At 42.7% G+C, this 144,179-nt stretch overlaps 1 protein-coding gene across 1 annotated transcript; it reads right to left on the bottom strand.

Annotated features, from left to right (window-relative positions):
- Positions 1-78,189: 78,189 nt before the first annotated feature.
- Positions 78,190-139,185, bottom strand: IRS1 (insulin receptor substrate 1). The gene is made up of 2 exons (XM_035006992.1): positions 134,421-139,185; positions 78,190-80,169 (listed from the first exon to the last, which is right to left on the bottom strand). The coding sequence occupies exon 1, from the start codon at positions 138,150-138,152 to the stop codon at positions 134,442-134,444; it is 3,711 nt and encodes a 1,236-aa protein (XP_034862883.1). The 5' UTR covers positions 138,153-139,185; the 3' UTR covers positions 78,190-80,169; positions 134,421-134,441.
- Between the last annotated feature and the right edge of the window lie 4,994 nt (positions 139,186-144,179).

The raw sequence follows: 144,179 nt of genomic DNA, 5'->3' as shown, positions 1-144,179 counted from the left end.
ACGCTAATCTAGGTGCTGCTGTGAAGGAATTTTGCAGATGTGATTAAGGCCCCTAATTAACTGATGTCAAGTTCCTCCGTAGGGAGGCCATCCTGGTGGACCTGACTTAATCGGTTGGAAGCCCTTTAAAAGAAGGCTCACACTTCTGGAGTTCTGGCATCTCATGACGTTCCTTTCTTGATTCCTGCCCCCCAAACTCCAGGCCTGCGTGGCCAGTCCCCTTAAGCGTGTAAGCCAATTCCTTGTGATAAGTCTGATACCAGTTCTGCTTCTCTAGTTTGAACCCTGACAGATAGAGTTATCATCAGAGAACAAGAAGAATCCATTCCAGTTTGCCATTTGGATCTTCCACAAAGGATGGGGTTATAAAGTAAGGGGTCGGAAAACAGAGACTTAGGTGCCAAATGGCCTGGACCCTCTCCTCACATCTTGCTTCACCAGCCAAGTGAGTTTGGGTGGCTAATTCTCAAAACCTCTTGGAACGCTGTTTCTTTATATGTACATGGTGTTCGTATTATGTCCAAGACCACCTCCTTCACAGGGTTGTTTAGAAAAATCAAAGGAGATAACGATGGGAAAGCACTTTGCAGCCTGCCGTATAATGACAGATACTTAGTTTTAAAACTACCTGGTCTAAGATTTTTAGTGAGGGAGGCAGAGAGTAAAAGAACAGAGATTTACTATATGCCTACTGTATACCAGAAATAGGAATCTATTCTGCCATGCTGTCCTCTCAACCGTCTTACAGGGCCACAAATCAGAGATGAGGACACTGAGGCTCAGGGAAGCTTGCCAACTTGCCTAGATCTCGGGATAGGATTTAGAGTCCCGTGTGAACACAGCTCGGTGACACCAAAGGGCAGACTCCGTCTGTAACAGCGTGCCTTCCTCCTGCAAAAAGAAAATGATCATGCAGTAAAAGTGGAGGAAAGCCCTACTACCCCATGGAAGACCTTGGAGAAGTCCTTTCAGCATGTCCACTCTTCTGTGGGACCTCTTGCTTTAACCGAGGAGCAAACACAACCTGCTTTCATTAGTGTTGCTATTTCATCTGAGATGCCCTGACTCACAACATGTGAGACAAAAGAGAAAACCAGGGCGCTCGGGGGGCTCAGTTGGTTGAGCGTCCAACTCTTGATTTCGGCTCAGGGTCATGAGATCAAGCTCCGCGTTGGGCCCTGCGCTCAGCGTGGAGTCCACTTGAAATTCTCTCTCTCCCTCTCCCTCTGCCCCTCCCTAACCCCCTCTGTCTAACACAAATAAATTAATTAAAAAAGAGAGAGAGTAAACTTTTTTCTGTTTCTTGGCCAAGCAGTAAGTTCTCTTTCCATAATTTACAATAAAACCACTCCTACAGAATAATAAAAGTGAAACTTCACTATTTATTTATTTTGATTACTTCAGTCTTCCAATATTCGGAGAGGACACTTTACTCTGTGGCCACAGGAAAAGAAATGACTGTGTTTGGGGGTTAGTTATTCAACAAACAAAAAGACAATTCTTTAAATGTACCTTTTCCTCAAAAAAAGCCAGAAGAATATGAGGATGAGGCATTTCCTGAGAGTAAATGGTAGACTCTCTGAAAAGTCCTTGAGAAGGTTCATTCGTAATATGGCATAGAAGGGCCTTCCTCGGGGCACTTGGGATTTGGAGACATTCATGACGCACAAATGGAACCTGAAATGAGCCAAATATATATTCATAACAGACTGGGCTTTCTTCAGATGACTATATTACATATAAAGTTAATTCCTCTCAAATTAACTTTCAAACTAAAGGAAGGGGGAAAAAAACCCCACATTTATTAAACACCCACCACATATCATCCTTGATATTTTAAATCAGTTTTCTCATAATTGTGACAAGATTTTGCACTTGTATTTATTAACCTCACTTTAGTGATAAGGAATTGCCAGTCTGAGGCGTCACGGCCATAGTTAAGGATTCAAACCCAGTTGGAGCCAAGGTATTTATAATTTCTACTTTCCGCAATTCTGTAGCCTTTAGTTCACATACGTATAGTTTATTTGTGTAATTTGAACGAAAGTTCTGTTTTAATAAAGAAGTGAAGGTGTCAACCCTTACCACCTTGATTCAAAACCAAAACTGAACCCGAAGCATAAAAATTCAATCGATGCTATTTAAATCTTTGTGAAGCTGATTAACCACAGTTTAAATTCTCGTTACTTCTTAGTAATGTTACATTTATGTAATGTTAGAGAATGTCAGTTTCTTCTTAGTTCACGGGCTTCTCCTGGTGCAATCCCTGAGGGCAAGGGACCATGTCTTACCTATTTATACCCTGTAGTGGATCTTTTACTTCGAGCTTAGCGCACAAAGGATGACAGCATGTTAGTAAGTGCTCGATAATTATTCGTGACCGAATGCAGTTTTACATACGCCTGATGCTTTCAAACTAACAACCACTCTCTCTTATCTCACTGCGAGTGATCATTATAACCCCGGGTGTGAGTTAGGGCTGATTATTATTAGCTCCACTTTAGAGATAAGGAAACTGAAATGCAGAATAAGTTGAACCATCTGCTCAGTCACAGAGCTGGTCATGTCACCTCTTGGATTTGACCGTGACCAGATTTCTTATGGACAAGGAACGAAGTTTGTTGCTTTTGGCGGGGGGACGGGAGAATTGTTATTATTATTATTATTTTTTACTACAAACACTTTCTCATTAAGGCATATCCGTTTTTGTTCATGCTTGGCCAAACGAGGCCTCCCGTTTAAATAAAATGCTGAAATGAACAGATCTGGATGATACCATCCTACCAGTTAAGAGTCTGAGATCTCATGCTCCTATCACACTGACCATCTTATAACCTAGACCAGCAGTTGTTGACCATGATGTTGGGTCGCCATGGTGTTGAGGTGTCTGAGATCAATATATGCGAAAGGAGAACTTTAGAGTCTGTGTAGCATCCAGAGGGAGCTGCTGTGACCAGCAGCAAGGTTAGCCAAGGGCAGCATCAGTGAATGGGGGTGGGGAGGGTGGGCATAGTGGATAACCAGTGACCTCGAATGAGTATCAGAAGGCCAAAACAAACAAACAAACAAAGGCTAGAAGAGTAAAGATCGAACTATTTGCTTAGTTATGTGTTGACACAGCCTTCTTTTCAGACTTTAATATTTAGATTATAAATTGGATAATTTTTTTTTTTTATTTGAGAGAGAGAGAATGAGAGACAGAGAGCATGAGAGGGAGGAGGGTCAGAGGGAGAAGCAGACTCCCTGCCGAGCAGGGAGCCCGATGCGGGACTCGATCCAGGGACTCCAGGATCACGACCTGAGCCGAAGGCAGTCGCTTAACCAACTGAGCCACCCAGGCGCCCTAAATTGGATAATTTTTAAGAAAAACTTTTTTGTGCTTATGTAACATTGGGTTTGGAGAACTACATCCATAGCAAAAGCGATGCAAGCCAAAAAAATGTGTGACTCTGTATGTGTGTGTCTTATAATACGAAGTTAATTGAAATTAAAATGTTTAAAGGGATTTATTTTCACTTGAGCTATTCCAATGTGTGAAAAGCAACACATTTTATTCTCAATTACCCATGGTCTTATTTGCTCTCCACGAACGCTTAAAGGGCATGCCTAAGCCAAGTTATACATTCCTCAATTCCTTCTTAGCATTATCTCTTGAACTTCTTTACCTCAATCTAATCCCTGGTCACAGCGTCTGGGAAATTCAACACGATGCAGAAAGGGCCTTCTGCTTTATGGTCTTATATAAAAAAACCTATCACCCAAAAGTCATGGGATATGTTGCTGACTCAACCTAAAGAAGGATTTCAGGTTGGGTCAGCAACATAGCCCGGGAGGGGAGGCCGCCAAAGCTTTCCCTCACAGTCAGGTCACAGCAAGTTTACTGAGCAGACAGGACAGATACCTCCGATGACTGGAACTTACTCCAAAACCAGCATCTATAAAAAGAAGCTTCTCTTCAATCTCCCCTTCGAATCAGCAAACCTGAGAATTTTCCTAGCAGGAGAGAGAGAAGAAACCACTTTTCCTCTTCCCTCCAGCCTCTCTTGGGAAAGAATCCAACTTCCAGATATCCCGTGAGATGATGTGTCTTCTGTTTTTTGTCCGTTAAAAGTCAGGTATGTTCATTTGGCTATGGAAGAGCCTCTCAAAGGGTGCTCCCAGCGGTGGAGAGTGCAGATATATTTATCCCTGGACTTGTGCCCTCCGAATCAGGTTGCAAACGGAGAGTCTATCCATACCTGTGCACTGTTTTGAGACCACCAGGCCATAATGGACAACTACATTGAGGTATTTCTCATATATCTACATCCCTGGTTTTGCGCACCAGCCTGGGAGTTAAAATATCATCACCAAACAGCAGTGGCTGTACTTCCTTGACTGTCACCTCTCCTGACATTTCTCCAGCCCCACCAAAAGTTCTGTCCTCTCATTAGTAGGAAGGTCCTGGCAGGGGCAGGGGGGTGGGTTCTCAGCTGCTCTATGGATGAGCTTCTCTGCCCTACCTTGGTAGGGCCAGCTTCTATAAGCTCTCGGTGAGGCCTCCCTCAACCATGTGGCCCTCTGAGACTGTTAGACAGTTCAAGTGAATGCACTTCTCCCCAGGTTTTGGTTGCAGAGCCCCCACCAACTCAGATGTGCACTTATAAGATCCGTCGCCATGACAACCACTTCCACAGACTGTCCCAAAACAGAGTCGCTTTCTATTGAATCTAGAATGTGAGCCCAGATCTTTTCTCAAGGGCATCCCTCTCCTAGGACACAACTTGGTCCCTCGTGACAAGATGTCGGGGCTCTCCCCATTAGTCTTCCTAACATGCAAAGACATCAACTTGGATTCAAAATAGGACCCCTGCTATAGAAACAGTATCTCATTAGAGTCCTGCAAAAGGACTCCCCACAAAAAGAGAGTAGTATGAGGAAAAGTAACACATCATTCAAACAATTCACTTACTATCGGTGACCACAGATCCTACCTCATAGAAATAGGGTGAAGGTCATCTGGCCAGGACTGACTAGGTCTGCATCTCCGCCTGTCTATCGCGATTCTTTTTTCCCTTTTCCTCTTTTGTTACATTCTGCTCTGTTCTTAAGGTGGCAGCTAAGAAATTATAGTTCCAAAGTGACTCAGCATGTGGTTATTACTGTTTATTTTGGTATTTTGCTATTATCCCCGTAAATCCTTACAAATGTCACTTCTTATAGCCTTGCACCCTTCAGGGTACTGTACACGCTTCTGGAAACATTCTCTTTCCTTCTGCATTTTCTCACTGGATCCCTCTGTTCTCAGTTCTGCCCACATGGCCGCCAGCCGCTGAGCTGACCCTGCCTCTGCCATTTCTAAGTCTATACTCAATCTTTTTCTTCACTAAGCATCTACCAAGTGAGCAGGGCAATGATTTTCCTCATCATACCCAGTGCATGCGAAGAAAGCTCCAGATCTTTAAGACAGGGCCACCAGGGAGAGCATCCACAAGGGAAATAGCTCTAACCCTGGCACTTCCTAGCTTTCTCCTTTCAAACACCCTGACGCAAGCGAGATGCGGGACCCACGGCCACTCTGCCCCTACAGATGTAGAATGAGCCGAAGAGTTGCCTACATTTTCTTCTTTACTGCATGTGGGTGACCCTGACCCTCTGGGTCTACAAATTCCGTGGCCATAGCTTGGATTCACCAGCACAGCGGAAGGCCATGCCAAGGATGGCAGGCAGCAGTCCGTATTTCTTAAAAACGCTTGCAAAACTGAGGGGAGCAGAAGCCACTCGATCAACAAAGGAAAGAGAAATCTGTCCAGTTTAATTTTTTACCATTTTGTTACCAATCTCAAAGTTGAAAAAGACATTAGAAACAATCTAGCCCAGGGGCACCTGAGTGGTTCAATCGGTTAAGTGTCCAACTCTTGGGCGCCTGGGTGGCTCAGTTGTTAAGCGTCTGCCTTCGGCTCAGGTCATGATCCCAGGGTCCTGGGATCGAGCCCCACATCGGGCTCTCTGTTCGGCGGGAAGCCTGCTTCTCCCTCTCCCACTCCCCCTGCTTGTGTTCCCTCTCTCGCTGTGGGTCTCTCTCTGTCAAATAAATAAATAAAATCTTTAAAAAAAAAAGTGTCCAACTCTTGATTTCGGCTCAGGTCATGATCTCAAGGTTGTGGGATCGAGCCCCGCACTGGGCTCTGTGCTCAGTGTGGAGCCTGTCTCCCCCACCACCACCCCTGCCCCTGCCTCCCCTGCCACTCTAAAGAAAAAAAAAGAAGAAGAAAGAAAGTAACTGTCTAGCTCAATTCTCACACCGTACGGAGGGAGCAGAGAAGACCCGGAGTGGTTGTGCATCATGCCCCCAGCCACACATGTAAGTTACGGCAAAGCCAAGTCTGGAATCCAATGCCAATATGATCCTGTAACAACTGCCATAGCATCTTTTTTTTTTCCCTCCCGCCTCTCTTCACTTTATCCTGCTCCCATTCCATGTGTTTCTGATGGGAAGCAAGTGTTTCTACCTCTCCCCAACCCCCTAGAAACCCTGATTTCTCTAGTGTGTGGTCAAATAACCTCAGTTGTGATCACGAGAATTCTGTCCGAGAGCTGATCCAGACATGGGCATCATGAGCGCTGTATTAAGGCAGGCTAGCTGCGGTAACAACACCAAAATTGCAGTGGCTTCGCACTAGACTTTTTTTTTTCTTATTCACCTACTAGTCCCCTATGGGTGTTTGGCAGGTGACCCTCCACACAGAGAATCAGGAAGCCAGGCTCCCTCTATTTGGGGAGTCCTCCCTGCATCCCCTACACCTACAGGCAGCTGGGAAAAGACTGTAAGAAGGAGAGAGAGTGAAGGCCCTTGAGGAAGGGTGCCATGAATCTCTCTGTCCACCTCCCGCTCACCAGAACCCATCATGTGTTCACACCAAATTGCAAAGCGAGACTGGGAAAATCATCTAAATAGGTGTCCCAGAGCAACAGGAAGAATGGGCAAGTGGACGAATGAGTTACTAGGGTCCCTCTTTCCTACCATGTGGAAAAAGAGCCTGCTAGAAAATGAAACCAAAATATAGCAAAACAGGGCAAAAGCTGAAAAAAAAAAAAAGTATCTGAGAAACATTATTTGAGCTCCTGGATAGAGCTATGCCTGAAGTTGGGCCAGCTCTTCTTCCTACGATCAGAGAAAGCATTCCTGGATTTACTAAAATGTATTCAGCAGAATAATCATTCCACAGGATGGCAGATAACAAGAATTAAAGCTCCACTAGGCATCTGGATTGGCCAGCGTTTGCGTACCACTCCAAGCCCTCCTGGGTCCACAACTTCCTCCAGCCACTGGGTGTGGAGCAGATTCTCCCATGGGAACTGCTAAACAATCCTTGATGTGCAACCCAAAGGGGCAGGGAATCAATACACATGGGGGTTGCCCTTGACCAAAGCATTCAAGAGCCAGTGAATAAACAGCCCCCTCTTGTCTCCTAGGCAGACAATTCTGAGACGTATTTGATAGGGCTCTAGTCAGAGGCTGAAAGGATAGTTCCCAAGATTCAGCTCACTCTCTCTCAAATTTTTGCCCTGCTTTTCCATGTTTTGGTTTCATTTTCCAGCAGAAAGCCCCACAAGGTCAGGTACCAGGTGCCCTTGATGTTGGCTGACTCAAGGTCAGTAACATGCTTGTGTTGGCTTCCTCTCCTTCATGCCCTTCCCTTCCCTACTCCCGAGCCCTTGCCCGTGTTGTCTGGGTTCACTGCCCCTAATAAAATCCCTGCACACAGCTTTAGCAGCCTCTGCCCCCGAGGGAACCCGGGCTAAGAAGTTACTTTACTGAAGAGGGAAACTTGACTACACTAATACACACAGAGAGTCTCCTAGAAGAGGCAGGTTGCAGAACTTCCCAAAGGTATTTGACTGGGCCATTTCTTTCCCCTTTTAGAAGCTTGTGGAACTACAGCAAACCGCCTTTCTATCAGTTTTGCTTCCTGATTGTAGAATATCTAATTTTCTAATTGTTTTATATCCCCAACCAAATCACAAGTGCTTAGGGAGCAGAAGCCCAGACTGCCCACCCCCCAGTACCTGGCAAAATTAGACCTACAACAAATACTCAGCAAACACTTGCAATTAGGTTAACAGGATGCTTCCAGATTGAATAAATACTCAAATTTTGAACTTACTGATATTTCAGTAATACTTAAATAATCAGAATGATATTTTCAACTTTTTTTTTAAGATTTTATTTATTTATTTGACAGAGAGAGAGAGTGAGAGAGGGAACACAAGCAGGGGGAGTGGGAGAGGGAGAAGCAGGATTCCCTTGGAGCAGGGAGCCCTATGCGGGGCTCGATCCCAGGACCCTGGGATCATGACCTGAGCCGAAGGCAGACGCTTAATGACTGAGCCACCCAATTGGAACAAAGCGAAATGTTATGTTTTGACTCTAAACCTCTGTGACAGTACACTGTTTTATTTTCTCTCCTTCCCTCTTTGTCTCTCATTTCCTTTTCTTTCTCACTGTTTTTCCTTCTTGCCTTGCATTTCTTCTACTACTCTTTATCTCCATTTTTTTTTTTTTTTTTGGTTTAAAATTCAGAGAAAAACACTCCAGAGACAATGAGTCAGTAAATCAAAACTGTGTTGACTCCCATGGTAGAGAAAGTGGTAGACTACTGAGAATTCCAAAATAGATGTATTTCTTATGGGAAAATCATCGCTGCGCCTTCTGCTCCCATAGATTATGATGCTAATTTGCCTGCATCCTTCTACAGTGGTTATAATTATCTTGGGCTAAGTACTCTTTAAAAGGAGGCTTTCCTGCTTCCCCACCCCCACCTCCCATGAACTGCGCTTTTTATTGATGGTGCTCACAGCTTGAGGACTGAGACCTTAATGAGAAAGTAATAAAGGGTTTAGAAGGAATGGTTGATGGTCGGCACAGCTCAGATTTGGAGATGTAGTTATGGGCAGAGTCCTTGTGGGGTCCTCTAATCTTCACGTTTAATAATGGTTGGCAAATAGTGACCATCAGTCAAAATCGAAATGTGTGCATTCTCTCGAGGAGCTCTGAGTGGTAGTTTTCCCTATTCATTCACTCCTCTTTGATTATTCGCAAGAAGGAACTTTGCTGTGTGTAACATGTGATAAATTTATGATCGTTGCAAATAGCCACCGTCTGGTAAGAGATGACTAGTTGACTCCATACCAAATCTTTTATGTACGTACTTGCGTTTAGCTTTAGTTTCACAAAGATCCCGTGAGATAGGGGATTGCGACCCCCCACCCTACAGAGAGGTTGACTAACTGGCCCAATATCACCCAGCCAGCTAAGTGGCAGAGGAGGTATTCGGACCCACATTTATCTGACTTTAAAACCTGCACGCCCCAAATGAACCTGAATTTTCCTGCTACGAGAAGAATCAGATTTGCAAGCTTAAGTGACATACTATATATGCCAGCCCTGCCCATCGCACACGATAAATCCTCAAAATGATGGCTTCTATGATGATTATGGTGGTTTTCATTATTACTGTCATTTCTACTACCACTACTACTCTTGTAATCACTATTCAAATACTCAGACCCTTCAAGCCTCATTTCCAGGACGTAGAAATACCTATAGTGTTAAAATTGTAAGCAAAGCTTTAAATGCCTTAAACTGATAACAGGAGATAAGATAATAACAAGTCAATAGGCATGTTATCGAAATGCATAAATGAATAAATGAATGAATTTAAATAACAACTATCTCTAAAGGGCTCACAGTTAGTCACATAATTTCATTTTCTTAATCCATTTTTCCACAAGCTGTCGAGATGAGAAGTGAATTTATTCCCATTAGGCAGAAAACTTGAAAATGGATAACTGAGTTACTTAACTATGGTAAAGGCACGCTGGTAACAAGCTTCTGGAACATAAGGGACAAGTGTTTGTTATTGTGCAGACCAAAGACTTTATCCCAGCTTCACAACAGACATCCCAACTTGATGCGTACATCAAAATGACAGGGAGCTTGGTACGGCAGGAAGTCAATCTCAGCAAGTTATTAAATGCTGAGTACTTTACCTAGAAAGACTGTATAATTCTCCTTCTCTAGAAGTATGAACAATTTCCAACTCACAAACGATCTGCATCCCACCAACAAGAGAGCTACTGTGTGTCTACCACCCAAAATGCTATTTCACACATTTGATGGTGTAGTCAGGTCCTGGGGCCACCCCACAGAGGTCTGTTACACTCACCACATGACTCAAGTGCACTGTAGGCCCAGCAACCTCACACCGTGGCCAACAGGGGAAAGTATGCATCTCCCATGCCGTAGCCCTGGCCACCTTTCCCCTCTTACTTGCTAACCAGGAAGTAGGAGCTGAGGTCCACTGGGCCTCTGAGGCCTGGGACAATGGCTCCGGTGGAGAAAAGGCCAGGGGGATGCTGAAGGGCTCAGTCAGGGGTTCCAGATGCCAACAACTAGGCAAGGCTGGAAACTCTTAGAAGTCTCTGGGGATGCTTCCTATCCTGTGTGAGTCCCTTATTCCCAGTGTCCAGGGTTTACCTCTTCCGATGGCTTCACATGGAGATCTCTCTTTCGCTTGCACATAGAAAAGAGATTCAAATTTCCCCGTGTTTCTTTGGAATTCTCAAAGGACTTTTGTAAGATGTTTTACTGCATCTGATGTTTCTCAAAATGTGAGCTGCAGACACTGTGAGATGGAAGCTCTAGAATGGTATGAGGATGGACCTAGTTAACTCGAGCTAGATATTACAGACCACTCTGTTACTTGACTTCCTGCCATCCATTTCCCCTGGTTTGGGTTACAGCATGCCCAGTTCCTTTGTGGGAGCCCTCCCTCCCACCTGGAAGGACTATGAGTAAAGGTATCCTGCTCTGCCCTGACAAAGGCATGGGACTGGGATCCAAGCCAGGCCTAATCCCTCCTGAGACATTAGTGCTTGGGCAGAATGATATAGAATGAGAAAAAAAAAAGTGACTCCCTGTTAAAATTATCAGAACTGAATTGCATTGATTGAATAAATATTACTGAGCTCCATTCCAAGAACTAGGGATTCAGGAGTGAGCAAATCAGACAAAAAACCCTGCCCTTGGGAAGCTTACATTCTGCAGGGGAGGGGGGGAGGTTGTCAATATGTAGTACTGTAATAGGTACTGTAGAGAAAAACAGACCAAGGAAGGGAGACAGGGCAGGGAAATGGCTGGGGTTGAGATTGCAAACAGCTCACTGAGAAGATGGTATTTGAGTGAAAACCTGAAGGCAGTAGAGGAACCAAGAGGTTCTCACAGACAGACGGATTCCAAACAGGAAATAAATACAAAGGACTGTATGAAAGTGCACCCAGCAAGTTCCAAAACAAGCAAAGAGACCAATGCGGCTGGAGTTACAAGTGAGAGGGAGAGCGGTAGGGAGAGATGAGGTCTCTTGTGGGGACGAATGGGCAGAGCCTTCCAGGCCATTGCAAGCACTTTGGTTTCTCTTCTGAGCCTTTCTCAGTCAGCTATTGCTTGGAAAGAACCAGTCACAGACTCTCTGTAGCATACTACATTTATTTTGCTCATGTACCTACAGGTCAGCTTAGAGCCAGCCAAATTGAGGCTGGACTCAACTGGACAGCATTAAGTGTGGCAGGCTGAGTCGTGTCTGCTCCAAGTGTCTCTCATCCTCTTTGAACAACTGGACTAGCCAGGGCATGTTCTCTCAGCAACAGGAGGGTGCAGAGGGCAAGTGAAAACAGGCACTAAAGGTCTAAACTCAAAACTGATATATTGTCATTTCTGCACACCTCTCCCCACTTCTGTCTGCTTACTCAAAGCAAGTACACGGCCAAGCCCAAGTCAAGCAATGGGGCCACATAGTTCACCTCTAGTGAGAGGGACTGCAAAGCCACATGGCAAAGGGAGAGATGAGAATAGGGACTAATAACTCAGGCTACCAGAGAGGCTCTATGCAGATGACTGACCTGATCTTTCGCTTAACGACATCAGCCTGGCTGGTGTGTCGAAAACCAGCTGTAGGAGAGCCAAGGTGAAATCTAAGAAGCCAGTTAGAAGCTATTGAACTATCTCATGTGAAACACACTGGGTGGCATAGATCAGAATGACAGCAGAGCCATTAGTGAGAAGTGGTTAATTCTGGAAATATTGGGAAACGAGAGTCAAAGGTTAAAACTGATGGATTGAAAGTGAAACGTAATTTGAAGTTTTTGACATAAGCAACTATAAACATAGAGTTGTCACTTTTGACATAAAAGAACTGTAGGAAGAGTGAGTTGAGGGGAAGGTACATGGGGAACTCAGTTTGGGACATCTTATGTTTGCATGTCTATCAGACATCCAAGCAGAGATATCAAGGAGGTGGTTGGATATCAGACAGAAGCTAGGAGAGAGGTCTGGATTTCAGAGTCATCACTGTGTAGATGGTAGAGATTCAATCACCTTAAACTGAGCATCTTAAAACAATATCCATTTATGATGTCAGCAGTGGTGTGGGTCAGAAGTCCAGACACAGTGTGGCTGGTTCTCTGCTTGGGCTCTCACAGCTGAAATCAAGGTGTTGGCTGGAGCTGCAGTGAGGCTTCAGTCCTCTCCCAACCCAGCTGCTTCATGGTGGAATTCAGCTCCTGGCAACTGTAGGACTGAGGTCCCACTGTCTGGCTAGCTATTGCTCAGGGTCACTCTGAGCTCCTGGAGGTACCCACAGCTCCCTGCCACATGGCCTTGTCTACAGCAGTTTTCTGCTTCAAGGTCAGTAAGAGAATCTCTTTCTCATACAATCTCTCACCACGGAAAGGGCCCAGCCCTCATTTAAGATCTCATCTGATTAGATCAGGTGAACTAGGATAATCCTTCTTTTGATAAACTCAAAGTCCACTGATTAGTAAGTAACCTGTTGACGTAAGTGATACCCCATCATTCATAATCTCACCCACACTCAAGGGATTACACGGGATGTGTATACCAGGGCATGATGGTTAATTTACGTGTCAACTTGACTGGGCTAAGGGGTGCCCAAGATAGCTGGTAAAACATTATTTCTGGGTCTCTCGGTGAGGGTGTTTCCAAAAGACATTAGCATTTGAATGGCAGACTGAATAAAAAAGGTGGTCCTGGGCGCCTGGGTGGCTCAGTTGGTTGAGCGACTGCCTTCAGCTCAGGTCATGATCCTGGAGTCCCTGGATCGAGTCCCGCATCGGGCTCCCTGCTCGACGAGGAGCCTGCTTCTCCCTCTAACCCTCCCCCCTCTCATGTACTTTCTCGCTCTCTCAAATAAATAAATAAATCTTTAAAAAAAAAAAAAAAAAAGGTGGTCCTCATCAATGCAAGTGGTCATCACCCAATCTGTTGAGGGTCTGAGTAAAACAAAAAGACTGAGGAAGGGTGAATTTGCTCTCTGTTCAGGCAGGATATCCATCTTCTCCTGCCCTTAGACATAGGAGCTCCTGGTTCTCCAGCCTTTTGGTTTGGACTAGGACTATACCACCACTGGCCTTCATTGGTCTCCATCTTGCAAACAGCAGACTCTGGGCCTTAGCCTCCATAATCCTGTGAACCAGGATTCTGAATAAATTCTGAATATATATATGTATGTTATATGTGTATGATATATATTTAAATATTTCAGAATTTATATCTATCATATATTTTTTTATATTTTTATTTTACTTATTTATTTTATAATCTATATAATATAAAATATATTTGCTTTATTTTTATTTTAAATATATCTCTTATATATTTTTATTTTATTTTTTTATCCAGAATATAGAGAGAATACATATAAATATTATTTATAAATATAAATACAGTTTAGATCTTTTATATCCAGAATATATATATATATATTCTACTGGTTCTGTTTCTTTGAAGAACACTAAGACACAGTGGGTGGGAATCTTGAGGCCCATCTCAGAATTCTGACCGCTAGAGATAGTTACTTAAACATCTTGGGATTCAATGACATCACAAAGTTGAATACATATAGAAAACAAAATCAGTTCCCTCCTCCTACCTACACCCTGAGAGCTCCCTGTCTCTCTCCTTTTTCTGGCCCCTGTTCTCCTGGCTTCCCTTTATTTCTGCGAGCTGCCCAAAACCTTGCTGCTTATAGTAACCAGGGAAGATTTCTGTTACTTACAACTGAAGAACACTAACTGACTCACTCCTGGATGAATCTTATTCATACGAAGGTTTGAGAACCACTGGATCAGACCCACAGAGTAAGGCTGAAAAGCAAATAAATGATAATGGGTCTTACATAGACAAAATTCTGAAATAAGATTTATCTACATTTCAGAGGAAATCCCACCTAAATGATTTTCTTGATAATTTGCTCAATGGAAAGAGCTGCGCCTCCAAGTTTAAAATGTGGGAACATGGCCAAATTACGTTCTAAAGTCTACTTTAGAAGACTAGCTTCCTTTCCTTCTAAATCAGTAACAACTAGTATTGTCTCTTTTTTGGTTCTGTCCCATAATTTCCTGCTTGGGTGTGGTGGGTAGAAAAGCAAGGGGGAAATGTAATCGGGAGAGAATAAGGCCATTATAGAAGGACTCCTGTAACCAGTGGCCCCATTTCATCCTCTACCTTCTCAAAACCTTGCTTTAAAAAAGCAGCAGGGCGGGGTGCCTGGGTGGCTCAGTTGGTTAAGCAACTGCCTTCGGCTCAGGTCATGATCCTGGAGTCCCGGGATCGAGTCCCGCATCGGGCTCCCTGCTCGGTGGGGAGTCTGCTTCTCCCTCTGATCCTCCCCCTCTCATGCTCTCTGTCTCCCATTCTCTCTCAGATAAATAAATAAAAAATCTTTAAAAAAAAAAAAAAAAAGCAGCAGGGCAGGGGCGCCTGGGTGGCTCAGTCGGTTAAGCGTCTGCCTTCGGCTCAGGTCATGATCCCAGGGTCCTGGGATCGAGACCCGAGTTGGGCTCCCTGCTCAGCGGGGAGTCTGCTTCTCCCTCTCCCTCTGCCTGCCACTCCCCTTGCTTGTGCTCTTGCTGTCTCTCGGAGAAATAAAATCCGTAAAAAATAAATAAATAAGCAGCAGGGCACAGTAATAAATGCATGGGCTTCGGCAGGCGCCAAGTCTGGGTTTACACTCTCACACTTTCGGTCACCAGCTGTGCAAGGGCGGGCCCATTTACCTAACTTCTCTGCCTCTCCTTTTCCTCATCTGTCAAATGCAATAGCATCACCATCCTCCCCGGGGTAGTGAGAGGACTAAATGAGACAGTGGATATAAAAGCATTTCTACTGTGTACTAAATAATGGTGGTATTTTATTTCTTTTTAAGGCTTTATTTATATATTTGAGAGCGAGAGTGCGAGTACATGAGTGGGGTTAGGGGCAGCAGCAGAGGGAGAAGCAGACTCCCCGCTGAGCCGGGAGCCCGATGCGGGGCTCGATCCCAGGACGCAGAGATCATGACCTGAGCCGAAGGCAGATGCTCCACCGACTGAGCCACCCAGGCGCCCCCAGGATTGGTGGTATTTGCTGCTGTTGTGCTGGTTAGTCTCTCTGAAGTAGGAACTGGAAAGATGACCTCCCCTTATCTCTCAGCATTGCCAGACACACACACTTCAGAACCTTAAGAGAGAAAAGCTTGAACAGCATGGAGGCGGAGCGTGGCTTGCTTATATCCCTTCACCTGTTCGCAACTCACTAGCAGCAGCCAGCCCTCATCCCTCAGGTGAGCTTCACTTCGGATTGGATAGGAAATTAACAAGTAGAAAAACAAAACAAAAAACAAAAAATGAAAAACCCTGCGCAGCTGAGCTCTGCTATGTAAATGCACACTATGGCAATGAGATAGGAATCATGAAGTTCAGAAAAAGTAAAAGCAACTTAGAACATTACAAGTCTTGGGGCACCTGGGTGGCTCAGTCGTTAAGCGTCTGCCTTCAGCTCGGGTCATGATCCCAGGGTTCTGGGATCGAGCCCCGCATCGGGCTCCCTGCTCAGCAGGAAGCCTGCTTCTCCCTCTCCCACTCCCCTGCTTGTGTTCCCTCTCTCGCTGTGTTTCTCTCTGTCAAATAAATAAAATCTTTAAAAAAAAAAAAAAAAAGAACATTACAAGTCTTTCCTTAACGGGCGCCTGGGTGGCTCAACCGCTTAAGCGTCTGTCTTCAGCTCAGGTCATGATCCCAGGGTCCTGGGATCCAGGCCCAGCGTTGGGCTCCAAGCTCAGCAGGGAGTCTGCTTCTCCCTCTCCCTCTCTCTTGGTCCCTCCCCCTGCTTGTGCTCTCTCTGCCTCTCTCTCTTAAATAAATAAAATCCTTTAAAAATTCTTTTTAAAAATTAAAAATTAGGGGCGCCTGGGTGGCTCAATTGGTTAAGCGACTGCCCTCAGCTCAGGTCAAGATCCTGGAGTCCCGGGATCGAGCCCCACGTCGGGCTCCCTGCTCTGCAGGGACTCTGCTTCTCCCTCTGACCCTGCCCCCTCTCGTGTTCTCTCTCTCATTCTCTCTCTCTCTCAAATAAATAAATAAAATCTAAAAAAAAAAAAAATTAAAAATTAAAAATCTTTCCTTAAGTGAATGCAAATTCAGAATGATTGCACTGCTTATGGCTTTGCTCTAGTTACCAAGTTCCCCTGAATCAGTACAGAGAAACAGCACTCAGGACGGGCATCCCATGGTGTCTGTTCCTTGAACACTTTTTACTACACAAATATATTGTATGACAACTTAAGGAATGCTATACGGACAAACTTTGCAAATGTTTTCCCACACTTATCTACATTATAACTCTCTCATCTGGAATATTTAAAATCTTTTCTTCTATTGCCTTCTGTATATTAACAATTAAGATATGTGCCAAATCCAACTTTTAATTATTCTCAATAAATCTCACGGTTCTACTAATGAAGCTAATCAGATGGATCCGGCATTACGTGGTTTATTTGAATGCTCCTTGATTCCAAGGATTATCGTCATCCTCAAAGTCAAGATAAGGATGAGTCAGATGCTCCCTTCCCGAGTTGCTCTAATTCATCAGTGCTTTAAATAAATTGGCTGCCACCTGGTTATAAAAGACAACATTTAAGTCTATCTGAAACTCATCCTATCATTTTCTTGAGTGTGGATACCCCAGCACCCAAACCTCCCATGTCAGGGGATTCAAAGACATCACGAGCCACAAAGAGAGGTTAGAGGCCTAGGACAAATATGATTGAAAGTTCTCTTAACCTAATAGTTCCTGGCTGACATGTTCTGATCCTTATCCAAGTTTCACCTTAGCTAAATCATAATATTTATAAGGCAGAATAAAACAACTGCATGCCTTGTTAAGGCAGGGAGGGAGAGATGTTAGCCTCGGAAAATGCAAATGTGCACTGGGAAAAATGAGCAAAACAAGATTTGACCTATGAATTCCTAACCTCTACTTTGCATTTTAATTTGTAAGGGCTTATGGAGGGAAAGAAAAATAAACAATTCTAGAAAATGATCAACACTGTCTTGTAATTTATATTCTGTACATGAGATTCACAAATAAACATAATAGGTATTTGGGGGCCAAATCAACCGTTTTGTGAGTCAGTAAGTTATCGATTACATCTGCCATTTTGTCAGCTGCTAACTCTATCAGCCCATCACACGAATTACTGATTTAATGTGTTCAGTGGTACTCCAAAGCCTCTGCAGAATGACCAAGTGTGCTTACTAAGCAATGCCTACTTTAACTCAAAAATGGGAGAAAAACTTTAGAGGTTAGAAAATTATTGCATATACAAACTCTGACTCCCAATGTTTGTACCTATGTTTATTTTTCTCCCTCTCTCCTTCTACTTGTTCACGTCTGTCTGTTCATTCTTTCTTCTTTTTTTCTTCCTTCCACATTTACAGTCAGACATCAACAGTCTCCTGGGTGTTATTAAGAACCAAAGAGCTTATTCACACTCAGTTCACGTGATTTAGGATTAAGGATACCTTTTCTATAGTTTCATCACATTTCCTGGGAATTATTTCAGATGTAATGACCAGTGAGTTCACCATTGTGTGGAATGCATCCCTCCCAGTTTCCTTTGAATCAAATGCAGAAATTGACTCCAGTTGTCAACCCACCGGGTTCAGAACCCAAAACCAACAGGAAGTCCCGTGAAGTTATGGAGAAGAGGGAGGGGATAAGGAAGGGGATTAGATGCCAAGAAATAAAGCCCTTTTCATGGTAAGGGAAGTCCAGCAACCGCAAACAGATAAGGAAGGCCCTGGGGCTGCCTTCGCAAAGAGATGCCAACCAGGAAAACTAATTCTGAATGTTGAGGCAGCCCGTGTGTCCCCAGGGAACAGAGAAACCACATGGAAAGGTAAAGAGGTGGCGTGGGGTGGTCATAGCCGCGAAGCCCTGAGTCAGAACTCCAGCATATGGGCCTGGATTCTTTATCTCCTGCTAGGTGGCTCTGTGCCATTCATTCAATTTGTCTCCCCGCATCTTCGTTCCCTCATTTGTACAGGGTAGATGATACACATTTACTCCAGAGAATTGTTCTTGGGCTCAAATAAAATCAGGTAGTGGCAGCCCTTTGTAAAGTGAAAAATGGTTTATAAATGTTAATGTTAGCTCTTATTATTTGCTGGACTTGTGGCCCAACCTTATGATCTTTGCTTGGAAACACTGGACAAGGCTCTCCATCACTGTAGCATGATTGAAAGGGTTTCAAGGAAAATTTCTGAAAAGGAGCCTTTATCCCTGATTGATGGGGAAAAAAAAAAAAATCGTATCTCCAGGCTACTTGGACAGAGAGCTGACCTACGGCACGTTGCGAAGCATGAAGAGTTTATTTCTGGTGTTCCTCACTCCCTAACTCTAGACTCTACCCTATTCAGTTTTCTGCTGGGAAATATTTTCCTTTGACCTCTTTCCAGGCTCTGTTTATTCTCCTGGATTCAAAACCTGATCACAGAAAAGAACACCAATAAACCCATTGTATTAGTTACATTCGCTTTTTTAAAGTTAAGGGTTTGAATGCCGAATGTATGACTCACTTTTCTGGACAGGTTGATAAGGATTGGGAGATCCTGGGACTGGACAATGTCACAAAACACTCAGCTTCTTTCTATCTCTCTGCTCTGCCAAACACAATGTCGGCTTCAGCCTAAGATTGCTTTCGCTGTGGTTATAGGATGGCTGAGTGTGTCACTTAGAGCCATATCCTTCTTCTTTCATGTCTCCCGGAAGGGCAAATGAAGAGGGACAGGAGAGGGAGAGACAGATAGACGCTTTCCCCAGCCATTGAATCAAAGCCTTCTTTCTGTTTAGACCAACAGATGTCATTTACCCCTAATCTGTCATACATGGAATGCTGTGCTCTGTCTGAGTTCCTGAACCAAAGGCTGATAAGGGGAAGAAGGGCCATTATTCTGAGACTAATCAGGGTCCCACCTATCCTGGAGCTGGTGCAATCCCCCAACCCCCGCTGGGTGGGGTGGCAGTGGGATGGACATTGTAGAGTCAATCACAAGGTCTAACACAACCCCCCCCAAAAAAATCATTATCAATGACATTTTATCAAGGAAGGAAACAAGACAAGAGAATGTATCTCTGAAATTTAGAGACCTGATGGGGAAAGTCTCCCTTTAATGATTCTCATGTCTTATACTAGAAATGACAGACTGGATTCGGGAGGCAAGGAGACTTCTCAAAGTCAGTGTGAGTAAAGAAAGAGTCAGAGTCCTGGAGTATAGGTTAGTCCAGGAGGAGTTTTACCTAAAGAGCTCTTGTTAAACACACAGAGCCCAGAAGGAATGACAGTTTGGGGGTGGAAAAGGGAGTCTCCAAAATTGGATCAAGACTGAGAAATAGCAAAATAAAGACAAGATGAAGGTATGAAGACCTAGAGGAAGCTGGGGGTCAGTCAATGGGGTCAGAAAATTGGGGACTCAAATCAGAAAAACATGGGGACATGAGGGCTTTGGGGCAAGCCTAACAGTGGTAGAGTAGCCCCCCTTTACCCACATGGGATACATCCCCAGATGCCCACTAGATGCCTGAAACTGCAGATAGTATCGAACCCTATATATGCAATGTTTTTCCCTATACATACATACCTAAGATAAAGTTCAATTTATAAATTAGGCAGGGTAAGAGATCAACAATCATAACTAGTAATAAATTAGAACAATTATAATAACATACTTTTATAAAAGTTATGTGAATATGGTGTCTCCCTCGCTTAAAATATCTTATTATACTGTATTCACCCTTCTTCTTGTGATGATATGAGATGAACAAAACGCCTATGTGATGAGATGAAGTGTTGTTAATGATGTCAACGTTGTGACATAGCGTTAGCCTACGACTGACCTTCTGCCAATACATCAGAAGGAGGATCATCTGCTTCTGGACCACAGTTGACCTCAGGGAACTGAAACCACAAATAAGGGGAGGGCTACTACCTTGTCAGAGGAGCCACAGAAACAAGACTGAGCCAATTCTGAGGTAGTATTTATAACTACCCTGTAAGAAAGAAGTGTGCTCTCTTTTGCTTTTATTGTGCAGCGTGCTTTTTGTTTTCTTTACCGCTTTGTATGCATAAATTAACAAACTAAATGAATTATCTCACAAAGTGGAGACTCTCTATAAATATACAGTGTTTAACCGAAGCAGAAAGTATGTGGGAAAATAGTGTAAAATCATTCTCAGAAGTCTGAGCAACATTTATCGATATACTTTGTTGAATTAGCATGATTGTCTTCCAAACTTCCACCTTAGCAGAAGACCCCTGTTTTGGTGGGATTTGTTAGTAATTATACTTAGGCTTTCTACTTAAGGTAAGTGTGCTTTGAACGTTGCCCAAACAAAGAGGTAACCCTCTGTATTAATCATGACTCTGAATTTCAAATAATGGAAATTCAATTCAAACTAGCTCTTGCCAAAAAAAGGCCAATCCCATATTTCTGGAGGGTCTAGAATTATCCCTGATTTCAGGGACAGCTGGTGTCAGGAACTAAATAAAGCCTTCAGGTCTCCATTTCTCCATTCCTCATCTCTTTTGACTTCGCTTGGCTTCATTCTTCAACCCGTGTCTTTCCAAGACAACCCCCAGTGGCTGCCTACCACATTCTCTCAGCTTAGCAACTCCAGCAGAAAACAGTTAACTCAGAGATTTTAGGGGATGTCATTAGTGATGAGCTCAAATCAGTCCATGTGCCAATCTTTGAATTAATCCCCATAGCCATACCAAATGGGTACTCTGAATTGTGTGTCAGGCTTCTGTGGTCATGAGAGGGTAGGCTAATGTGACTGCCAGCCCCACAAAGTTCACATGGAATGGGCAGGGTTGGCACCGAAAGGAAAACAAAGGTCTGTTATCAGAAGAACACTGGAAAAGCATGCAGGGCAGTGAGAGGCCATGGTTACCACAGACTGACCTGCTCTCTGGGTCTTACTCTTTATTCTATGACTTTCTGAAAGGTAATCTGACTATGTTCAATTCTCCACTTTGAATATAAAATCATGGTAATTCCCATCCATATAAATCAGAGTCATATCAAAAAATCACATAGTAGATTATTTAAAAAATCACACTGTAGATTGAGTTCAGAAAATTTAATATAACAAAATGTGGCTTTTTAAAAGTTTTATTTATTTATTTTAAGAGAGAGCGCACCAGTGGGAGGGGCAAAGGGAAAGGGAGAGAGAATCTCAAGCAGACTCCGAACTGAGCGTGGAGCCCCATTCTGGGCTTGATCTCACAACCCTGAGATCACGACCTGAGCCAAATGTAAGAGCCAGACGCTTAACTGACTTACGCCACCCAAGTGCCCCAATATAACTAAAGGTTTAATGATAAACATCATCAAGCAGACCAAGAATACTACTGTAATGAAAGTGTTTACTAACCTTGAGTGAAGTTTGGCCTCATTAGAAGGTAACCACATTGGGCCAGTGCACGGAGTTCAGACACGTGATACAGGGGCAATAATCCTGGCCAGGTTTTCCGTTCAGAACATAAGCCTTTAAAGGAAGAAACTCTTAAAAAAAAAAAAAAAAGAAGAAGAAGGAAACTTTTACCTAAATGTTTTTGTAAGTGTTTTGCTTTTTTATGATTAGCTTTGAAGGATAATACATTCCAGCAAATCACATCATACGAGCAGAAATATGTTCCAGCCTGCCTAAATGTCTTTCAAATAATTCTCCATTAAAATTCTGCTTAACACACTCTAACAAGTGAGCAGAGCTGGTGAAGCATAACAATATTGGTTTTATTGACAGATTTTACTGCTATCTGTTATCCAGCTGTGGGTCTCCTTAGTAGCTTATCACAGGACAATTAAAGACATTGCTCCTTAGACACATAGCTAGATTGTTTATTGGAAAGTCATTTTGCTAATTAGAAATTGCTACATTAATATGCATAACTCTTTGTAAGTATCCTCATCCAAACACTATCTTCAAGCTAACATCTCTGAGAAACTTCCCCAATCAAAAGTATCTTTTATATATAATATCTTTAAAAAGTACTATAAAAAGTACTTTATATATAATATCTTCACCTGTTAATATACTGCAGTTACATTGCTCTCACAAAAAAAAAAAAAAAAAGGCTTACTATATATGACAGTGGATCAACACATATCATTTTTTTTACACTTCACAAAATGCTTGCAAAAATAAGCAAAAAGCAAACAATATTTTTCAAAAACCACTCACCCTAAAAATGAAAAATGGGGCCTGTAGAACTATAAAATTCAAAATGGGTTACATTAACAAGATTATTTGTTATACTTAAAAAAAAAAAAAAAACAAGCACAGGTTGTTTTTTCTTTTTGGCAAGTGAATACTACAATATAATTCTCCCTGTATAACATTGGCCCCAAGCCCAAAACAAAGCAAGAAGCAAATGGCAACCTATCTGTGGGGCTGCAATGAGCTGTCATTCGTGTAATTGCCTGTGTCCCCAGGGACACCTGACCTTGCTTATCTGAGCATGAGCTCGCCACTGAGTTCAGTCTGGACCTCTCCATATCTACACACGCTGGCTGGTAAATTAAGCAGGGCTCTGCATGCAGGTGGCCTGCCTTGCATATACACTGTCCCTGTAACCCAGTGACAAATGCCTGGTGCTATGGGGGGGTGACATACTGATGTCCAGAGAGACGTGGCGGAAGTCAGTGGGTCTTAAGTCACAAGGGAAAATAGGCACACAGACCCTGGGCTTTTTCATCTCAGTTTGTTTCTATGACTGTTCTATTTTATGCTAGTGCCCATAGGGGTTAGGTTAGAAAAGTAGTGATCATAATTCTTAATTTGGAGAAGGAGGAAATTTTGCAGTGGAAGAAATATTTCTAGTTCTTGTTCCATTTGCATTTGTGTGTTTGTGTACATGATTGGACAGAGAGAGAGAATAGCAAACCACCTTACTGAAAGCCATGCTTCATAAATAGAAAGATCTAGATTTTAAGGGTAACTTAGGAACTATGTCCTGCTTATTATTCTATCTCCAGTGCCTACAACATGGTTGGCACATAAATATTTGCCCTATAAGTGATCAAACAATAGTTCTCAGAAGTATTTGATTCATAACAAGAGCTCAACTGGTGTTTATCTCCATCAACCCTCTTCCTCCTACTGTTCCAGCCTTTGAAAAAGGAAGCTCTGACCTGAGTACCCCACAGTGAAAGAAGCCTGTGTGCAGCCTTGATGTGATCCAGAAACCATCATGTTCTACAGTCTGCCCAGTGAGGCTCTGAGAAGGAAGTGGCGTTTGAGCTGGATTGTACGTCTCCACAGCGAATGGTGGAAGAAAAAGATACTTCTGGGGGGAAACAGAACCAAAAACACAGAGGTGAACATCCCCATGGGACCACCTGTTGGCCAAGAGGCTAGGAAATAGTGTCGGATCCCAGCTGTTCTTAAAAGCCAAAGTAGTTATTCTCTCACTGTCTGCTCCCCCAGATTAGCTCAGATGTCAGAGTGGATGTGTGCATGGGGTGACTTACACAGTGGCCAGAAGTAATGCCATAACAGGATCTCTCCTCACACCCCAGGAGGCGGTACTCAGCCTGTGGGCCCTGGGAGCCCTGTGCCTGCTGATAATCCTTTCAGGAGCTTCTGCTTAATCAGTCCTCATGCTGTGCTTCTCCTAAGAGAACTAGACGTTAAGTCTTCTGTGTCTGAGCACTGAGATAATTAGATTTCTAGGAACACAGCGTAGAGGTTCAAGAAACACCACAGATGCCTTGATGTTTCCAAGCAATCAGAAGCTCTGAATCTTGGTGGATTTTTTGTGTGTTGTTTGGTTTTTTGTTGTTTTTTTGTTTTGTTTTGTTTGGGGGAGGGTGGTTTGGATTTTTGTTTTGTCTTTTAAGGGTTTGTTTTTCTGTGTTTTTTTTTTTGGCGGGGGGAGGTTAGGGATTGCTTCAGAAGACTGAAGTCCAGACCATTAGTTGAGGGCCTTATATGATCTCAACATCCAACACAAGTCCTCAGATACTGAATAAATACTAGACTTTTAAAACCCTTTCTTTCACTGAAAGAGCACAGGGTGCCTGGATGGCTCAGTTGGTTAAGCGTCTGCCTTCGGTTCAGGTCATGATCCCAGGGTCCTTGGACGGAGACCCGCGGTAGGCTCCCTGCTCAGCGGAGAGTCTGCTTCTCCCTCTCCCTCCGCCCCTCCACCTGCTCATGCATGCGCATGCGCACTCTCTTTCTCTTGAATAATAAAATCTTAAAAAAAAAAAAAAGAAAGAAACTGAAAGGGCACCAAACAGCCAGAACGGATGTGAGCCTCAGCACCACTGCAAGATCCTGGGGTCCCCTTTGGTTGGCGAGTTCTAGGGAATCTGGGGGTAATCCCCCTGGGGACTGGGAAACAGTGGCTATTTAGCAACCAGTATGGAAGTATCACGTTAAATCACATGAAATTACCGATATATAACCATTTTCGGCCTACAAAACTGTTGATTTCATAAAGCTTCCCCATTTTCACAACCAGCACACCAATGTCGGTGCATGTACAGAGGTTATGTCTCCCAAAATAAGCAGAGTCTGACACTCCGGCCACCCAGCACAAGTAGGCACGATCTGGCAAGTTAACTTAACCCACACAAGCAACTAGATGTTAGAGATCTCAAGTGGAAGTTGCTGGGGTCAGGGGCTCAATCAGTAGCATCCCATTCCCGCACTCCCCATTCAGAATAAACAGCTGGCTCCCCTGTTCCCAGCATCATTCCAAGACCTTTATGTGGATTAACTCATTACATTTTCATGCAACCCTATGGGGTGGGGTTCTATTAGCCCCATTTTACAAATGAAGAAACTGAGGCAGAGAACTAAATCACTTTCCAAAGTCCCCGGCAGGTAGCAGCAGAGGCTGGCTTGGCACCCAAGCTGTCTGCTTCCAGAATCTATGGGCTTCGGCCACACACTCGGGCTGCCTGGGGATGCAAAGGGAGGTTGACGAAGGAGGCTGACCGCAGCAAGGCATTTGGAGCTCAAGACGGTAGCTTTCAAGACTCAGTACCATTATAAGGAGAGTGTGCAGGAGCCCTGAAAGAGACAGAGCTGCCCGCTTAGTGTCTGGCCCAGCATGACAACTGTAGGTCTCCCTTACAGGGCAGGCCTCCCTGCGGGACAGAGAGCCGTGGGAAAGAAGGCATCGTGCAGACAGGCGAACTGGAACAGAGAGAAGCCTGCAAAGCAGCTGAGCAGAAGGAGCAGGCTGCGTTTGTTTTCCCCAAGTCAACAGGCAGATAACCAACACCCGCCCCCCTCCCCATCCCGTGGAAATGAGTGAGGGAAGCAGAGCCAGAGGTTCTTAACAAGATGTCCCCGGAGAAAATTCAGGGGGCTATGAAATTGGAGAGGGGAAAAATTACTTCTTTATTGTCATGGAACTCTATCTGACCTACTCACCTCTAGCTGAAATTTAGCATTTCCTCCAGTTATGAAAGGAGGCAATAAGCCAGACTTGCATGAGTAGTACATGTGATTCTGTAGGCAGTAGACGTCTCAGATGCTTCCACACCACATTATCACGGTGCAGAGAGGCAGATTCCCACTCATGTGCTTCAGCACTTCGAAATTAAGGAGGTGCAGACGTGCTGCTAGACCTTGTTATTTAGTATATATTAAGAAACATATATGTTACATCACAAATTTAGATTTGTTTCAGTATTTTGATAATGGCATTTTGATATAATTGATTTCCTCTATGATAGGATATGATTTCCTTGACTAACACAATATACGTGTATATAATATATATATTATATAATTGAAAACCATTCTGAGGGGCACCTGGGTGGTGCAGTCTGTTAAGCATCTGCCTCTTGGTTTCAGCTCAGGTCATGATCTCAGGGTCCTGGGATCGAGCCCCATGTCAGGCTGTGCACTCCGAGGGGAATCTGCCTGAGATTCTCTCTCCCTCTCCCCCTGCCTTTCCTGCTCATGCTCTCTCTCTCTCTCTAAAATAAATAAAACAAATCTTTTTTTTTTTTTATTTTATTTTTTAAGATTTTATTTATTTGAGAGAGAGAGAATGAGAGACAGAGAGCATGAGAGGGAGGAGGGTCAGAGGGAGAAGCAGACTCTCCACCGAGCAGGGAGCCCGATGCGGGGCTCGATCCAGGGACTCCAGGATCATGACCTGAGCCGAAGGCAGTTGCTTAACAGACTGAGCCACCCAGGCGCCCTAAAACAAATCTTTTTAAAAAATAAAAAAAATAAAAATAAAAACATTATTCTGAAAAGGGGTTCGTCAGTTTGGCCAGACTTCCAAAAAGATCCCCCAACATGTAAGAATGTAAGAATCTCTGCTTGAAATGAAGGGCCTCCATGTAGAAATGCAGGGCAGTAGAAACGAAGCCCCTCCCAACCCCTGCCCTCCCCTCAAGCGATGTTAATAAATAATAACTAAATAATCTTGTTTCTCTAGCTTTGACTTTTCCTCCCTCCTTGCCACAAACTCTGTCACATCTTTCCATCAGACCCCTCAAAACTCAAGGCTGTGAAATGGAAATCTCTCAGACCAGACGGGTGGGTGGGAGATTTCGTTTTCTTTCTCTTCTGTCTTCTCTGATCACAACTTGCTGAAATGAGGCAAAAGTGTTAAATGTAAATTTTTACTTTGCCCTGCCTTCTTCCAAAAATATTTTTAGAGATTATTAAAATGCATGCCTTTTGGGACCATCACACCCCAATATGCCTAATTACAGTGACTGGCAGTTCTGCGGCTTACTGATGCCCGAGTTCCGTGCCCTAGAATCAGCCCATTCCAGTCCTGCTTTCCCCACAAAGAAAAGTGCCACTTCTTCCTGGCGAAACAGGTAAGAAACTGCAGGCACCAACAATGAGGGGTGCTTCACTGCTAATTGACAAAAAATAGATTTAGAAATTCTCACTTCAGATACCACTTCGTATGTAAGCTACACGTTTCTGGAAGGAAATTTCTTTCCCATCAAGTTCAGAGTTTGTGGGTGTTTGCAGAAGTTGTGGTGGGGTCAGAATCCGCGTTACCCTCGGTGCCCATGACCCAGTGGAGTTCAAACTTTCTTCCCCTCACTATAATCTCATTGTCCAACCAGGAAATCGAAATTAAGAGAGAAAAAAACAAAAACAAAACCTTGATGATCTAATGCTGACCTAGTGTTCAAGTCTTCATGTTAATTTTGTTGTCTTATACGAGCCTCTTTTATGGAATTTCTTTATTATTATTATTTAATTAATAGCACAAGTATTTCCTCCTATGATTCAAGCCTTTGTCCCTTTTTTCAACCATTATCATAATATCCAATTCTCTTCATTTATATACCTATTTTGAAAGCCTTTAGAATTTAATTATCTTTTTTTTTAAGATTTTATTTATTTCTTTGACAGAGAGAGAGCACAAGCAGGGGAAAGAGGCAGAGGGAGAGGGGGAAACAGGCTCTCCACTGAGCAGGAAGCCTGATGTGGGACTCGATCTCAGGACTCTGGGATCATGACCTGAGCCAAAGGCAGATGCTTAACCGACTGAGCCACCCAGGTATCCCTCAAATTTAATTCTATTTATCGCAAAACTCTGATTTTAGAAAAAAACATATGTAAATGGGTTTCCTTCCCTATCTCTGGCAAATATAAGCAATGAGTTGGTGAACATGAACAAGCATGCCCTCATCCTGGGGTACGGGGCGGGGCGGGGGCGGGGGAGGCGGGCAGGATATGCCCAGGCTGCAACAAGCCTTGTCTCAGCACTCTGTAAGAACTCTGTCTGGCCTGCCTCCTTGGAGGATCTAAATCTCCTGTGACCTTATCAGTTGATTCCACCTGGTGCAGCTATGTCTATAAAAATATCTCAACAGGCTCTTTAGCTCCATCCTTTATAAAGAGTCCATTGAAAGTGATAAAACCCATGCTACGAAATAAAAAACTAGAGACCGATGACTTACTAATTCATATAAGCACATACTCCCACACACAAACTGGACTACAGCTACCACCACCGCACCCAGAAAACAAACTACAAACACTGTTTCATGAAGTTCTGGCATTCTCTTCTAAGGGAATTCCTTTCTAACTAAAGAATCGGTGGAAATTCTTAGCCAGGTAGGATTTAGCCTGTCCCTGGCCTCATCTGCATCCTCTCCAGCGGTTAGAGTCCCAATTCTGTCACCTGAAGACCATTTCAAGGGGCTCTAAACCTATGAGTCCTGGTGGACTGTTTCTTTGTAGCAAAGTATTTCGCATCAGCTGCAAATGGTCCTCAGTCTGCGATGCGTTAAGTGGTGATTTCAGGTGAACAGTCTATCAACCCCAGTGCTATTGCAATTGCTTTCATTCTGTACCCTCGGAAATGTCGGCTCCTATCTGACACGGGCTTGTTGGCTGTGCTCCTGAGGCCCTCCAGCTCTGCCTTTACTCTGTACCTTGAGTGATCTTGGCCCCTGAGGCTCCATCCAGCCTCCTCCAAGGGACCGCAGTATCTGGGAGGGTTTTTAATGCAACTGACTGTAACTTACAAGCTGGAAGAGGTTTCCCAGGCCTGTGGAATTCCTGGTCATCTTGATAGTCCCTGGGCAGCCCCTTATACCTGCTCCCTGGGGCCCAGGCTCAAGGCTTTAGAGTTTAACCCTTTCGTGCCCGTGGACTTGTAGGCAATGCTAAGGGTTTTCATCCATGGGGTCAGGACACCAGGTATATTAGGCATAAAATATCCTGGAAATAATTCATTACTGATGTTGGAAAATGATTGTAATAAGTCAGAGCCAATTCTAGGTTATTCCTATATCAGTGGCAACTGCATTCACCCTTTCTTTTGTGAGAGAGAGAGCTGTAGACTTCTGCTCTGGAATAAAATATATCCTATGGCCTATGTTGGCTAAGCCAGAGGCTCTTAATTCTTATGATGATAAAACCATTATTGTCCTTAGTCCATCCCTTGACTCCCCTCTTATTTTGGTGTTTCAATAAAATCTGAATACGTCCAGTGAGAGTGTAGCACCTGGAAATGTCAACTAATCATTGTAGTGGAGGAAGGAGGAGGGAGAGAAGAAAGTTTAAAGAGCCTGAGCTTCTACTGATCAGTTTTACAATCAGCCAGAGCACTAAGACTGGGAAATATCTCTTGTAAATAGGACTGTCAGGAATTGCCAATACTTTACCATTTCTGACCCACAAAAATAACAATTTGGTCTGGGTCAATTTAGTATTCACATTGCACTTCAAATGACCCGGGAAGAGACTGAGAAGAATCACCCAGTCCTACCCAATGGATAGGCAGTCAGTGGAAGGAGGCTGCCCACAATGTTTTTATTTTGTTTTCTGTTGTTTTGCTTTATTCCATTTTTACCCAAGGGGACTTCAACAATACACAGTGCTAGAAATGCTTCCCTGTTTTTACCCATGTTTGGCAATATACATCTGAGAATAGTAATGGAATTTCTTCCTCAGCTCTGGACCCTTCATCACTGCAAAAAAGTGCACCAACAGAGTTTAAGAACGGTCGGTCTCAGTCCTCGAGTATTGGAAAGCTATTATTTTAAAGTTTCTGAGAAAGCATCCAACAGAGAGGAACAAATTATCCTTTTATTTGAACTTTTCTGACTGGGCTTCTCCATCAGTAATAGGGTACAGTGATACCTGCCACTGTGATTTGACCCCAAAACACAAATAACAATGAGATAATGTGTATCAAGGATTTAAGAATGATGGTATTCTTTTTAAAATTTTGTTATATTTTCATTTCTCAAGGTAATCGGTTGTTTTTACAAGGAGGGAACTCACCAACTATATTTTAAGTCAGCATTACCATCGTGGAGATCCTTCAATGTGGGAAGTTTTATTTCCTTAATGTGTTTACAGGTATTTATGGAATCAGGTCATCCTCCATGGCCAAGAACATAACAATTACGATTTCAAAACAAAGGTGTGGCTATCAGTCATTGGAACATTGGCAGCCTCCCTCTTCCTCTTTTCAGTACTAAACTGCCAAAGACACGAAAATGCTTAGCTTCGCGGGTCTTGCCTTTAATTAAAACTTAAAAATCTGCACATGGTAGAAAGGCTTTATCAAGAGAAAGCCAGTCCAGATCAGAACAGGTATTAGGAGATATCTTTACCTGTTGACATTTCTAACAGATTTCATTCATCACGGAGGAAGGAAAAAAGAATATGGAGAGGAATAAAAATGCTTGATTGGTCAGTCCTCAGTTACTCAACAATAGCCATACAACTTATTTTTTCAACACAACGAGGTCAATGCTAGTTGTGTGAGTTCACACGGGCTGCTATAACAGAATACCATAGACTGGGTGGCTACAACAACAGGCACTGATTTCCCACAGTGCCAGAGGCTGGGAGGTTCAAGATCAAGATGCCAGCAGATTCGGTTCTTGATGAGGGATCTCTTCCTGACTCGTGAATGGCCCCTTTGCACTGTGTCCTCACAGAGCAGAGGGAGGGAGAGGGAGAGAGAGAGCACTCTGGTGTGTCTTCTGATGGGGGCACTAATCCACTCATGAGGCCCCTGCACCCATGAACTCCTCCACTGCCTCCGGAAGGCTCGACCTCCAAATGCCAACACAGTGGGGGTTAGGGTTTCAACTTAGGAATGGGGGGTGGGGGTGGGGCATAATTCAGTGCATAGCATTGGTTAACCACAACAACAACAACAACAGATATTTCTCAAAAGTTCTAATTCAGCTTAGAAAGCACTTTGGAGATCTCCAAATTTAACAAATATTAATAAAATAACAGAGATGGCCATTTTAAAACTGATGTCCTCGGGCGCCTGGGTGGCTCAGTTGGTTAAGCGACTGCCTTCGGCTCAGGTCATGATCCTGGAGTCCCGGGATCGAGTCCCGCATCGGGCTCCCTGCTCGGCAGGGAGTCTGCTTCTCCCTCTGACCCTCCTCCTTCTCATGCTCTCTGTCTCTCATTCTCTCTCTCTCAAATAAATTAAAAAAAAAAAAAAATCTTTAAAACTGATGTCCTCGATGTTCTGGACATACCTGGAATCTTTAGTAAACTAGGGCTACAAACCAAGTAACTTACATTACCTTTTTCTGAGTATTTATATTTCCTTCTTTCTACTTAGTCTTTGTACCTAAAAACAAACAAACAAACAAAAAACCAATTTGGTGAAGTGGGCTAAAAATAGCCTGTGTGCACTATTTCTCCTTTTAGCTTCATTGTTACAAACTGATTTCTAATTGTCTTTGAGACTCGGAAAATCTCCTGTGAATGTACTAAGCATATTTGACTGAAGTTCCTGAGGAGGACTGATGCAACCCTGGATTTGGGGCCCTGGTTCTTCAGACCCCTTCAGGGGGACCATTCCACCCTCCTCAATCGCACACTTGTTTGGAATTCATTTCTGCCCCTGTAGAATCTGGGTATTAAATGCTCTGAGTTGCTATAGTTAGATAGACTCTATTTTTAGTTACAAACTGTTTTCCTGAGATACATACAGCTGCTCATTAACACTGGAAGCCTTTTTCACAAAGCTTGTGTTCTCATCCTTCCTTTTAAATGCCCAACAGGCTTATGAGGGAAAAATACAAATGCTGGTTATATTTAGTTTTCTACTCAGCCCTGTCAAGCCCTAAATCCAGAGAAAGTTATAAATACACTGCAAGGAAAATGCTCTCATTTACTTTAAGTACCATTTTAGGGCCACACAGTGTTGTGATATAAAGGGTAGTGAGGGTATTAAAATAAGAGGTCAAGTAAATTAGAATTTGACTTTTTAAATACATTATTCCAATACATGGAGTCAGTGTTCACAGTAGGTGGTACTGAAGAACATCTGACACATAACAGGCATTCATTCCCTGTTTGTGGAATGTGGAAAGACTGACAATGAGCAACAGGTCTTCAGCAAAGGTAGATTGCTTGAATGAATGTATCATTTTGCACAGTTTACCCTTTGAGATCAGAGAGAACGTTCTCTGAAGCAAATTCCCTGGAACAATAAGCATTGCAAACCCACCAACGTCCAACACATTCCCAGCAATGGGACCACCAGTCGGAGTCTGCAAGTTGTCTCAGTTGTTTCTCCCTGGTAGTGAGCTTTCCTTCACACAGAGGCAACAAGAGGCATTCCTTAGTTTGGATCTCCTGGCTTCTTAAAATTCTCATACTGCGACCAGCTAGTTGCTCCATGATGGATCCCATTTCGCTCCTCACGAGCTCATCATCTATTTCCTGACAAGCAGGAGCCACCCATACCCTCTTCCGTGGCCCTTTTCATCCCTCCCGAGGGGCTCATACACATCATAACCACCCACATCTTCCATTTTTCACCAGTCAGCGTGGTAGAAGGGAAGGGGTGTTGGCACTCAACAGCCTTGCATTCAAATCCAGACTCATCTACTTTTACCTGGAGGGGGTAAGGGGGTGCCTTGAGTGAATTGTTTCAACTCTCAATTTTGGTTTCCCCATTGAGGCACAGGGGGAGAGGATCAACTTCATAGGGTTGTCGCGAAAATTACAAGAAACAATTAATGTAAATCATCCAGCTCAGTTCCTGGTGTTGGAAGGAAATGCTCTGTAAGTGGAGACAATTATTATTCCCAAGTCTGTGAATCTCACCTCCAGGAATCATCCTAAACCTTGGCTTGGTCCTTTTACTTTCTTTCAACTTCTGTCCATTATATATCAGTCTGTTTCCCTCTCAATGTTTCTTTCTCTCCACCAATTCGTTCCAGTCACAAATCCAAACAAGGCTACTTAATGATTCTAAGAGCAACGCTACTGCTATACTGACAGACAAGAAAAGGAAAGCTATGGACTTTGAAATAAAATATTTGAAGTGAAATACAATGCACTAAAAAGCGCAAACACTCTTAAAAATAAGGCCAGAATACCCTAAATACCTTCTTCAGAATGTCCTCCAAAGTCTCCCTCTTCTTCTAAGTTTAATCTGCTTTTCTTTGAGCATCAACACTTCCAAACAAAACAAAAACTCAGTTCTTATGCAATTCTTCAAACTTCATACGTATTTTTGGAGAGCAGGATCAAATAATTAATATTGCTGTGTTTTGATGTCAGTTTCCAGCAACAAGTATTCCACAGTAGTATTCTCTCATATTTTTTGCAAATATGCATACATCAACTCCATGACCAGGAAAATAGACTACCAGAGATTAGCCTTGGAAGCTAGCAAATTATAAAAGTGCTTCCATAGATGGCGTGTTCCAGATTCCAAATAAGTAAGTCACAGTCACATACGGAATGACTTGGTAGCAAGTTGAAACCTGCGTCGTTAAGCATTTTTCCCACACCTAGCACATCTTCCTCTCTCTGTTTTGTTGTTTTGTTTTGTTTTTCTAAGATGTGGCTTGGAAAGGAGTTAGACAGCTCTCCAACACAGATAAAAGCACAGGAACCCAGCATCCAGAAATGAATGACAGTAGGAGAGTGGTCTGCTTGCTGAGACATTACTGCTTTTCATCACAGCAAACGTCTGGCCAAGAAATAATCATCAGTGCTTCTCAAGAAACACCTGTAACTTTAGCTTTTTTTCCTTTCCTTTTCATTTCATTTCTTTCTGGTTTTTAATGAGGGCTTTATCATATTGCAGGAATGTGTCTTGTTTATGATCAGCACTGCAGCTTCGTGAGAAAAATAAACGGGAGTTCCCCAACTTTAAAAAAAGACACCAGACATTGTGTCCATGAATTTTGTATTACACACGAAGCAGGTGTTCACAAATAGCCCCGCTGTGGTCCCTCTAGAACTGTGCTTTCCAACAGAGAATCCACTAGACGCATGTGAGTGAGTACTGAAATTAAAATGAATTAAAAATAAGCAAAACTAAACTTCACTTTCTTAGTCTCAGTAGCCACATGTGGTCTGTGGCTACCCTAGTGGACAGTGCAGATAGAGAACAGTTCCTTGGCTGTGGCAAGCCTTTCACTGAACAACGCTGCTGTGAGGCATGGAGCTTTTATGGAGATCGGCACTAAAGCCAGATTGGAGAGAAACTTGCTGTTCTGGACCGGTGTTCCCATAAAGACGTCTCCATTTCACCACATGACTCTGTGGTCCTGCCCACTGTGTTGCACAAGAAAATCATCTCTCTGCTTGTCTGACTTAGTGGCTAGTTGCTTCAGGAATAGCTGAAGTCACAGATTTCAGCCTTCTGACTTTGTTACACAACCCAGCAGGCAAGGAGAAGCTGAGGAGTCAACCTTTGTTCTAAACCACTTTGTTAGCAAGCAAATTGGCAAGGATGACAATCTGTTGTCATGTTCTCCCCAAATACAACAGAGATTATGCGTCTGTAACCAAGGCCATAATGCAGTTCTAAAAATAAGGCTTTTATTTTCCTCGGTTTCCTGTGTGGCCTTTAGGACACTTATGAAAATGACTCTTGACCTTTTCAAGAACCCCAGCACATGGACCACTTGCTCAGAGAGGGAGGACAGATACCAGAAAACGATTTCAGCCTTAGGACTGAGCCAGCCTCTCGCACTCATCATCTCGGTTCAAGCACAGACAATATTCCTCTGACTTACCCTTTTATTATTTGGACGCTAATTTCCACCTTCTAAAACACATCTATTAAATTTGGTAGTCCGATAAGTGTTTGATTAAATATGGGTTGAGCTGGCTTTCACTTAACTCTGCCATGAGCTTATTAAATTAAAAGAAAATCGTTGAGAAGATCAAAGTTCCTCCTTTTAATTCCTTTAGATCCTTTGGGGAAACCAATGTTTATCTCTGTAAAGTTCAAGTCTGCATAACTAAAAGTCAGCCAAATCTGACATCCAACCACCGAATCTTGCAGAGGCCATTTCTCCCTCCTTCCTCAGTCTTGGGTTCCCATTTCCTGCTTAGACTACAGTTTGGAAGTCGCTGAATGAATTCACAAGTACTACTATTTGCACTTTCACGCATGGTTTAAAGGCAGAAGTATCAGGTTTCACAGGGCTGGGAGGAAGTTGGCAACCACTTCAAAGCAATTTTGAACATCTATTACTTTATTAAGCAAGGGCAATAATGATCTACAAAGTGCCAACATGTTCGTGTTTTCCTGTTCTCCCTGCGTTTCACTGCAAATACCGTAGTCTTTCTTTTCCTGCTTAAACACCAGTTAGTACGTTGCCTTTAAGATTACAGACCTGACAGTGATCACCAGTAAAAAGCTAAAAACACATAGCTAAGTGACTTATATAGCTATGAGAACTACGGAGAGGTAGGAAAGTCTGCTGTAAAATAATTGTTTCTCGTCACATTGCCTGTAACAGAATGCACTGTATCCCCCCCCACTTGCTTTATTTCTGCGCTCTGTGTGTCTCTACAGATATTATGAAACCCAAACACAAGTACAAATGGTTAGTCCTCACAATAACTCAACATACTTAACTGTGTGTTTCCAAATAGTCTAACACTTGCTAACCTAAGTGGAGACGGCGTTAAGTGCATATATTCGGTATTATGCCCAAGAAACATGCAATCTAGCCTTGGAGATACATCTAACTCGCCTTAAGCAACAATGACAAATTGTAGGTTAATTACATGTGAATCTGGGAAAATGAATTCTTTTGCCCAGTCCTTTTCTGTAATGCTCTATGTATTCAAGGACAGCATAACTAGGGGGCTCCATTATGCCTTGCGGGCTATAAGTCTTGTGGATATTAAGACCTGAGGTGACAATTGAACTGCCATTCCTGAAACTTGACCTTGTCCCTTTTAACAAGGGTGGTTCTTACCAAGTGATCCCTTGAACTTAGGATCTATTTGTCAGCAGCTAGTGAAACTCTAGCCGAGTGGATACCTACACTTACCTATTCTCTCTCCAATGGTCCACCCTGGGATAGATGCATGGAGGTGAATTACTTTCAAAGCCACAGTGACCAGATTGGCCTTTTGAATATTCTCCATCAGCACTTGGTTCTGTCAAAGTCTTCTGCAAGCTCCTGTAATGAATAATTTCTATGGATGCCAAATATCAGATGGGATTATTGGTCTGTCCATTTACACATAAAATAGAAATGGTTTGGTGATTATAATCCCTCTATCACCAAAAAAATCCAATGTGGAAGAACATGGAAATGGCATCTACTCAGGAAAGCTGAGGCAAAGTTTAGAGATGATCATGCACACAGCTAGCCGGTCATCAGAGCATCTCAGGACTCAGGCCTGAGGCCAAAGTTTGATGCATAAAGCTGGATATGACAGAACATAAAGGGACGTGTATTCCCAAGTGGGCACTGGGTCTTGTTCACATGATGTAGCCACTGCCTGATTTTTCTTTTATTAAGGACAAAATCAAAGTTAATTATCTCCTTTGACCACACCAATAGTGCTCATGTAATAATTAAGTAACAGCTGAGTTTATGCTCTCTTCCCTATGATTTTCTTGGGTCAGAGAGGTCATTTCTCAACATCACAGCTAATTGGTTCAATTCCAATAAATACAGAGAGAAAACATTTCCACATGCAAAGGGCTCATAGAAGGAATCCCAGAGAAATTAGAAAGGAATCCATTTTTACAATCATGAAGAGTGACTAATATATTAAGGAGTAATGCTGCTTTTTTAAGCACTTATTCATCCAAAGGAGCAATGGCTTTCAAAACAGTCATCTTAGAAGGTGATGTATGACAAAGACACAGTTCTCCTCAACACTTTTTTTTTGGTTTTTTAAGATTTTATTTATTTGAGAGAGACAGAAAGATCACAAAAGGAAGGGGGCAAGCAGATTCCCCGCTGAGTGCGGAGCCTGACGTGGGGCTCAATCCCAGGACCCTGAGATCATGACCTGAGCCAAAGTCAGATGCTTTATCAGCTGAGTCACCCAGGCATCCCAAAAATGTAATTCTTTTTTTTTAATTTAATTTAATTTTATTATGTTATGTTAGTCACCAAACAGTACATCATTAGTTTTGATGTAGTGTTCCACGATTCATTGTTTTTGTATAACACCCAGTGCTCCGTGCAGTACATGCCCTCCTGAATACCCATCACTGGGCTAACCCATCCCCCCACCCATTTCCCCTCCAAAACCCTCAGTTTGTTTCTCAGAGTCCATAGTCTCTCATGGTTTGTCTCCCCCTCTGATCCCCCCCTTCATTTTTCCCTTCCTTCTCTTAATGTCCTCCATGTTATTCCTTATGTTCCACAAATAAGTGAAACCGTATGATAATTGACTTTCTCTGCTTAACTTATTTCACCTAGCATAATCTCCTCCAGTCCCATCCATGTTGATGTAGAAGTTGGGTATTCATCTTTTCTGAATGCTGAGTAGTATTCCATTGTATACATGGACCACATCTTCTTTATCCATTCATCTATTGAAGGGCATCTCGTCTCTTTTCACAGTTTGGCTATTGTGGGCATTGCTGCTATGAACATTGGGGTGCATATGGCCCTTCTTTTCACTACATCTGTGTCTTTGGGGTAAATACCCAGTAGTGCAGTTGCTGGGTCATAGGGTAGCTCTATTTTTAATTTTTTGAGGAACCTCCACATTGTTTTCCAAAGTGGCTGTACCAACTTCCATTACCACCAACAGTGTAAGAGGGTTCCCCTTTCTCCACAACCTCTCCAACATTTGTTGTTTCTTGCCTTGTCCATTTTTGCCATTCTAACTGGTGTAAGGTGGTATCTCAATGTAGTTTTGATTTGAATTTCCCTGATGGCTGATGATGATGAACATTTTTTCATGTGTCTGTTAGCCATTTATATGTCTTCTTTGGAGAAGTGTCTGTTCATGTCTTCTGCCCATTTTTTGACTTGATTATTTGTTTTTTGGGTGTTGAGTTTGAGAAGTTCTTTATAGATCTTGGATATCAGCCCTTTGTCTGTAGTGTCATTTGCAAATATCTTCTCCTATTCTGTGGGTTGCCTCTTTGTCTTGTTGACTGTTTCCTTTGCTGTGCAGAACCTTTTTATCTTGATGAAGTCCCAAAAGTTCATTTTCCCTTTTGTTTCACTTGCCTTTGGAGATGTATCTTGAAAGAAGTTGCTGTGGCCGATGTCGAGGAGGTCACTGCCTATGTTCTTCTCTAGGATTTTGATGGATTCCTGTTTAAATTGAGGTCTTTTGTCCATTTTGAGTTTATCTTTGTGTATGGTGTTAGAGAATGGTCGAGTTTCATTCTTCTGTATATAGCTGTCCAATTTTCCCAGCACCATTTATTGAAGAAACTGTCTTTTCTCTCTTTTTTTTTAAGTTTTTTTTTTTTATTTATTTGACAGAGAGAAAGACAGCCAGAGAGGGAACACAAGCAAGGGGAGTGGGAGAGGGAGAAGCAGGCTTCCTGCGGAGCAGGGAGCCTGATGTGGGGCTCGATCCCAGGACCCCGGGATCATGACCTGAGCTGAAGGCAGACGCTTAACAACTGAGCCACCCAGGTGCCCCATAACTGTCTTTTTTCCATTGCATGTTTTTTCCTGCTTTGTCAAAGATTATTTGACCATAGAGTTGAGGGTCCATATCTGGGTTCTCTATTCTGTTCCATTGGTCTATATGTCTGTTTTTGTGCCAATACCATGCTGTCTTAGTGATCATGGCTTGGTAATATAGCTTGAAATCAAACAACATGATGCCCCCAGCTTTGTTTTTCTTTTTCAACATTTCCTTGGCGATTCGGGGTCTTTTCTGATTCCATACAAATTTTAGGATTGTTTGTTCCAGCACTTTGAAAAATGTCATTGGAATTTTTATCGGGATGGCATTGAAGGTATAGATTGCTCAGGGCAGCATAGACATTTTAACAATGTTTATTCTTCCAATCCATGAACATGGAATGTTTCTCCATCTTTTTGTGTCTTCTTCAATTTCTTTCATGAGTGTTCTGTAGTTCCTAGAGTATAGATCCTTTACCTTTTTGGTTAAGTTTATTCCAAGGAATCTTATGGGTTTTGGTGCTGTTGTAAATGGAATAGATTCTCTAATTTCTCTTTCTACAGTTGCGTTGTTAGTGTATAAGAAAACAACTGGTTCCTATGCATTGACTTTGTATCCTGCCACATTACTGAATTGCTCTATGAGTTCTAGTAATTTGGGGGTGGAGTCTTTTGGATTTTCCACATAAAGTATCATGTTATCTGTGAAGAGAGAGAGTTTGACTTCTTCTTTGACAATCTGGATACTTTTTATTTCTTTTTGTTGTCTGATTGCTGTTGCTAGGACTTTTAGTACTATGCTGAATAAGAGTGGTGAGAGTGGGCACCCTTGCTGTGTTCCTGATCTTAAGGGAAAGGCTCTCAGCTTTTCCCCATTGAGGAAGATATTGGCTGTGGGTTTTTCATAGGTGCATTTTATGAAATTGAGGAATGTTCCTTCTATGCCTATACTCTGAAGAGTTTTAATCAGGAAAGGATGCTGTATTTTGTCAAATGCTTTTTCTGCATCAATTGAGAGGACCATATGGTTCTTCTCTCTCCTCTTATTAATGTGTTCTATCACACTGATTGATTTGCAAATGTTGAACCACCCTTGCATCCCTGGGATAAATCCAAGATGCCCACTAGATGCCTGAAACTTTTAAAATCCTTTTAATGTATTGTTGGATCCTATTAGGTAGGATTTTGTTGAGAATTTTGGAATCCATATTCATCAGGGATATCAGTCTGAAATTCTCCTTTTTGATGGGGTCTTTGCCTGGTTTGGGGATTAAGGTAATGCTGGCCTCATAGAATGAGTTTGGAAGCTTTCCTTATGTTTCTATTTTGTGAAACAGTTTCAGGAGAATAGGTATTATTTCTTCTTTGAATGTTTGGTAGAACTCCCCAGGGAATCCATCAGGCCCTGGACTCTTGTTTTTTGGGAGGTTTTTGATCACTGCTTCAATCTCGTTACTGGTTATTGGCCTATTCAGGTTGTCAATTCTTCCTGTTTCAGTCCTAGTAGTTTATAGGCTTCCCAGAAGGCATCCATTTCTTCCAGGTTGCTTAATTTACTGGCATAGATTTGTTGATAATAATTTCTAATAATTGTTTCTATTTCCTTGGTGTTAGTCGTGATCTCTCCCCTTTCATAATTTTATTATTTTGGGTCCTTATTCTTTTCTTTTGGGTAAGTCTGACCAGTGGTTTATTGATCTTATTAATTCAAAGAACCAGCTTCTAGTTTCATTGATCTGATCTATTGTGTTTCTGGTTTCTAATTCATTGATCTCTGCTCTAATCTTAATTATTTCTCTTCTAATGCATGGCTTAGGCATCGTTTGTTGCTTTTTCTCAGTTCTTTAAGGTGTAGAGTTAGTTGGCGAATTCGGGATTCTTCTATTTTTTTGAGTGAGGCTTGGATGGCTATCTATTTCCCCCTTAGGACCGCCTTCACAGTATCCCATAGGTTTTGGACCAGTGTGTTTTCGTTCTCATTGGTTTCTATGAATTGTTTAAGTTCTTCTTTGATTTCCTGTTTGACCCAAACATTCTTGAGCAGAGTGGTCTTTAGCTTCCAAGTGTTTGAATTTCTGCCAAATTTTTTCTTGTGATTGAGTTCCAGTTTTAAAGCATTATGGTCTGAGAATATGGAGGGAATAATCTCAGTCTTTTGGTGTCAGTTGAGACCTGATTTGTGACCCAGTATGTGGTCTATTCCGGAGAAAGTTCCATGTGCACTCAAGAAGAATGAGTATTCTGTTGTTTTAGGGTGGAATGTTCTGTATATATCTATGAGGTCCATCTGGTCCAGTGTGTCATTCAAAGCTCTTGTTTCTTTGTTGATTTTCTGCTTAGATGATCTGTCTATTGCTGAGAGTGGAGTACAATACAACTAACGTATTATTATCAATATGACTATTTTGGTTAACAGTTGGCTTGTGTAGATGGCTGCTCCAATGTTGAGGGTGTAGATATTTACAATTGTTAGATCCTTTTGTTGGATAGACCCTTTAAGAATGATATAGTGTCCTTCTGTGTCTCTAACTACAGTCTTTAGCTTAAAATCTAATTTGTCTGATATAAGAATTGCTACCCCAGCTTTTTTTTGAAGTCCACTGGCATGGAAGATGGATCTCCATCCCTTCACTTTCAGTCTGGATGTATCTTTAGTTCAAAATGAGTCTCTTGTAGGCAGCATATGGATGGGTCCTGTCTTTTTATCCAATCTGCAACCCTGTGCCGTTTTATGGGAGCAGTTAGGCCATTCACGTTGAGAGTGATTGTTGAAAGATATGAATTTATTGTCATCATGTTACCTGTGAAGTCGTTTGTATAGATTGTCTCTGTAAATTTCTGTTCTATATCACTCTGGGAGTCTTTCTCCTTTTATAGAACACCCCCTTAATATTTCTGCAGGGCCAACTTAGTGGTTACATATTCTTTCAGTTTCTGCCAGTCGTGGAAGCTCTGCATCTCTCCATCCATTCTAAATGACAGCCTTGCTGGATAAAGTATTCTTGGCTGCATGTTCTTCTCATTTAGTACCCTGAATATGTCTTGCCAGCCCTTTCTGGCTTGCCAGGTCTCTGTGGATAGGTCTGACATTATTCTGATGTTCCTCCCTCTGTACGTAAGGAATCTCTTCCCCCTAACTGCCCTTAAGATGGTTTCCTTGGTTCTATGATTTGCGAGTTTTACTATTACATGCCAGGGTGTTGGTCTGTTTCCCTTGATTTTGGGAGGGATCGTCTCTGCATCTAGGACACGAATGTTTGTTTCATTCCCCAGATTAGGGAAGTTCTCAGCTACGATTTTCTCAAATATAACTTTTAGTCCTCTCTCTCTCTCCACCCCCTCAGGGATCCCAATAATTCAGACATTGGAATGTTTCATGGTGTCACTTATTTCTCTAATTCTGTTTTCATGGATTATAATCTGTTTTTCCCAGGCCTCCTCTTTTTCCTAGGCCTCTTTTTCCTTCTTTTCTATCAATTTTTCTTCTAGGTCACTAATTCTTTCTTCTGCCTCATTTACCCTAGCTGTTAGAGTACCCAGATTAGATTGGATCTCATTGATAGCATTTTTAAGTTCTGCCAGTTCAGCTTTCATTTCTGCCCTTAGAGACTCTATGTTGCCATTAATTGATTTCTCCATTCTAGCTATTGTCTTCATAACTGTTACCTTGAAGTCCATTTCCAACATCTAGGTTATAGCTGCATCCATTTGTAAATCTGTGGCAGAAGTCACAATCTCTGAGTCTTTCCTATTTTGGGGGTTCCTCCTCTTAGTCATTCTGTTGAGGGGTGGTTGAGGGAATTACAGAGTCCAAATTATTGACCACAAGCCAAGCAAAATGCACCTGTTTTGTAGGGACCTTAGGGTTGTTGGCCTCTTGTTCTCCCAGCCTGTCTTCTGGGGGATGGGCTTACCCCGCTGTTACTCAGGCAACCCTGTTTGGGCAGAGTTGCCCTGCCGCCTGTGGGGGGATATGGGTTCAGTGAAAAACAGTTTTTTGGGGCTTTTGTTCTCTGGCTGCTTTCCCTGGTGGCTTTCCGCATCTCTTCCAAGAGTCAGAGCAGAAGAGACTATTTCCAATGCTCTGCCTCAGAACAGAGAGATCGCAGTCTGTTCTTCAGAGAGCTCTCCAGGCCACACCATCTCCGTTTCTGCCCGTGCTGCTATAAACTGCAACATCCTTGGTTGTGCACCCCTCAACAGGGCTCCCAGTCCTCACCTCCAGGTCAGGCCATCTCTGCCCTTCATGCTTCTAAAACCGCCAGCCACCCCCAGTTTGTACCTGCACCCCGCCACTCCGGGTTTCTGTTCAGGGGCTGCCCTAAAGTCCTTTCCCTGCTGCTACCAGTCTGTGAGTCTGTGCCCTGACCAGGGGTGGGAGGCTTTTGCTCATCCACGGTGCAGGATCCCGAGGGCTCCCTTCCCCTTCCATTTATCTTCTGATATCTGCCCATGGAATCACAGCTTCCCGCTTCATACCTCGAAACCAACCATCTGCGATATTCTGTTTGTAGAGATCCAGATCTATCTTCTTACATCTCAGGCTGGGTGTTCAGAGTGGTCTGGTAGATATCCAGCTCAATTCCGGGGACTAGTTGGAACAGGGTCCCCTACTCCTCCACCACCTTTTTTTGTCCCCCAACACATTTTTAAACCCCTACTTTTGGGGCATCTGGGTGGCTCAGTTGGTTAGTGCCTTTGGCTCAGGTCATGATCTCAGGGTCCTGGGATCGAGCCTTGTGTCAGGCTCCCTGCTGGGTGGGAAGTCTTCTTCTCCCTCTCCCTCTGCCCTTCCCTCTGCTCATGCTTTCTCTCTCTCAAGAATATAAATAAAATCTTAAAATAAAATAAACCCTGACTTTGGAGTTGCCTTCAGCTCCAGTGTAGGAGACACTTCTGAAAATCTGGCCCATTACTTTAAAATGCTACCTCAGTGGAGGCCCAAATGGTATTGTCCAGCTTGATCGGTCACTTTATTAACCCAGTGTCTCAGTTCATCCAGGCTGGTATAATAAAATACCAGAGACTGGGTGGTTTATAAGCAACATTTATTTCTCACAGTTCTAGAGGTTTCAAAGTCTAAGATCAAGGTGCCAGCTGACTGCAGTCTCAGAAAAGCCTACTTTCTAATTCATAGACAGCCATCTTTTTTTGTGTCCTCACATGGTGGAAGGAGTGAGGGAGTTCTTTGAAGTCTCTTTTATAAGGGCACTAATCCTGTGAGAGCCTTCATGACCTAATCACCTCCCAAAGGCCCCACCTCCTAATACCATCACCTTGGGCATTAGGATTTTACATGTAAATTTGGGAGTGTGGGAGACACAAACATTCAGTCTATAGCACCTAGCTTGACCCTGAACCAGTGTTGGCTTTTCTCAAAATATTAAATACATTCTCCAGTAATGAAGGATGTCCCCAATGAGAAAGTTCAAAAACACAAGTCACAGTCTCCAAAGATCATTTCCAAAGGGCCATTTCACAATGTTTGGAGCAAAGGTAGTATTATGGGAATAAGTTTACTGTGTCCCAGATAACTTTGCTCAAGAACACTCATGCAAAAATCTAAGGGCTATTTCATGCTAGGTTATGCCACCCAGTGCCATGGCGTTGCACAGTTGCACATTTCTCTGCCTCCATCACCCCTGCCCCATAGTCTTCCTTTGTTTCTCCCTAAAGCCTGCACCCCAGATCAAGTCCAGTGTTTTCCAGGAAATTTCCCTGACCAACCAGTCTATCCTCCATCCACTCAGCCAAGGTTGCTTAGATGTTCCCTTAGCTCTTTCTCTTTTTCTTCTTAAGACACCTCATGCTATTTTTCTGTGTTCTTACCTTTCTGTGCCTGGTTCTGTATCTCCTTCACCACTTAAATTGAAGATACTTGATACCTGAAGATACTTGAAGGCAAAGATGTGTCTTGAGCTTCCAGTATTTACCATACTATCCAGCACTGTGCCTAATGTGTAACAGGCACTCAATAAGTATTAATTAATTAATTGCAGGATAACTTTCCTGTCTAACTTTTATCTAATATTTTCCCCCTGTAGAATTTTTTGGCTATGCAAAGAATAAAAATAAAATGCAGAGGGCTTTAGATATATCCTTAACTTTGTACAAATGATAAAAGTCCTCATCCTTAATTTTGGTCAACAAATATTTACTGAGCCCCTCTTATGTGAAAGCCACTATTCTAGGTGCTCAGAATATGACTATATAAGAACAGAGTTTATATTTCCAGTGATGGGAGAGAAAAATAGTTGAACAAGTACGTGGAATATATATTCTATCCAATGGTGACAGTTGCTGAAGAGAAAGAAAGAGCAGAAGAGTAGAGACTACGGGGGGGGGGGGGGGGGGTTGGGTGGAAGGGGGCAGAAGACACAATTTTAAATCTGATGGTCAGTAAGAAGGTGATATTTGAGGAAAGACCTGAAGAGAATGGGCTATCAAACCTTGTAACATGTAGACAACATTTGGGAAACTCAAAAAACTGAGGATCTACATAGTTAGTTGTTGATATTCTGAGCCTAGTGTTCCATGTCTGGAGCCCTGAAAATGGCTTTAAAGCCTCCTGTGCTTACTTATACCTAAATATTAATTACAACGTGCCATTATTATTATTATTATTTTGAGAGAAAGAGAGAGAGAGCACGAGGTGGGCGGGGGGCGGGGCAGAGTAGAAGGAGAGGGAGAGAGAGAATCTTAAGCAGGCTCCATGGCCAGTGCAGAGCCCAACATGAAGCTCGATCTCACTGGCCTGGGATCATGACCTGAACTGAAATCAGGAGTGGGACGCTTAACTGACCGAGCCACCCAGGTGCTCCACACCGTGCCATTAATCTTTTATTATATATCTCCCTCAAGAGACTGTGAGTGATTTGAAGGTGGGGATTATCTCATTTATCAGTACAAACCTCATAGTATTTAGCACAATTCCTGGCCAACAGTGAGAAGTCAATAAATGTTTGTTGCATATTGAATAAGTCTCCATTCTAGCAAACAACTCATCTCATCTAAATTCAAAGCATGCTTATCCTAATTTGAGTCAAATAATGTTTGCATAGATATATTTATTTTTAATGTAAACATTTAGCAAACGTCTTTTAAAATAAAGAATTAAATTTCTTATAATGATCAAGTAAAGCTGGCCCCATATCCTCTTTTGACACTGACCCATGGAGAACTTGCCAAATATGGATTTAAAACTGGGTAGCATATCTGCTACTGTTCAATAAAAGAAGAATAGCTAGTACTGGAAGCAATAATGCAGGTTCCCAAAGGAAAACTTTAAACTAGCACACACAGCACTAATTTAGCCCTACAGTTATTAACATGAGGAAAAAGTAAAGTTCAAGTCATCCAAAAACTCAAGGACTAATAAGACAACCATCAGGCTCCTTGGCATAATCATTGTTGTGTAAAGACATAACTTTGTTGCTGGCTTTTAAGTTGGGGGAGAGCATGTGAAGAGTGCCAATTTCTACCTCATGGAAGAGATGTTTTCTTTCTCTCTTAACTCATCTTCAGTCCCCTTATTGACTCTGAAAGCCCCCAAGGCAGAGAAATCTAGCGCTCTGTCATCTAGTCATGTCCGAACGGCTCTTCACCTGAGAAAGGCCATCTATTGAGCAGCCCTGGAGGCTGACACCACCAGCTCACCTGCTGAGCTCTCTGGCAACAAAGCATCCCGAGGAAGTTTACTCCAATCATATAAAATCTATTGCAACGGTAGTCGATACACAAGCTAAACAAAATCATTTAGTATCAGTCGATGCTCCGCTGTGAGCACTGCACGGTGTCTCTTGAAGACCTGAGAGAGAGCACAGATGACTCAGGGGTCCTGCCATATGTTCCTTGGCCCTGAGCTGGTGTGGCAGTTCCAGTGAAATCTGCTGTTGGCTGCTGGCCAGCCAGGATCCTGTTTACTAGTACTGTTCGAGTCATTTAATAGCTGGCCAAGTCCAGATGTTGCTCTTAATGGTAACTCCCTGCGGTCCCCAGAGGTGACAAGGTGCCTACAAAAAGCTGCTAGAGCCACTCCCACAGCGCCGGCTCCATTGCCCTTCCAGTTCGAACCCTCTGGACTCAACTGGTTTCCTTCCCATTGACAGGACTTTCTTCCTCTGCTGGGTCCTTCTGATCGACAAACCAGCTGGATAGTTTTATGTGATTTTGTTTTCAGATTCTGCCCCAGATGCTGCCTCTCCAGACTGTTCCCTCAGTGATTGAGCATTAGCATCCAAAGGCATGGGACAGCCAACCCCTGACCCCCTCAGGACCAGCCAATAGGTGTCTCAGCTCCTACTCATCTAGGAAAGGACACAGATGAGGTATCATCCAGGACCCCACAGCAGAAAACAATATAAAACAGATGAAAGAAAAGGCATGTACTCAGTATCTGCACAACAATATAAATCTGTCATTCTATCGTGCTAAAACACATTTTAAGCCAAAGAAGAGTGTAAAAGGAATCAATATTGGCTCCTAGAGGCTTTGGGCTCTGGATATGGCCAAAACATTGGCAAAAAAAAAAAAAAGATGTGGTGTCAAGATCAGTGGGCAGAAGACAGATGGGGGCTCAATTTTGCCAATTTTGAGTATAAAGTTTTTTTTTTTTTAAAGAAAAACTACTCATAGACCATCTCAGGAAGTTTCCAAAATCCTATGTTTGTCTGGGAGCACAAAGTCCTGCCTTTAGAGATCAATGAATATTATCTGGTGGCCTAGAGATCTCCTTAAAACTGCTAAGCAGAGACCCTGGAAGCTTAGATTTCAAAGACTGGAGCTGGGTTTGAATTTATAATTCTTTATTTTACAAGTGAAAAACCAAGACCTCTGCTGGAGTTCACACATGGTTCATACATGTTCACACATGGCCTTATAAAAGGTTCACATTCAGTCTCCTCTCCCTCCAAACTCTACCTAATGATGTTGAATACCCCTTCTCTAAGAGAAGAAACAGCATGTCTTAAGAAATATGTAAATTACATGTAGTTTCCCCCAATGCACTCAAAGAAGTGAGCTCTGAGATCTCTCTGACTCAACACTCCCAGATGGTGCTAGACCTCCATAGACCTTAGTCTGCCCCAATCAACTATAAGCCCTTGATTTTTCTCAAAGCAGAGACTGTCCTCAACATGGTTTTCCCAGGATTTGCACACAATTCATTATTAGCACTCCATACAGTTACTGAATAAATAATAAATCCTTCTAGGTTTAACTGTAGGGTGATCCGCATTTAGATATATTGACTCCACTGGTCCCTCTCCCCTGTGACTAGTAAACTATCTCGGTTAAATTATTTCAGGGAAGTCATGGTTTGATTCTCCTATCAACTGGTTACCTATGTTCTGTCCGAAGAGATCATTTTAATCTACAATTTCTACTGGTCTTCTTGAAGTTGGCACCATAACAAAAAACAGTTTGTATCAAGGGCCATAAATACATTTGTGCTATTTGACTTGATAGTTATACTTTTAGAGTACCAAATTTTAGGAAATAACTCCCAAAACTTAAGATTTATAATATGTCCAGAAGCATCCATAGTAATACAATTCATAAAAGAAAGAAACTGCCCACAACTAGAGAGTAAACACGTAAGTTAGAGTACATTCAATAGCTATCAAGTGTCTACTATGTCCAGTCACTATCCAAACATTTCTGCCCCAGTAGAGTTTACATGATTTAAAAATTATGTTCTTAAGAGTTTTTAGTTATATAGAAGATGCTTAACATATGTGGTTAAGTGAAAAAAGCAGGATACAAATTATATATTCAGTAAGATCTTTATATATTTATATCTCCACAGAAATCATTTAAAAAGTCAAATTCTTAATAGAAGTTGTCTCTGAGTGTTGAAATTGAATTATTGTTGTTTTTCTTTATGCTTTTCTATATTTCAATATTTAATAAATTATTTTCAATAAACAAATTTTATAGTCAGATAAACAATGGAGGAGGTTGGACAATGGGTCACACACCCATCTGAGCCACAGGAACCTGGAACTCTTGCTCTAAAAATTCCCACTCTGTGTTTCTAATAAATAATATCACTTTTTTTAAGGTATAAATTTCCCAATCTACAAAGCCATTTTTAGCATTCCTTCTTCTGGCAGGCAAGAAGAGCAAGCAATGACCTGCCATAAACATTTAAACATTAAACATTAAACCTGCTCTGTGTTAAATGTGTTTGGGGCTAAGTTAACGAGCTGATAGGTCAATGTAAACTGCATTTTGAGATATTATGTATTCTAATACCAGGGAATTATTTATATAATACCACTTGTATACAAAGTGGATTGAAAATCTGTGAGCATTATACACACACACACACACACACACACCCAACCAAGGGTAAAATACAATAGTGGCCAGATGCTGAAGATTTTCTAAAACAGCCCTAATGTCATAGAATTTTATTTTATCAATATGGGTAACCTTTAAACTAAACATTCCTTAATTTTTAATCCCTTTGTAAGACTGACCTAATAAATATTTAAACACTAGAATAAAATATATCACATTATGTACCCCAATTTTTCCTTCAAAATCTAAGGTCACCTAAACAAAGAGCAGCATATAAATGTTCATGGAGTACCCCAAATGGAGAGTCTTACATTTTAATCCCAAACAGATTATCACACGTGTGCAAACATCCAATTGTTCAACTGTCATTTTGCTGTTTATCTGCAAGTCATACACACTCACACTCATACACACACGTATACACACACACGAAGTTGAGAAAGAAACAATGCTGAGCAGGAAGAGGGTGCCTTGAAGGCATAAATTGGGTGAAAGTGACTCATAGGACAATGAGATAAAGATAAGAAATTATACCATCTCAGCTCTGATTAGTGAATTTGGAGAAGGTGGGCTATGGGGTCAGGGGAGAGTGGGTGTTGGATTTTTCTCAAGTATGTGGAACTGACCAGTCAACACCTCTGAAGAAAAAAAAAAACTTCAAACACTTTACTAACACCCAAAGCCAGAGAAGCTCAAGATTATCTGTCTGACCAAAAGATTAGCTGTCAGGTAGAGCTAATGACTACATGAAAGGGAAGAATGGCAGGTTCACCTTAAATTCTTCACTACTTGTACATTAAGTAGTGACAACTCTGTTTGAACCCAGTGACTTGCAGAAAGGGGTCACCATGGAGAGATAGTAAGTAATACAAAAGACTGTTCGAACGTTGCTCTACATTGGTAGATAAAGAAAAGAAATCTCTTTCATCCCCAAGGTCTAAAGAGTTTCCCGACTATGACATATGAATAAGGCAGGCTTAGGGAAACATTATGGGGGTCAGATCTCAATGAAACAAGCCCATCAAGGGCTGGATTCCAAAGACACAGGTGGTAGGAAGAGACCAGCCGTCCCAGGGGAGTAGATATAGATATACATATAGATATACATATAGATTCCCTTCCCTAAATATCTTGCCACTGCCCCATGTGAGGAACACTACAGAAGGGGAAGGGACAGGGACTCAGATTACATTTTTCTGTTGTGTTCATTTTTCTCATTTGTCTTTGCTCTCCTGGGCTAATTTCTTAATATAACAGCAATACATAGTAATACATGCTTACTGTAGGAAATATAGGGATGCAAAATAACACAAAAATAGGAATAAAATGCCACCTGTTATCTCATCATTCAGAGATACTGAACTTTAACATTTGGACATGTATCTATCCAGCTGGGGGTTTTTTTGTTTTGTTTTGTTTTGTTTTTTACCATGTATAAAGTTGTTTGGGTTTTTAAAATAAGGGATTACTATCAACAGACTGCTTTGCAACCTGCCTCTCAAATTTTCAATAATATCCTGATCACTTGGCAATGTCATTAAATATTCTTTCAAAACATGATTCTTAACGGCTGCGTGCAATGCTGTCCTGTGGATGTCCTCTAATTTAGCTGTTACCATATTAACATTTCAACTGATTCTGACTTATGCAGAGTTCGTTATGCATATCCCTCATACATAGTTTGTAACAAATCTTTTTTTTGTTTTGTTTTTCTTCCAGGTAACTTCCTAGAGGTGAACCTGGGTGAATAACTGTGTATGTTTTTCAGGCATTTGATACCTGATGTCAAATTGTCCTCCAGAAAAGTCTGGTGATCTACATTTTACCAGCAATGCATTAGACTTACCTATTCTCCCCATGTCCCCACTAATGGTAAATATCACAAGATCACTGTAAAAAGAATCTGTTGGGTTGACATCTAAATATAAGTATCAATTGTCATTTAAATTGCAATTTCTTAAATTATGGGTGAGGGTTTCCTTATGCTTATTCACTCCTTCTGTTTTAACATTAAAGTAAAACCAAACTGCAATTGTGCATTGCACACATCCGTGTCCACAAAAGCAGATGAAACATCCATACTTATCCTTCCTCCTTCCTAACTCCTGAGGTACTATTTTCCTTGCTGTCTTTTTTCCCACTAAAGTGATGTATAATTGTTAATAAAAAGAAGAGGGGAGAATGGCGGAAGAAGACACCACAAGGTTTGAAAGAGGGAAAGTGATGGACAAACAGGAAGTGACTTAGGTTTCAAATTCAGTGTCCCTAAAGGAGAAGACTCAACAAGCAAGTGAATTTTTGCCAAAGAATATTGGAAAAACTCAGAAGTTGGTATTAAGAATAGTTCAATCCGGGGCACCTGGGTGGCTCAGTTGGTTAAGTGTGGACTCTTAATTTTGGCTCAGGATGATCTCAGGGTCCTGGGATTGAGCCCAATGTCAGGCTCCACGTTCAGTAGGAGTCTGTCTGAGCATTCTTTCTCTATCACTCTCCTTCTTCCCCTGCCCATGCGCCCTCTCTCTCTTTCTCTCAAGTAAATAAATAAATCTTAATAAAGCAGAGAGAGAGAGAATAATTCAATCCTCACATTTCCTCTTCTAACCCACATGGCCTGACTGATGTTCTCCTAGGAGAACATGGTGTATGCTTATCTAGAAGGTCGTCATACAGCCTGCCCAAGCAAGGACAGTTGGCTGGCATTCAATCCAATTTAGCATTTGTCAATCCCAAAATGTCTTGGCTTGAACAACAATATATATATATATAGTCACTGTATTGGGTTGAATTGTGTCCCTCAAAAGATATCTACCTTCAACCTTAGAGTGTGACCTTATTTAGAGTAATCTTTGCAGATGTAATGAAGGTAAAGATCTCGAAATGAGACCATTTTGAATAAAGGTGGATCCTAGGAGCACCTGGGTGGCTCAGATGGTTAAGCGTCTGCCTTCGGCTCAGGTCATGATCCCAGGGCCCTGGGATCGAGTCCCAAATTGGACTCCCTGCTCAGCCTGCTTCTCCCTCTCCCTCTGCCTCTCCCCCTGCTCATGCTCTCTCTCTCTCTCTCTCTCTCTGTATCTCTGTGTCTTAAATGAATAAATTTAAAAATTTTTTTTTAAAAAGGTGGATCCTAAATCTAAAGAGGAGAGCCCTTATTAGAGACAGGACAAGAAAGAGACACAGGGGAAGGCCATGTGACAACTGGAGGCAAAAATGGTGTGATGTAACCACAAGCCAAAGAACATCAAAGATGGCCAACAGTTACCAGAAGCTATGAGAGAGGCACGGAATAGATTCTCTCTCAGAGTCTCTAGAAGGAACCAACCCTGCCATCATCTTCATTTAGGACTTATGGACCCCAGAGATGTGAGCAAATAAATTTCTGTTGTTGTAAGCCATCCAGTTTGTGATACTTTGCTATATGGCAGCCCTGGGAAGCTAATACAGTCAGCCTGATCTGGAGAGGACATCTCAGGGAGTTGAAGGAGTAAGGATCTCCTGGATATAGGAAGGTAAAGTGGAATATACATGGATTGAGTGCATCTAGATGCCAGTCATCGTGTTAAAAACTTGACTCAGATTATTATTCAATCTTCCCAGCAACCCTAGAAGCTAAGAACTGCAATTGTCCCCCATTTTACAGTGAAGAAAACCGAGGCTCCCAAAGGTTTCTCAACTTGCCCAGGGTCACACAGACTAAATCCAGACCCAGGCAGTCTCACTCCAGAGCCTGAGCCTTTAAATCTTTAGCCAGATTCTTCTGACATCATCTGGATTATTCGTGGTATCCAGCCATAAGATTTACTCACCCCCTCCTCCATCTGTAGCATCCCTGCCTCCAGAGGTTCGGGCACACATACCTTAAGTCTAAAGGCTTACATGTCCAGCAGACTGAGAGAAAAGTCACTGGCCAGTGTCATAGGTGGGGCTCCCAATCATGGAGTAGAAAGCAGCCAAACCCAGAGCCTCCCACAGGATCCTTCCGGATCTAGCTGAGGTCCGGTAGGATCCCAGCCAATAGGGCTTCCCGTCAATGCTCCTGTGTGGTGATTAGACCTATATTTGGAAGAATGAAGAACACAAGAGGAGGAAGGAGTAATCAATCCTTCTTCTGCTTATCTCCAAATCTGCATACATTTAAGCAAACTCAGCCTACTCCTAATAGCAGTACAGACTGAATATAAAGTAAGAGTAGTAGCTGTTAAGGATAAAAATCTAACCTGGTTCCAAAGCCCCTTCCTGGGCGTAAATTGGGACTTTTTGAAAGTAGATGAACTTCTTTGGGCTTCTAAGATCCACTTTGGCATGGTGATTGTACACAGTGGCCCTGAAGAATTAATTATGCTTAAAATAATGCTTGGAAGCAGGGCTCATGTGTACCCTTGAGAAAGCCTATTGACCTTGCAGACTGTAATCAGCTGAATAATGGTCCCCCAAATATGTTGAGTGTGCAGTCTTTGGAACCTGTGCATGTTACCTTCTGAGACTTTGCAGGTGTGATTAAATTAAGCATCTTGAGATGGAGAAATTATCCTGGGTTATCCACGTGGGTGCTAAATGTAATCACTCCCTCGAAACTCCAAAGGAACACAGTCCTGCTGACATTTTTATTTTGGCCCAGTGAAACTCAGTCCAGGCTTCTGATCTCCAGACCCATGAGAGAATAAATGTGTGCTGTTTTAAGCCATCTAGTTAGCAGTCTTTTGTTACAGCAGGGACGGGTAACTAATACACAGACTCATTCTCACTCATGAATAACCGGTTTGTTCTGCATTCATTGAGTATGTCCATTTTCCTTTCTATTAAATAAGTAGCAAACAATCATCAGATGCTTTGGGAACAAAGAAGAGCAACAGCTGGTCAATCACATGCCACTGATGACCGCTAAAAGACTGACTTCTCATTTCTTCTGGCCTTTGGTGTGTTAGCTTGGAGGAAGGTGTGACTACAGGGCAGGCTTCAGTAGGATCCGCGTGTCCTAAACTCTGTTAAGATCACCTGCTTTTCCTCAACAACAGTAGCAAGGTAAAACACTGCAAATTCACAGAGATCATCATGATGCTACAGTCCCAAACCACTGCTTCCCTGCAACCCCCCCCCCCCCGCCCAGGTATACAAGAGTGGAAATCACAGTGTTGCAATGATGTCCAGGGATCAAGGGCAAGGTATAAAATTCCTCCATCTCATCCTCAACAGGAAGCGACAGGACAACATGGGCTTAGCTACTATCACTCCATTCCTATTGTTTGGGCCAAGTTGACTTTGAGTAAGAGCTTTGAGGAAACTGTTCAAGACAGTTGATAAACGGTGGCACGTCTGATCTGCCATCAGCATGGGGTGGTAGAAAGTAGGCTGGTCTTAGAATTAGACTAATTAGACTAATTCTAATTAGACCTAGAATTAGAACTCACCTTTGACATATCACATCTGGGCCTCAATGTCCTCATCTATAAAATGTGAGGGTTGGATTAGGTCAGTGCACACCAGAATCCCTTATTTATTGATTTCATTGGCCTGTGTTGTCAAATAGTTTAAAATCAGTGCTCAATGTATAGCTTACAAATAGTGCGGGGTTCTTTTAGAATATAAATCCAGTGAAAATTATTTTTCCTTCCATAGATAAAAATGTATAGAATAAGAAGCATCCCTTTAAAACTCTCAGTAGAAATGACTATTTTTTGAAGGGAGTATTTCAAGAGAGCCATCAAAATAATGCCAGTTGGTATAACTCTCATATTTGTGATCATCAACTTCTATACTATTTAACCAAATAGCATATTTCAAAGTCCCTCTTTTGACCCTCGGTATAAACATGTGTCTGTGTTGTTAGATCCCTTCCTGAACTCTAATGAATGATATAAACGTGTAGAATTTCTAACATATACTTTGTCTTTAAGCACCTCCTGAAATAAACTTATGAAGCCTCTAAAATCGAGACCCTCTGTAGAAAGTGCTGATCATTACTTGTCAAAGAAATTAATTCATGCAGTGCCAGAGGTGCCAGAGGTGAGAAAGCGCTTATCAGTGAATATGTTCTTCGATCATCAACCTGCTAAGAAAATGCATTTGCAGCTCATCGGGCTGTTAACTGTGTTATTTATTTTGCAAGGGCTCCCTCTTTCTCTGTACCTTTCAGAGGAAAGCATTTTATTTGCTGGAAAGCAGAGCTGGAAGGTTGGCAAGACCTCTGCACAAATGAATATTTCCCAGAAAACGTGGGAGATGTGATTCTGGAGGTCTGCACAAGGCCGCACTTTATATCTTTCATCTAGGTGAGAGTCACTTGGGTTAGGAATCCAAGAGAATCTGAAATATATCTTTTGAAATGTACATATGGTTAATCTTTTCATAGGTCCATTTGGTATCTGACTTTTATCACATTTTTTTTAATGGAGATATAATTTATAAACCATAAAATTCACTTGTTTAACAGTTCAGATTGTTAGTGTATTCATGAGGTTGTGCAACTATCTCCACTAATTCCAGAACATTACCATCATCCTAAAAAGAAACCCCGTGGGCGCCTGGGTGGCTCAGTTGGTTAAGCGACTGCCTTCGGCTCAGGTCATGATCCTGGAGTCCTGGGATCGAGTCCCGCATCGGGCTCCCTGCTCGGCGGGGAGTCTGCTTCTCCCTCTGACCCTCCCCCCTCTCGTGCTCTCTCTCCCATTCTCTCTCTCAAATGAATAAATAAAATCTTTAAAAATAAATAAATAAATAAATAATAAAAAGAAACCCCGTTTATTAGCAGCCTCTCTGCAGCCCCTGACAACTCCTAATCTACTCTCTGTCTCTATGGATCTGTGTGTTCCAGACGTCTCATGTTTCATGTACATGGAATCATCCACTATGTGGCTTCTTTTACTTAGCATAGTGTTATCAAGAGTCATTCAAATTGTAGCATGTATCACTATTTCATTCTTTGTTTTAAGTTTTTATTTAAATTCCAGTTAGTTCATGGGGCGCCTGGGTGGCTCAGTCAGTTAAGCATCCAACTCTTGGTTTCTGTTCAGGGCATGATCTCAGGGTCATGACATCGAACCCCGCATGGGGCTCCATGCTCAGTGTGGAGTCTGCTTGAAATTCTCTCTCCCTCCGCCCCTCCTGCTCTCTCTCTCTCTCTCTCAAGTAAATAAATCTTTTTTAAAAATTCCAGTTCGTGGGGCACCTGGGTGGCTCAGTCGTTGGGCGTCTGCTTTCGGCTTGGGTCATGATCCCAGGGTCCTGGGATCGAGTCCCACATTGGGCTCCCTGCTCAGCAGGGAGTCTGCTTCTCCCTCTCCCTCTGCCTGCCACTCTGCCTACTTGTGCTCTCTCTATCTCTCAGTCAAATAAATAAAATCTTTTAAAAAAAAATTCCAGTTAGTTCACAGAGTGTAGTATTAGTTTCAGGTGTGCAATATGGTGATTCAATGCTTCCAAACAACAACTGGCACTCATCACAGGTGCGCTCCATAATCCCCATCACCTGTTCCACCCATGCCCCCACCCACCTCCATTCCAGTTGAATAATACCATTGTATAGGCATACCAAGTTTTGTTTATCCATTCATCAGTTGATGGGCATTTGGGCTGTCTTCTTTTTTTTTTTTTTTTTGGCTATTATGAGTAATACCTAAAAGTTTTTGTGAGGACATCTGTTTTCAGTTCTCTTGCGTATATACCCAAGAATGACATTGCTGTATTCCATGGTGTCTCTATGTTGAAACTTTTGAGGAACAGCAAGACTGTTTTTCAAATGGCTATACCATTTTATAATCCCAAATGTGTGAAGGCTCTGATTTCTCTACATTCTATTCTGTACTGCCTGTCTTTTTTACTGCAGCCACCCAAGTAGATGAGAAATGGTGTCTCATTGTGGTTTTGATTTTCATTTCTCTAATGACCACTGATGTTGACCATCTTTTCATGCATTTATCGACCATTTCTTCCTCTGTAAAATAGGTTTCATGACAGTTGTCTGTCTCATAAGACTATAAAGAAGGTTAAATGGGTTAATGCAGGTAGAGTACCTTGTTTGTATCCTTACTTATAGAGAAAACCCAATAAATGTTATCTGTATTATTTATTATTGCTAGTATTCCAGGAAAACAGAAAGCTTGCACAGCATCCCCAAATTACTGAAAATTCTTGACTCTCCGAATCAAATTTCTATTCCTTGGAGTTATGTGAGACCTAAATTCAGAATAAGACCCCAAGCAAAATGTCTCTGTATACAGATGAATTTAGTTATCACTCCAGTCTTTGGCCATGAATTTCAAGGATCTAATTCCCTAGTGGGGAAAAACAAACTTGGAAGAACCATGGAATAGTTATTACACAATTAATACTGAGGAAGAACCACCTAAGTAGAGCAGGGGAGTTAAAATAGCCTAAAATGTATTATATGATAATAACTAAGTTCACCAGTGAATCAATAGGAAAATGCAAGATGCCTTAGTTCTTGCTTAGCTCTGACCACTTCACTTCTCTGGGTGGCATGTTTCGCCCTTGGCAAATGAGATTTTGGATTTCGTCAGATGACCATTAGTGTCCACTCCAGATTTAAAAGTCCTATGGGTACACTCCCAAAATCATTGTGACTGTTCATTTACTGGCAGTGTGATCCAAGACTGATCAGAAAGCAACATTGGAAGTATTATCATTTATAGTGAAAGCACAGATAACCATGGTAGCACAAACCTGTAACTTCTTTTTCAAATTATCTATTCAAGATTTTGAATAGATAATAGATTCCAGTGATCCCAAAACTAAAGGTATAAAAAAGTATGTATAAAAAGGCTGGCTTCCCCCATTCGGTTCCAACTACTCCCTCACACACACGTGTGTGCACACACACCATTTACCACGATTTCACTTTAATATCCATCTAGATATTATTTATACATTTTTACATTCAAGGCAACACAAGTATGTCTTTTTTTCCTCTTTTCTACATGCTAATAATATGTAATGCTCTCTCTTCTGTACCTTGCTTTTTTTTTCACTGAACAATGTATGTTGGAGATCTTTCCATGTCAGCAATGAAGATTTCCCTCATTCTCTCTCTTATAGGAACAGAACATTTCATTGTGTGTATGCATCATAATTTATATAACGAATCCCCATTGACGACTACACGGGTGTCCAGTTCTTTCTATTTTATTAAGGAGCCCTTTTAATTAAAAAAATGGACATTGGGGCGCCTGGGTGGCTCAGTCGTTAAGCGTCTGCCTTCAGCTCAGGTCATGATCTCAGGGTCCTGGGATCGAGCCCCACATCGGGCTCCCTGCTCCGCGGAAAGCCTGCTTCTCCCTCTCCCACTCCCCCTGCTTGTGTTCCCTCTCTCGCTGTGTCTCTCTCTGTCAAATAAATAAATAAAATCTTTAAAAAAAAATGGACATTGAATATTATCAAATGCCTTTTCCACATACATTGAGACAAATGACTCTCATAGTTTTAGCTACTGATTTGCTAAATTATGTTAAACTTCTTATTTTTAAATCATCCTTATGTTCCTGAAATAATTCCCTTTTGACTATGGTGATTTATTTCTTTTAATAATGATACTTCTTGCTAGAGTTCTGTTTGCTAATATTTTATTGAGGAGTTTTGCGTTGGTAACCACATGATACTGTTTACGGCTTTCTTTTTGCGCTGTATTTGTTGGGTTGTGAGATCAGTACTGTCCTTGCCTCACTCATAAGAATCATTTAGTGGTTTTCCTTGTTCTTTTTTTGAGGCTTTCCTTGTTCTGCTCTGAAACAGCCTGAGTAATATGGGAGTTCTCCATTTTTCTAAAGATTTGGTAGAACTTCTTTGTGAAACTGTTTGGGTGTGGGGCTTCCCAAGATTTTGCTTTCACAAATGCCTCTGTTTTAGTTATATTATTTTCCCAGTGTGCATTTTGGTTTAGTTTTGTTTTTGAAGGCTCAGGAACAGAACGTTGGATTGATCAGATGCCTCATTTCATGGTACATCATTATCCTCTGTTCCATAAGGGCCTCCCTCCTTATTCATTTTTTGTAAAAGCATCTCTTCCTTTTGCCCCCACATCTCTCTTCCCATTCGCTTTCCCCTCATATAGGCAACCATTCTCATGTTTCCTAAGCATCTTTCTAAAAACATATATATATATATACTGCATTTGTGTGTGTGTGTGAGCATGCATTCTTTTACCTACATAGATGGTGCTGTGCTGTGTATCTTACTCCATTCATCATCTTGTCTCTCAAGCACTATGTGTTAAGAGCCATTCATGTTACTTGGCAAACGAAATCCACTGCTTCTAACTGGCACAATGACTCCAAAGTGTGCAGCCTCTTGATTTTAAAACCTGTGCTCTTCCAGTGGTGGGCACCCAGGTGGTCCTCAACTCCTCCCTCCCCCACCAAGTGGCTGTGCAATTAATATCCTTGTATCTGGCTCCTTGGAAACCTATGTGAAAATTCACAGGTGAAATGGCTGAAGCCACAGGGGACGTATTATTTCTTCTGAGTAAAATGGCTGAGCCGCCTACACTCCTGCTAGCAATGTATAAGGATTTCTACTCCATGAACCCCCCTGATTATCTACCTTTCTGATTGTTGTCAGCCCAGTAGGTGCCCACCAATAATATCATTGTTACTTTAATTTTGATTCTGATTTCTCTTCAAATATCAGTTACCCAAATATTGGTCTTCTGCATCCTCCCTTTCATATGCCTTGCCCATTTTTCTAATGGACTTGCTCTATTTTTCCTTTTTGGTTTTCAAGGGTTTCTTGATTAATCTGGATATTAATCCTTGGCTTTAGACATTGCATATGCCTTCTCTTCTTCTGTCATTGATCTCTCTGCTTTATTCATGATGACCTTTGTGGACTAGAAATCCTTAATTTTGATGTAATCGATCTTCTCAGAATTTTAGTTTATGGTCTTGCTTTTGAGGTTTCACTTGAAAATTTTTTCCTGCTAACTTTCTGATCACCAATTCTAATTGGGGGGAGCAAGGGCTTTCCTACACACCCAAGTGATTCTCTGGCACCAGCTGAATGTCCTACAGCACAACTCAATTGTGACCCCATCCATCATGTTACCTGGAGGTAACATCAGACCCCACAGCTTAAGGGCTTAAGGGCTCAGTCCCTCAGTCCAAAGACTGCTCCCCACTTGAGGTGCCAGTGACAAGTTCATGTTGTCATCTGTGCTTCTGAGTGACAGGCTATAGATTGGAGGTTCCAATGACCCCCTTCCTTGGGTTCGATTAATTTGCTAGAGCAGCTCGCAGAACTCAGAGAAATATTTCACTCACTAGATCACTGGCTTATTATAAAAGGGTATAAATAAGAATAGCCAGCTGGAAAAGGTACACAGAGCAAGGTATGGGAAAAGGGTGTAGAGCTTTCAAGCACCCTCTGCGCACTCCACTCTCTCCAAATTTCCATGTGTTTATCAACCCGGAAGCTCTCTGAACCCCTCCCTTTGGGGGTTTTATGGAGGCTTTGTTCCACAGGCATGATTGATTAAATCATTGGCCATTGGTAATTGAACTCAGTCTACATCCTCTCTCCCCTCGCTGGAGGTTGGGGTATGGGGCTAAAAGTTCTAAGCCTGTAGGTCAGCTCTCCTAGCGACCAGCTCCCATCCTTAGGTTACCTAGGTGCTTTTCAAAAGTTACTTCATTAGTATCCCAACAGGCATAGTTTTTGCTCTTATCACTTGGGAAATCCCAATGGTTTTAGGAGCTCTGTGCCAGAAGTGGGACAAAGACCAAACATTTATTTATGATCACAAATCACAATATCACACCTGCTCTAGGTAACAAATATATTCTTCCATATTTTCTTCTATTGACTTGGGTTTTTTTTCCTTTGAGATTTAACTATCTGATTAAATCCATTTAAAGTTTACCTTTATTTGAGATATTCAGGAAGAATCTAGCTGAATTTTCCTCCAAGTTTTTCTAATACCACCTTAACTGGTTGTGTAGTTGTGATGGTTAACTTTATGTGTCAGCTTACCTGGGCATGGTGCCCAGATATGTGGTCATGCATTATTCTGGATGCTTTTGTGAGGGTATTTTTGGTTGAAATTACCATTTAAATAGAGTAAAGCAGATTGCTCTCCATAATGTGGGTGGGTCTTGTCCAATCAGTTGAAGGCATGAGAAGAACAAAAGATGGACCTCCTCTGAGCAAGAGGAAATGCTGGAGCAGATCATCTTTAGATTTAAACTGCAGCATCACCATCACTTCTGTTGGGTATTCAGTTTGCTGGCTCACCTGTAGACTTTGGATCTGCCAGCCTTCATAATCATGTGTTATTACTTTGTTAAATTAACACTTGTTAAGTGAAGGTTCAGGGAGCTGGATGGTGAGTCATGGTTCAATAAAAGACCACAGGAGAAATTAAAATAGAGAATTTTATTACTCATAGGTGCTGGAGGAAGTACTCAGCACTCTTGGAAGTTCTACACAGAAAAGGCAAGGGAAGGAGCAGGTAGAGAAAGTGACAGGATCTGGGGCACATGCCTTTATTAGGATCTGTGGGTAGAGTGCTTTGGGGTTCTCAGATTAAGTCAAGATTGGTAAATTCAAATTTAAGAAGCAGGGTTTTGCTAAGCTCCATGGGGATTCTATCCAAGCGGAAGGTCCTGAGACTATGGGAAACTATTTACTACAAGGGCCTTTGTGGAAGTCACAACAGTAACCTACACTTACTTGCAACTCTGTAGGCTGTTATCTAGGGCATGGGCTTGCATGAGGGGCAAGAGTCAGGTAAGGCCCCCAATGTCTGCTTGGCCAAATAAAATGGATGCCAAAGCAGCAGTACCGTGGAGGAGTTCAGATAAACCGTGAACATTCTGAGAGCCAATTCCTTAAAATAAATCTATATACACGCATATCCTACTGGTTCTGTCTCTCTAGAGAACCCTGACTTGTACTATAGTTTTAGCTTTAAACACAATTTATTAAAGACCATACATTCAGGGCTTTGGCCTTAAGCTCTGTATCCTGATTGTTGGTCTGATGGAATGATTTAGTATTAACCCTTCTTTTGTAAAACTAAGTCTGTGATTTCTGTCATTACACCTGGTAGGACAAATCCCACTCCTTGCCTCCTTTTTTGATTAACTTAACAATTTGTAGAACTTCACTCCTCCGTGTACATTTTAGGATAAATTTTTCAAGTTTCTTTTTGAAAATCCAAATGTAATTTTGATTAGGGTTGCACCGAAATTATGGGTAAATTCGTTGCAGCCAAGAGCATGAATATCTCTCCATTTCCTTGATTAGCATCTTTGTTTTTTAATCTTCCTTGTTTGCAAGTAAATTTATTTCAAAGTGCTGCTAAAAACCAACTTTATTGAGATGTAATTTAAATTAAATAAAATGTAGTCATTTTAAGTGGACAGGTTGCTGTTTTAACTTATGCAGCCCACTGAATAACCAGCCACAGTCACATCTCAGCTACTTTCCAAAATATTCCCTCATGCCCCTTGTCAGTCAATCTTTTCTGATCCTTCACCAAAGCAACCACTGCTCTATATATCAGTTTTGCCTTTTCTGGAACTTTATATAAATGGAAACATACACAAGGTACTATTTTATGCCCAGTGTCTTTTACTCAGTATAATGTCTTTGAGGTCCATCTCTGCTGTTGAGTGAAACAATACTTCATTCCTTGTTATTCCTGAGTATTATTCCACTCTACAGATATACCACAATTTGTTTAGCCATTCACCTGTTAATGAGCATTCGACTTGTTTCCAACTTGGGGTTAATATAGATAAGTCTTCTGTGAACATTTGAGTATGAGTATTTGTGTTGTCCCACAGATTTTGAACTCTAGTATTCTCATATTGGTCATTACTAAATACTTGACAATTTTCTTTATAATTTCCACTTTAACCTGAGAGTTATATAATTATGTTACTTCGTTTCCAAATATATGAGCTTTAGGCTTTCTTTTTGTTATTTTCTAGCATTTCCAACTCCTATCTATTCTGGGATCAGTTTTTATAACTTGTTATCCTAGAAAAACTATCCCTTACAACCAAGTTCATACATTTATTTTGATGAAGGGATGCACTGCATTCCCTGAAAGTCTTTTAATCCCCCTTTTTTCTGTGATTCTTTTCTTTTCTCTTCTTTTCTTTTAAGTTTATTTATTGATTTATTTACATAATCTCTACACCCAACATGGGGCTCGAACTCACAACCCTGAGAGATCAAGAGTCCCATGCTCCTCAGACTGAGCCAGCCAGTCGCCCATCTTGGTTATTTCCTTATTATTAGTTTATATAGTTTTCATTTTGTGTCTTCTTTTTTCACTTATTTAGATTAGCTGATAGTTTGGCTTTGCATTGCTTCTTTTTAAAAAAAAAACAGATTTGGGGGAGTTTTTTGAGTCTACTTTTTATTTTCTCAATTAATTTATGTTTTGCTCTTTCATACTTTCTCCTACTTTCCTTTGGTTTGTTCTCTCCTCTTTATTAGTTTATTTTCATATTTTATTACATATAAAGAGAATAGAGTAGAATTTATAGTTTTAGAACACAAGTTCTGATAGGTAATATTTTCATTTTCATTATTTTCTGAACGCCCTGAAATTTTGGTTTTGGATTCCTGTGTGACCCAAGAGTTACCTAAGAAACATTAAAAAAAAAAAAAAAATTCCAGGTAAAGTAGAGCTTTTCTTACTGTTTGTTTTCTTCTAATTTTTTTCCATGATGATCAGATGATTTTTGTACAGATTGGACTTTGCTTAGTTTCTCTGTGTCCTAATATATGGTATTTTTTTGTGACTGTTCCATGGACACTTAGGGAAAAAGTATATGCTCTGTGTTCATGGAACAGAGTATGAGATATAGCAATTGGATTTCCAATGTGAATTTTGTTGTGTAGATCTTTTACTGTTTTTATTACTTTTTATTCCCTTGATCTGCCATGGACTAGGAGAATGCATTCAAGTCTCTTCCTAGAAAGTATTTTTGCCTGTATCTTGTTGTACTGAATTTTTTTTTCTTCATGCATGTTGATGTTACATTCTTAGGCTTATGTATTCGAAACTGTTAGAAACTTGCTCTGAATTGAACTCTTTATCATACTAAACTGTGATATATGATAGTTAGGAAGGCAACCAGTAGATCAGAATTATTACAGTTCTATTTCCTCCCCACGGCTCTTTCCTCCATTATCAATTTTAGTTTCAAATATTTATTTTTACACTTTGAATATACTTTTACTTCCACCATTGGTGCATCAGCTGGTGTATATGTTTTCTCTTCAGCTGAGAGATCAGGAAATCAGCGCACCTAGTCAACCTCTGCTACCTTACACTGTTATGATCACCTTGACATCATCAGGGTTTATAACATTTACATTCAGTTCCTTAACAACAAATTAGTATCGATCTAAATGGAATCTATTGTGACTGCCAGGCCTTTTGCTGGGCTTCGACTCTGGTTGCCAGCCCTCCGCCAACAGGTCTTAGGCTCAGAAGAGAGAAGGCCTTTGTCCCTGTCCTGTGAGGAGCAGAGCGCACAGCCCCAGTGCCAGGAAGACTTGAGAGGAATGCAGCCGGTTTGGAGGCTGGGAATCTGGGTTTGGAGCTGTAGGCAGGGGCTTGGCCCAAAGCACCCGGTTCATGCGCCTGCGGAGGCTGAAGTGCCCGGCAGCAGAAAGAGGGCAAAGCAGAGCAAGCAGGAAGGACTTGGCTATAAACACAGCTGATGTGTCCCTGAAAACTCAAGGAAAATCGGGTCAGAGATTTCGCAGGGAACATAAATCCTACTAAGGAGATGGGGACACTGAATCATGAAAACTTGGATTTCAGTGGCATCGTGGTCTCATGTGACCCTCAAGCCAGATAGGCCTGGAACATTTAGACTACATCTGAGATTCAGATGTGAGTCGGTAGGAAAATACATTTTTTTTTGTAGATAAATAGTGAGGTTTGCTTAAACAGAAATGCGAGATAATAGCTGTTTATATGAAGCTCTTACCCTAATAGATACAGATGTGTGCTTTTGTCTTTAAATAGTAATCAGAGTTAGAACTGGAGACAAGAAGAAAATACTCCCTTATTACAACTGGTAGCTTTCTCTGAATTGAATTTAAAATGAATTTAAAATACCATTTTAAATTCTGCCCTTAGTTGCGGGCAGAAAATTCTTGCCTTTCTGCCCGCAACTACGATGCGCGCGCGCGCACGCGCACACACGGGGCCCTCTGGTGGGTGACTTCAGCGGGCCCTGGGATTTCACGTCCCACCTCCAACTGTCCAAATCCTCCCCCCGCCCCGAGTCGTCAGGGGCACAGGTCCAGAAAAGCAAAATCACCTTGTCACAAGGCTTTCCTGTTACCCTCCTCCAGAGGCCACTTCTTCCTCCTGTGAATTCCCATGATGTTTTATCTGTGCCTCTCATGGAGCTTATCTCTTTCTGGCTTGTATTATAGTTGTTTGCGTGTATTAGACATCATGGTCAAGAGGAAGGGACTGCTGGCTGTAGAGGCAGACCTGTCTGAGGATGGATCCCAGGTCCATCCCTCACTAGGTGGGTGGCCTTGGGAAAATACCGACTCTTGGAAGCCTCCCTTTTTTGGGGGGGGTGCAAAATATAAAAATAATATTCTCTCTCAGAATTGTTTTGAAGATTGGAGATAGCATACATAAAACAGCTCTTGGTAAAATATCAAGAGAAGTCAATCACTATTTTTATTATTATCATTATTTGTGATGTTATTCTGGTTAATTCTTATGTCCCCTACCAAAGTATTTATTTATCCATTTCTTCAACAGGTATTTATTGAAGACAAAGTCTGTGTCATGCACGGAGGGCCTGCGTGGAGCAAAAGACAGAGGGTTTGCGGGATAAAGGCAGAAGGTAAACAAGCAAACTAAGAAATACAGAGATAATTTCAGATGAAGATTGCACTGTGAAGAAACTCAAAATATTTTGTAGAGAGCTAGAGAGGCAGGGGAGATGAGTGAAGGCCACTCTGGGAAGGGAGCTTGGACTGAGCGGTCTCCTGGTGGATGGGAGGGAAGCGTCTATGAGAAGTTCTGAAGCCAGGGCATTTCAGAGGAGGGGGCAGGAATGTGAAGGGTCTGGGTGAGGGAATGAGCTGACAGCCGAGTGAGTGAAGGAGAGCATGCTAGAGGTCAGGCGGGAAGAAACAGGCAGGGGCCAATCCCTCAGAGCTATGCTGGCCCTGGTCAAGCGCACAGATTTTATTCTCAATGGGATTGGGAACCTCCTGAAAAGACACGGTTCCCTGGCTTGTATTCAGGTTTCTATCTGCCATTGTGTTTGCCTCCTGAAGAGCTGTTAGCCAGTAGTGGGCCCACAGATTTTTGCGAAAGGTAGAGAGGAAGGGAAGGGAGGAAGCCAGGAAGGGAGAGAGAGAGTGAAGGAGAGCCGGAGGGAGGGAGAGAAGATCCTAGTAGACACCCACACAGATGAATCTGATGGCTCTCCCCCTTGTCGGTGCCTCAAGGACAGATCGAGGCTGGCCTTGGTGGGTAGAGAAAACTTTCATCCTCCTGTGAACATTTGGTGTCACACTGGTCTCTTCCCTGGGGTGGTCCCAGATGGCGGGGGGGGCTGGGGAGCTGGGAGGTCTTCGAGAAGAACAGGCTCCTGGCTGCCTCTGGCTCTCAGGTCACAGATAACAACTGTCAGATGGTCTCACTGTGAAGCAATAAGCTTCCCCAAAACAAAGAGGCCAGCCAAGCTCCAGAAAAGCTGCAGTCTGGACAAAACACACAAGCCTGGAAAAAATTAAAAGTTCATGAGCAACTGAACGAAGCACCTCGGGGAAATGCAAGGGGTTAAACGTAAGCACATGATGTTCCCGAGCCCCTGAACGCACAGCAGAAAAACAATCGCACATCCTTGGTAAGGGGGGAAAAAGAAAGCAGGAGAGAGACAAGTCAGTGTTCCCATGTGAGAACTAAAAATAATGCCGTGTGAGGTTGGCCCGGCCCTAAAATGGAGGGAAAGAGAAATGAAAGGCAGGAGAAGGCATGAAACAGGATGAGAGGACGTTGGCCAGAGGCAGGGCCTGCTCAGGGCTGCCAGGCTTCTTTGTCTTGGGCAGAAGCCTCCCTCCACAGCGTGGGGTGGCTGAACCTACCCTCTTGGGGTCCCCCGGACGCCCCCCTCTCTAAGAGCCCTGTGACGGGGAGAACCTACCCTATAAATGAAGCAGAAACGACAGCTTCCTCTTCAATATTTTTTCTTCATAAAGTTTGATCTTAAATATGAAAAGAGTTGGACTCAAGCCTGGCCAACTCCAGAGGCCAAATGGTGCAGGGGGCATTTGTTATAGACAAGCATCCTCAAAAAAGTGCTGCAGTAAGACCAGAAGAGCAGTGTTTGGATGAGCAGGGAGTGTGAGAGGATGAGACCCAGGGACCCTAGCTGAATCCAACGGAAAGGTTACGGTGCCTGGATGGGAGGCAAGTGTCCCGTCCCGGCTCCTACCTTGAGGAGAATAATGCAGTAGCTGGAATGAGAGGTAGAACCAGCTAACGTATTTGTTGTTCTTAATGCCCAGGTTCCTCATGGGTACCAGTCTTGTACTCAGAAAGCTGCACGAGTGCGTTTCTAAGAAACCACACGGAGATCACAAAATTCCACCTGGGGCTCCGTCATCAACTTTCCCTGGAGCACGGGCCTTTTTCGCCAGAAATACAGAATAAAGACCAGGCAAGGTAGACGCCTTGTGTCTAAGGCCCTTTAAAAGTTACAGAAATAAAAAGATAGACCAAACCGCTTTGGCACAAAGGAAGAGCTATCGTCCAAAAGTCATGAAAATATTTAGAATCAAAATTACCATCCAGGGTCTGCATGCATAGGGTGCCAACTACGGGCAAAGCATGATTCCAGATGCGCTGGGTATGGCGGGAGGACCTATAATGCGTACCAAACCTTTGCAGAGTAAATAACATCATCCCCACTTTATACATGGTAAAACTATAGCTCTGAGAAGCTAAGCAATTTTCTCATGGTCTCTTAGCTAGTAAACAGGATTTCCTGGTTGGCCTAGAACTGTTTAATTCCAACACTTTCCAACCCTTTCCTAGAATAAAAACTTATCTCTCCGTGACCGCAAAAGGAAAAATTAAATGGCAGATTTCAACTGTGTGGTCATCTTTGTTGAAAATCTTTGATAGTTGGTAATGTTTTCATTGGAGGCTCAACATTTGTATGGAATGCACACGGTGGGCATTCCATTACTTGGAATACCATAGTGTGGTTTCCTATTTTGAGTTTGTAATTTCCAAAGAGAAATGCTCTTTTTCAATTTTTGGCTGAGGGTTTCTTTGTGTCATGAAGATCAACTCCTTTGCTAGGGCACGGAAGAGTAAAAATAGACTTCCCATTAGTAGCAACAAGTAGGAGTTGTTTGTCTGCCAGAAGGAAATTCTTTCATTCTTTTCCTGCTTCAGTTCTTTTTCTGCCAACAATTAAGCAAGGTTCATCATTGCGTGGGTCCGAGCCAACTTCACGAATGGGTGGCGTAGGTGGTCACCTACTAAGATGACCTCAGGGATGTAAAGCCAAGGGTGTTGAACCCGGAAAAGAGTTGAGAGCACCAGCCAGGCAAGGACCCCCACACCCCAAAAACAAAGGAGAGAAAAAGTTTAGCTTTGATGAACTTACTCAGAATTGGAATGATTCTGAAAATCTAGAAAGTGAGGTTATCATTAATTTAGCAAGTATGTCATTGTCAAAGTAAAGTTTTATTTTAATTTCATGTAGAAGAAAGGGATCGCCTCATCATACTCCTTTTCAAGGCTCAGTGCCTATAAAGTATTAAATCTGCTTCAACTAAACTAAATACCCCCTATTAAACCCCACATGGATACCTAAAATCCCACCATTAGCAATTACTTTCTGTTTGCCAAAGTGTTCTCTTCCTTCTGGGTATGTTTTCTTTTTTGAGCCAAATGCCCTGGGAGCTAATACATTGATGTCATATACCTCTGGAAAAAAAATAGTTTATCACATGTGTTTTCTCCACTCCAGAAATACCCTGGACCTCATGAAAATATTTGGCGAAGGGCAGTACCCCACCTCAACCAATGTGTACAATTGAAGAGAGAAAGCTCTAGAGACAAACTGTGCTGACCTAATATTTTTGACCTAGGCCAGTCCCTAATTCTATACCATTTGCCAGGGCATCATAAAAATTGTAAAATTCTGTGATTCCAAGAAACTATCTCTCTGCTCTGAATCTTTCGTGAATCCACTAGAAATCACAGTCCCTTCTCCCCAACCCCCCGGCGGGGAGGGGATGAACACTGACAAGCCTGTGAAAAACATTGCTTCAAATTTTCGTGTTGACAAGTTTCTGAACCCCAGGTTACGATTAAGTAGCCCTCATATTTTATAAACAAAGAAGTGGAAGGCCAGAGAGAAGAGCTTTGCCCAAAGTCACACAGGTAGTGGCAAGGCAAAGACAAGAACTGAAGTAGTCACACAGCCATTAAAAGAAATCCCCTCCCCCAAATCAGATTCCCGTCTGTCAAATATTTCAGCAAACACAAATAGTAGAGTTACTCGATTCAGGGAGAAGTTTGTTCAGCTCAGCCAAACTCATTTTATTTTTCAACAGATGAAGTAAGCCAGATTCAGAAGTCTACACTTTTGTTCACATATGGGGCATGGGTCCCTGCTAACTGGAAAAGTTGGTGTGTGGTGGGGATGAGCGAGGGGTGTAAAATTAAATGAACAATTCAAATTTAAACCAGAAACATGCTGCTGATAGAAAAAATAAGTTGGCTGTTTTAGATGCCTCATTAACATTTCCTCCCTGAATTGGGGTGTGTGTGTGTGTGTGTGTGGTGTGCATGTGTGTGTGCTTTTGGCTGCCAACTTCTGTGACAAGCAAATTTGAAGCTGCATTTAACCTGGTAAGGAAAATTACTTAATTAAGAATCAAGTTTTAAGAAACTAATAAGAGACATCCAAGTAACACTTTCCTTTTTTTTTTTTTAAAGATTTTATTTATTTATTTGAGAGAGAGAGAATGAGAGAGAGCACATGAGAGTGGGGAGGGTCAGAGGGAGAAGCAGACTCCCCACTGAGCAGGGAGCCCGATGTGGGACTCGATCCAGGGACTCCAGGATCATGACCTGAGCCGAAGGCAGTCGCTTAACCAACTGAGCCACCCAGGCGCCCCCAAGTAACACTTTCATCCTGACTTAACCAGAAACCCTCAAAAGCACTAGAGAAAGTTGGACATGGGGGTGAGGGACTCGGGGAGGGGTACAGGTTGTGTCTGGAGTATTGAACTGTATATCAGGAACTTCCCACATGGCATTTTCTGACAACCTAGGGTCATAAATGTAAACTCTATATAAATTCTATGCTGTGTGTGAGAGATACCCTCACAGGTTTTCAAGGAACATGGATTTTTGTTGTTGTTTCCATGTCTTTCAATTATTACACTTTAAAAACAAAGCTCTGGACTTCACTGGAACTGAGTTGGGCTTCCAGCTCTACAATTACCCACTGAGTGACCTTAGACAAGTTCTTCTCTAGGCCTTTGATTTTTTTTTTTCTCTCTAAAATGGTGTTTTAGGGTGCCTGGGTGGCTCAGTTGGTTAAGCGACTGCCTTCGGCTCAGGTCATGATCCTGGAGTCCTGGGATCGAGTCCCGCATCAGGCTCCCTGCTCAGCAGGGAGTCTGCTTCTCCCTCTGACCCTCCCCCCTCTCATGTGCTCTCTCTCTCTCATTCTCTCTCTCAAATAAATAAATAAAATCTTTAAAAAAAATAAAATAAAATAAAATGGTGTTTTATATAATATCTACAAGCCTTTGGGATGAAAGGTTACACGGGCACATGAGCTGATCCATGACCAGACAGGCACGTAGCAAAATGCTCAGTAAAGGTGAGCTGGGGGGTTACTTGGGTTTTCACTGTATCTGATCCAGGGGAAGTTGTGAACTCATGGGACCTTAGTTTCTTGACTTTACTTGAGAATAAGAAGTTGCACCAGACAACAGGTAAAGGACTCTGCCCAGCAGCAACACTTTGTGATTCTAGGATGCTTTCTGGTCTCTTTGAAAGTCATGACTTCTCAAATCTGTGCACCAGCTTCACACACTGCATACTGGGCCCCTGGAAGAACCCCCCAAAACTCACCAGGAGTGGGGGGCATTAAGGAATCCACTTAGTCAACCTGGTATAAATTCAATTTTAAAATAAAGTCACAGTCAATGAGAGTGGGACTAAAATACAATTTCCTTATACGTAAAACAAGTGGTCCAGATCTGAGATTACTTGCAGTGGGAGCTCCAAGGAGGCAAGAACTGTGTCATTATGAGGGTATCTCTCACACACAGCATAGAATAGTTCCTCAATATTATTGTGGGTGTGATGAATGAATAAAATATTAATACTCTATAATAATTTTAAAAATACCCAAGGAATTGCCTTCCTAGCTAATGACTCAAGTTATGACAATGGCTCTTTTTCTTTTTTAATCCAATAATCCTGAAATCTCTTATCTTTGTCTTGTAGGTTACCAGGTATTATCTTCCTGACTGGAATTCATGCCAGGCACTGATTTCAATTCTCAGCATGGCAGCTGATGACAAGTTAGAAAAGGAGGCTGGAAAAGGGTGCCTGTTTGTTGTCTCTCCGATTGGTTGAGGATACTAAAATCTACTTTGAACTCCATTTGGAATTTCTTGAGGAAATCCAACCCTCTTCAGAAAAGCACAACCTGTAATTGGTTTCTACCCACCTCCCCTTTTTTTGGCTGTTAATCTAGAAGTACCAAGAAAAAAGTATCATCCTAGATTTACTCTGATTCAACTCTACATGCCTAACTATAAAAGTATTTCAGGATTTGTAAATGAAGTTTAAAGAAGTCCTTTAGGTAGCTCAGTGACCAACTGTACAGGGACTAATAAACTCTGATAAATTTGATCATAAACTCTGTCCAACAGCAATATATTGGTGGCTGCAGAGCTTCATGACACTCTTTCAGCACATTGGGGAGAATTCCAGAATCCCAGTGCACAAAACTTTGCCTCATCCCAAATACCTCTCTTGAAAAACATCAGTCATAGGGGTCAGCAAACATTTCCTTTAAAGGCCAGATAGTATTTTATTTGAGAGGCCATTTGGTCTTGGTCCCAACTACTCAACTCTGCTGTGATAGTGTTACACGCAATACATAAACGAATGAGCATGACTGTGTTCCAATAAAACTTTATTTACAAAAACAGGCAGCTGGCTGGATTTGGCTTACAGGCCACAGTTGTCTGACCCCTGATTGACTGATCATGGCATGGTGTGATATAATATAGACATGTGGGGATTCACTGAGATTCCCATCAAATCCCCTTTGTGTTTTTTAAATAATATTTTGTTTTGTTTTGCATTATGAAAGTAAGACATGATCATTGTAAAAACTTACGGAAAAATAGAAAAGCTAAAATTAAAATCATCTATAATGCCATCAGACATACCACTTCTTAATATTTTAGGATATTTTGTTTCATTTAGGATTTTGTTCCATAGACTCAGGATAATGCTGTATAATACTATAAGTGCAAGTTTACTTAATGCCTTTATTTTTATGCTATTTCCTACCTAAATTTAGGCCAATTTTACTAATTTCTTACTTTATAGAATGCTTTTTCCAGACACAGTGAGGATCTCCACATTTACAACTAAGCTCATGATGCTTGAGATTTGGAGCAATATACACACAGAAGAGATCAGAAAGGATAATGCCTAGTGAACATCAACAACACGTTCCTCTAAGGTCAGTGTATAAAATAACCCTGGAGAGATGTGGGGAAACAACTGATTACTAATACAGTCTCATGAGGTCTGTGTTAAAATCTATTTGGTATCAGCTCTTCAGGAAATTCTGTGTAGTTCATGTATAGTCCAAGCTTTGAGAAACACTGTGGATTGATGAGGTTCAGGACATGCTACCCCAAAATAGGACACCTTGACATATTATATATTTTAAGCTGAAGAAATTTAAGAAAACAGCAGAAGCAGGAAGATCATTCTGACATTCTCCTGTGAAACAGGTCATGACACCCTCATGTGAGTGGTGCCTGCCCAACACCCACAGGAAAAGAGCGTACTTATCTCTGAAGACAAAGGAGTGTCTGAGAAGAATCAGAATTAACAGGCTTTGCTGTTTCCCTGTTTACTACCATAGCCTCAGACTCCTTAACCTTTTGCCTTCCTCCACAATTGCGCACTTTTCATCAAACCAAGCCTAAACATCCTCATCTAGCTGTTTCTTTGGGTCTTCATTCCTTAGGAAAGCACCCATGTTATGCAAAACTTAGACTGAATACATTTGGATGCTCTCCTCCTGTCAATCTGTCTTGGTCAGTTTAATTTTCAGGGACCTCAAAAGTGGAGGAAAACTCTTTCCTCCCCTGCAGGGCCTACCAGGGAGGGAATTCCTGGACTGGAGGTGCTCCCACCATTCTTTCACTTCAGGTAAGGTCTCGTTCTTCAGTTCAGTTGAGACTCAGGCATCCACCTCCTTACGTGTTTCCCTCTGGCCAATCATGGTCATTTATCTGATCATCCATATCTCTAACAGAGATTTTAAGAAGCTCTGATTTACTTCTGTTTACAGAGTTAATACATAAAACCTAATGCCTAAATACGCAGGGGTTTGGGTTTTATGTGGCTTTCACATTTCACCTGCTGCCCTTGTTCCTAAAATAAAGCCAAGTATTTCTATTCTGTTGCTGCAAAGGGGGGTACTTATTGAGAAAAACAATAGGGAATCAGAAAGAGATTTCTGATACAAATAAACTAAGCTAGGCATAAAGATAAAGACTGGAAACAAACCTAATGAGGCCCTGTTACTTTGTAGGGTGAAAGTTGTAGGTTGGACAGAGCTTCACTTTTGGGCTCCTGTGAGATCATACTTGCTCAGCAAATTCATGACACAAGGCAGCTGGAGTGATAAATGCTTTTTGTGTACAGAACTTATTTTTTGTTTAAGTACTTGGAACCCAGAGACTTGTAGCGGCGCCGATGAAAATACAGACTCCGCTGTCAAGCCATCCTCACTGGAGAGGCTGCTCTGTTGCATCGGAGATGGTGACCTAGACACGCCCCTTCCCACCTCTGCTTGCACATCTGGGAAAGAGGGATAAAGACAGTACCTACCTCTGGGTTACTGGAAGGAAGAAGTGAGAGAATTGATGTGAATCCTGGTAGCTAACCTATGATGAATGCAGAATAAATGACACTATTTGTAGCAGAACCAGAGAGATAATCCCAAATTCTCGATTATTAATTCTCGCAGGCCCTTTATTGATGGTTTACTTGATATACTTTGTTTTTGTATACGTGCAGAAGGCAATAAGACAATTAGGCTATAAATTGCACCACCGATTCGTTCCAACTAGACTTCCTTCAATTACCGCTAAATAGTTGATGTCTGCGTATGATTGCAATAGAGATTAGAGTGATGTTTGCTATGTGATACCACTGGGAGGGAAAAATCAGTTGTGGTCATTGTTTTTCTTTTAAAAGTAAATGGACACAGTTAATAGACAGTGAAGATGAAATAATGACTTCAAGCATTTATTCAATCATGTTCTGTGCCCCCTGGGAACAATGAAGATATCATTTACAACGCTGGGCAGAGGGAAGACCCCTCTAGCCTGGTGCGCCAAGTAAGAAAACTTAAGCTTCTTACTCTCAGTGGAGAAGCATGCTTATTAAAAAAATGAAATTAAAAAAATTAATCTTCAATCTGTTTCCACAATGTTCAATAATTTGAGTTTGCCCTAACAATGTAAGACACACCAATCATCTATTTAAATTGTTCGAGCAAGAAAGCTCAGTTGGGAGAAGGTGGGGGAGTTGGCTGTTTCTATATTGGCAAGGTGGCTTATTATTTTCAAAAACCATCGGTGTCCTATCCCTTCTAGTGGTGAAACAATCCAAAAGGTTCTGCTGGCACAGAAATTGGGCTTTCCCAACTCGCCCACCATGAGTTGCCTTTTAAACACACATTCCTAGACAGCTCCAGGGAATCAGCATTTCTAAGTGACTCTAGTAATCCAACAAGTTTGGGCAGCCCTTCTCCACAGTGGTTTTCAGCCCTGACCCTGTACTAGTCTGGAGAGCGTAAAAAGCAGCAGCCCAGCCCATATCCACAACCGATGCCCAGACCTCACCCCAAAGTGAATCAGCACCTCTGGACTTGGCCCCCTGCGCACAAACCCTCAATGGCAATCTGCATTTGAACAACCTCTTGGGGGAATCCATGTGCAACTGAAGGTTTTCACAAGGCTGTTAAAGGGCCTATCAACAGAACATCTAACTTTCCATCCCGAGGAGGATGGAGTTTTGCTCCCCACTCCCTCTTCCCATTTTACCACTACCAACAAAAGCAGCTTAAAATCTTTCCAGATGTCTATTTCTTTATCCTCTTGGCCACTGAAAGCCAACTGAAGAGGGATAGTGTGAGGCAAACCTCTCTGTTCCAAAATCATTTATTAATTGAAGTATGTTAAATAGCGTCCACCACTCTTACCCAAATGCCCCAGCAACTTTTAATTGGCAGTTTCTGTTTCATGTCCCAAACCAAAAACATTAAGGATCACTAGCATTCACATCCGTGAATTCATTTAGACAGTTTTCTTTAATTAACGATGAAGACACTACAGTTCTAAGTACCAGACAGAATCAGGGGGAAAAAAAAAATTGAAAATAAGCATAACACTATAAAGAAAACGCGGAAAAGTGAAACACTTCTAAATAAAAAGTATATACCTGGCCTGGTACCCATTACATATATACATAATACATATGTTCTACACGTATATACAATAAATGTTTTGGTAGCAACACAGACCATGCATTGGTCCTTCTGTACACAGATGAAGTAGCACCATTGGCAGCACCACCATCTGAAGATGATAAACCAAACTGCACATACATTAAATGAAAAAATATATATGTATTTAATCTGGCCCACCCTGCAGCCAAGAGGTGTTAAGGAAAGAACTTTGTAAGAAAAATTGTTCCGGGAACTACATTCTTAAGCCAATAGCAAAGCTCTAAGATCAACAAACAAAACAAAAACAAAAACAGAACAGCACTAAAGATGCCTATACAAATACAGACAAGTTTTCCTGTTTACTGAATTTGTCCTATCACGCGCATATTGGTTAACGCTGGGGAAATGAACATAAGCAAAGAGAGATTTAAATGCCAGGTGAATGGCAAGGATCTAGAACACCAGAGCTCCTGGTGTATACATCACAAATGCCAAGTCATCAACAAACGATGAAAGGAAGACAACTCTCCAGCTCAGTCATGTTTTCTAATCTTATTAGCTGATTATAAGCTCTTTATTACTGGTAAATTCCTTAAGAATAGGGTCAAACACCTTCACGATCTTTCTACCTCCTCTCAGCACCTAACTGGATGCTCTGGTTACAAGCATTGGGAAACCCAACATGCCATCCGACCCACACATTCTCTACCCATGCTTAGAAGATGGATGGACAGAGCTGTGGTGGGAACTCCAAGATCTTATCTGGCTTGACTCTGGAGATGATCAAAGGCACCAAAGTCTTTCCAAAACTAAGCTCACAAGACTGGAGGTCTTTCTCTTAGTATGGCAAGGCCATATTTCCTCACCTCCCAAGAAGTGCATGCTTCTTCTCCTAAAGTTTTTCAGCAGCCTTTATGAATGCAGCATTACCTCCTAGGTACACACGATGTCCTAGGAACACTAACTCCCCCGTCAAGTCATTGCAAAGAAGCGATTTCATGTTTGGCTTCCATCCACTCTCCTTCTCATGCCTTCCAAAGGGTCCTCCTGTCTCTCCCCAGTCAAGGTCTTAATTCCCACAGTGTCTCTGGTTTCAGGGCCTCTTTGCGTGATGGACTGACCCCACAGAGCTCCGCCAAAGCACTCGGAACACTTCCCATTTGTCATGGCTCTACTGTCAGTGGATGATGAGCTCCCCTCCCATTTTTAAACCACCTGCAGCAAATAAAATTAAAGTTTTCAACTACCTGGCATATTGCATTCAGGATGCAAGACTGAACAAAACAGGGCTTCAGTATTGTGCAATACTGTTCCTTACAGTATAGTAAAATTGTTTCCTAGTACTTTAAATGTCTCAAATTTAAAAGACAGGAGACAATAGGGGAAAATAAAGGTTAAAAATCTCTACTTTTGGCTAGATGATTTTTAGTAAATCCATTTTTGCAGTCAACCTAGATTAGTTAAGAGTCCCTGACCTTTGAAAGTTAGCAAGAAATAGCCACAAACGTAACATCGGTACTGAATTGTCATTATTGACCCAGGTGGTTGATCATTAATGGATTCTCTTCACTTCTAGCTGGTTCTAGGACCCTTTATTTTTGGCCCAGAATGAAGAGATCATCAAAGTCATGAACTATATTTGTTCTTTCCACAAAGAAGAATTTTAAAACTCTGCCTAGGTCTCTAAGAAAGAACACTGTAAAAGGTTGGTCTCATGAGGAAAAAGCCACTAACTTATAGGTTAACCAGAGGCCACAAGAAGCCCCATTAATGTAATTCCTTGGCTGGCCTACAAATACTTGGAAATGGATAAAAGCCAGTTTTCAACAGGAACTGAACACAAGGATTTTAGCAGCTGATGTTGCTCAAGGTCAACCCCTCTGTAGGCAGAGCATGCGTTTTTGTCTTAAATACCAGCAACTTCCAGTTTTAAATTGGTGAAGTCTGATACCACCACCAAACCCAGCTCAGGGACCACTAGAAGCAGCTTATTAAATAAGAATTTCTACCTTTATGCTATTTGACTCAACAAAACATCAGAGAAATTAACCAAGAAATGGCTTTTCCAGTCTGTTCGTTTCTGTTCTCACCCAAAACATGTTGATACTCTATGTGCAGAGGTATGTCGGTAACACATATTCAAAGTATAGTTTCCTTGAGAAATAACCAGCTTTACAGGAAAACGGTCAGGGCTGACTTTGTTCATTGATGTCTCTGTAACTACTTATGCCCTCATTGGAAGAAAGCAGGACAGTTTGCTTTCTTCCTGCATTAGCAGGAGTAGTAGTCAGAATACTTGCAAAAATTTAAGTTGGTTTGACCAAGAAAGTCGTTTTTATAAAAGTGTAAAAAAAAAATATTCATAGCAGATTTTTAAAATCGGTAGTGTTCTCGCCTCATAGGAAATGATGTAATTCAGCAAGTTCCTTGAAAACAATGCATTCTTATGACTACAGACCTATTCATCTTAGAAATTGATGAGCATGCAAATGATTAGAATCTGCAACAATGAACGTCGCACAACAGTCTGTGAGGTCCATGCCGTCCGGTTGAATTAACAGTAACACAGGCCTCAGCAGCATGAGGGGTTCCATTTATCTCCACTCCCTGTTGAGTTGAGTAGGGGTCCCCCCCAACCAGCTGGACGACAGGCAGCAGCCCCTGCAATGGCCCCCAACCTTGTCCCTTCCTTGTAGCCCCTCCCCGACCCGGGGAGCTCAACCCATCAGAGAAATGAAATGTTGCTCCTCTCCACAGCAGGGCTGGGAACTTCTGATAGTTTACATGGACTCTGAGGGAGCCTGACCTGGGCATTAATTCACTTAACCTTTAGGAAGTTTCCTGGCAAAAAAGATTAAAAACACCGTAGGCAGTATCTTTAAGTACGTCCACGGCCTTTTCTTTTTCACAAGGAAAAATTCCAAGATGTGTGTGCTTTCCAAACAAGAGGACGATTAACATCTTCACTGCTGGCTAGATGTTTCAGGAGCCGGTCATTATGCTTTGACATACTCTCTGTACACTGGGTTTTATTAACTAATCGCTAATAGGCCAGTACCCACCAGGGCAAGTGGAACCACTTACATTCGGTTAAATCATGTAACATGGGATGGTCTCAGAAAATAAGAGATAAGGGTCCTGTGGAAAGTGACACATAGCCCTGGTCATGATAAAAACCATTTTTCTGGAATTTTAACTTCTGGTTAGAAGTGAAAGACAAGCACTCACTTGTCTTACCACCTTTCTCGAGAAATGCCAGAAATAAAATATCCTAACGTGTGCACGGAAAAAAAAAATGGTAGCAGGAAACTTGCAGAAGTGGGGGGAGGGGGAGAAGAAAAGATCGACAGTCTCTAGTTTATTATGAATAGAAAGAAATTTCCAGAATTTACAAACACCCACATTGTTCATTCCAAAGAGAGCTTTTGATTTAAAGGGATCACCCAAGTCTCCTCCTCTTTACAGTATATACAATGGAAGACTTTGATTTCCTTTGCTTGTAATTTTGCTTCCATTCAATGGCCAATTTTAAGCTGACACTTGAAAATACCCAGGAGAATATATCCTTCTTCAGTTTAATTAACATGGCCTATTGCCTTACAGGAAAAATACAAAATTAAGATCAATTCTTGTAAGGATCTCAGCTCAACATCAGGGCTATATTACAAGAGATAGTATCCGCAAATATAACTATACAACTGAGAACCATCTAATGGCACTATGATTCTTATTATATTATTTTTCTGAATTACAATCTTAAAACAAGGATCGTACCCTAGTCTACTCTTGTTAGCCTTGTTTTAAGTATTTGCTCCACTCTTTACAACAGAACATTGTATACCTCAGTTCCACATCCAAAAAAGAGATGTACTGTAAGAAAAGTTACATTTTAATTAAAAAAAATTACACATATAAATCAAAACCTATGTTAAATATTTAATACTCTCTCCACCCAACGCGAACAGTTTTGTATGAAATAATTTACAACGATGCTTTGTCATACACAGTTTCAGCAGCAGATGAAATGGATCTTGTAAATGCAATGAGAGTAAACCCATTCTCTTGTGGCATGGTGGTGGGCCCATCAGCTCACGTGGCCAGCTAAGTCCTTAAGGTTGAAGATGAAGTTTATGCAGACTCATAGTTCTGGTGTCACAGTGCTTTTTTGCTTGGCACAATATAGTACGTGCAGTTCAGTCAAGGAGCTCCTGAGGATTGTAGAAAGTAAACAAACTGAAATGGATGCATCGTACCATCTACTGAGGAGGAAGATGTGAGGTCCTGGTTGTGAATCATGAAATATTCAGAGTCTGGGTACCCATGAGGAAAGGGAGGATTTGCTGAGGTCATTCAGGTCTTCATTCTGAAAAGGAAAACGAAAGGATTTGTCACCACGGGCATATCGCAAAACACACGTTGTATCAGTTTTTAAGGGTTTTTCTTTAAAAAGGAGGCGGTATCGGATAGGCAGAAGTCACAGGCACGAACAGTACTGTGTACTTAAATAAAATCAACAAACTGTATTTAACTTTTCCCCCCTTTCAAAATGCAAGCGTCTAAAGCAAATACAAACTCAAAATAGTCAATATTAAATCAGTCAACAGATCGATGGGATTTGGAGGTTTCAGAGTTTAGTAACACAAAAACACAAAATACTTCAATGTTCTGAGGGTCCAAACAAAAATGTGAATTATAGTTGTTGTGTTAAAGTACTATAAAATATGGTAAGCAGGTTACAGTCAGGCTATGCTTCATCTTCTTTTGGTTCAAAGTCAACTGCAGATTTTAGAATTTGAAGTTGTGGGGCCTAACATCACAAAATCTGAAGTCAGTTTTTAATGTGACATGGCTTGACATGAGGATCTTAGATGCAGAAGGAGACCCAAGTGAAACAGGCATCATGAATCATTAAATTAAAAAAAGAAAGGGATTCTGATTTAGATCTAATAGAAATGCTATTCTGGCAGAAGCACATTGCTTCTATGCAAGTCCAGAAGGCAGACCTCATGGGGCATTACCCATGCCCTTCCAGAGAGGAGACCCCTTGTTCAACCTCATAAGCCCTCTTTTGCTCTCCAGTATTAATACTAGATAGGCCTTCTGAAGCCCACATTTTTGTTATCTATACATATCAATGCTTATAGAATGGCGCTGAGTAGATAGTAAATATTGCCGAATGGATAACTGGTTGCATTAAATACTATGGGGGGATATAAAGCTGAACTGTGCTACAGGCCCTGCTTTCTAGAAAATTTAGGGAGGAAGGTAAGCTCCATTCATAAATAGAAAGAATGCAAAAGAAAAAGGGGGTAAATCCCATGGCAGATGCGCAGGAAAGAAGCTCTAGCTGCATGGAGGGAGGTAAAGAATGCTTCTAGCTGGGAAGAGAAAGGAAGTACCTGACACGTCTGGCTAGGCCTGGAAGAAAAGGAATAGTTTGGGGATGTGGAAACGGGATCGTATCTTTGCTGCTTCAGGGCTGTGTTCCCAGAGCCTCACACAGGGCCTGGCACACACTAAGGACTCACTAAATATGAGTGGAACAAATCAAAGGGACAAAGCACAGGTCCCACTCATAGCACGTGATAAAACAAGACCGGGGAAGGGTATGGCCACGGCAGGCCAAATGGAGAAGGATGCGTTGTGTTGGATCCCAAGGTATGTGAAAAGGGGTCGAAAGAGGTAAATCTGCAAATGTAGGTGGGACAGATGGTGGAGAAACCCGAATGAAAGGCTAAGGTATCTTTTTCTAAGTCTAGGGGCAACCAGGACATGTTTCAGGATACGTCCAGATGTAGCAGTACTAATCCATGTCAGCTCCAAGAAAAGGAACAGAGTCTACAATCCATACAATGTGTATGCTGATCAACATAACTATTTTTCTCTCTCTTCCCTTGAAGGAGAGTATTAGCTGGGACCAGTCAGCATTCACCATTTGGCTTTCAGGTAAGCTGAAATTTACTAAACATGGACTCTACTTTTATGAGATTTCTGTTGTTGTTTTCGTATTAATTCCGCCCCTAAATGACAGGTGAACAGTCTGTTTTTCTATAGACAAATAAAGACTTCCCATGGAGACACCAATGTAAAAACAAAAAATGACTCCAGGCTTTATCCCTCTGATTGCCAGAGAAACAGGACTTACTTTGTGTGGTTCCTACAAGTGAAAAGAAAACCCATCCCTTCAAAAACCCTGAAGACTGATCTCCAGATCTCTTACTTACTTTCAAGTTTTTCCTGAACTCACACTGCAATCTATCAGAATGTTTCTACAAGAATATCTAGACAGAGCTTCACACAGCTTCATAGCTCTGGGCCCAAGATGAAGTGGGAAGTCCACACTTTATTAAAGGGCTTGAGATAAACAAACAAACTGCTCATTTATAGAAAATGGGGGGGGAGGTGTGGGGCAGGTGAAGGGCACACGGTATGCTTTTCATTTTATAGCTGGCTCTCATCCAGAATGGCTGAATGCACAGCTCAGCACAGGAACAAACTGTATCCAGTTTTGTCCTCACACGTGCCAACCCCGCATGGATGCAGAGGGGCAGAGATTGGGGGCCTCTCTGGGGAGGGAAAACCCTCTGGCTTTGCCAGATGCTGAAATCTATTGCTCTGGGCCACTCTGAACCCCTCCCTGTAATTTCCCACAAGTATTTATGTTCAAAGAGCAGGAAACAAAAGGATCTACCAATGGCACCATAAACTTTCCCTGTAAAGTCTCAGCATACTACTTTTCAAAGCCCTTTATCGTAAATCCTGATCAACACATGTCTCAGCCCCTAACGCTACCTACTGGTGGCATTAGCTTGGGGATCTCTGAAAAAGTGAGCAAGTGGGAAAGAGGGAGGTTATGCTGACAGGCAGGGGATGGGCACAGAGGTGCTCAGCAGGCAACAGAGGCCGGGAACAATTTCAAGCGAAAGTCTGAAGTTCACATCTGTTTATCTTTGTTCCAGGGTGTGTGTGTGTGTGTGTGTGTGTGTGTGTGTGTACAGAAAATGTAGCTCCTGGGTAAATGATACGGATTTTTAACAGACATCCCTGAGTGAGAACTGTCCTTTCCTGCAGCCTCTTTGGGGTCTGCACACGTATTTCAAGCAAGCAGCCATCGTTGGAAGCATTTTTGGAATGCTTTCTCAAGTTCCCTGCCTTCTCAGCCTTGGGCATATTCTTTTGAACAGTCTCTATAGCAGCCGGTCTCGGCCCTTTGAGGGCACATTTGATCTGTGGAAATGGCCAAAAAGCTCTGGGAGCCAAATATGGTGAATAAAGGGTCCGATTAAGCCGGGTAATGGTTCCCAGTGAGGTATTATCTAAATCCAAAGAACCCCAAAACTAAAGTTCCCAAAACATAGCTGTTCACAATTGCTCTGATGAGCTCTGTTGGAAATGAACTCTGAGGACATTATAGACAGACTTTAGGGTAATGTTCATGGGGCTAACGTTCCTTTGCCTTTATTTCCGCCTCTACACAACTGCACTCGAAGAAAGGCCCGCATGCAGATCATACATTTTTGGGGTATGTTTTTAAAAAACCAATACCGGGGCTCCTGGGTGGCTCAGTCGGTTAAGCGTCTGCCTTCAGCTCAGGTCATGATCCCAGGGTCCTGGGATCGAGCCCCGCATCGGGCTCCCTGCTCCTCGGGAAGCCTGCTTCTCCCTCTCCCACTCCCCCTGCTTGTGTTCCCCCTCTCACTGTGTCTCTCCCTGTCAAATAAATAAATAAAAATCTTAAAAAATAAAAATAAAAAACAAAAAACCAATACCGATACTAGGCTCCCGCAGTCATTCAATTCAAGAGACATCTGTTGACTGACAAAAAGGCAGTGATAAGGACTATCCTAAGCACTGAAAAGGATGACATGGGTAGAAGTACCTTTGATGCACTTTATATATACAACCCGGCCGGACTCACACCAACCATATGAGGGATATATTGCAACAGTGTTTTACAAATACAGAAACTCATCTGTAACACCCATGAAGTGGAAACAAAAAAGCAAAACATTTCCTTGGAGAAGAGCTGGGCAAATATCAAATGGTGATGTTCCTAGGATACCTCCTCTCTAGTTACCTCACCAGGGAATAACTTCCGAACCCAGAAAGATGATGCACCTGTCATGAGATTTAGTAGCAGGAAATTACATTTTGACAAAATTTCATTGCCACATCAGCATCTCTTGTCCCCTTCCCTGTGTCTTCTCTTAAGATAAAACCCACCTAATCCTGTTGCCGGTAATGAAAAATGTAATTTTTAAAGCATTATCAAATAAGTCAACACTTGAGCAATGCTACTTGAGACCTATGGATTACTGCATTATTGCATCCGGTAGGAATTTACATCTTCCGGACTTCCCACTTAAACTATGCCTATGATAGCTGAAAAACAGATAAAGCTTCTGCTTTCCTTCACACTCAGCCTACTGATTAGGCTTCACTGTAAAGCAGCTGAAAACAGCGAAAGATTACGATGCGTGTACAACGAAGGACCCACACCCTTTCAACAATGAATTTTTGGTCCAACCCATTGACTAAAAGTTTTATCTTGTATTCAAATGCCTGGAAACCTCCTGCCAATTTGTTGAGTCAGGGGCAACACAGTTATAAATATCTGGTTAAAGCATGACTAGCAGTCTACTTCCACTAAGAAATTAGAAGTAAAATAGTCTTAGTTGCTTCGCTATTGTCATATACCAAAATGTAGCCACAAAGTAACTCTTCCTCACCCAACTACGGGTGAAAAAAAAAAATGACTACCGTAATGACTTTTCTTCAATGGAGATCATTGTTTGAAATCTTATATTGTAGATTCAACTAGAAAAATCGGTATAAATGAATTCCTCCACTTAAAGAAATGTGTCAAAACAGCACATTTCTCTTTCACTTAAAATAAACAGCTGTGACTTAAAAAAAAAAAATTCTTGATTATAATATAGAAAATTTATAGACCACAGGAAAATGTAAAGAAGGAATAAACATTTCTCGAATTCTTGTCACCCAGGGAAAGCCACGGTTCAGATGTGGTTCTAAAGCTACTATTTGCTTAAAGGACTTGAACTTTTAAAATTCTGCATCCAGTGTCAAAAATGTTTCAATAGGACAGGAAAATAATGTTCCCATCATATTTAGATCTTCCCTGTTCTTAAAAAAAAAAATCTGTGATGGGAAGATATTTGAAATGTTAACCAACTTTTAAATGTTCTTGGTATTCTATTCCTTTCCCCTCCTCCCAATTCATTGTGTATGGGGAGGAGTATGGCAGTTTGAAGTAGAAAAAGCCTCTGGCTTCCTGGCTTTGATGTCCAAAAGCCCACGTCCTTAAGGGAACGGCACAGGGAAAGTATTCAGAACAGGAGGGGAGGATTCCTCTCAGAAGAGAAAACGGTTCCCCTCGCCTGGGAACAAAGAGAGAAATGGTCGGCATGGTGTGTAGCTCCATACCTGGTAGGATGCTGAATATGGCACTTGTGAGCTCTCTCTATATCTTGTCTTCCCAAGACTGTTGATTTCTGATTTGACACAATTATATTCAACTGCATAGCACTGCTGTGACCGCAATTCATTTCTTCAGCCACCTCATTGATGCTGATGCAATAATTCATGCTACCACTCATTTAAAGAAGAGCAAGTCTTCTAGAATGCTTACCTATTCATAAGGCACCTTACAAAAACACTGCAAAAGTATTCTGCTTTTAAGCATACCTGATTCTGGTGAACAGGCCAGTAAACTAAAAGAAATCATCAGTATAAATAAATTCATAGTTCTGGGAATGTACAGGTGCCCTGCATTTTAACATTTACACTATTCAACCTCTGATGGATAAAGGAGAGCGCTGACACATTTGATGGGTATGAAACACTTATTAAAGCAATTTCCTGGCTTAGAGTTCGGTTCTACCACGGTGGGGCTGGATGGCAGCATTTAGGAAGGAGCTCAGTCCTGTTAGCTATGGTAATCACCCAAGTAAAAAAAAAGCTAACCAAGTTAACCGAAGCTAACACCAAGTTAGAAAAGCTAACTCCAGAGGGCACAGGGAGAATCACTCTGCTCTTTAGAAGGTACACCTGGGAAGTTCTGGACACAGGGAGAATCACTCTGCTCTTTAGAAGGTACACCTGGGAAGTGTCAGCAAGCTGAGACTCTGGTAAAGGACAGACCTAAGTGGAGAGAGAGGAGGAAGGAAGGAAGGAAGGAAGGAAGGAAGGAAGGGAGGAAGGGAGGAAGGGAGGAAGGGAGGAAGGGAGGAAGGAAGGAAGGGAGGAAGGGAGGGAGGAAGGGACGGAGGGAGGGAGGAAGGGAGGGAGGGAGGGAGGAAGGGAGGGAGGGAAGGAGGGAAAGAAAGAAAAAGAAGAAAAAGAAAACAAAAATCAAGGTAGGATTGAACTAAAGAATTTCTTTAAAAGGTTTTGTCTATTTGTCAGAGAAAGAGGAAGAGACAGAGGGAGCACAAGCAGGGGGAGCACCAGGCTCCCCCCTCAGCAAGGAGCCCGATGCAGGACTCAATCCCAGGACCCTGGGATCTTGATGTGAATTGAAGGTAGATGCTCAACGGACTGAGCCACGCAGGCGTCCCAGGACTGAACTAAAGGATTAAAGTTAGAGGTTAAGACCACAAGACGTTTGCTACTTTATGTTAACAAGAAGCTAAACCAACATCTTTTCAAAGAGGCCAGAACAGAGCTGGCAAGACTTGGTTTCATGGTCTTAAAAGGCAAAGGGTAAGTGACTAGCCAGGCGGGTGCTTTCATGGGGTTGCTTAAGGAGCACTTTGCCTGGTGCGAGTCACATGGGCGAGAGCGGGTGCAGATAACAAGGTTGCCGGCCGTGCCTTCCAGCTAGCAGGGCTACCAGGCAGGAACAGTCAGGGAGAGCTGCCAACATGTGAGAGGCCACCTCGCTCCAGTTCCCCTTGTGTCCCAGTGAAAGTCCTTCTGGCAGGGCTGGTGACTTCAGGAGCCCACCAGCGAAGAAAGGCACATGTATCATGAAAAGAAGAGAAGAGAGGGGCTGACCCAGGAGCTGACCCAGGAGCTGACCCCCCAGCCTGTGCGCCCCCGCTGGGAATCCCAGCAGCGTTATGGACCTCTCCCGCCCCAGCAACAAAGGGCAGGAGCTGGGGCGGGAAACTTGTTGAGAGGATTTGAGATTTATGGAGAAGACAGATGAAAACAACAACAACAACATATGGTTCGCAACAATTAAAAGCATTCTGCCAGGGGCGCCCGGCTGGCTCAGTCCATGGAGCGTGTGACTCTTGATCTTGGGGTCCTAAGTTCGAAACCCACGTTGGGTGTGGAGAATACTTAAACATAAAATCTTTAAAAAAAAAAAAACAGTATTCTGCCAATAATGTATTAAAGAAATCTGAAAAAGCATTCAGAAATCTTTTAAGCCGAAGAATATTCACTTTAGTTATTTCCCATTCTTTTTATTAATAGGGAGTGTGCTGATAAAGCAAAAAATAAGGTAAATGGGGGGCCAACACCATAAGAGCCCTTCCCCCATCCCCCCGCAACGTAACTCAAAACGTCTCCAATCTCTCTTCTACTGAAATTAGAATGCATCCCCCCATACATGACAGTCAAGGTAGAGGAACTCAGAAAAACAATCCCTCTCCATTACAAGTCAGACCACATAATGTAGAACAGGAAGCTTTAATTTTAATGGAGCTCAACCAAAATCAACCTGTTGCTTGAAGACATGAAAGTAATATGATGCCTTCTTCCCTACCTGAGAAAACAAGTCATAAAAGTCGGTCTTTCTTCTCCTTTCATGGGACCTATTTCTGCAGTATATTCTCTCTCCTAGGAATTAAATTCCAGTTCTGAGGTTTATAGTTTATATTGTAATTTCACACCAGTTTGTTGTTTTGTTTTGTTTTTAATGTTCAGAAATACAGGATATAGGTTTTATTGGTCTGGCTTTGATACAAACCAGTAGACTTAAGTTAAAATCACAACTTAGTTTACCATGTGGTGTAGAGATAGTAAAAAAGTGTTTGCAGTACCGTTTCTGTAATTAGGCAAAAGGGAATCCGGCGGGCTCAGCCCGGTTGTACTGCCTTTAATTTTTCTGCTAAACACTGAACAGATTTTGCATTTTTTTTCCTTTTTTTTATTCTTATGTTAATCCCCATACATTACATCATTAGTTTTAGATGAAGTGTTCCATGATTCATTGTTTGTGCACAACACCCAGTGCTCCATGCAGAATGTGCCCTCCTCAATACCCACCACCAGGCTAACCCATCCTCCCACCCCCCTCCCCTCTAGAACCCTGTTTGTTTTTCAGAGTCCATCGTCTCTCATGGTTCGTCTACCCCTCCGATTTCCCCCGCTTCATTCTTCCCCTCCCGCTACCTTCTTCTTCTTCTTTTTTTTTTTCTTAACATATATTGCATTATTTGTTTCAGAGGTACAGATCGGAGATTCAACAGTCTTGCACAATTCACAGCGCTTACCAGAGCACATACCCTCCCCAGATTTTGCATTCTTTGCACCCTCCCCAGAGTCGTATCAGAAATGTCTTCAAGAAAGCAAGGGGCTGATTTTACATTTGAGTAATTGTCTGACTACCCAGTTGTTTCTTATCAACCATCAGCAGCTTTTCCGTAATAGCCTAAGAAGCACAGCACAGAACAAGCGTTCACACAGACAGCCCGGGGTCTGCAGTGGGCTGAGGTAAGGATCATTAACACCACTGACATCACTCTTGGCAGCCAGAGAAAAAGGAAAACCTGTGGTTAATCTACTTCCTACTCACCACAAGTTTCAGCCGGAGTCCCCGATAATACGGGTTGTGGTTGACTTTATGGAAGAACTTGGTAATGCAAGAAAAATGTACTGAACCGAACAAGCATCTTTAAAAGGAACCACGAGGTACCTCAGCTGTGTGGCCCTGATCTGGAGGTATTCTGGTCATTAAACGGGCCTAACGGAGGGCAGGGCCATTCCCAACTGTTCCCACTAAGGTCAAGCTCAATAGAAGACTTTCCCTACTGCGCACGTCTAATTAACATCTCCTGGAGGCCATCATCATAAATCACAAAGAAAAAGGTTTTACTCTTTGTCTTCCTTCTTGCCTTGAGAAGGCTAAGGGGAGATTGTGGGGAAGAATTTGATGCAGATTCTTCACAGTTAAGTGAGCTGTTGTTATTTCTGGGGTCTAAATGATGAATGAAAACTGAATGAAACCAATTGAAACTGGTCATCAATACAGAAGTATAGGGCAGCATATTTCAAATGTATTCAGTGCACAACTGTGACTTGTCTTACCTTAAGAATTCTTGTTACGGAAGTGCAAGTCATAAAGATTTCTGGACTATGAAAGCAAGCCTTTTTAAAAGTCAATGTGAAGGAGGATGGAAAACTGTCCCATCCATCTTAGGCTACAGAAGGCCACAGGTGGGACCTCTTTGTAACTGGGTTATGTTCAAGATAAGGTTTAACGTGGCTTGCAATAAAGTAATGCAACCTTGAGTTGCCACTACCTGAGTGATGAGTATCCTGTATGGGATTCTGAATCCTAAAATGTAATTTAGGAATTTCAATCCAAAAAAGTTACTTTGAGAAGGAGGATGGTCCTACCACATGGCTGTTAGCTTTTTAAAGCCTGATCAATTTTAACTCAAAACTTATTTCCAAGTTAAAATTTAAAAGGAGACTAAGACAACTTATATGATCTCTCATTCTTTTCTTTGTGACTTTGGGCACGTTACTAACTCTCTTCCATCTCAATATTTTCATTTGTAACACCGGGATAACAGTACCCATTTCATAGGGTTATGCCTTGAAGTTAAATGAGATAATACATGAAAAATTCTCATCGCTGTGCCTCCCACACAATGAGCCCTCAAACATTAGCTCTTATGGTAAGAATTCTTATGAAGAACTAGATATCCCTGGATCTCCGATTTTTTCCTGATAACCCAAAAACACACACCAACCAAAATGCATTGGTGGAACTAACAAGCAAGAATGAATCCATTGGCCAGATGCCAGCCAAGGGCTGAGGCCAAAGCCAAGATCAGAATGTGTCTTGGGAAGGGAGACAACAATATTTGAGAGAGGGGGTGGTAGTTATCACGGAAGTGCCCAAACAAAAAGAGAAGGTAAACGTCGTAGAGGTAAAGCTAAAAATAAGACCCTGGGACAGGATTTTAGACAAAGACCTGTCTACCTACACAGGGAACAGCAGGAGATAAATATTAGGACAGAGAGCATTAGCATATCTTTGAGCAGATCTTAAATTAATGCCATCTAGAGAAACACTGCTGAGAGCCCACTTCTCTTGCTTTCTCAGAAGACATTAGAAGCCTGAAGTCCTCCTTCCCCCCCATCCCTTCTAAGTACCTGCTAATGAAAGACTTATAATGCTCCATGAAAGGATTCACAAAGAAGTCTCATGAATAGGCTTAAATGGATGTTCAGTGAGATTCTCCTGCACTATTTCCAGGTTCCGAAGAAGCATGTTTCTAATTGTTGGGGGAGGAAATGGGTGGCTTTTGTTTCCGAATTCTTGTCCCCAGTCTTGCGTCTGAAGGAACAGAACAGGAGTGTGACAGAGGCAGTCAACGCTGCCTGACTTACCTGACAAAAAACTGAAATTGCTGCCAGACGCACACGGCTAATGGCTGGGGAGATAGTGTGTGTGGGGGGGGATCTGGAAAGATAATCTGAAATAACTGATAATGTAGACATTGCTTGCATTGCTAAGGTCTTTGAAGCAGACAATGGTGCAGATTTCTAAGTGACTGCAAACACTTCCCTATTGTCCAGGAGAAGGAGGCCAAATTCTTCCAGTTGACAAGGAGCGGCTGACCTTTCACCCGCTGACCCCAGAGTTCGTGGTCCTTTGCTTTCATCTCTCAAGTCTCACTTCCACGTTGCTCTTGTTCCTCTCTCTGTTCTCCATTATCTGACAGCTCGGCCATTCACTTTTTCATTTGGAGAATCTGCTGAGAAGTTCCCTGGGGACAGCATGCTGAACTGACCTGCACCAGCTCCTGAGCTGGCTGCCCGGCTGAACTAGAAGCCTCCTGAGGACAGCTGGGACAAATTCCTCATTAAGAGGTGGTGGCAACTCTTAACTTCTCATAACTCATAACCTCCTTATGAAGGCTGTTTCTCAGGGGCGCCTGGGCAGCTCAGTCGGTTGAATGTTCAACTCTTGATTTCGGCTCAGGTCATGATCTCAGGGTTGTGGGATCGAGCCCTATGTCAGGCTCCATGCTCAGCACAGAGTCTGCTTGTCCCCCTTCCTCTGCTTCTTCCCTCCCCCAGACTCTTACTAGCATGTGCTCTCTCTCTCTCTCTCAAATAAATAAATAAATCTTAAAAAAAAGAATATTTATCAGTGATCCTAAGGGGATCACAGCCCCAGGGGCGATAGAGGGGGGTCTGTGAAGGTGATCCTCAGGCCCACTGGTGTGCCAGGCAGGGAGCCATCTGGATTTCAGCTGAAACACGCTCATGGGGCTAAACCACTGTTCTCTGTGGAGACCTTCTAGCCTCCAAGCATTTCACTAAATCTCGAGTTCTCAATTTGGGTGGGCAGGAATAATTTCTCCCTGCAAGAGATATTTGGTAATGCCTGGAAACATTTTTGGTTGTCACAACTGGGGTTGGGATGAGGTGGGAGAGAAGCTGTTGGCATCTAGTGGGTGGAGGCCAGGAATACCCCTAAACCTCCCATGACGAACAGGACGGCCACCTACAACAAAGACTATCTGGCCCCAAATGTCAAGATCTCCAAGGCTGAGAAACCATGCTCCAGAGCTGTTGCCGAAGCCACCAAACGTGCTTGTTAACTGTTTCTGGGGTTCACACCAGTTCTGTGGGAGAGAGTGAGGGAAGAGGTAGGTGTCCTGTTCCAAGGCCTTCCTTTATTTATGATGGCCACACTTCAGAATCCCAATGGGTACACTCCAGGCTCATGGCCTTTCGCAATTTGTCACTGCTGGAAACTTACTTCTGCTGTATCCCATTCCCTTCCTTTTCTACTAGAAGATAGCCGATCTGATTAACCGGTCCAGGCCCATGTTTTCCTATGTCCCTCCTCCACAGGAAAACAAGAATGTCTGGTTGGGATATAAAAGCAATGACTAAAGAGGGGAGAATACCAGACATGGTGGAGGCCAAAGCAGCAGAGTCTGGGGAAGGCTAGCAGGTGTGAGGTTGCTCCATCTACACTGACCATGAGAGACGGACCCCACAAGGAGATACCCTTGATCACTCCCAGGCTTGTATCTCATCCGACTGAGCCAGTACTTTGTGGATGGTCTTGGACAAGTCACTTGACCTCTCTTTGCCTCCACAATTTAATGAAATGGAGAAAATATCTAGTCTTCACAATCATTTGTAAAACTCAGCGAGAAAGAAGAGACTTTCCTTTTGTTATTTGTGACTATTAGTCATGCTCATCGTCCTCAAATATCTGGGAGTAAAAGGAAGTTAAGAATTAGGTCCCCTCTCTTCCAGAATTAGTCAACTTTTTAAAATAAATCCACTAATTTTGCTCTCTAAGAGGCAACTCCTAAGTCAGACTATTTCCTAGAGATTTTTTTCACTTTATGAAATACTCACCTTGGAAGATGATTTATTACAAAAAAAAAAAAGTCAAAGTTCAAGATAGAAATTTCAGTTGCTGTTTCTAAGTATAAGATGTCTTTTTAGGAGGATACTTTTTGGGTCTGTTTTCCCTAAAACTTAAACTTGAAAAATAGCTGGGTGGGGGGCAGGGCACAGAGACCATCATCAATGAGAGTATGCAGGGTTCAAGATTCCAAAAATTAGATGATGAACAGAAAGAACAAGTTGATCTCCAGGTAGTTAAGTATGAAGCTTTTCAGATGGAACCCAAAGGTAATGGTAATAAGAACAAATCCTCCTGAAATAAAGCCACAGAAGTTACTGTGGTGCTTTAGTTCATAAAGAAAACAATAGCTTCTATTCTTTCTACACCGTAGCCGACGAAGCTGACGGAATGCCTTCCGAGTAAAACCCAACCACACAATTTCGCCATTACTTCCCAACAGTGGCAGGCTCTAATTAACATTTAATGAACATCCCTATGATGTACTTTGCTTAATTCTGCTCAAAAAATGCCTTATGTTTTTCCCATAAAACCATGTCACAAATGGGCAACGGTCTACCTCTTCATTTGGTTACTCCCACTTTCCTTTCTGAATGGTATAAGGAAGAGCATCACTATGTTAAGTGTCCACGTCAAATCTTCTTCTTAGGAGATGCTTCTCTTCCTTCCTGTCCTTCCACCCTGAGCTCTCCTCACTCCCAACCATCAGCAGCACCAAACAGAGCCTCTAAACACAGCCCCTGACTTCACACACATCATTTCTGCTGGATCTTCCCCACAGAGCTTCCAGGAGAAACAAAGGCCTTCCCAGAGTCTTCCAAACAGAGGTGCAAGGATTAAGAGCAGCCAGATCCTTGCTGATTTCCTCTTTTAATGCATAGCTAGAGGGAATTAACAGGAAGGTGACTTGAGAACCATTCGGCATAAGTAAATAACCTGGTGGGAAGCGTAGTATAAGGACTAACCAAAATATGCATCTGGATGACAATTATTCCGATTTTTGTTTTAGATGCTCCATTCCCATTTCAACAGGTGACTTCCACCGTGTGACCAAGTCATCATAGAAAGGGCTCAAAATTAATATAAACAGAACAATCAAAGTAGTCCCACACCTGGTATTATGAGGACTTCCTCGATCATATGATTATTGTTAAGACTTAGAATCATGTTGCCTAAGCCCATGAAAATGGTGAAGAGTAGCACTGAGGTAAGATTTGGGGTCTCCTCATGCCCAACAATCCTTTTTCTAACCATGAGTCATTAAAATCTTAATAGCCCAACTATTCAGAAAAGAAAACAGTCTCCCCCCAAAAAGAAAAGACCCCCCAAGAAGAAAAAGCAAGTTGGTATCCAATAAGAATGCAAAGCAAGATTCTTAGCAGCCAAGTCATTCAACTATACAGTGGGGACTTCCATTAGGTAAAAGGGGCAAACATATAGTAGAAAAAGACCCCAAAAAGTCTCTGAAGACTACAAATTTATTGTAAGTGAAGAATACACATCAATTTAGTTCAAAATTATTATAATATCAAGGTATTAAATTAATAGGGATTTGAGATATAGATAAACACTAGGTATTTCCACTTATTACAATACCACATCTAGCTTTGGTCTCTACTCTTCAGGTATACTGGAGAAAATAATAACTAAATTATTAAGCAATGAAATAAAGTCATCCTTCTCAAACTTTAATGTGCTTAGGATCTCTTGGGGGTTTTGTTAAAATGTAGATTCTGATTCACCAGGTTTGTGGTAGGGCCCAAGATTCTGCATGTCTAACCTGCTGTCAGGTGACCCAATGTTGCTGGTCTGAGGACCACACTCTGAGCAGCAAAGGAGGAAAGAACCTTGAAGAAAAGGAGAAACATACTATTTAATTTCAGTAAAAGAATAATAAGAGGGCTTAACTGGAGACTTTAAGGAAGGCTACCCATGATAAGCCATCTGTTCTCCATCTCAGTAGGGTAAATGAGCTTAAATTACAGCAATAGTTTTGAACTGAAACACAAAGAAAAATCTCCAGGCCGAAAGTTTCTAGAAGAGTTAACTGGACAAGAATGAGAAACCTCTGCCTCGCGACTCCTGAAAAAAACACAGAAGATCTGGATGACTGCAAAGAAGACACTGGGAAGACAACAGACTCCACACTGATGGGTTTCTACCTGCTTAATGTTCAGGCTGCAGGAGACTAAAGACAGTTGGACTGAGAAAAGAGGGCTGGAAACTGTGATCCAATACATTTCTATCTCTTTAAAACACGGATGCAGATTACTTTGATGTCCGGAGGTCCTGGTCAAGAGGAAGTGAGCACGGCCATGTGTGTTAGCTCACAGATGACAGAACCCAAATAAACAAGCATTCACCACAACCCAAAGGAATACAGACACCCTGCCCTCCAGCCGTCTTTTATCAAATAAACCTCAAGGCACAAATCGGAGGTTAGTTCTTAACTCCCTGTCTTTATTATTCGAGGGGACCAGCAGGTAGGAAAAGCCAACTCAGATCTCATCTGGAATACGAGAGTAGAATCAACATAAATATAAACAACATAAACAATGAAATGCTTATAGCGATCTACACCTTCAGCTTTGAAGCATCAAAAGTACTGATATCAAAATATGCTCCCATTTTTCCACAGAGCATTAATTCATCCTCCATAATGTTTCTGTAGAAAAAGGCTAACTCTCTGTGCAGGGATCGCATCCCCAGAAACATAGGATGCATGCAGAGGAAGATCCAGAAGAAGCACGTTTTGCATCCGGGGAAGCAGTAAAGCCATCATGACTCCAAGGTATCAAAATGTGGAAAAGACTCAAAATTAAGCACAGAAGGATGGTCTGTGTGTACTAGTAACTTCCATTCACATCAACAGACAGTAGCAAACCGGTCCAATTGCTAGAAGAAGGCAAACAGCCCCGAATCAAGAGCTTGCCCTTCCGTCCAACTTAATAGCAAGTTCGTTACTACAAGGTTCCATTTTCACATCAATGAAGTTGCAATTTCATTCACTGGGCCTGACCCGCTGCTCTGACCAGGAGGTGCAGCTTTACTGCTCTGGAAGAGAAGCTCCAGGGAGGCAAGCAGAGGTTTCTAATGGCTTTAGGAAATGGAAGGCACATGGGGTGGCCAGAGATACTCCCCAAGAGCTAATTCTAAAACCACTGCTGGGGTGGGCAATTTGCAAGCTATGCAATGCCCATGAGTTGTTTTCCTAAGCAGTGGGGACAGAATGAAAATGCATTTCATCAAGGGTTATGGGATACAGCAGGAATAGAAACTGTCTGCAAGGCACTTACCCTTGTGGCTACCTGATGGGGGTAAGACCCTAGCTCCCCCTGGCAATCAGGCACTCAATCAACATCACTGAGCTGCTGTTCCTGGTAAAATGGTGATAGAAGTGCCCACTCATTGGGTTGTTGTAAGGATTAAATGAGATACTGACTGTAAAATACGTGGCCCAGACCCTGACCATTCAGCAATTATAGAACAATTAATCTAGCCCATCCAGAAGCAAGAAGCCACTGGGGTGGGGGGTAGAAAGAGGAACTCAAAGGAAAAGGAAGGTATTTGCCACGTAAGCTCCTTGCTCTTTACAATACTTCTGGGGTGTCTGCAGAGAGGAGCACCTCAAAAAATGGTGTCAGTAGAAGCCCGCTAATGATACTCATCGTCCATAAGGAATACTGTCCCATTGTTTTATCACTGGGTATGAAGGGGCTTCCTGTTTTGCTCTGAACTTATCATTTTAGTAGTTGATCCATGATTTAAAATGGATTGTCCTTAGCAATTCTAAAGCACCCCAAACTTTTTTTTAAGATTTTAATTATTTATTTGAGAGAGAGAGAGAGAAAGAGAGCGTATGTGCATGTGCATGCAAGAGGGGGAAGGAGCAGAGGGAGAGGGTCGAGCGGACACTGTGCTGAGCTCAGAGCCTGACATGGGGCTCGATCTCAGGACCCTGAGATCATGATCTGAGCCAAAATCAAGAGTTGGATGCTTAACCGACTGAGCCACCCAGGTACCCCCAGCACCCCAAACTTTTATAACCTGAATTTTTATACTTCATTAGCTGAAAGGTAGAATTCTATCTAGGCATGGTAGAATCATACTATATTCCCCATATGCCATGAAATTTAATTTTCTGACTCTGTGAATAAACTTCGGTTTGATTAACATCATTTGCCAAATTGTTCTTGATGCTTGTCATCTCCACCTCTACCTGATTTATCATTGTGTTTCATACATAATTGGCACTCAATAAATAACTGTTTATAGATATAAAGGTATATATAAGAAAATCAAATGCACATACACACATATTCTAAGGTCCCTATGACTTGATTAAGAGTAATTTTAGGGGCACCTGAGTGGCTCAGTCAGTTAAGCAGCCAACTCTTGGTTGGTCATGATCTCAGGGTCATGATCTCAGGGTCATGAGATGGAGCCCTGCATCGGGCTCCATGCTCAGCACAGAGTCGGCTTGAGACTCTCTCCCTCCCTCCCTCTCTCTCTCTCTCTCTCAAATAAATAAATAAATAAATATTTTTTAAAAAAAAGTAATTTAGGCAAAGAAAAATGGCTCTTAAGTTTTTGCAGTTTCCCTTACATTAAACAGTAAGTAGGGGTTTGTTAACCTTTTAACAGTGTTATGCCCCTTTTGATAATTTTTTTTTTAAAAAGCTCAATCTAATAAAGGTAAACACATCTCACACACACACACACACACACACACAGAAACACACACACAGAGTCCCCACCAGCAATACACCCCACGTTTGTTCCGTGTCAACCACTATGTTAAGAGTTTGAATGCGCATTATTTCATCTAATCCTCAGGACCATCCTGAGATTGTATTACTATTCCTGTTTTAAAACTGAGAAACTGAGGTTTGGAAAGGATAGTAAATTCCTCAAGATCTCAAAGCTAAGTAAATGGGGCCACCAGGATTCAAAATCCCTGCTCGTGACCACACATTTACAGACAATGCTAGAAAAAGCATGGGTAGAAGTATTGGCAAGCCTCTCATCTAAACACAGTCCACCGGAATAGACAAAGTTATTTTTATAACAGGAAATGGGGGTAAGCTTCGTTGTTTATAGAGCATAATGAGAAATTACATAGCAAAATGCCATTCTGATAAATCTACACGAAATCAGCTAAAACACCATTTCACACAAGAGGCAAGCACCTGGATATCGGAAAGACCTCCACTTCTGGAAAACAGTCTGCCAAAGAGATTGCCATCATATAAGCATGTTTTTCTCCCTTGTTATGTGCCCTCCTGTAAAAATACTACCTACGGAATCGCTCATTTCTTGAAGAGTCTAGACAGTGGTAGATGCAAGCAACTGGCTGTGACTAATAGATTCTGACAAACACACACAAACAGAGATGAAAGGTAAAGTGCACGGCCTGACATTTATGGGCCCCATAAAATAGAAACCCTGTCCCCTCTAAGACTGCAGGCTCTTCTGGCCCAGTGCTCCCAGTTGCAGGATCCAGTCTGCGGGGGAGATATTTTTATCCACCTCATTGTCCTTCAGTCCTTCCACCCTTTATTTAGAAAGCCAAAATAAAAACCAGAAAGAGCATATTGATCGTCATAAGCCATACACTATAATATGTAAAGAGAATTCCTTTGACATTAGCAGCCACCAAAGAACAGAAGATTAAAAAGTAAATCATAAACAGCTGCATCTCCCCTTCCAACTGTTTACATTCTTAGACATCCACTTTTTAAAAATATTCCCTATGTAGATCAAAACATGCTGTACTGGAGGGGAGGAAAACAATGACGTTAGCTTTAAGATATTATACAGTTTACATATAAACAGAGCTTCGGTGTCATTATTCTAGTTGGCAGCAACTGATCTACATGGCTCAAGTGGAGAGCTGTAATTGTGTTAATTATCTCTGTCTACAGAAAACTCTAAAATATATATGTAACCTTTAAAATGGCATCTAGCCCGGGTGTGTGTTCCCTATCGCATAGTAGGGGATACAAGCGGCTTAACAAATCAAAACAATCCAAAAGCTCTGCGCGTTGAACTTGGGGGGCACCGGGCGTGGGTGACAGGGGATGCCGTTATTGGAGACACCCTGTCCTTTCATCCTTGCTTCCCTCCCCTTCGTCCTCCCAACTTTTTTTTTTTTTAACTTTCCCTTACTAGCTTCTCCCTATCAATGGGGGCCACCCATAAAGACTGATCAGCCTTATTACTGATCCTCAGGCTTAGAAAACTGGGTGGCCCCATCCCAACACATGTAGGTAGAAGAGGGCAGGGAGGAGTCAAATCTCTAACATTCTGTTACATTTCCAAGAGATCAACAGTTGGCAAAAAGTCTTTAAAACACAGTGTCCATCTACAGACTTGACACATGTACTTTAATTGCCCGTAGAAAGGGAGATACTTCATTCTAAGCACTTTTAAATTGTAACATAAGCTCACTTCCATCAGGAGTAGCCAATTAATATCAATGGTAAGAGAGCCAGTAAGTTCAGGCAGATAAAAGAGTTGGCTGCCCTGAACTATCATTAAGAAAGCATTTATCCTATACCCACATGTCTGAGGGATGAGCCAAGGTGAACCACCAACTTCATCTTACTGAGAAAATTCAGATGTTCAAATCTGGCATCAATGACCTCACTGAATGAAAACATATTCTCTCCTGAAGGTGGTGAAACAGTCCTGGATATGCTTCCTAGGTCAGCGAATCCGTGGCCCAAAAGTTGCCGGGCACTGTTTGAAAACATTAACCGCACGACTAGAAGTCAATGTCCTGACATCCAAAGCTCTATGTGTTAACACACATCTGAAGGTTTAGAAGGATGAATACACAGAACTAATGTATTTTGCCTTCAGAATACAAGTAAAGAAGATAGTTTTAGAAATCAGATGACTTATTAATCAATTATATCCTTATCAATGCATTACAATAGCAGTGTGAATTCAAACGCAATGGTCCAAACCACAAATGGGACAGAATTCTGGGGAAGCCCCAGATTGTCTCCTGTGAAATATAATGGTTCCTCCTTCCCTTAACAGGCTTCTGAGAAGGCAGCCATTTATATAGCCAAAGAAAGGTCTCAATGCCTGTGTGCTTGCTTTCAACGATGAAGGGCGTGTGTAAGAAGCACAAATATATTTGTCTACTTATAAAGTACTACAACTAATGGGTCATGACAATGACTCCAAGTCATACTGACATTTGGGGGAACCCGCAACATACAAAGTAAGAAGCTTCCATCAGGGAGGATGGTTGGTGCCCCCAAATTCGTGCCCTCCTGCAAACCCAGTTCTGGGCAGGTAGTAAGCTGACAGTACCAAACACGTTCGATCATGAGCTCCATGAGAAAGAAGCTTCCCTGGCCAACACCATTTAGGAACTATCCCCCTCTTGACATCAGAGCCTTCACATTTTGTTTAACCCTGTGTTTCCCAAACTGAGGATCAGAAAATATGCAGATCTTATTTCATATTATAGTCAATAAGATGTTAATACACCAATAATTTATAATTTCGCATACAATTTATATGTCACAAGAATTGTTGGCTGCTCAGATTTTGAAGGAAAATGAACTTATTTATTTATGGGTGGGGAGAGAGAATGAAGAGTGGAGATAACAAGCTTCGTCCCCTCATTATTCAAACTCAATTTGAATTCAGAAAACCACTCTTCAGTTTTTAAGGCTCATGTATGAAAGCTGTTTTACTTTTACCTTTTTTTAAAAGATTTTTATTTATGTATTTGACAGGGAGAGAGAAAGAGAGCACAAGCAGGGGGAGCAGCAGAGAGAGAGAGAGAGGGAGAAGCAGGCTCCCCACTGAGCTGGGAGCCCGATGTGGGCCTCAATCCCTGGACCCTGGGATCATGACCTGAGCCAAAGGCAGACGCTTAACCGACCGAGCCATCCAGGTATCCCCAATGAGTACTTTAAAATTACAAAAAACATCGTAAATGAAAACACCATACTTTTTCAAAATATTAAAAAGAATGTTATATTCCCTTTTAGCCTAAATATTTTCTCAATATACAGCTATGGATACTGGGAACATGTGAAGTTTGAATGTCTAAATGTGACTATTTGGACTTGGGTAGAAGTTTTACTATATGGGGTTAAACTCTTCTATAATATAGAAATAATTACAATGTGGCAGACTATTACCTGCATCCCTTTCTTGGTTTCCAAAAGGCTGGAATGATTTACATATTTTCTAAAATATCTTTATGTGTATAGATCATATACTGCCAGAAATACAGAAATGAAACACAACGAGCATAATGTTTATAAGGAGGAAAAAGGAAAAGGTGGTAAGGAAGGGATGACCTTAAGTTATCAGATGCAAATGAGAACAACCCCCACAATTAGCCAGATAGGACATAATCCAAGGTTTTTAAAATGTCCAAGTAAGTGAAATTTTTGAAACTACAGATAGATACGGGGATTGTCTTGAAGACGTTTTTGTAAATTCCTCTAACAAAGACACTCAGTGCACATTAGAAATTATTTTATCCAGTAACTGCGGAATAAGAGAGGCTCTACAATTATACATTCACTTCTGTTTGTGCCCAGAATATGACTCATAGAGGCCCAATGGGGGATAATGAAAAAAATAAGCCCTAATACCCAAAATTGCCTGTTTCAGGGGGAAAAAATATTACACAAGGCTCAAAGCACAAATAAAAGTCACAACTAGCAAGTAATGTTCATTAGGCATCCATGTGGCTTTGAAAGCCAAATCCAAATGCTTATTTATAAATGTGAGATAAAGTTGCCATATTTTTATGATGCCATGTTGGTCAATGGGAAAAGGTCGTTCTACAAAGCAAAACATTTTGCTCAGAGAAAACTTTTATGGAGGTCTGGAGCAAAGGAACTTCTAAACATGGCACCTGAATTTAATAAAGGGGCAAATAAGTAGTGGGCTCTTGAGTCTGAAGTTACAAAGGTTTGGACATCCAGCAAACCACGGCAGCTGGCGAATGTCCTGAGCCGTTAACCACCAACAGCAGCTGAAGCAAGACACATTCCAAAACTCTGTAGCCCTTCCTATAATATAGTAAAATGTTGATATGCAGTGAAATTTATTTCCTCACTAAGGCTGAATGAGATTATGCAAGCAGAAAAGGACTATTATGATCAAAGCAGATACACGTTTTCAAATGCATTTAAAAACTGAATGAAAAGCAACATAGCAACTTCTTTTTTCAAAAATCAGGCAAAGACAAACAAAATCCATTTTTTAAAATTATAATTTAAAACATGGCACTTTCTTTACACTAGAGAAAACTAAAAAAGAGAACCAAAAGTCACAATAAAACACAAATACAGCACCAGCACCGTGAATAATGAAACCATGAAAATACAACTGAAATGCTTTGACCTCGTACTGTTAGAACATGTCCACAGGCTTGGATGAGAAAGGAAAGTCACTCAGAGAGTAAGCTCACCCTTCAAACAAGTCTTTCAATTGCACAAATTAAATCTGTTTTTTTTTTTTTTCCCTTGCGTTGTTGTCTTTTGCCCTAAGACAAGATTAACAATTAACTTTAAAACCAAGATTCAATAAGTGGCTTTACTAAAAGGTTGCCTGAAATATTATTTCAACAAAAGGTGACATTAAGAATCTACTTTCTATTCCTTGGAGACAGCTGAAAATACCCAATGAGTTTATAAAATGTCAATAAAAGAGGATCTCACAAAGAGCTAATCTAATGGTGTCCGGTCCACACTTCCCTACAAATATATGCAGTCATACTTTTTTTCCCCCCCTCTTAATCTGCTGTGGCTCCATTAGTAAGCCCCTAAAAATGTAACCTGGCATTTATACTCTGGTCCATCTGGAATGTCTCTACGTCAGAGGAAAACCCTCACCCCCGTGGAAGATGAACAAGTACACAGCTGGTCGAGATCTGGGCACGTATGAAGGGACCCACTTATATGTCTGCAGACACTGGCTAAATGGTGAATCCCTCCAGCACCCTCTTCTTCCCACTTTTGAATGAAGCTAGAAAAAAAAATATGAGCTGCGTTTGTTGTTTTTTTTAATTAAATTCTGTACTTTGGGGTGCCTGCCTGGCTCAGTCGGTTAAGCATCTGCCTTTGGCTCAGGTCACGATCCCAGCGTCCTGGGATCGAGCCCTACATTGGGCTCCCTGCTCAGCGGAGAGCCTGCTTCTCCCTCTGCCTGCTGCTCCCCCTGCTGTGCTCTCTCTCTCTCTCTGTCAAATAAATAATTAAATAAAATCTTTAAAAATAAATAAATTCTGTAGTTTTATCAGACACCAAATAATTCCTTGTTGCAAGAACAAAACTTGAAAATTCGTCTTTGAAGCTATATGAAGTCCAAGGTGCGGTCTTTTACCCTCACTAGAAGACTTGGGAGCAAATATGCAGAATGCTGAGGCCGATCTTGTGAGCTCTTGTGACCAACCGACCCTGAGCTCGGTCCTCCTCAGAGCAGTGGACTTATACATGTGCATTTCGGTAGAGAGGCAGGAACCGCTGAGGTTTTCCACACTGCTTCCCTGAAAACCAATACTTCTAGGTTTCACTGCTGGCTCATGATGTGAAGTTAAACTTAGAATCAAGCTGAGTTCGGCAGCAAGCTACACCCCCTAACCAGCAGGAGTGTGAACCTACAAACAATGCCAATTCTCAACTCCCAGTTTTATCTTATTTCTTTTTAAAGGTTTATTTATTTATTTTAGAGTGAGAGAGCACATGAATGGGGGAGGGAGGGGCAGGGGGAGAGAATCTTTCAAGCCGACTCCATGCTGAGTGGGGAGCCTGGGACCCGGGCTCGATCTCATGAGATCATGACCTGAGCCGAAACCAAGAGTCCCACGCTTAACTGACGGAGCCACCCAGGCGCCCCTTAACTCTTAGCATTAATGAGCAAAGCAGGGCAATAAAACCCAACTCTCCAGGTAATTTAACTAAAACAACAACATAATGGCTTTGGAATGTGTTTTGGTATTAATTTGGCTCTTGTTGTAACTGAGGTTAGGATGGCACAACTATAGGGGGCGCTATTTATACCACTGTTTGTGTGAAAACAGCCCTGTGAATGGCGCCATACACAGTCTGGTGGTTCTAAGTTTTATTAAGTCATTCTAAACCAGTTACCAAGAGCTATGCCTCAGAAAAAGCTGGAAATTATCCATTTTATCTGATACTTTCCGGTGTAATTCTTAACAGCCACCTTTGTCATACCAGTCAACTGCCATTCACAGTGACGAAGTTTTGCTTCTTATTAAACCTTATACTGAATATAGGCTGGTGGAGGTTTCAAAGAGCTTTCTTCTTCCCCCAAAGAATCCAAACTGTCGGGGCGCCTGGGTGGCTCAGTTGGTTAAGCGACTGCCTTCAGCTCAGGTCATGATCCTGGAGTTCCGGGATCGAGTCCTGCATCGGGCTCCCTGCTCAGCGGGGAGTCTGCTTCTCCCTCTGACCCTCCCCCCTCTCGTGTGCTCTCTCTCTCTCATTCTCTCTCTCAAATAAATAAGTAAAATCTTTAAAAAAAAAAAAAAAAAGAATCCAAACTGTGGATGATACAAGTTCTAACATTTGAACAGAACTAAGAATTTATAGGTATTCCGATAAACCTGAAATTCTCCAAATCCAAGGAATCTGCCCAAGGAAGCGTTGTCTAGCCTGATTCAACTATGAACTGTGAATCTTGAATACTGAGTGACTGTTTCATGAGTGTAATTTAGAAATTATGACAGAGCCATAAGCATGATCATGAATAGAGATTGCTATGTGCTATTATTTTCCATCATAAACTGCAGGAAGATTAAAGATTCTCATTAATTTTAGCAAAGACCCCTGTCCTGGATCATACAGGCACTTCATCCCGATTATCCGAAAAACCTATAAAACAGGACTAGGATGATTCATCAATACGAAGGGCTGATCCATAGCCCTTTATCTAGCCAGGCTTTGCTCACTACAGAAACACTCCAAATACAAACTAGAAGGCTCCCTAAGGTTCACTGTCTTTCAACAACTGGCGATCATTACCTTCCAGAAAGACACATTCAAATTTGGTATGGTTTATTCATTTAGTTAAGTTTTTAAAAACCTTGCTCTTAAAAAATAAATAAATAAAAATAAAAAATAAAATAAAAAATAAAAGCCTGGCTCTTAGTGACTATAAAAAGGCACTATCACCATTTGATGGTGGCATCCTGACCAGGTCCAGGATTCTTTGGGAAGTCATTCCAGATGTCACATTAAAGACACACAGCTCATGCCTCCTTTGGTACAGCCATCTAAAATGCCATGAGACCATAGAAATGCACAAAATAACCAAAGAGCAATCACAATGTAAGTTTTACCTACCATCTCTACCTACAATCTCTATGGAAACAACTCAGTTCTCCTCTTAACAGCTAGAAAGCAGCCAGACAATACATAACGAACAGGGTGGCTCTATCCCCATAAAACTATAAAAGACAGGCGACAGCCAGATTTTGGCCCACAGGCTCTAGTTTGTCAACTCCCTATGTAGTGTAAAGTAGACTTACATATTTTACTGTAAGTCAGGAATAAGAAGACAAAGAGGACCACACATAAAACCCAGATCAGCTCAGAGTAACAACCCTTTGAGTATGAACATGTTTCTAATGCAAGGAATCAGGCAAGCAAACAGCTAACGAGGAGTCTGTCAAGGATAAATATGTATTTGTTATTCTTACAAAATATTATAATACTATTTTGGTCATCCAGAAGAGTGTTAAGACCAACTTAGAGCATTCTGTGTCATTATCTTCTTTTAAATACTTTTTAAATTTTTTAAAGATTTATTTAGAGGTGGCTCTATGGCTTAGCTGGTTAAAGCGCCTGTCTCGTAAAGATTTATTTATTTGAGAGAGAGAGAGAGAGAAGGGGTAGAGGGAGCAGGAGAATTTCAAGCAGACTCCTCACTGAATGCGGAGCCCAACCGGGGGCTCGATCTCATGACCCTGAGGCAGTAATCAAGGGTCAGACACTTAACCGACTAAGCCACTCAGGCGCCCCTCTTCTTTTAAATGCCTTTATAGTGAAGACTGTACAGTAATTTTCTGAATGGAAAGACAAAAGGAGAAGAGACAAAACCCTTGAAGGCAAGGAGGGAAAATGGCTAGCGTAAGAAATACAGGAAGAGGAGAGAATGCACGGCTGCCAGCCTTACACTGGAGGGTCTTGTTAGTTCTAACTCGTCATTCCCTAAACATTCCCCATACCATCCTATTTTGGGTTCCTTTTTATTCAAATTACTACATTTTTGGGGTTTTTCTTTTTATACCATGGTGTGGTTTCTTCAGTCCTGAAAGTATGCAAGATTCTGAGAGTCCTGTATTAAGGCTCTCTGGAAGGCTGCTATCCACATTTCTGACAAAAATATTACAAACAAAATCCACAAAAAGTGCCATAGATGCCACATCTCAGATCCCAGTGGTTACCCCCTTTAATGCCAATGTGAAAATGAAATGAGCGATCCAGAGAGCTTGAATTTCAAGGGTATTTTTAAAAAGATGCCATCTGCTTTCCAAAAGCAAAACAGCAAGAGAAATAGTTTCCTTCTTCTCTAGCATCAGCAATCCAAAATATTAGATCATAGTGCATTTGATTTCTAATGGCCAAGGTATCAACATTTTTGTGGTCTTTTTGTTTTGGTTTCTATAAGTCAAGTTTTACTCCATCTGGAATTACTCATTACCCTCCCAATAATTCTAAATCAACTTCAAATGCCATCAAAAAAGACCCTACATAAATCCTCCATTCACAAAAACGTCAACTTTTGAATCAAATTTTTCTTGAGCAATACCCAAGCTACTGTTCTCTTCGTTGTCAATACCAACAATGAGCCTCAGGGCATTAATATGTCCTATTTCATATGATAATCTTTAGGCCAATCACTTAGTAGTCAGGGCATCAAAACTCATCTGTACCAATGTTTTACAGTAAGTGAACTTCAAGTACCAATAAAATGAAAATCCCTATACATAACTCTGTAGTTCATGCCAAATGATGATAGAACATGGATAAACTTTAACAGCACACAATCCAATACCATTTCATCTGAAAATATTCCATCTGAAAATACATTTTATGGTTTCTCCCTCTACCAGATTTTCTAAACAATATTTTGCTTTTGCTTTCACTGCACTAATGAAAGTATGTGTTCGCTTGGCAGTAACACAGAATCACCAAAAGAATGTGACAAAGAATCAGATTTTGAAATACGGATTTTTTAAATTGCTATGGAAAGGACTCCATAAGCCTGAAACATGAAAACCAGGAAAAAGAGAAGAATGAATGAGGACACTGTGATGAATCCAGAAGAAGGAGGTAAAGCAGATCATGGTGGCCATCCGCAGCATCATCTCTGTACAAAAATGATACTACAATTTATCCTTTGTGTTGCAGTTCTTAAGGTCTTAGTGCTCATTTATGTGTGAGCAGATCAGAAACTGGTCAGCTGCCTGTTTTCTACAGGACACTAATTAAGTGCTCCCTGAAGACCTAGCAGTGCACCATCACACTAAAATGGTGATTATGGGAATGCCATCAATAGAGTGCTTAGAACTCTATTAAACAAACTTTGTTTCTTGGTAATTCTCTTCAGAGCCAAGAAAATCTGTTTATATTTTCATTTCCCTCCTCTTGGATCCCTATCTAGTCCAACCTCACATTCTGGCTTCATTGATTCATATTCCTTTCTTTGGAAAAAAATCTACTCTAACTCACCTCCTTCAGGAAAAACACAGTTGAGCTGAAATGGGAATTAGACATGAGACAATACCCTTAAAAATTTTAAATTTTATCAACTAGCCAGTAGCAAGCTTTTCACGAATGGCTATTTGTTGTCAGACAAAGGTCTTTAGAAGGTCCTCTCTATGGACTGATCCATATCCAGCTGGAAGGGCCAGGAAGAATTTTTACTGGGACCCTGTGGAACTGACAACATATTTGTGTTTTCTATAAGTTGGCTAGCATCATTCTGTTCCAATGAGTTTTTAAAAACAACCCGTGAGCACTAATGGTCTTTCTTGGGCTTACAAGAGTGAAGTATCCCGGAGTTTTGCTACCTGCCTACTTGACAGTGAGAAACTCCAGGTTCTGTTTTGCAACATTTGGGCAGGAAAAGGGAAGGGCTCCCCATGACTGTCTTATGTCACATGCATAAAAGAAATACACAGAGTGCCTTTATCAGCTGACCATAACTGGTACCAGGAAAAGGCCATTTAAAAAAGTAAAACCCACTTAAAAGAGGGAGCCCATTTTTATAGCAAAAAGCACTTTGATGGAATTTTACATTGGAAAACTAAAATATTATAAATATGAAAACTAAAATATATGGGAAAAGCTATTTTACCTATCTTTAACAAAATATAAGTCAGTTGCACCTACTGGCAAAGTCTTAGAATGTCAAAGTGTGATCAAAGTGTTCGTTTTTTTGGAATACTTTTCCTGCATATTTCATCTTTGAGTTCTCTGGTTTGCATGGAACAATCATAAAAAAGATCATATTTATAGAATTATTCAAATATTTATCCATTTCCCATGGGCCTTTCTTAATCCTATATTTTTTACCATTCCCTAAAGGAGTCATCATCTTTTTGTTTTTGTTTTAAAGATTTATTTATTTTAGAGCGGGGGGAGGGGGAGGGGCAGAGGGAGAGGGAGAGTCTCTCCAGCAGACTCGGAGCTGAGCAGGGAGCCAGAAGTGGGGCTCGATCTCACGGCTCTGAGGATCACAACCTGAGCCGAGATCAGGAGTCAGACACTTAACTGACTGAGCCACCCAGGCACCCCAGGAGTCATCATTTTTGATTTGTTTCTTCCACAGTTGGCTCATCTAATTCTGCTAGATCTGTACTTGTCAGTGACTACTTGGGAATCCCAGCAGTTCTTCAACATCATTTTCACAGACTTCATGAAATCCTGCATCTTTTGCGAAATGTACATTTTCAAGTTTGAATAAAAACTGGGGAGGAGCAGTCCCTGGTAATAAGTATAGAGAGATAATAAGCAAGAAGAGATTCTAGAAGTGGTTAGTTCCTTAGTGAATATTTTTATAGCTTCTACTTCCCTGCTAAATCCTTATGATTGCAGGACCTCTGCTAATGAAGATCACTCTCCCCGTGCCACGCACATATTCAGGGCTCATCAACCCACGAGCATGTCCCCATGAAACCACTAGAACCAGCTGTCCAGAGTAGCTCAAAACAAGAATGATCGCAGAATTAACACCTAAAAGCAAATGGCATATCAAAAACATCATTGAAAGTGAACTCCGCCAACATTTTCCAGGAAGTAGGTAAAATCCAGTTAAAAAACAAAAAAAGCAATAAAAGTCAAAGCTAACTCACTCGACCTGATTGGTGCCATATGTTTCATTATAGCTTTTAAATGTCACAGGAAAAAAAAAATGCTCTGAAATGTAGGTGTTAAAGCAGACCAGTATCTAGCATATGGGAAGATTAAAGGATTAAAATGAACTAATACTGTACTTCCTAAAACATACAGACTTCCACTCAGTGCCAGTCCACTGGCAGCCAAGTGTTATCAGCAAGTCTAAATTTGGATCTTATAACCTAAAAACCACTTAAGATAAAAAAGAGGGCTGAAATAAGTGTGAGCACTAACAGGGCCAATATGCGAGCGGGTCATGGCGGGTGACACAGATTCCAAAACAAAATGACCAAATCTAGACAGATCAAAACTGGGTTCTATTACTTACAGCTAGAATGCTTGTTGGAGGCTTACATCGAAGATCCTACCCCAGAAGGAAGGGCCCTTGCCATTCTTTATAGAATAACTGGGATCTGGCTGGAAAGAAACCAGAGTAGGCGTGTCTTTCAAGGACTGTGTCAACAATCCTTAGGTGGGTGGCCAAGCATCCAGACAGTCCTGGAACGAGGACTGAATCGTAGTCACAATATCCCAAGAGTCTGATTTGGTCCACGAGCATCTCAGCAGCTTGGGCAACATGTTGCCGTGGCAAGACTAAAGATGAGATCTCCTTGAGGTACCCCTAGAATATGCCTGCCTGAGTGATGCTAGGAAGGAACCTATGAAAATCCAGGTCAGAGGTAGCTTTAGTTCATAGAAGAGGCCCCAGCCGATTGGCCTCAATCAAAAGTGAAGATGTGGGGAGCAAGAGATTATACAGAAGAATTCCATGTTTCTCCAGTGTAAACGGTGGTAGGCCTTCAGGGTGGTCCCTGCACAGAAGCTAACCTTCTAACTGGGCTTCCCACCTCACTGAGAATGAAATACAAACTACTCAGCATGATCTATCAAGCCCTCCAAAGTCTGGCCCTAACCTGCTACTCCAATCGCATCTGCTACCCCTCTCTGCTATCCCAGATGCACCAGAATATGCTAGAATTGTTCCCTTTGCAGAACTGCATCTGCTGCTCCTGAGAACACTCTTCGCCAGCACATAGTTACGTGGCCTTCTCCTTCACTTCAGTCAGGTATTTGCTCAAATCCTTCCTTTCTGACCACCCTTCGCAGAAACAGCCCACCCTCCCCCTTCTTCTCTATCACTTTGCACTATTTGATTTTCCTGGTAGCTCTTAGTCCCTGAAACTACATACTTTTGTTTACTTGTTTATCATTTGCCTCTTCCACTAGGATAATACATACTCCATGATGACAAAAAACTAATTCTGCCTAATTTACTAGACTCCATCTTCCAAAAAAAGTAGCTGGGTACACAATAGTCACTCAGTAAGTAAATACCTATGAAATGAGTGAATGGACATATATTAGTTGCATGGATACAAATATATTTTATGAGATAATAATGAATATAATAAGCAAATAACCACTGATAAGATGAAAATGAACCAAACCAAAGCCCAAGGGCCAATCAAAGATTTAGGTGTTTGTATACCACAGAGTATGTCAAGAGTTGATTGGTAAAATTGCCTTGAGTACGCCCCTGTATTTGCTGACCTCAAAATCCATTTGAAACTAGCTTTGGCTGTTACCAAACCAATCTGGAGGCCCTCAGAAATTCACCAAGATCCTGATCCTTCTTTAAAGTCATCAGAACTGACTGAGGCAGGATAGATGTCCCTATCCGCAACCTGTTCCCCAACATTGTAACACTTGTTCATGTAACAGGACCACTCACATTCTATGTATTTTATGTGACTATGTTTAATATATTTCAAAACAGTTTATGCAAATGGAAAGACAATCAGAACCTGCTGAGCAGGGAGCCCGATGCGGGACTCGATCCCGGGACTCCAGGATCATGACCTGAGCCGAAGGCAGTCGCCCAACGAACTGAGCCACCCAGGCGCCCGTGACTATGTTTAATATATTTCAAAACAGTTTATGCAAATGGAAAGACAATCAGAACCTAGAAACTGATACTAGAATTTTCCTAATTCAACTCTGTCACTATCACCAAATTGTTCTGTGGCCACAAGTATGCTCTTAAAGCACAGAAGGCATGCCAAAGATTGCCATCAACTGAGTACACTCAGAAAAGAGCCATGAACAAACAATGAAACTAAAGACAATTCGGACACCAGCCAATGCCCAGCCAAGAATGGACACTGGCCATGTGGGACATGGACATTAAAATCAGGGCAGTCCAGGTTCAAATGATCAGTGACCAAAAGGAAAACAAGTTCAAGCCAAACTGCCCAGAGTGTCTTCAGAAAGTCCAAACATCAGGTCAAAACAATGCAGGCCCCCAGCACCCCATGGGACAGAGAGCCATTTCTGGGCCTGTCCTTCCAGCCACCCAGCTTATGGATGGAAGACCTAGACATGCAGGGCATGCGATCTTAGGCTTCCTGAGAGTTTCACAGGAGGCAGCAACAACTTATCAACCCATTATTACAACATCAAAGTAGTTTAACAAAGCGAGCTTTCCAGTGGTAATAGGAGAGATAGTAGGGAAGGACTCCTCTGTCATTATCTTCAGGAAACGTTTTATCTATGACTGCAGGAAAACAGGTACATATAAAAATAAGCCATAAACCAATGAAATAAGAGTCTTTGGACTTTTCTGAATGAACTAGGGCTATTCATTGATAACAAGCATACATTTGTCTTAGTTAAGACATATTATCCATTGACTTCCTTACATTTATTTAAGGTATGGCCTTCCAAGTTACATAAAATACAATATCACCATTTTCAGGGCTGTCCTATCTGCCCTCCTACGTGGGCAGAGCAGTATAAGCACTTCCTCCCCAAAAAGGAAACAGGAGGTTGAAAAAAGAGCTCTAATAAAGTCCTAGTAGTCATAAATGCATTTTTAAAACTTTATGGATAGGGTTGACTAAGTCATGGATACAGGCAGTTAATTACCAGTGCTCATAAATTATTTTCATGGATGGCTAATAATCAAACACTCTGCATATAAAAGAGGAAACTGCATTTAACAAGCAATCTTTTAAATCCTTTAATTAGTCTCATAAATTTACAGTTTTTTCCCAAACATATCTTTGAAAATCCGAACGCTTCTGGCCCAATACAAGTTTTCAAAACTACTTCAAAAACAAAAATTAAAATTAAATCTGAGTGTAGTCTACTTAGCTTCTTTGATAAACTGATGATCATGCATTTTGCCCATTACCTCCATCCTGCTCAATTTTTCCTAAGAGTACTTACCACTATCTGAAATACATGGATCTGTTTATTGTCCGTCCCACTAGAATACACTGACTCTTATTTCCTAGCACCCAATATAGTACCTAGCACCCCAAACAGTACCTAGCTATATTCCTAGCACTCAAAACAGTACCTGTTCATTTATTTGTTCCTCAAATTAAACAATTAAATCTATAACACATATCCTTTGTATACACACATATATAACAATGTAACATAAGTAACATTTTTTTTTAAGATTTTATTTATTTATTTGAGGGAGAGAGAATGAGAGAGAGCATATGAGAGGGGAGAGGGTCAGAGGGAGAAGCAGACTCCCTGCCAAGCAGGGAGCCCGATGCGGGACTCGATCCAGGGACTCCAGGATCATGACCTGAGCCGAAGGCAGTCACTTAACCAACTGAGCCACCCAGGCGCCCAATAAGTAACATTTTTTTAAAAGATTTATCTATTTGACAGAGAGAGAGAGAGGGAAGGAGAGCAGGGGAAGCCACAGGCAGAGGAAGAGGGAGAAGCAGACTCCCCGCTGAGCAGGGAGCCCAATGTGGAGCTTGATCCCAGGGCCCTGGGATCATGACTTGAGCCGAAGGCAGATGCTTAACGATTGGGCCACCCAGGTGCCCCTAACATAAGTAACATTATTATATATATATATATAATATAAAAATGACAAAGCATTATATGCATATCCATCTTTATACAGTATAGCATGGCGGGGGGAAGCATCAGGCTGGAGATATATTAGGGTTCTTTGCTGATTCTACCATGAAACAGCTGTATCATCTTGACGAATTTACTTAACTTCTCTGGGCCTGAATTTACTTATCTATAGAATGACTGTTTTAATGTTATCATCTTCAAGGACAATTTAGGCCTAATATCTTTTCATGATAAATTCAAAGATTCTTGTAAGGTTTGCATAATCCATTCTACATGGAAAACAAAATAGAAAAATCACAAAAATTCTAACTTCTGACCTCTGGGTAATTATAAACCATTAATTAACTATGGTCAGTGGCTACCTACCAAACTGTTGTATGAATTTTATTCCTCCGCTAACCTCTTTGTTCTTCTCGTTTTATCTCTATTTTGTTTTTCCTTCACCAATGGAGCCAAAGCTCTGAAATAATTCTGAAACACAAATGAGCCTAGTGAGCCACTGAAATAACTGGGATAGTTGGCTAATATCATACACTTGAGCACAGGAAAGGGGACCGAACTGTGAACTCCTCCACAAGCCATGTGTACCCTCTTGTCATCATCCTTCCTATAAACCTGTGACCTTGCAAACGCCAAGTCGGGACCAAGAATGAGCTCACACCTGAATACTCACATAGAAACATGGTACCCTATAGAATCACCATACGGCCAACAGTACAAAAAATCATTCTGTAAGAGCAAGAGTGAACTAGGAGATGCTTGAACTGGTTTGCACTCTCCAAAGCTGCCTTTCTTTGGGAAAAGTAAATTGCATCATCTAGATTCCATGACTAACCTTAAAGAGTTGATCTAGCTCCTTCACTTAAATAAGTAAGTCATGCTGTTGACTTTCCTTTACCCATCTCTTCAAGATGGTCGTCCCTTCTGCCTAGCACAGCACGTAACACCAGATCTCTCGGGCAAAGGGGGCAGAGACTCAAGAGTAAAGACGTTTATCAACAGGAATTTTGTGGAAGAAAACATTCAGTGCGACCCAGTAATACTTTTACTTTCCGTATTTAGTATATAATTAAATCCATAGGAACTATAAAATGCATGTACGTACTTCCTTTTAAAATTTAATAAATACGTTCCAGTCTTTAATCCTGATTTATACTTACAGCTTATAAAATAATTTAGCCCATGTGTAGAACTTTGATTTTTCTATGCCAAGCTAATAAATGCAACCCAGTTCCCTTGAATTTAACAGTACAGCACACTCCTACTTCATGAAACAAATATCTGAAATAGAGAGTCAATGTCGACGCATCTTTCCTTTCAGGCACTCAATCACGATGCAGTCATCCAGCCAAGAAGTCTAGGAAGCTGACTGAATTTGAAAAATATTTTTAATAAGGAAGGAACATGAACCAAAAGCACCCTTGTATTCTAAGGGCGAAAAGGGAGTGGTAGGAATTGAGCGAAACCACTATAAACCTCGGGCTCAAGATGAAATTCACAGTTCAGAACTGAACTTCCATAGAGTCCTTTGCTTGCTCCTCGGGACAGCATTATCAGATAGATTGGGGAAATGTTACTACCTCTAATTTTAAAAACCAGAAAACTAGGCCAAAGAATGGTAGATCCCAGGAAGTGGCAGAATCAGGAATAAAATTCCCATCTCCTCTTTCCTTATCCATGCTGGTTCTATCATGTACAAGAGTCATGTGCATTATTCGACCTCTTGTATGCAATAGTCAACCCAGTCTTGCACTACAGGAACCTGGAAACGATGCCATATGCACACACACAACAGATGGAGCCAAAGGAATGAGCCAACAGTGGTAGACAGTTTTTCTCTTAGCCTACCAATTACTATTGAGTGGTAGGAAATACAAGAATCTTCCCAACACAGGAAAAATCCTGCTAGTAAATTCTCTCCACCCCCCCCATCCCCCTTTACATTTGCCTTTTTTTTTCCCCCACATTTTTAATCCTCTTATAGGTGTTGATTACAAGAAAAGAAATCTTGGGATCAGGAAAGCAGAACTGAAACCTAAAGCTTATCATAGTGATAAGAATACTTACACAGGAAGCAATAAATTACCACTGCTTCCTGTTTTAAGTATTCTTATCTGTAGGGCACTAAGTTTTTTCACCACAGAACCTCACATTTAGGACACTTCCCAAAATAGAATCTTCTGATCTTCAGCTGTCAGCTGAAGTTGCTTCATAAATAGCCCAGTGTGTATACTCTGGAGGGTTGCTAACACTCTAAATGCAAATATAGTCTGGTCATACCAATTCTTTTTAGACTCTGGTGACAATCTGGAATGTGCAAAATCAAGCAGCCCCAGAAACTGTATGGAGGACACCAGGAATGTCTCTAGTCAATGACCTATGGAACACTACTTGGATATTTCTCGACATTTTGAAATCATGGCCATTAGCAGATATATATATTCCTATTTTTTAATATAAGGTTCAAAAAGAATGTTAAGATTTGCTTTAGGTCGGTTAATTTTTAAGCAGTTTTAAAAATAACTTTTATCCAGAGATTCTTTTTGGTGAAAAGGATACGTATCAAGAAACCCCTGAGTCCTGTATTTTAAGCAACTTTTCCAGAGGCTTTCACAGCCAACAAGTACAGGCAACAAAACTGATTATAAGGGAATGTTTGAAAAATTACACATGTAACCCAAGGTTAAATATATGGAGAAAACACACACACACAGAGACACACACACAGATATAAAAGACGCCTAGCTGTAATCTTTATGATCTAGTATGTCAGGAATTCCACTGCCAGAAACACAAGTTGAGACAATTTCAGAGAGAGAGAGAAAAAAAAAAAAAATCGATGTCTGTGTTTTTAAAGGAAAAAAAAAAAAAGCTGTATGGAATGAGACTATGGAGCACAAATGACCTGGATTTTATTTGTCTTTTGTGTCCCAGTATTTGAACAAAACATCTGTGCCTTTATGGCCCCCTTGTCACCCCCTCCTCTGCTTACCTGCCCCACAGCACACCCACTCCCCCATGGCTAGGAAGGGGTTTCCTCTTGGTCAGTGGCAGCCACCCCAGGAGAGAGCAGCCTTAAGGCAGATTACAGCTTGTATGTAGTAAATGCTCAAAAAAACCTCATTGAGTGTTGGAAGACTGTGTATAAATATGATCTTCAAGCCCCTTTCGGCCAATTGCTAAGTAGCTGCCTTTTCTCGTGCAAAGGTGATCAGCATGAATTCACCACAGAGTGGCCCCTTTATAAACCCAGGAACAATTTCCTGCAGTCCAGCAAGGAAAGCCCAGTCCCCAGATGACAAATTCAGATGGGGATGAACCCTGTGGCTGCCTCACGTGACCCAGACTGTGCCCGGCCCCCCGCAGGAGTGTGCGGCCAATTCCAGATTCCCACTGGGCGTCTAGAGCTGATGCTGACCAGGCTCAAATTAACTGTATTCACTGGATTCCCGGAGACCGGGAAGTCAATTATGCAGAGGCAAAATGAAGATTTTATAAATATCTACCATGAGGCAAGATTACAAAATAATTTTTTAAAAAGACTACCAGCAGAAGGATTCAAATAACACAGTTTCAAAACATCCAGATAGCTAAGTCCTTCAAGGAAGAGGGCCAAAACGGGCTCTGAGGATCCCAGTGACTCCAAGGTGGTGCAAAAATCTGTACCATTCTGCTGTTACTGCACAACTAAACTCTGACAGAGAGCAGATTAAAATGGGAAGAATGCGGAGAAATCAGGAAGCCGACCTTCACCTGTACCCTGGGTTGGTCTGAAACACTCAACTATAGAACACTGGCCAGGGGCGCCTGGGTGGCTCAGTCGTTAAGCGTCTGCCTTCGGCTCAGGTCATGGTCCCAGGGTCCTGGGATTGAGCCCCGCATCGGGCTCCCTGCTCTGCGGGAGGCCTGCTTCTCCCTCTCCCACTCCCCCTGCTTGTGTTCCCTCTCTCGCTGTGTCTCTGTCAAATAAATAAAATAAAATCTTTAAAAAAAAAAAAAAAGAACACTGGCCAATTCTGGGCAGGAATAATTGGGAAAATTGTATAGGTCTTGGAAAGAACCACAAAACTGACTGCAGGTTTGAGAAATCAGAATGATGAGTAATACTTAAAAATGGTTAATATTAAGGGAAAACTGAGAGCTCACTTCATGAGGGTCTTCAAACGCATGTAGGGAAATATCCCATAAAAGGCCAGTGGGCTGGATAAACAAACGGTGGTACATCCACACAATGGAATACTATTCAGCAGTGAAGAGAAAGGAGCGTATGAAGGCACAAAAAAGCTTAGATGAATGTGAAGTGCATACTGCTAAGTAAAAGAAGCCAGTCTGGTAAATGTGTGCATGTATGATTCCAATTATACGCCATTCAGGAAGAGGCAAAGCTGCAGAGATGATAAAGAGATCAGTGGTTGCCAGAGGCAGGGGAGAGGGAAGGAGGATTGCCCAGTGAAGCACGTTTGATGTTTTGTGTGGGGAAACTCTTTTTCATGACACTATTGTTGCAAACACAAGATATCAAGCACTTGTCAAAACATAGCGCTTTCTTGGCACAAAGAATAAACCTTGTGGATGCAAATTTTTAAAAAGCATTCAGAGGTCAGTGATCACAGGTGGAACGCAAAATGTGACAGAAGAACTGAAATGTATCACAAACGCACAAGACTATGTCACTGAAGGGGGCAAAGGAGCAAGGTGCCGACCCAAGTGTAACTCTGGAAATGAGGTGAATCTGTAAGACTTAAGGCAAAAGAAACAGTACACAAGCATCATGCTCTGGTTGATAAAGTTGCTTCCTAGGGGGCATAGGTTAACAATTCTGGAAGTGTTCTGTGTATGCACGCAGTAGAATTGAACAAGGAAGTAAATGGATGGAGGACGGTGACAGCCAAGTTTCTCACTGTTGGGAGTGGGAGGTGACAGATAAACAAGGGGAAAACGCTAGAATAATCCATATGGAAATCCATTAGAGTTAAGAGACATCGGTATGAACTTATGCGTAGCTTAGTATAGATACAGATGGTTACATATAGAAATATTTATAGATATGTGTATATATGTGGCTTATGATACACACATGTATTTCCTTGTTCTGGCAATTGAGAGGGCAGAAAATAAATGACGGCCCAGGAGCAACAAACACATCTAGTGCCAATATGGGGGTGTCCAATACAATTCTCTTAATAAGAGGAACCAGGACCTCTTGGAGAAATGGAAGATTCCAGGACTGGGGCAGGAAATAAGTAAGATGATCCTGGAGCATCTTATAGTGTCAGAAAGTAAGGAAATGCTTGAAAAAAAAAAATACTACTGAATTAAAAATATAGGAGGGGCACCTAGGTGGCACAGTCAGTTAAGTGACTAACTCGGTTTCGGCTTCAGGTCATGATCTCAGGGTCGTGATATCAAGCCCGAGTCAGGCTCTGTGCTCCACGTGGAGTCAGCTTGAGATTCTCTCTATCCCCCTCCCTCTGCCCTCCCCTCCTTTTGTGCACTGGCTCTTTCTCTCTCTCTCTCTCAAATAAATAAATAAATCCTTAAAAAATAAATGATAAGACAAGTTTGCTTGAAAAAGCAAATTCTATAAATATTCATGACTTCTGCTAACTGGTTTTCAAACACCTTTAAACTTCCTGGACACTTTTAAGAACCCCAAATTGGGGGTGCCTGGCTGGCTCAGTTGGGTGACTCTTTATCTCAGGGTTTTGAGTTTGGGCCCCACATTGGGTGTAGAGATTACTAAAATTAAAATCTTTAAAGAACACCAAATTGTAACTATAATGGGTGCATTGTTTTTTATCAAAAATTTGGATGATGCAGAGTTTCTTTCAGAGGAACTTGACTATGTAATTTCAGCAAATGAATATATATTGTATTTGAAACCTGAAAGTCATACCCAGGTTAATTAGCATTTCTAATCACTTATGAAACGTTTTATGTTTACGGCTATTTTCTTCTAAGAATTTGTTTAAATTCATTTCCAGCCTTATTTCCTCTTTTAGCAAACTGACTAGTAACAATATCAAGGTTGTTATGATTTCCTGTTTTATCTTCTGAACATTTAAACATAGCCATTATGTTTTATTTTTTAATTTGTTTTTACAACCTCACTGTCCCTTACAGTCAATTTTATATGTATATTTAAATCTTTGGGTAAAAATAAAATTTATATACCCAATTTAAAAAAAAAAAGGACAGGGGCCATCACTTGTCACCACGACTAAAATCAGAAGGAGGGAAATGCTCTCCCTTGTCAATAAGGGATTTAAGTTAGGTATAAAGAAATTTCCTCACCATAAAAGCTTTAAACCACTAGAAAAAGTTACCTCAAACTATGGGATTTCCTCTTGTGATGTATGGATCCAACAGGAATATACCCGAAGATCCTTACTAGTAAAATACACACAATATTGAAATAAAAGCTTTTCATATAAGAGTAGTTTCAAGAGTTTGGTCTTTCCTCACCAACATTTTGCACAAGGAATAAATGTAGAGAAAAGCAAACATACTAAATACTTTTCCAACAGAATTTTCATACAAAATTTCAGAAAAGGATGGTATTATGCAGTTTTGCATAACAATGCTCAAAAGAAAAGCCTTAATACCCAGTGAAAATTACTAACCTTAACGCTGCAACATGGGCTATGATTCATGAAACCCAACACACACATGTGGCCCAACACACAATGGCAGCCATACCTTTGGCCAATCCCGGTCTTTCTCAGGGACCCCCAGAGGTATCACATACTCCACACCCTCTTTCCCTCGTTGTCATCTGTAGCAGATCTTGGCTTTACATATGAGACAATCTCTTCCAAGCGGACACATATCAGTTTCAACTCCTACTTCCTTCTCTTTCATATACTGCCCTATTACAGCAGAAAAATCTGACTTTGCTGCATTTATGAGTCACAAGGTAAACATAATCATGACTGATAAGCCATGAAGAGTGCAAATGACGTACTTCCATCCAGGCAGAGAGACTGTGATGAATTTTAAGGTAAAAGCGTGTGTACAAATGAATGTTGTCTACCTCTCCAGTCCGTGAAGTGGGCCAGAAATCCCACTCTTGTCCCATCTCTCAGTGGGTCTCATCTGTCCCCTGGGGAAGCTGATCCTGGACAGCTTTCTCCCTCAACCAGTCCCAGAGAAAAGAAGCTCTATAAGGGCCTGAATTAGCATCTGTTTTCTTTTCATTTATAACTCCAGAACTTAGGAATATGCCTGGTACTCCGCAGCAACTCACGAACTCCTTGTTGCGTTAATGAACCAGAACATTCTCTCACATCTGGCCTATAAACATTTAACTCCTTGGCAATTCCTCACCACTATCTTTATGAACAGTTACGATTTCTTCAAATGTCCAGGTTCAGTAGCTACAACAGCTTAATTATGGAATGAGCGGAAAAATTTCAGACAAGTACTCACCAAGTGCGAGGTAGCAACAGTGTAGTTAAAAACTCTCTGTCCCCCTGAATATTCAGAATATGATTCTGTCTACAGATAAATGAAGTACTGGCATACTTCCCATACTGTGGTTTAAAAACATATGGTCCCACATTCATTCAGTATCTACAACAAACAGTATCAACCAAATGCCAAACTCACTACACTAAGCATTCGAACTTAGCCACCACACTGGTGAAGAGAGAAATAGCCTAGCTCAACACCAGCTGCACACCTGCTAGAAAACACTACTAAGTTTTAGAAAGTAGCATAAATGTCAAATGACTGTGAAGGGCCAGGAAAACGGAAATCCTCTTTAAAATAAAATAGAACACATTTATGTTACAAGATCTTGGGGAGTTGCACGGTTTTAGAACAAAGGGTGACAAATGCTTTGCTATGTGTCACATTGCTTGGACCCTACGTTTTAGCTTAATACTTGAAATATCAAGCAATGTTTAAGAAGAATGGCTATAAAAGGTGACAAACTAGTTTAGAATACACATTCTATCACTGTGGCCATCGAAACAGCCCAGCTTCCATGAAGTATGGAACCAGAACACAGGCAAACAGTCTCCTATCTTGGCAAGTAGGTTCAACTTCCCAGACCAAGGTTAACATTGTAGCTAACAAGTGCCACAGTGGCAAAATGCATTCATGTAAATTTAATTCCTTTTCCCAGATCTTACTGGTACTTTAGTAGAAGGGCTAACTAGCAACCTTATACTCAAGAGGAAGAAAAGGCATGAGCGTAGGGCACAAATTAGAAGGGGACTCTCCAAATCACACACTGAGTAACTGGCCTCTTTTTTAAAAATAGAGGTAACTATGATACAATAATTATTTTTCAAATCATTTTCTCATCACTTTTGGTATCTTTAAACCTCAGTGAAAACACTAAGGTCTGACCTACATTACTAAACTGCAATTAACATCAGAACAACTCTACCAAACTAATACAAGAAAAATTGGTAAAGGACTGTTGGAAGCAGAGAAATAAAACTCCTCAAAATAAAGCAAAGTTTCCGTCAACCTTTAAAAGAATGGTTTGGGGGAAACAGAGGAAGTATCCCAGGATTTCAGACAGGAATGAGGCGACTAATTAATTTCACTGGAGCCTGCATTTCCAGTCCTATCAGATTGCAAGAACTCTTGTCATTTTGTTTGATTATGTTTAATATCATGTGAAATCTCAATTTGAATTTGATTTTAAGATTTTATTTATTTGGGAGAGAGAGAGAGCACACAAAGGGGGGGGGGCAGAAGGAGAGGGAGAAGACTCCCCGCTGAGCAGGGAGTCCAAGGACATGGGGCTCAATCCCAGGACTCTGAGATCTTGACCTGAGCCAAAGGCAGACTGACTAAGCCACCCAGGTACCCCTTGAATTTGATTTTTAAAATATCCAGCGAATGAAATGGTTTGAGGTACCCAGAATATATCCATAGCATTGTTTCTGTTTGGGACTTTTCTAAAGCTATCCTCTGCCTTGCTTCAACAACTATCCTCTGGACTGTTGATAAACAAGTTTTTAATTTGGCAAGGGCTCGGACACTGGCGTCTGCTCTCAACACACTCACAATTTTTATTAGCAAAGAGGGGTGGGAAATGAGTAACTAGAGCAAGGATGGGGGTTTCCATCCCCGCAGGAAGGGGTAAACTTTTTGAAAGCAAGGAGGGAGACAGGGCGGTAGGTGTACTTGAACCCAGCCAATAACATACTCTAAATGTTTTCTTTGATCATTTAAATGTATTGATTTTACAATGCAAATGCAATTTGACTTACTTCCCATGGAAATGCATTCGCAATTCTAGGAAGCTAAGCACTCTTACCTTCCTAAATACCTCTGCCACTATTTTTTAAAATAATATTCCCCAAGCCCCCCCCCCCCACCAAACGAAGACCAAAAGTCTTCTTATCTAGTGAATAACTATAAATCACCTCAATTGGGGTAAAGAGGGAGGAGTGGAATGGGGCTCTGTTCTTACAGAACAGACACATTAATTTCAAATGCACCTAAAAGTAGCCACTGAATTAAATCGAATTGGGTGGCATGGGTTTCTGTTGTGTACTTGATAATGCAAAGAGGCTTTCCAGGAGCCCATCTAATACAGCGTGCTGGGAAAGAGGCTTTGAAGACACAATAACATTCTTCCAGCTTTCAAGCTAGAGGCTAAAAGCACGAATGAACCATTCCCTTTTCCGACTTGAGACACATTCCTCACCCAGTTCAAAGGCCCGAGAATCAACAACCCTGTACACTGTCTGAAGGTTCCCTTGTAGGAACTTGTGAGGGACCAAAGGCTCAGGCTGCAAAATATTTTTAAAGACCTAGTTTTAGGAACGTAACATTTTTTATTGGAATGCAGTTTCCATTCCCTAACCCTCCTCACCTCCAAACACACACACACACACACACACACACAGAGACAAGTTTAGGCAAAAGGGAAAGTTTTCATTATAATCCCAATGACTTCCAGGGTATCCTACCAATGGAAGTAAAATATTTTCAGAAGTCAAGTCATTACCCATTCTTTAGAAAAACATGTAATATTTATATTCCTTAATCTAACCAGAGGGAACGGGATCAGCTTTGAAAGGAAGGTATTGTTAACTGTGGTTCAAAGAGTGCCTTGGCATTGGGAAGGGGGCAGAAAGGGCAAGCCAAAGAGGAGCTGGGGGGTGGGTGGGAGCTGCCAAGATCAGGATATAAATACACCACTCAACGGGCCCCTCAAAACCCTTTAGGGACTCCCTTCCCTCCTCCCAATATGACGTATGTTACCCAGTGTGTCGATTTTGTTTTGTTCTCTAACCTCAGGAACGTTAAGGCATTCGAGGTTCTGGTGTAGGAAAAATGTAAATACTGGCTGGTAAGAGATCTGAGACAGGGTTCAAGAAACCACTACCGTGGCTTTGAGTGGGATACTGCCAACCATCTGCATTTGCTTCCCGAGAATCAGCAGCTCCGCATTACCAGAGTCCCTATCTGTGCTCAGGTGGGAACACGACTTTCAAACCACTGAAGTCTTTGGCTCCATTTCACCCACTGCTCCCCACCGCTCCCCACAAAAAGCCTCATTCTCTGAGCAAGTGCTGCTCTGGTCCAGCTTGCTGTGTATGTGGGGAAAGGGCAGGCAGTCTTGGCGAAGGGACAGAGGAGGATGGTACAAGATGCCTGATGTCCCATGGCTCTGGGCTACTTTCTAGCGCCATATTTCATCTGCAGGCCTGTGGGAGCTGCCTGAACACGGTGTAGTCCTCTAGCCTCGGGCAAAGAGCATTAACTATTTTCACCAACCACCAATGGCACTAAAAATATAGACGACAATCTCTGGTAAGAAACCCCAGTAGTCATTGTTCACATTTTCCTTAGAGGTGAACTTCCAGCTTTCACTCATTCCATAAGAGGCCGATCTCAAGAGGGAATCAAACTCTAAAGAAAGATCTGAATCTGTGATAAAAAAGTCCTTGCCATCCCTTCAGGAACCTGAATGACAGAACCACATTATTTACTATTTTCTCAAATCATTTCCTGTCCCCACACCTTGCAGTAATGCAATTCATTGTTTCCTTCTTTGTTCTCTGCCTTCTACAAGCACAGGGAAGACTGGGACACACCTACTTCAGTCCCCAGTGCCTGACTCACAGTATGAACTCAATAAAAGTTTATTGAGACAATATAAGCTTTCATGTTTCTCAAAGGAAAATTAGAAGGAAAGAAGTGATAGCACCAATACGAAGGAAATCACTGATATTTCATCCAAAGCTAGGAATATTCATTAAAAACATTTAAGAATAACTTTATTCTAGGCGTTCAACATGCAACCAATAAATGGTCAATGATGGTATAAACAACTGCATTTATAAATACACTTGTACAATGTATAAATCAGACACAATGGCTTCTCCCATCAAGAAGACTCTATTTTTCTATCCCTTGAAACTGGGCATGGCTTTGTGACTTGCTTTGGACAAAGGGATAGGAGCAAATGAGATATAAACAGAGGCTTGAAAAATACGTCTGCCCCTCTCTCACTGCTGCTGGTTGCTCATCCAAATGCTATGTAAAGTTTGGGTTAGCCTGCTGTGGTTCAATCAACAGCAAGCACCAACTGACAGCCAGCATCATCCACCAGACAAGTGAGGGAAACAATCCTAAACCAACCAGTCTGCAGCTAACCATCCAACCGTCCACGTGAGCTTTCCCAGGTGAGACAGGCACTCCACACCCTGAACACAGCCTAAATCACCAACCCTCAGAACTGCGATCTAACAAATGACCGATGGTCTAAGGCCATCGGTTTTGGGGTGGTTTCTTACAGATCAAAGCTAAATGATGCATACCCCTAAGAAACTAGCTTGTTTCATAGATTAAATCCTTTAACAGCTTTCTTAAAAGTTTCTGCAGGTTGTTGAATTTCATTCCTCACTCCAGATGATCTGGAAGAAAACTGATATTGTCTTAGCATATTCATATTGACAGGTCACCAAAAATGATACAATACTGATAATTGTGATTTAAAGGTCATCTGTTATCATATTCTTGAAAGTTTCTATTTTGTAATGATAACTACTCCATCCTATTCACACTGTACCTAGACCACAATCAGCAAGAACATCAGGGCATCAATTATAAATGTTTTTAACTATTCGAGTTCCTCTCTGGTTCAAAGTAGAGATTATCTCAGTCATACTCATAGTAATACACATCTCCTTAGGAGATGGAACAGATTCTCTAAATTCCACTAATTTCCTCCAAAGTTATTAATACTTGGAGTGAGAGGAAGTCACTAAACAATTTATCCTATTATTTACATGCAATTATTATGACTAAAATAACCCGCTCCCAGAATTTGAAATGGTTTTTGCCATTCTTTCTGCTTATTCCAATAGAAAGCTTTAATTCTTCTGAACTCTCACAAATAGGAGACCTTGGTGACCAGAACGTCTTCAAAAGGCTCCTTAACCTTTATAGTTAATCCTACCACACTATATTAAGAACTAGTTATTCACTCCCGTGGAGGGGCAGGGATGTGCAGACATACTTCAGCAGAAAAACAGGGGAGAAAACAGAGTAATTAAGACTCACACTTGGACACCTTTCCCTTCACAAATGCTTCAAAATTAGAAAAGCAGATCATTTCCTAACTAATGCTTTCCCCCCATCACTGGGTTATACTAGATGATGCTTTTTTTTATAACCTGAAGAGTCACAAGAGGCATGGGAAATAAAGAGTACTTTTCTCTTTCCTTTTAATAAACAAACAAACAAAAAAGCAACGAGTCTACTGTAAGAGGTATGTTGTCTGCCGTGCTCCTTCAGTGCAAAACGTGGGGATCTGAGCATGTTCTTCCATGGAAGACTCTAAGCAATTGGGCATTCCACCAACTCTCTATTACTAAGCTTCAAAATTTATGAGCAGTTCATTTCTGGAAACATAAACAAAATCCAGCATCGATGGTGGCCTATGAGAAGAGAAGCTGGGGAACAAGAGTGGGAAAGAATCTTATTTTTCACTTTATACCTTTAAAAAATTGTTTTAAACTACTTATAGCATGTGCATTAATTGCCAACACCAAAAAATGAAAGAAAAAAAACTGTGAATAGACCCAGCAAGCTATCATAAAACTAGGTGGTCTTAAAAAAAAATGCTTTTTTAGGTTTCTGTAAGAAACTACTCTGAACTTAAAAACAAATATGACTGCACATCATCAAAGCGGAGAGAGTGCAAGTGAACACACTTAAAAACAGCAATGACAAAATCTCAAAGGAGGTTATACTTCCAGCCAGAAGCAAGCACAGGAACCAGAGGTCAGAGGGTTAAAGCCTTTCACTACTAAAAATAAAAACCACCCACCCGAAGGGGAAAAAAAGTTCTCCAATGATAGAGCTTCTAGGATGGAAAGAAAAGACTACAATTTCTTTTACAGCCCCAATATTCACCCCATGCTTCCTACTCATGAACTCCTGTTCATTTAACACCTGGACACCTCTCCTGACTGCTTCACTTGGACAAAAGAGCCAAAGATATCTTTTTCTTACTTCTTGCTAATATTATGTTTGCCAGCTGAATATCTAAAAGGGAGCCACTCTTCCAAATAGTTTCAAGAGGCTCATGAGCTATTTAAGTGAGCTGGTGTTATTGCCAGCCAGGAAGCCAGGGTTAGAATGATTAAGAAAACCATAATACTCTGAGGTAGATGGGCACTTTCACCCAGTATGTATGTGAAAAATGCTGACTCTCATGGATTACATATCCTGAATCTTGATTTTTTTTTCCCCCAGATAAGTTGTGCCAGAAGAAATTTGGTAATTACTTGGATGAGCTCCATTCACTATCTTTTTCCCCCCTCCATTTCCATGTGTCCACCCCTATTCTCTTACAACAAAATATGCATTATTGGAACACAATAGGTGTTCATTGCTGTTTACTGAAGAAAAGAGGAAATGGGACCAACACGAAACTGAGGTCTGGGGCCTATTTGACTGAAGGCTGACCATTCATGTTGAGGTTGGGAGGCAGGTGGCCTCTGATCTTGTACCAGAGAAGCTAATGTTCTTCTGATTATTCCCACAATCCCTAAAATTCAAGGGTAAGTGTGATTATTTCCAGTATCCTAGCGAGCCCTTCAAATAATTTTAAAATAAACAGGGACACCATCCTTAGAGAATAATAGATGAATAACAGTGGAAGACAGAGCAATTACTGAATATTTTGGAGACCTTAAACTAACTGCTATATTTTTATAAATGTCTTTCTTACATTTTTGCCTGTTTCACATGGATCTATAACCTTCCTAGAACTAAGAATCATGACTTTCTGTGCAAAATAGAATTTGTTTGCCATGCTACATACATTTAAAGAAAAAAAAAAGAGAGAGAATGTTTCTTTAATCATTTCAACAAACATAACACAACTATCAATTTCTCAAGATTAAGTGAAACTGTTCAGCAACATGACCTAAATACGTCAGGGCTGATCAGAGAACTCGTATCAAAGTATTTTTCGGTCAACAAAAAATGGGGGAAAGTTTATGAACTTGGGTTTACTGGCATCTTCTTCAGGCCAACCAATTAGCATCCAATGTATGTGGGTTTGGTTCAAACAGGACCAGGGTGGAGGGCAGAAAGTGACACAGAGCGGGGAGCAAACAAAGGAACAAACATGGAAGGGCAAAAGGAAAGCAGTGAATACTTACTTAGTAAAACGTTACTCAATTAAACATTCAGGGTAGGGGTAATAAAACCACAAAATTTCCTCTCTGCTTGAAGATAGATTCGAAGATCCAATTAAAATTATAGACTGACCAACATATTCAATTCTCCTGCCATCATGAATGAAAATGCAGAAGGGGACTTGAAAAAGAAAAGCTGCCTTTTCAATATAAACACATCATTTTTAAAAGCTCTATTATTCAAAGATCACTGGCTCATTGAGGAAGCACAAATAACATTTATCCAACCAACTTTATTTTAACAAATAGATTATAGCAGAGCCTGCAACAAGAATATTATTAAGATGGAAAATGTTCCTTTCTCCACAGATGACAGTACCTTATACTCATCTAATCCATCTTCTCCCTTTTTTCTGTGAATCAAGAATGGGAGAGATGCTACCATTTCCACGATGTCAGACAAGAACATTTCCTGACCATCATTTTAAAAAGCTTTACAGTAACTTTTTTTTGCAACTATTTCATATTAGTTAGAAATTAGCATACTATTATACCATACACATATTAGAGTGTAATTGTATTAAATTAAAATTCAAAGTGATTACAACTTCCAAACATGTTTCAATAACATTTTAAAAAGTGCTTTTTAGAGTTTTCCACTAGCTACGGACTTATAAGGCAGGGAATAAATCAAGTACATAACTGTAAACGTGGTAAAGAAAGTTACAGAATCTTTAGTGTGAAACTGACTTCAAACTGAATTCATGAGACACTATTTTACTTGAATACAATTTCCAGTAACTCTGTAGCATGAGGAAATCATTGGGAAAATAGCTTTAAAACAAAACCTTACAATTGCAAAGTGTTCCATTATCCTAAAATTACCAACCCACCAAAATAAAAGGAACCATTTATATACTATACAGCTAAGAAATATATATGATTGTAGCAGAAGGACTGGAAAAGAATAAGTCAACGAAGTTCTGAATGAAAGAGTCAATAGACTATTCTAATGCAATCCACACAGAGGTACCCAAAGGGTCAGAATTTCTGAATACACTGGCATCTTGACAGCCAAGATAATACTAGGTCAGCAAAGCAGTATACAGCTCAACTAACAAATCAAAAATCCTAAAACACAAAAAGCTGGACAAACACTCATGCTGCCGGCAAGAGAAATATTGAGCTTTTTCACACACCTGACAGAGAAAACTGAAACCAAACAAAAAATTGTGGAAGACTTCTTATAGTCCTCAGTTGGCCTCTCAGATTTCCTTACTATTCACTCAAGTGGATATACCTCACTGAAGGAAGGATTCCGATGGTACAAATGAGAAATATTATCCATACACAGAACACCTGCAGAAGAAGGGGTGATTTCTAATTGAAGACAGAATAATGTCATAGACATGGATTGGTTAAAGCTTGACCTGTATCCTGGGGTGGGATGCTTCCAACAGTTGACCTTAGGATGCAAGGAACTAGCAGTTGACTTGCATTCTCACACACATTTAATGTTTTAAAAGGGGAGGAGAGGGAGGAGCCCAGTTCAGTCTAGAGAAGGTTCCAAAAATTTAGACTTGTACAGTCTGGAGGGTTTGTCTTAAGGTCTGTTAAAATCTGCTCCCCTCCAAACCAGAAAGGTTAAAATAAGTCCTGAATCAAACCATAAAGAGTGATCCAAAAGCTAGAACAGGAGCAAACAGAATATCCTAATACACTTCATTATGACCCCATCAACAGCTTCTTCAGAAAGAATCCTCATTACAACTGACCCATTAAAGAATATCAGTCATTCTCTCCAAAATATTCCTATGTTTAGTGCTGCAAAGGAGGTCAGAATAATTTAGAACAAAACTCTCAAGTTACTGATGAGGAAATAGGTCCAGAGAAATTAAGTGACCTGCCCAAGGTCACTTAGCTAATGAAGGGCACAGGCTGTGTTACAACTCAAGATCTCTGGCTCCCAGGAACTGCTTTTTCCATTGCATCATTCAAGATAACATAAAGCTATTTTCCAGGAATTCTGATAAACAAACCAACCAAAAAAAAAAAAAGTAAAACAAAACAAAATAAAAAAACCAAACAGCAGGGAGCAGGGGAGGCATGAATTTTTGAATTCCAAGTCCCTTACAGTAGTAGGCAATATAACAGTATTTATCTTGGGGGGCAGAGAAATGATTACAATATGTGGAATTTTCTACGGATTTATTTTTTAACATAAAAAACTACTTAAACAATGTCAGAGATTAAGAAGATTGTTAGATGCTCCAAGTCTTCTGGAACAACAGAGAAACTCTCTCCCATAGCTCAGAAGCTGCATGAGGCAAAACATTTACACCAGGGCAGTCCTTCTGCCTTACATTTACACCTATGGACAAACGTTGCCTTTGGGGCTTATGATTCAGTGATGCATGAGGGAGGCTGGCTGGCAAAAAAAAAACTTACTGGAGAGGGAAAGGGGAGGGGGGAACACCTCCATTAATTTCTCTCTTACTTTTCTTTATTTTAGAAGGGAAAATCAGAACAAATTTTCCATCCCATAAAGTAATACATCTCATATAACGTTGGTTATTTGAGGGCTACAACACAAATCTAGCAAGCTTTCAGAAAGTTAGCCCAGGCTGCCCTGATGAGCTTTCACTTGGGCTGTCACTGGTCAAAAAAACAAATCTGGTTCTGAGAGCTTAAGCAGCATTTCCTCCAACCTCAGTACCAAACTGTACCCAGGCCCTTGCAATGAATCTCTAGATTCTCATGATTTGCAAGCTATATCCGGCGTTTTCATTTCACTGTGAGCTCCCCTGGGCCTACAAGGGTCAGTTTTTGTTGATCTTATCTGGCTCCAAGCTTTGCAAACTGCGGCCGCTCGATATATAGTGTTGACCCTAATACAATTTCCAGCCAAATGAGTTTTTCCTGAATGATCCCCAAACAGTTCCAGCCAGGAACTTGTGTTTCCTTTTTTTTTCCCCCTCCTCCTTCCCATTAGTAAGGGACATAAATGTTAGAATCTTGAGCCAACCCAATCAATCCTACAACCACGTGCTCGTGGATTTCCAGACAGGAAGATGAAGGAACGTGGCGTCGTAGTAAACCGTAGTAAAGAGAGGAGGGAAACAAAATGGGGCACGTCACATGGTCACGGCCTGGATTTTTCTCAATTAAAAATAAGAGGAAGTGTGTGTTTCCGGCCTCTGTCAGTGGGCTGGTTGGACTTTCTCATTCTTAGGATTCTGGGCTGGATGCACGAATAAGGCTGAGCGCATAACACCCTCTGGGAGGGGAGTAGGAGGGGGCGCGTATTTGGCTCCGTTCCACAGGCACTACAGGGAAGAGGTGGAGGGAGAGAGTTGGGAGGGCTGGTGGTCCCGACGCCCAGCCCCGGGGGCCACCGCTGAACGCAGGACCCAGCCGGAGGCCCCCGGCCCCCACCCCGGCCCCGGCCCCGAGGCCCCACCCCGCGCCCTCCGCAGCCCGGCAGATACTCGCGCAGATTGGCTCTGGCCGGAGCCAATCAGGGCCCGTCCGCTCCGCCCCCTCAGAGCCAGACCTGCACGGAAAGGCCGGGGCTCACCAGCCTCCGCGGACCACGCGGCGGGGCGGGGAAGGGGCCAGGCAGCGCGGCGCCTCCGGGCGACCGGAGGTGGGCGGGGTGGGAGATTTGTGAGGGCGGCCTCAGCCCCGCTGCAGATTCCCCAACCCCGGCGAAAGGGGCTTGGAAGAGGGAGGGGAGCCAAGTGCCGAATAAATAGGGAGGAATGCAGGAAGCGGAGGTGACCCGGGAAACGGGAAAGTGCCAGAGCTGAGACGGTATGCGCCAGACAAAAAAGGCCACACAGGGAGGGGAAGGGAAGGAGGGAGGAGGAGGGAGAGAGGAGAGGTAGTCCTGGAGGTACGGACTCCGTGAAATCACAACAAGGAAATGGAGTGAAAGGAAGAGAAATGCCCCCCTTTTTTGGGGGGTGGGGGGGCATAACAAAATGACAAAAAAATAAATAAAGGGAACTTATTAAACGGGGCGGCTTGGGTCTGCGCCTTTGCCAAAGCCTGCTCTATCTGCCGGAGCTGCAGTTTCAAAACAAAAAACAAAATTGATGTAAAAGCTGGTTAAAGATAACTGGGCTGCTGTGTGTCCTTTCTGTCCTCTTGGGCTCTCAATCCACTCTCTGCAGAGACTAGGCCACAAGGACTGCGAAATTCTGAAATGGAGAAAAAGAGAAAAAAAGACAAGGCCGGAAACATGAAATAAGAGGTGGGAAACAAAGGGAATGGAGAAGGGGATGCTGGAAAACAAGCACTCAAAATCAGAACGAAGTTAGAGGAGGCACAGGTGGACAGAAATTGGTAACTGGACATGAGGTCACTGGGAAGGACAAGCGCCAGTCCTGAGCACCTGAGCTGCCTCACTGATGTTCTCCTTTAACAGTCAGTGAAAAATACTAGACAAGCCTCAATGTTTAAAATAAGGGGTTGGGAGAGAGCACACACCCCTTCTAGCTCCCCATTCCGTTCCTGTTTCAGGTTTTACCAGAGCCACGAGCAAGAGAGGGGCAAAGATAGGAATTTCTGAGGAAGTTAGGAAAAGGATGTTTTCACAACTAAAATACTCATTCCCAGGAAAAGTTGTTTGCCAAGGAAGGTCGGATTTTTCGTTTCAGCTAATTGACGATCAGATCACATCTTTAAACTCAACAGGGCAAAGGAGGGAGAGTTCAGGATGGAAGGGTGTCAAGTAGCATTTGGTGCCTCATTTAAAACACACTGCAAACACCTCTCATCTCTCCATCTACAGCTTACAAAATACACACTGTAGAATTTTTCTGCCATGGGGCTGTCCAAGCATGGTGTATTGCTTACTCCAAGATTATTAGGGATATGATTATAAGTTTATTCCAGAATGTTACATTCTCCCTAAGAAAGCTAAGAATAGAAGATCGTTTTGCTTTGGTTAGTTTGTTTTTAATGTACCTTCCACATAAAGAGGACTTTATTTTAAAGCTCCTTTAAGAGAGGAAAACTCTATTTGGTCATCAATTTCTTTCAGAGCAAAATATTATTTCTTCTCTCTATAAAAAGAAACCTATTCAAACTAAGAAAACAGGTGAGGAAAATTTATTGTTTCTTAGCTTCTTCTTTCGTCTTCTCTAAAATGAAGATTTTGGCTCTGCTGGGTTTGTTTCCTACAAATCCTCATTACTTTATAAATGAAACATTTTGCAACATAAATGGTTAAAGCATTAGAGGGATTCACATTCCTTAAAAAGTCATTTTTTTATCATTTAAAAATAACCAAAGTTTTTAACTTTTGATGTTGACAAATATAATTAAATCTCTTCTAGTCAATCACGAAAATAAACACTGAATGCTAATCAAATAATGCTTTCTATATCATCTCACCTAAAATCTTAGTCTGAATGTGTACCTATATCTTGTTCTAGAAACCAGCACATGATATGGGTCAAATATTAGAAGCTGGTTAGAATCAAGGAGACTGAGACTACATAATAAACAAATACCTACCAAGAGGAACCCAATGCACAATTTCTTATGAATGGACACATATTTAAAAGCTCATTCTATGAAGTATACATCAAAAAGACTATCACAAGATAATCAGTTTGTCAGAATAAAGTGTTTCCAAATGCTGGAAACTTCTGCACTGCCAACTCATCACATTATTTGCAGACTATACTCTCTTCTTCCCACAATTATGACCACCAGAAAACAGGCTCAACAGAATGAAGGACAGGCAAATTTCCTATTACAAATGTTTTTCATTTTCAATAGAGCCTTAGCCACAGAAGACGTAAAGCCAACTTTCAACATGTACTGAGGTGTCTATTCCAGCACTTAAAGGCAAACAATAAATGCTCTAAAAATGGAAGAGTACTCCTAGCCTTTACATTCAGTGCAAAACAAAACCAAAGCTCGGCATTTCCCTAACATAATACTCCTTTTCAACGTAAAAATGTTAAGTAATTTTACAGAAGATATACAGTAGCCCCCAAATGATCTGTCTGATGTCTCCCTGCAGGCCTTTGCAAGAACAGACAACTGTAAGGCAGACAGACACGCTGGGATGAATTTCCTATCTCTTCACTAATAATGGGTCCCAGACACATGCAGACTTTACTGCAGACCCCATGCAAAAGCAGCCACGCCTGTGAGGTGGTGGGTCAGTGTATTTCACAAATCCTGGGGCGCCTGGGTGGCTCAGTCGGTTAAGCATCTGCCTTTGGCTCAGGTCATGATCCCAGAGTCCTGGGATCAAGAGCCCCACATCAAGAGCCCCACATGGGGCTCCCTGCCCAGCGGGGGGCCTGCTTCTCCCTCTCCCTCTGCTGCTCCCCCTGCCCGTGCTCTCCTGCTCTCTGTCAAATAAGTAAATAAAATCTTAAAAAAAAAAAAAAATTCACAAATCCTGGTTCAGGAGCAAAAAGAGAATGTCACCCATAATTGCTTTCTACAGAGTCATAAATAGACAGGTATTTCTCCCTAAATATGTCAGCCTAAACAAGCTCTTACTCCTGAATCTTTTTAGGGCAGCAAGAATAAAAACTGATGTTTCCACTGCTATTTATGTTGCCTCGGTACTGTGAAATCACAGAATTAAAGTACACAGAGCAACTTGATAAGATCACCCTTAAGAGCTCCAAGAAACTATCTGAAATGAAGGGTTTGGATCAGCCCCTGTGCTAACAAATATTTTTGTAGAGCTGTTCCTTCTAGGGGCTGACCTAAATATACAGTCACAAGAAAACTTCAGTAAAGAGAACAAGGTTGCTATGTATGAACTTCACAAGCCTCAGAACTGGCATAGGGTATATATTTTGAAAATACTACAGTAAGTACTTCACTTGGGAGCCTCAAATGAAAGGCCTCCTGGGCCGAGGCTCCAACAGGTTTATCGACAGTCAGCCAAGTGTCCTGGTGGAGGGAGCCCCTTGTGTGCCCTCCCCTCCCCCATGCTGTGAAAGCACTCCCTAAGGAAGCAGTGGGAAGGAGAGGAGAGGGGCCTAGGCAAGGAGGAAGAGAATTCCAGCACAAGGTTAAAAGCAGATTTGTCTTCTGACTTTGCCACCGTGAAACGCACCTGCTGTGATGCCCAGTTGAGCTACTGGAGGTCCTCTGGCTGCTTCTGGAAACTGAGGCTGGCATACGCGCTTAAATCCTCGCTGGAGCGGCTGCTTGAGCGGCTCTCCCTGCTGCCCAGAGGCTGATGAGGGGGCGGGGGCAGGGGCGGTTGAGGGGGGCGCTCCTGAGGGCGCTGTTTGAAGTCCTTGACCAAATCCAGGTCTATGTAGTTAAGCCCGTTCTCCAAACCCCCAGCAGCCCCGCACACTTGGGCCGGCTCCTTGGGGGCTCCCCCGAGCTCCCCAGGCCTCAGCCACACATTCTCAAAGGAAGCAGAACTGTGGCGTTTCATATCCTCTCTGCTGCTGCTGCCAGCACCGCTGCCCCCTACAGCAGCCCCCCCTCCGAAGGGCACCGCGTTGCCCGCCCGGGTGGCACTCGGTGTGGACGAGAAGGTCTCAGAGCTGTGCCGCCTCCGGCACCCTTGTGGGTCCGCACGGATCACTTTGGCACTCTGCGTACGGTTGGGACTGAGGTTCACCCGGGTGAAGGCGCTCACGCCCCCAGGTCCCTGGGGGCCCCCCAGAAGGGAAGAGCGGGCCACCAGCTCCCCTGCTTTTGGAGGCGCGGTGGGGGAAGCAGAGGCTGCAGAGGATGAGGAGGGAGCGGCCGCTGTGGCCCCTGGAAGGCTGGCCTCCTCCACGACGATGCCTGTCCGCATGTCGGCATAGCTGACGGGGGCAACTGGTGAGGTGTCCACGTAGCCCTGCCCAGGACAGCCCATCTGCATGGTCATGTAGTCCCCCCGGCTGCTGGGCACTGCCCGCGTAGGCCTACACATGCTAGCAGCACCGGGAGGTGCAGGGCCCGCACTGCCTGGCTGGACCCCAGCGCTCTCCTGCCAGGTCGCCCTCCGGCCTGGCCCCAGGTCCATGTTCATGTACTCCTCGGTGCCAGTCTCGTCCTCTCGGGGAGCTGGCTGGAGCTGGGATGGGCACCTGACAGAAGGCGAGCTGCGGGAAGCCACAGGACCAGATAAATAAGCTGGCTGATCACTCCCAAATTCAATATTCACATATTCGCCGGGGCTCTTGGGCTCCGGGGGAGGGCGCAGCAGGGGCGGGAGCTGCTGTTGCTCCCTGACCCGAGGTAAGGTGCTGGCCTTGGGGTCCCCCAGGGACAGCCTCGTGGGCCGAGCCAGGCGGCTGTGGGTCTGGGCAGCTGTGTCCACCTTTCGAGGCAGATGGGGCTGCAGGACCTGATGGTGGACATGCGGGAGGCCAGGGTCCGGCCTCACCCCACAGTATCCCCCGCCCAGGCTGTCGCTGCTGGTGGACGAGGAGGAATCTTCCGCCGTTGTAGCATAGAGAAGGCGGCCAGAGCTGGAGGAAAGGCGGAGGTGCTGGTGCCGGGCACCCTCCTCCAGCTCCCCAGGCCGCTGGGTGTGCTTAAAGGACCTTGGCAATGAGTAGTAGGAGAGAACTGGCTTGTGCTGGGGGTCCTCCGGGCCGTAGTAGCAGTCGGAGGGGCTGCTGGTGTTGGAGCCCCCCACTGGCGACATGTTCATGTAGTCCCCAGTACAAGACAAGAGCTTGCCAGTCCCGCTCTCCATGGGCAGTTTGGGATGCGGCAGGGCGTGAGCGTGGTGGCCCCCTACCCCATTTGTCCACAGCTTGCCGTAGCTGCTCCCAGAAGGGGCGGCGCTGCTGCTGGGTCCGCCTCCAGTGTCCGGGGAGCAGCTGCTGCTTGGGGACATCATCATGTAGCCATTGGGGTCCACTCTCTGGGGATGGCGTCTGATCGGGTTGATGATCTGCTGTGGCGCCGACACGCTCTTGGGGCTCATGGGCATATAGTCGCCACTGCCCTTTCGGCTGCTGGGCACGGGCGCCACACCTGGGGACATGGGCATGTAGCCATCATCCGTGTGGAGAGTGGAGGAGTCTGGGCGGTGGTGGCCCCCACGCCTGTCCAAAGGGTGCATTTCCAGACCCTCCTCAGGGTAGGAGTGGGTGGGCACGAAGGCAGAGTGCCGGTAGCCAGGCAGCCGGCCTCCACTGCCACCTCCTGGCGGGTAGGGAGGCATCATCATCTCTGTGTATTCCTCAATGGAAGCCACAGACGACTGGGATGGGGTCTTCTGGTGGGAAATGGTAGGGGATGTGCCCGCGGAGTGAGTCCGCTTGCGGAACCGATTATCCAGATCTACAGCACTGGCTGCTTCATCCCCAGCCAGGGCTGGGCTCGTGCCCAAGCCAGCTCCTGGGACGCAGCGGTGACCGTTGCCACCCCGAGGCAAAATGTAGTGACCATTGGGGGCGGTGAGGGTGGAGGACCCTTTGCCTCCCATGCAGATGTAGTTGCTCAGCTCCTCCTCCCCGCGGGCCGGTGGCGTGTGGCCCAGGGAATCCGGGGTGACACTGCGGAAGGAACTTCGGAAATCGCAAGGGCTGGAGCCGTACTCATCGGAGGAGATGAAGCCGCCATCGCTGGGGGAACCCGACACAGAAGCACTAGACCGCCGCGGGAAGAGACAGTCCGAGGTGGAGCCGTGGCCGCTGGTGCTGCTGGACGACAGGCTGACCGGGCTGGTGGCGGAAGGCGAGCAGCGGGAAGAAGGCATGGGGATGGAGCGGCTGTGGTTGAGAGGGGGGTGCAGCCGGGAGCTGCCGCGATGCCGGTGGGCGTGGGTCCTGTTGGTGCTGGGACTCACAGGGCTGCCGTCCACCGAGGCCGGGCGGGACATGGTGCCTTCGCCGTCGCTGGACGCGCGCACACGGAAGGAGCCCTGCTTGCCGCCCACCATGCTGGCCGGTGAGGTGGCGGTGATGCTCTCGGTTCGCGAGCGGCGCGTCAGCCCCACCTGGCTGGGCGGGGGGTTGTTGAGGTGGTGCCTGCGCAGGGGGACGCTGATGGGGTTGGAGCAGTTGGAGGAGGACTGGCTCTTACTTCGAGGGCGGAACTCATCGCTCATGGCCCGCATGGCCTCCAGGATGGTCTCGTGCATGTTCTGGGCCACCACAGAGTCATCCACCTGCATCCAGAACTCCCCAGGTCCTGTCACTGCGGAACGGCCCACTTCGATGAAGAAGAAGTTCTCTGAGTGGCCGCAGCGTCTGATGTTCATCAGCTGCAGCACCACGGCCGCCGCCTCCGAGTTCAGCTTCACGAAGCTGATGGTCTTGCTGGTCAGGCAGAGACGGTAGATGCCAATCAAGTTCTTTGTCTGACCCAGGCCCTTGGGTTTCAGGATCACCTGCCAGACCTCCTTGAACGCAGGTCCTGGGGGCACGTCCCCGTAGCTCAAGTCCTCCCCAGCCTCCCCAAGGCCCGAGCTGCCGCTGCAGCTGCCCCCGCCGCCTCCCGCCCCGGGGGCCGCGGCCCCGTCGTGGTGGCCCTTGGCCCGGTTGTGCAGCTGCAGGAGGGCCTGGTACCAGCTGTCCTGCTCGGCCTCGCTGTCCGCCGCGATGGCAAAGTGCTCGTCCCGGGTGTAGAGGGCCACCAGGTGCTTGTTCTTGGAGTCCGCCCGCTTGTTGATGTTGAAGCAGCTCTCGAGGGGGATCGAGCGTTTGGGGGCGCTCGACTTGTGCCGCCACTTCTTCTCGTTCTCGTAGTACTCGAGGCGCGCCGGGCCCCCCGCCTCGCTGGCCGCCCGCAGCACGAAGAAGCGCTTGTGCATGCTCTTGGGTTTGCGCAGGTAGCCCACCTTGCGCACGTCCGAGAAGCCGTCGGTCTCCGGAGGGCTCGCCATGCTGCCGCCGCCACCGCTGCCGAGGAGAGGGAGGCGCCGAAAAACAACCGGGTGGGGGGCGGAGGCTCCTCGCCGCGGCCCCGCACATGCAAACAGGGCTGGAGACTGCCGAACCCCCGACTCCGAAAACCACGCCGCCCCCCGCGCCGGGGAGGGGCAGCCGAACGGGGACGCAGCTGCTGCGCCCAGGAGATGGCCTCGGCCGGAGTTTACGGGCGTTTCATGCCCCGGGGGGGAGGCAGTGCGTCCAGGGTGAGTGAAGCCCGGATCCTCCGAGAACCGAGTCTCCTCGCAGCCGCCGCGGCCAGAAAGGGGCGAAGATGCATCTCTCGCCGCCCGGGCTGGAGTCTGGCGCAGGCGGGCGGCGGCGGCCGGGGGTCCCCGCGTTGCCCCTCCAGGCGCGCGCGCCTTCCCTCCTGAGTTCCCCTCTGGAAGTAGCGATTCCCGAGGCAAATTAAATATCCTTGGGCAGGGGGAGGCGAGCTGCCAAGTCCCAACGTTGCACGGGGTTCTCCCTCCTCCTCCTCCTTCGCCTCCTCCTCCGCCTCCTCCCACCCCCCAACCGCCCCGCCGCCACCAGCCGCCCAAATACCAGCTCAGTCGCAGAGACCGCGGCGCTGCGGCTGTTGCTGCTGCCGCCGTCCGCGGACGGGTCCGCTGCAGCCCCCATTCGGGCCCATCTCGGCGGGCGGAGAAAGTGCCTTCAACACGCAAACCGCTACTGGGCAGCCGAGGGAGCTGGGGACGCGCCGGAGGGACAGGCTCATCCCTGCCCCTCGCTCCAGTCGGCAGGGGAGGAGGGGAGGGGACGAGGGCGGGAGGCAAAGAGGGAGGTTTGGGAAGGAGTCGGGGAAGACGCCTCTTCCCCGGGAGGCGCTGCCCCTGCAGTTACTTCTCCCCTCCTCCCTCCCCCTCCTCGGAGAGTTGCCGAGAGCCCCAACCAAAACAAGCGGCGGTGTCTGGCTCCGTGCGCCGTCTCACTCGGAGGAGAAAACACGTGACGGAGCCTCCGCGCTCCGCAGCCCGGCCGCCGCCGCCGGGAGGCTCCCGCCCGGGTCTCTACATTCCCGGCCGAGCCCGCCCCGCGCCCGCCCCTCTCCGCCCCCCGACCGTGCCGCCGCGGCGCCCGCGCCGGGCCCCGGAGCAGCGCTTGGGCAGCGCCCCTGCGCGGCCGCCCGCCCCGGCGCAGAGCCGTCCTCCGCGCGCGCCGCCCGGGGCGCCCCCGGCCCGCAGGAATCCCCGCCGCGGGTGCGGGCGGGTGTGTTTGGGTGGCTACCCGAAAGCACGAGGGGAGTCTGGGAAAACGGCGGCGGGGGGGCGAGCTCGGGAAGACGCAGGAGTGAGGGTGGGGGGCGGCGGGGGGGGCACTGCGGCTACGGGGCCCTGAGTGGGAGGGTCCGGGGAGGAGGGGGCGCGGGAGCTGGGCTAGATCTTACCTAACAGGTAAGATCAACCCCTAGAGAGGGAGGTTTCTAGTCAAGCCTTTTTCTCCCAGAAAATATAAAACCTAGATTTCAGTTTCAGGGTGATAGGCCACAGCGCGGAAATCTGTATTTTTATAAGGTCTGCTAAGGGACTTCTGGGCCAGCCTTCCACCTTGGAATCCCCGAAATCACTGCAGGGAGGTACTTCGAAGGAACAGAGGTGCGCCCAAGGGCATATGTTGGGGGATTCTGATCACTCCGAAATGAAAAGAGGGATCCCGGTAGAGTGTCCTCTGTCCGGCGCTGTGGGGCTAGCTGCTGATCAATTAGGGAGAAAATGTAAATATCTCGGCTCCCACCCCGCCCCAACCCATCCTTCCTAGGGAAGGGGCGGGAATCCACAGGGGTAAAGGCTTGGCGAGAAAACGAGATGCCCGTTATCACATTCCGGCATCTACCTGTGTTTTTAAAAAGATGTTAGGGACCTACAGAGGGTTCATAAGGCCAAAACCCTACTGTGTAAATATTGGCTTAAGTGTTTGTTTCACGCACAGCTTCCACACCCATTGAATCACCCCATAAAATTTTTACCCTTGACCATAAGGATAATCGGGAGAAAACAAGGATCGTGCCACCTCGACGCTATGGGAAAATGAGTACTTCACGAGTAGAACAGGCCAGCATCCTGGATCTACTTGAACAGACTCTTACAGTCACCTTGGGGTATCAGTCTCACTACAAGCAAACGCTCCCCGAAGTTGTTGTGTTTTTTTTAAGCTGGCCTATAAGCAAGCAGTGTGTCCCTTGCCCAGTTGGCAGTAAGGACCCTACGAAGATGACGTTTGTCATTTGGTGTACTGCTATCTTATTTATCCACCCCATTCCTGGCCGATTTGGGGTTTCCGCCCCGTCTCCACGCCGGGGACCGTCCTTTGCCTCCAGCTCTCAGACACTGCGGGATGCTCGCGGGGAAAGGCGGCAGTGGAAGTGCTGGGCATGCTCCGTGGCCCCGCAGGCTGGGCCGCGGAGGAGCGCGCCTGGGCCTAAAGCGGGGGTGAGGGGCGGGGACTGTTTCTTGGGCAAGCTGCTGATTGGTAGGGCTGCCTGTCTTTCAAGCCTTGCATTGCAAGAGGGGAGGTGGGGACAGAGGGTGAGGGTACCAAGGTAGGTTGCAAAGCGTAGTAAAAAAATAAAATAAAAGAGAAGAACCATAGGCGCCATTCAGTGGCGTGTGGTACGTGAATTGGGGGACCCGGCATCTGCGGAAGCCTGGGAGCCCCTCATTTCTCCCCTTGCCTTCAGGTTCCCCAACATCATGCGGGCTCATCTAAACCTGGTTCATCTATCATTTGTGTACACACTGTTGAATTGAGAGCCCGCCCTTCTCTCCCTCTGACAGCTTGGTGATGGGGGCACACGTGCCCACTACTGCAAAGCTATAAATAGCAGATATTTGGAGCTGGTAAGGAGGCGGTAACAACAGTGACCGAGATTCTGGGAGCGTAGCTTGCTTTATGGGGAGCAGGGGAGGGGGGATGCGGAGCAGGGAAGACTGAAGTTAGTAGTAAAGTGTGATTGTGTGGGGTTTTAACCCTGGCAAGAAAAAAGTCGGATAAAAGGGTTGTTTGTTAGTAACAACGTAATCTAAGACCAAGGGGCTTTTTACAGGTTTGATGGTTAGCACGGATAGGAGTGGAGGATATTTCACATTTTGTAGGAAAACAGTTCAAATCCATAGACTTTCACTTTTCAAATGATCCTTTCCTTCCCCGCCCTCCCCCCAAAAGCTAAAGGGAATATACCTATATGGAAAACAAAATACTCTTGCTAAAAGAAGGCAGGAAGATCGATTTAATTTGCAAATATTCTCCAATAACCTTCACAGAAAAGTTTGGATTTTAATCATATAAAACAAATTACCGCATAATTATATAGAAGCTTTTTTTTTTAATGTCTCAGTGGGAAAGGATTTATGCCTTAAAAATTCAATTTCAGTGGCTAAAATGTTCTATAGAAATCATGGAATAAGTCAGAGTGCTGCAACAAATTCTGTTCAGACCAGTGGGTTTCAGGCGGAGGGTAACTGCTGATCATGGGATGTTACTGCCATCTCTTCCTACATGCTGGTGTTTTACTACCAACGTTAAAGGTGGTTAATATTTATTCTAATTATACTATAGTAAGTTCGTTTGTTCTTCACTTTTTTTATTAATGGGTTGAGATAACTCTGGAAATGCACATTTGGTTCATACAAGATATAGAGTAGAAAGAAATGCTTTTGTGGAATCTGAAGTAATTTGGAGCAGGTACAAGTATTATCCTGTCACCGTAGGCTAAATTAGTCATGTGGCATACTGTAATGAAATACACCGTATGAAACATTCAGTCTTAGCTGATAATGCACAGAAACCAAAAAGCAACCTATTACCAAATGTATTGCTCAATGCCGCCATCTATAGGATAGTTAGAGATGATTTGTGTAATAGACTAAAGTGCGTTTTAAAACTAAAACAGAGCTGAAATGGTTCATGGGAACACTGGGACAGTTATGTTGATATTCACAAATGCAGTTATGATTCCAGGAGCTAAGACTTCGTATTCCATGGGTGCACTGCGTAATGCTATCAGGGACATTATACAAACTTTATAAATTATTACATATATCCTTAAAGTGATCTCTAATTAGAAACTTATTTTGGTTATGAATTAATCTGTTATAAATTAAACATTTTACATATTGTCAACATAGAGAAGTGTAAGTTACTGTCAAAAATAACAGAAATTAGATTTGAATTGGCTGAAGGTACAACTAAGAATTTGACAATTAGAAAGTATTTCTTATATCAAAACATGTTCTACTTAGGATAAATAGCTTATACCTGGAGGAGCTGTTTAAATATTGTCATCTTTAAGATTTGGGCAATTTAGAATGATGCTTGAAGGGAAATAAAAACTTGCCAATTTTCTCATTGTAATGTCTATTTGTTATTTTAAGATAGCTTCATGGTAACAAATATTTGAATGCCTACTCTGCAAGGTGGTATAAAATATATAAAAGAGACAGCTTCTTCTAGCTTTGATGGCATAATAAGAGATACAAAATACAGATGAATGATACCCAAAGTAGTGTGTGTGTGTGTGTGTGTTAAATGTGGAATAAAGGGTATTTACTGAGAGCAGGTAGAGATCATGGCGGATGAAATAACTAAAGAAATCTTTGTGGAGGAGAGAAGCTTTAAGCTTGAACTTGAAGGGTGGCTATCACTCAGATAAGTGATAGGCAATTTTTTTCCCCATTCAAGTGCTGTGGAGCACCTCCTTTGTCAGGCATGAAGCTGGGTGATTAAGATTTAGATTCCTGACATATGATCCTGCCCACAAGAAGCTTACAGTAAAGGTGGGAAACAAATGAATACAATTACAGAGCACTGTGATCTCTCTTGTAAAAAACAGTAGGCACAGGGGCACCTGGGTGGCTCAGTTGGTTAAGCGACTGCCTTTGGTTCAGGTCATGATCCCGGAGTCCCGGGATGGGGTCCCGCATTGGGCTCCCTGCTCAGCAGGGAGTCTGCTTCTCCCTCTGACCCTCCCCCCTCTCACGCTCTCTCTATCTCATTCTCTCTCTCGAATAAATAAATAAAATCTTCAAAAAAAAAAAAACAGTATACACAGCACAAATGAGATCCCATAACGCCCTATTACCTTCTGTTTTAAAAGTCATCAATCACAAACAATATGATTTGGGAGCCTGGAGATGCCCCTCCCCTTAATAACCTTTCTCTCTCTCTCTGTCTCTCTCTCTTTTAAGATTTATTTATTTGAGAGAGAGAGAGCTCGCAAGTGGGGGAAGGGGCAAAGGGAGAGACTCCTCAAGCAGACTCCCGGCAGAGTGTGGAGCCCAGCTCAGGGCTTGATCCCACAACCCACAAGATCATAGCCTGGGCCAAAACCAAGAGTAGGCTGCTTAACCCACCGAGCCACCCAGGCGCCAACACCTTGTTCTCTCTTATAATTAAAATCTCTCATCCTTTCAGATTTAAAAAAAAATGTGAAGTAGGGAAATTGAAAGTGAGCTAGAAAGTCACATTGGGCTTGAGAATCTGCTAGATCAATGCTTCTCAAACCTGAGAATGTTACTAAAGTGCAGGTTCTGATTCAGGTCTAGGGCAGACTGCTGTCCTACATTTCTGACACATTCCCAGGGATACTGATTCTTCTGGGTACATGTGGGCACGACCTTTTCTCTAGCACAGTTTCAGATGACTGATGATTGGTCGAAAGGCACCATAATATGCTGCTGGGAAATGCAAGCAGAGTACTTACATTTCAGTATTCTAGGCATTCCAAGAGAACAACAGCAATAACGAGTCTACTTAACTGAGGCATTATTGCATTGGGGCTTCTCTCTTTTCATTCACCGGTATCAAATCTTTCTGACAAGTGTGAAGAGTTATTATGTCTCTTACTTGTGTGAGTGTTTTCCAAAGTGTGATAAAAAAATATAGAGTTCTGGCTACATCCAAGTCCTATTGAATCAGAATCTCTTAGAGAATGCTGGACCCCCACTATCTGCATTTTAAGAAGCATTCCAAGAGACTCTTAT

This window comes from Mirounga leonina, unplaced genomic scaffold, assembly GCF_011800145.1.
Source record: "Mirounga leonina isolate KUSES-001 unplaced genomic scaffold, KU_Mleo_1.0 Mir_151, whole genome shotgun sequence".
In the NCBI taxonomy this organism is placed as follows: Eukaryota; Metazoa; Chordata; class Mammalia; order Carnivora; family Phocidae; genus Mirounga; species Mirounga leonina.
This window is presented reverse-complemented; position numbering and strand designations above follow the sequence as displayed.

What these genes read in the sequence shown, in the direction of transcription:
- IRS1 (XM_035006992.1), bottom strand. Translation starts at nt 138,152, where the DNA reads ATGGCGAGCCCTCCGGAGACCGACGGCTTCTCGGACGTGCGCAAGGTG.